This window comes from Chiloscyllium punctatum, chromosome 2 (assembly GCF_047496795.1).
Source record: "Chiloscyllium punctatum isolate Juve2018m chromosome 2, sChiPun1.3, whole genome shotgun sequence".
NCBI lineage: Eukaryota > Metazoa > Chordata > Chondrichthyes > Orectolobiformes > Hemiscylliidae > Chiloscyllium > Chiloscyllium punctatum.
In genome coordinates, this window is record NC_092740.1 from 64902192 (window position 1) to 65045948 (window position 143757).

The window sequence follows — 143757 nt, forward strand, 5'->3', positions numbered from 1 at the left end:
AATCTGGGTCAATGGGAAACATGGGAAAACCCTTCACTGGTTAGAATCATACAAGCCACAAAGGAAGATGATTAGTGGTTGGTGAGCGTCAGACATCATAGTCCCAGGAAATCTCCATTAGGGTAGCACCCTAGGACTAACCATTTTCACCTGTTTCCCTCCAAAATGGATCATAAGAGTTGACGTCCATATTCAGCACCATTCATAACTCCTTAGCTGCTGAAGTAGTTCATTTCCTGATGAATCAGACCTGGACAATATCCAGATTTGAGATTATAAGTGGCAAGTAACATTTTGCCACACAATTTCCCAGAAATGACCAGCATCTTTGATGTTCAATGACATTACCATCACTGACTCCCCACTATCAATGTCCTGCAGGCTACCTTTGGAAGAAATTGAACTGAACCAACCATATAAATACATGTATAAATGCAATATGAGGCTCGGAATTCTGTAATCAGTAACTCAACTCTTGTTTCCCAAAGACTGTCCATCATCTAAATGGCACAAACCAGGAGTATGATAAAATATTCTCCACTTGCCTGGATGGATGCAGATCCCATAGCACTCAAGAAGGTTGACACCATCTAGAGCAGAGCAGCCTGTTTGACTGACTGTCTGCCAACCACTTTCAATGACTAATTGCAACATCCACTCCTTTCACCACCATGAACAGTGGCAGCAGTATAAACCATTTTCAAAATGCATGCAGTAACTCATGTAGCCTCAATTGATAACACCTTCTAAACCCAGGACCTGTATCACTGAGTATGACAAGTGCAACAGATGCGCAGAACTGCAACATCTGCAAGTTCCCCTCCAAGCCACACACCATCCTGACTTGCAACCATACTGCCATTTCTTCACTGTCACTGGTTCAAGATCCTGGAGCACCCATCTGCACAGCACCATGGATATCCCTACATCACGTTGACTGCAGCGATTCAAGTAGACAGTTCACTACCTCATTTTCCAGGGTAGTTAGGGATGGGCAGTAAATGCTGACCTAGCCAGCAATACTCACATCCCATGAATGAATGAAAAATATCTATTTCTTAAAAGTAGTCTTTAAGTGTTATAAATAAAAGGAATCTATTGCACAAAGTTTTTCAAGGTATTTCAACTTCAGCTTCCATTATAGGATAATATATGTCAATAATTTTGCTGCCAGTATCCAGCAATTAATTTTACTGCTAATATCATTCATCTGGAGTTCAGATTTAGTATTCTGATTTCAAATGGTGGCACAGTGGTTAGCACTGCTGCCTCACAGCACCAGAGACCTGGCTTCAATTCCTGCCTCAGGCAACTGTCTGTGTGGAGTTTGCACATTCTCCCCGTGTCTGCATGGGTTTCCTCCCACAGTCCAAAAATGTGCAGGTTAGGTGAACTGGCAATGCTAAATTGCCCATAGTGTTAGGTGAAGGGGTAAATGTAGGGGAATGGGTCTGGGTGGGTTGCGCTTCAGCGGGTCAGTGTGGACTTGTTGGGCCGGAGGGTCTGTTTCCACACTGTAAGTAATCTAATATAAATCTGTTTTGTATTCTGTTCTTCACATTCTGTCTCTGTACAATGGACAGGAATACTTATTTGCAAGATTCTCACTAATATACAAAATTTCACACCAGGAACTCGAAAAAGATCAGGCCTTTGAAGCAGCGTTTTGGATGCGCATGCAACAAAATTCTGCTTTTAATCATTTATCTTTCAGTAAGAGAACTGAAACCATGGGGCTGAATTTTCCCATTTGCAGCTAAAGTGTGGTGAAGAGTAAGATTCATGGCATCTGGTCTGCTATGGCCAGGAGCTGAATTTTCTCATACAATCTTCTGCTTTTCACCTCATTAATTATGGGCATCTTTCTTGGGGAATTATTATAGTGAGCAAAGTGTTAGGATCTTCCGGCTTGTATGCCCCTGGTGCCAGATTTAAAGCATAGCTGCACAACACAACAGACGGCGCAAGCTAAGAGCAAAAGCTTAAACTGCAGTTTTCAAACCTGAAGTTGCAGAAGTCATACAACACTAGGTTATAGTCCAACAAGTTTATTTAACATTACAAGCTTTCAGAGTGCTGCTTCTTTTTCAGTGGGAGGAGCTGTCTTTTACTCTGTTGATCATCAATAGAGCAAGTGGCAACACTTCTAGCCTGGAGAGAAATCGCAATTTAGGTCAGTTTTGTGTCCTGTCCTGGATGAAACAATGCAGGATAAAAATTAATGATCTCCCTCACTCAGCAAGGGTAAATGCCCCATTTTCTGTCTGCTATTTCACATTCACTCTAACTCTGCCACTGCACCTTATTATGAAGATATGGGTATATTGCAAGTTTAAGAGAGTTAAAAGCTAGCAGAACTACCTGATAGCACCAAGTGTTCTGAATAAGATACAATGTTATATGTGGTCCAGCAGCTAGGGTAGCTGGTTGCCTGAAGACAAAAACAGACTTGAATTAGGCCAAACAGTTTAAATTATATCCCAAAAAAAACTAAATTCCAATCAAGTTTGAATTTAGAATATTCATAATATTAAAAGTCAATGACACAATCCAATGCTTTAGGGTATAAAACCGGGAAAAATTGAACAGTTGGGAAAGAACTGTCAAATGACCAATAGATATAGGTTGCTAGTCAGAACTCTCTGAGAGGTACCTGTCTGGAAAAGGAGTTTGCACAGAGAGAAAACATCAACACCAACCTGGAAAACAAATCTACAGAGGAAGCTGTAAAAAGAAGATTCGACAACTGGCTGGTTTTGAAATTTGAATTTTTGGTAAATCTTAATTGGGGGTTTTATCAGACTAGTGTTATCGAAGGAAAAGTAAAAGATAGGTTAGAGGAAGGAGTTGTAAATAGCTGTTAGTTAATTATTGTCTATTATTCTTTAAGAAATAAGTTGTTAATTTTTACTTTAAATAGTTCTTGGCCTCGTGGATTTTCAGAGATTATTGCATGGAATAAATCTTTTCTGTGTTGCTGGTTTAAATTAACCAGGAAGGTTTATCCCATGTCATAATAACCTGCATCTTACTAATGTTCGTGGACTATAACTCTACCACTGCATGCATCATATATATTCAATGGGTCTCACCCACCTCATCCTCCCAAAGTATTAAGCCTTCCTATTCTCTGCATTTACTCAATGAGGACACCTCACCACTGCTTCCACTCCCACATCATCATTAACTGCTCTTGCATCTAATTCTATAAACACAATGCTCTCCTTTGTCACATTGCAGGAAAATCTAGCCCGTAGCAATATTGAGAGGGATAAGACTGGTTGAAAAGTGATGGCCTCAGGCTTGTCTTTTGCTATAAGGTGCAAATTCTGGATTGAGCAAGAGAAGAACAGGATTTTCAGATTGAAACCTGATGGCCATGGTGGAGAGTGAGGTACATAGGAGGGATGTCCTCTTCCCCAGGATCCATAGGGGTGATCAAGGTCCCAAACCCTGCCAGTCAGGTCTGAAGTTTCCACCCAGGTCCGTGGGGTCTCCCCTGAGAAAAGAAACACCCAACAATGCCAAAAGAGCGTCAATGATATTCTTCATTCTGCCATCTACTTTTTTATTACCTCGCACCCATTTTGTCCCTGCTACCGTACACATTTCTCTACAACTGTCACGCACTACCAATCTCCCTATTGCCTGCAACATCTTCCATCACACACTGTAACCCTCGAACTGTCCTGCCCTGCTAATCCTGTACAGTCTACGTGCTGCCTACTCAATCACTTAGGACACCCTATCGCATGTTCCCCCAACTTTACCAACATTAACAACAGCAGCAATTACTTTCATCTCACTCAATCACTCCCTTTGTCTAATTCCCTGGGCGAAAATGGCCCATAGTGCAGCTGCAATAGCCAGGACTGAATATGAAAATTACTTCAATTGCTCAATGTGAGAAATTTGATGAACACTGCTTAATAGCAAGAGATTTTCCACAGTTAAGCCAATGTCAGACTTCAATATCGTTCATACCAAAACTCACCAAAGTTGCCAGTATCGATATGATACAGAATTATCTTTATTTCAAAGAAGCTTTCAGGATTTTGCCTGCAGAAGTCTTTGTAACCAACTGTTCAGAACAAGACTGAGATTTGATTCCCAGGATTTCTGCAATGATTTGCAGAGTATTTCAATCATTTACTTAAGAGAGAACATTGCCTTATTTATACCCTGGTACGTACATCAACCGTCAGCAGCAGTCAAACTCATGGGTGTGAATCAGTTTCCTGACTACTCTGTTAACATTTTACTCCTTTAGTCCATGCTGTAAAATACATTTATTGCACTTTATGGATCACATCAAATGATGTATTATAGGCAACTTCTGCAATATTAAAAAAATCTGTCATGTTTTGAAAATTTTTAATAACATTTTATGGTAGAAGGAATGACATTGATGCATTTAAACAATAATGCACTGTGGGTTGACAGTGGAATATAAATTTCACAGAGTACTTATGTTTACAGTCTATTTAATCAAAGCAAATAAAGTGGCTCCATCACTGGCTTCAATAAATTGTCACAGTAGCCTCAAACATATGCTTGCTCTGCTGATCTGCTTCTCTCTTAAGGAAAAAGTCAGTCTCGAAATCTTAAAGTGATATGGATTATAGTCTATAGAGAAAATATGGTTGAAAGTTGATGTAATTCAGTTGGTTGTCACAGAGAGTGGATGCACCATACAAAATAGAATTCATGGAAAATCATAAAATTGTAATGAATTGCTGCAAAGAGATGATAGCTACAAGTTCCAATATTGAGCTGCATTTTTTTTGTCTGAACAATTAATTTCCCACATGCCTTCACTCTATTCAACCGCCATGACTTTACTTAAGTCCTTTTTCCAACTTTCATTAATTGTGGATATATCAAAGCTTACGTGCATTCATGACTAATCAATTTCATTTGGTGAATAGTGTTTTTTTACTGTTGCTATGCTATTATGGAATAATAAAAAGAAAGTTTCTATATTCACAGTTTTTGATTAATACAAAGCAAAATGTGTACTTGGAAATAGCAATATGTATCAAGATTGTCAAGGTAACATTCTTCCTTCAGGTTATTGAATTATTTAAGTACGTAATTTGTAAAAGATACATAAGGCAGCTTAGCTATACTTCTGATCATAGATAATATTGCTCCAAGCAGCACCTCAACAGAGTAATCATCTGGTGGGTAGTATATTTTCAAATTGGAACCTATTATCGCTGTCTCACATGATAAATTTGAGAAAATATTTTGGGGAATGTAATAAGATTGACACATTCAAACAGTAATGTACTGCAGGTTGACCGGAGTGATGGCAAATAGACTGATTAGCTTCTTATATGGATTTTATATGAGACTCTTGGATTTCATGTTAGTAACCACATGTCCTAAATAATTCTAACAACTCTAACATCAGGGTGGCACAGTGGCTCAGGGGTTAGCACTCACAGCCTCACAGTGCCAGGGACTCTGGTTCGATTTCACCCTCGTGGATCTGTGTGGAGTTTGCAAATTCTGTGTCTGCATGGGTATCTGACGGGTGCTCTGGTTTCCTCCCACAGTCTAAAAATGTGCAAGTTAGGCAGTTTGGCCGTGCTAAATTGCCTGTAGTTTTCATGGATGTGTCAGCTAGGAGGGTCAGCTAAGGGGAATACAGCGCTAGAGGGATGGGTCTGGGTGTGATGCTGTTTGGTCTGAACCCGTTGGTCCAAATGGCCTGTTTCCACACTATAAGAGATTCCATGAACTCACATCATTCTTATGGCAAAATCTAGAATCTTTCTGTCATCTTCTGAATATAACCAGGATCCAAAATTCTTCACGGGGGTTAAGTGGTGGCATAGTGGTTCTATCATTGGACTAGTTGCACAGAACCCCTGGCTAATCTGGGAACATGGGACCGAAACCCACAAGGGCAGATATGGAATTCCGATGATAAAATCTGAATTCAATAAAACAAAATCTGGAATTAAAAGCTAACCTGGTGTCAACCATGTAACATGATTGTCATAAAAATGATCTGGTTCATTAACGCCCTTAGCTACTCATCTACATCAAACTACGACAAAGCTGAACTGAAAGGACCATCTGGCATAGACCTAGGAACTGTAATAAATAATGGCATACATAGCCCTGCCAACCATTCTTTACCAATATCCAGGGGCTTGTGCAACAGCTGGGAGAGATGTTCCATAGGCTAGTCAAGCTGTAGCCTGGCATAGTCCTGCTCAAGGAATCATACCTTACAGACAATGCCTCAGACCTCACCATCGCTGCTGTTGACTGTGTCCTGTCTCATTGGCAGAACAGAGGTGCCAGCATAATGGATTACAATCAGGCAGGATTCCGGTAGAGGAATCTAAAACATTGGCTCCAGACTCCATGATATTTTACGGCATCTGGTTAAATGTGGGAAGGGACATCTCCTGATTACCACCCCTCAGCAGAAGAATAAGTACTCCACCATGTTGAACACCAGTCAGAAGAAACAATGAGGGTGATAAGGACATTGAATGTCAAAGTGGGGGACTTTAATGTCTATCATCAGGAGATGCTCAGTAGCATCACTGCTGATCGAACTAGCTGAGTCCCAAAGGACAGAGATGCTAGATTGGATCAGATGCAAGTGCAACAAGGGGGAAGAAGTTCCTTGACAACATCATCACCAATCTATGAGTGACCATTGCTCAGTTCTTGTGGAGATGAAATCTCAATTTCATATTGAAGATGCCTTCTACTGTGTTGAGTGAGACAGAAATAGTAACACAAAGCAGGGGATCCATGGGGTAGTGTGGGCAATCATCAGCCACAGAATTGTATTCAACCATAATCTCTAACCTGATGGCCCAGACAAGCACTACCCCCTGCCAACACTGCCACTCTACCATTGCAACCAAGCTGAGAGGTAAACATTGGTTCACTGAAGAATGGAGGAGGAGCCACTGCAAACACAGGGAAGTTACACAGCAGGACTATTTGCATGTCTAACATCAAACAGCAACATGCTGATGAAGGGCTCTTGCCTGAAACATTGATTCTCCTGCTCGTCTGATCCTGCCTAATCTACTGTGCTTCACTCTCGACTCTGATCTCCAGCATCTGCAGTGGTCACTTTCTCCTCACAACATGCAATAGACAGGCTAACCAATCCCACTATTAAAGGATGATGTCTAAGCTCTATTCACCAGTTGTGAATAGCAATTAAATAACTGAACAGAGGAAGACGTTACACAATATATCCCACCCTCAACAATTGGATAGCCTGGCTTTTTAATGGAAAGGTTAAAGTATTTGCAAAGATCTTCAGCCTGAAGTGCTCAGTGGATGATCCATTTCAGCCTCCTCCTGAGTTCCTTAGTGTCACAAATGAAAGTCTTCAACCATTTTCATTCACTCCACGTAGTATCAAAGAATGGCTGAAGACACTACAAAGCTATAGGCTCTGACAATATAACTCAAGACTTGTGCTCTAGAGCTAGCCACACTCATAATGAAATTAATCCATCACTGGCATCTACCCGGCAAAGTGGAAAATGATTCAGGTGAGTTCAGTGCACAAAAACGTCCAACCTGGCTAATTATCAGTCTATCAGTCTATTCTTAATCATTAAGAAAATGCTCAACGAGGTTATCGACAGTTACATCAAGTGAGGCCCCTTTCGGTCATGGCTGACCATGGGTTGCATCCTAGTTCTAACTTTCTGCTTCTCTGAAGCAACGTCGCTTATGACTGAAGAGACAATCTGCTGGAGTGACAGTCCCGGCTGCAGTGGCCACATCTGTATGTGGTCGTTGATCTGCTAGAACTGCTGCACTCCTTCCTTCATGCCCACTTGTCTGCTGCAGCGCTCTTCGGCTTCTTTTCCCCTGTTTTGAGGTGTTGGTTCAGGATGCTTCTCCATCTTGTGTGGTCAGCTGCAAGCCTTTCCCAGGACTCTGTAATGATAACAAGTGCCTTCATGTCCCTCATGCAGACAACCTTGTAGAGCAGCTGGGGACACCCAGTAGGTCTCTTCCCAACGCAAGCTCTCCATAGAGGAAATCCTTTGTCTCTGCTGCCTGAGCAGACTATACATGCTGGGAAGACCAGCGTGAGATAGGACCAAAGCGTTGGACACTGTCTTGCCAGGATATGCTCAGGAAATGGTGGATGCTCCTCAAATGGAAGGTGTTCAGTCTTCTCTGCTATCAGCCATTTGTAGTCCACATTTCACTGCCGTATAGCAATGTGCTTATGATGCAGGCATTGTAGACTGACATTTTTGTCTTCACTGCCAGCTTAGGATTTGTCCATACTTGAGTCGTAGGTGAGCAAGAGTTGAGACTGCTTTCCCGATCCTCTTGGTAAAAACAATGACTGCAGATGCTGGAAACCAGATTCTGGATTAGTGGTGCTGGAAGAGCACAGCAGTTCAGGCAGCATCCAAGTAGCTTCGAAATCGACGTTTCGGGCAAAAGCCCTTCATCAGAAATAAAGGCAGTGAGCCTGAAGCATGGAGAGATCATCTAGAGGAGGGTGGGGGTGGGGAGAAAGGAGCATAGAGTACAATGGGTGAGTGGGGGAGGGGATGAAGGTGATAGGTCAAGGAGGAGAGGGTGGAGTGGATAGGTGGAAAAGAAGATAGGCAGGTAGGACAAGTCCGGACAAGTCAAGAGGACAGTTACTGAGCTGAAAGTTTAGAACTAGGGTGAGGTGGGGGAAGGGAAAATGAGGAAACTGTTGAAGTCCACACTGATGCCCTGGGGTTGAAGTGTTCCAAGGCGGAAGATGAGGTGTTCTTCCTCCAGGCGTCTGGTGGTGAGGGAGCGGCAGTGAAGGAGGCCCGGTAAAAACAATGACTGCAGATGCTGGAAACCAGATTCTGGATTAGTGGTGCTGGAAGAGCACAGCAGTTCAGGCAGCATCCAAGTAGCTTCGAAATCCTCTTGTCAGTCTCTGGGTCCAAGGAGAGGTTGTCAGTGATAGTAGAGCCAAGATAAGTAAACTGATGGATGACATTGAGTTCATAGTCATTGATGGTGATGACTCTGTGTCCTGTCCCAAGATGCTTGTCTACTTCAGACTGATAGTCAGCCCGAAATCCTTGCAAGTGTGAGAGAGGCAGTCTGTCAGTAACTGGAGTTCCTGCTGGGTGTGTGTTGCAACTGCAGCATCATCGGCAAACAGCATGTCCTTGATAAGTGCCATAGGTACTTTTGTCTTGGCTCTGAGATGGGCCAGGTTGAAGAGCCTGCTGTCTGATCTGGTGCGTAGGTAAATACCCTCCATTGCGGTGCCAAAGGCATGTTTCAGGATTACAGCAAAAAAAGTTACATCAAACGCCACTTATAAATGAATAACCTGCTCGCTGACACTCAAGCTGGGTTATACCAAAACTACTCAGCTCCTGACTCCATTACAGCCTTTGCCAAATGTGAACAAAGAGCTGAATACCACAGGTAAGTTGAAAGTGACTGCCCTTGATATCAAAGCAGAATTTGACTGAGCGTGGCATCAAGCAAAACATGTTCAGCAGAATCTGGGATAATTCTCCACTGGTTCAAGTCATACCTGCCATAAAGGATGATAGTTATGATTGTTTCATTTCAATCATCTCACCACCAGGACACTGCTGAAGGAGTTCCTTGGAGTAGTACAATTGACCCAACACTCTTTAGCTGCCTCATCAATGTCATTCCCTCCATCATAAGGTTAGAAGTGGGGATGTTCATAGATGATGGCATAATTTCAGCACCATTCATGACTCCTCAGATATTATCCAACAAGACCAGAACACCACCAAGGACAAAGCAATGCACTTGATTAGCATTCCATCCACTACTTTCAACATTCACTCCCTTTTCCATCAATGCATACTGGTAGCAATGTGTACAGTTTAAATGGTGCTTTCAGTAATTCACCAAGTCTCCTCCAACATCATCTTCCAAACCATGACCTTTACAATTTTGAAGAACAGCAAATATACTGGAACACCACTACCTGCATGCTCCCCCTATAAGGATTGCACCATGCTGGTATTGTACATTATTGCCATTCCTTCACTGTTGGGTCAAATTGCTCAGATGTTTTCCTAATAGTTGTGAGTGAGTGAGTTGTAGTGGTTCAAGAAGACAGTTCACCACCACTGTCTCCAGGTCAATAAATGTTGGTCTAACCAGTGATGGCCATCATATGTGCACCAATTTTAAAAATATCAAAATGTGCATAAAAGTCATGAATTATGTAGAGAAAAAATGAATTTTACCATTGCTTTGCAGAAAGGGCAAATGCCATCCTGTGATTGGCTTTACTCAGACATTTGTCATTTTAACACACCCTTCAATTAATCGAATTATTAGCCATCTGTAAATTGCTTATAGAGACAAGCAAATTTTGAATTGACTTCAGTGTGAATTTTGCTTCCTGCCAGATTTGTTTTTAATTCAGGTAATAACATTGACACTTTACTGGAATGCCAATGAACTGTTGCTGAAGCTGTTCCTAAAATGGTAAAATATTTATCTCACAGAGTAGATTTTCTTACAATGTCATCCAAAAATATTTTATCTGTGCAGACAGAAGCATTTACGAATGTTGACAGTGTCAGTCAGGGAGGGATATGCAGTGACACCCCCATTGGTTCAAGCTAACTTATGAGACCAGCTTTAGGTAAGATAATTATGATAGGACCAAGGGAGTATAGTCATAGAGTCATAGAGGTGTACAGCATGGAAATAGACACTTCGGTCCAATCCGTCCATGCTGACCAGATATCCCAACCCAATCTAGTCCCACCTGCCAGCACCCGGCCCATATCCCTCCAAACCCTTCCTATTCATATACCCATCCAGATACCTTTTAAATGTTGCAATTGTACCAGCCTCCACCACTTCCTCTGGCAGCTCATTCCACACCTGTACCACCTCTGTGTGAAAAAGTTGCCCCTTAGGTCTCTTTTATATCTTTCCCCTCTCACCCTAAACCTATGCCCTCTAGTTCTAGACTCCCCGACCCCAGGGAAAAGACTTTGTCTATTTATCCTATCCATGCCCCTCATGATTTTGTAAACCTCTATAAGGTCACTCCTCAACCTCTGACGCTCCAGGGGAAACAGCCCCAGCCTGTTCAGCCTCTCCCTATAGGTCAAATCCTCCAACCCTGGCAACATCCTTGTAAATCATTTCTGAACCCTTTCAAGTTTCACAACATCTTTCCAATAGGAAGGAGACCAGAATTGCATGCAATATTCCAACAGTGGCCTAACCAATGTCCTGTACAGCAGTAACATGACCTCCCAACTCCTGTACTCAATACTCTGACCAATAAAGGAAAGCATACCAAACGTCTTCTTCACTATCCTATCTACCTGTGACGCCACTTTCAAGGAGCAATGAACCTGCACTCCAAGGTCTCTTTGTTCAGCAACACTTCCTAGGACCTTACCGTTAAGTGTATAAGTCCTGCTAAGATTTGCTTTCCCAAAAGGACAATAGGTTAGGTTGCTCCACATGCAATGCTGTGGAATGGAGCAGGCCAATTGCCAACTCTATCCAATGCAAGACCCACATTGTATTGGAGGCCTAAACAAATTGAAGAACATTAGTTGAAATTAGCGAGTTTTGAGAAGATTTGTAGCTCAGGTTGAGGTTCTGGATGTAGGTTTGCTCACTGAGCTGAAAGGTTCATTTTCAGACTTTTTGTTACCATACCACAGTAGCTCAGTGGTTAGCACTGCTGCCTCACAGCACCAGGATCTCAGGTTTGATTCCAGCCTCAGGTGACTGTGTGGAGTTTGTACGTTCTCCCTGTGTCTGCGTGGGTTTCCTCCCACAGTCCAAAGATGTGCAGGTAAGATGAATTGTCCGTGCTAAATTGCCCATAGTGTTAGGTGCATTGGTCAGAGGGAAATGTGTCTGGGTGGGTTACTCTTCAGAGGGTCGGTGTGGACTTGTTGGGCCAAAGGACCTGTTTTCACACTGTAGGGAATCTAATATAATCTAAGTAACATCTTCAGTGAGCCTCTGAATGAAGCACTGATGGTATAACCTGCTTTCTATTTATATGTTTGAGTTTCCTTGGATTGGTGATGTCATTTCCTGTAGTGACATCATTTCATATGATGGTGTCACTTCCTGTTCTTTCTCTCAGGGAATGGTAGATGGGATCCAAGTCAATGTGATTGTTGATAGAGTTCTGGTTGGAATGCCGCGCTTCTAGGAATTCTCGTGTGTGTCTCTGTTTGGCTTATCCTAGGATGGATGTGTTGTCCTAGTCGAAGTGGTGTCGTTCCTCATCCGTATGTAAGGATACTAGTGAAAGTGGGTCACATCATTTTGTGGCCAGTTGGCAAACGGCTGTGTCAACTCTCCAACCCAATCTTTGTGTCCACTACATGGATGACACCTTTGTCATCACTAAACAAAACAAATTAGAGGAAACCCTCAAGACCATCAATAATACCATTACTGGCATAAAATACACTTCAGAGGAGGAAAACAACAACAAACTGCCACTCCTGGATGTCGCAGTAGAACGAACAGCCAATGTGGAACTTCAGACCAGCATCTACAGGAAAACTACACATATGGGCCAAACATTGAACTACAGAAGCAATCATCCCAACATCCACAAATGAAGCCGCAGAGGAACTACTCAGAAGAAAGGAAAATCACCTATATAATGTATTCAAAAAGAATGGGTACCCAATGAACACAGTCTGCTGATTTCTCAGTAACAAACCAAAACAAGCAGACAAAATGCGTCCAGAAACCCAAGCCACTCTCCCTTACATCAAAGACATCTTGGAAGTGACTGCCAGACTCCTTGGCATCATGGTTGCCCACAAACCCACCAACACACTAAAACAGCAACTAATGAACTTGAGACACCCTATACAGATAACAAGCAAAACTAATGTCATCTACAAAATACCTTGCAAGAACTGTAACAAACACTTCATTGGACAAACAGGCAGAAAATTAACCACTAGGATACATGAACATCAACTAGCCACAAAATGACATGACCTATTCTCACTAGTATTCTATGAGGAAGAACACCACTTCGACTGAGACAACACATCCAGCCTAGGACAAGCCAAACAGAGACACTCATGAGAATTCCTAGAAGCATGGCATTCCAACCGGAACTCTATCAACAAATACATTAACTTGGATCTCATCTACCATCCCTGAGAAAAAGAACAGGAAGTGACATTACCATAGGAAATGATTTCAGAACAGGAAATGACATCACCAACCCAAGGAAACTCAAACATATAAATAGAAAGCAAGCTACACCAGCAGTGCTTCATTCGGAGGCTCACTGAAGATGTTTCTGAATGTGATGACGAAACATCTGAAAACGAACTTTCCAGCTCAGCGATTAAACCTACATCCATTAATTGAAATATTTCAATAAGCTCCTATTTGAGGTCTGTTCAGAAACTATTTCAGATATATTTTCAGTAGGGTCTCATCAATAATTTCTAAAATAAAGTAACCTTATTTTAGCCCAATTTCTGATGGAAAATTCACTCACCATGAGACAATAATAATTCTGATTCAGTTTACATTGTCCCGTACTGGAAGATGTGATGGGCTTGATTAAGATCACTAAAATGGTGTTAGAAAATCAAATATTCCTAGTTCGATATTATGTGCAATTTTGATGTAATTTTCTTTAGACTGATTTAAAACCATTTAATTCCTGTTTGGATACTGTGCATAGTAGACAGATATGAATCAGTTTAGATGAGACAAATATGTGGTATATTTGCAGTTTCCCACTGTATGATTCCATCCCCTGGTAATTGATCTAGCCGGGGGCTGAGGGAGTAATTGAAGTCACCACCTTCAGTAACCAGATCTCTTGGGTTTTGGTTAAGCACTTAAAACAAATTACAGAAAAGCTATGTTGTGCAGTTCAGTGTATACGTATGAAAAATGTTCTTTTGCAGAATAAACAGCAGTATTCTGCATTACTAGGAACAAACAGAAAGACAACATAAAAGGAGATGATTAATGATTATAAATGTTATTTTGGATGTTGGAAATAAAGATTGACTCATCCTGTTTCAAAATCATATTCAAACAGTCCACATCTGTGAGCTGAGTCACATGCAAAATATCATGTCACAGCTGAACAATGGCAGAATGCTTAAAGTTGTATGTGGGTCAGAAAGGGTGAATACTGAGGAGTGCCATAACTGCCATCTACTATGAGATTGGAGGAGAAAGTGAGGACTGCAGATGCTGGAGATCAGAGCTGAAAATGTGTTGCTGGAAAAGCGCAGCAGGTCAGGCAGCATCCAAGGAGCAGGAGAATCAACGTTTTGGGCATGAGCCCTTCTTCAGGAATGAGGAAAGTGTGTCCAGCAGGCTAAGATAAAAGGTAGGGAGGAGGGACTTGGGGGAGGGGCGTTGGAAATGCAATAGGTGGAAGGAGGTCAAGGTGAGGGTGATAGGCTGGAATGGGGGTGGGGGCAGAGAGGTCAGAAAGAAGATTGTTGGTTAAGAAGGCAGTGCTGAACTCAGCACCAAACTCAGCACCACCTTCCTAAGCTGCAATCTTCTTCCTGACCTCTCCGCCCCCACCCCCACTCCAGCCTATCACCCTCACCTTGACCTCCTTCCACCTATCGCATTCCCAACGCCCCTCCCCCAAGTCCCTCCTCCCTACCTTTTATCTTAGCCTGCTGGACACACTTTCCTCATTCCTGAAGAAGGGCTCATGCCCGAAACATCGAATCTCTTGCTCCTTGGATGTTGCCTGACCATCTACTATGAGATTGCCATGTAGGCTTGTGGGCTGAGCCCAAAGGAGTGAGATCTAACATTTGGTCCTCCTCAAAGTCTCTAAAACGATGCAACCTGTAACTAGTTGCTAACATACAACAAACTATACTTTGTTAAACTACAAGGACTTGAGAGTATGGTGCTGGAAAAGCACAGCACGTCAGGCAGCATCCGAGGAGCAAGGGAATTGATGTTTCGGGTATAACCCTTCCTCCTCCTCAGGAGCTGGTTTTCCTTTACCATACTAGACAAAGTTCCATCTCCACATTGAAATTAACCTCCATCGTGTGGTGTGGCTCTCTCACATTGCCAAATAGGACAGATTTCAAACAAAAATAGCAACTCAAGACTGAACATCCATGAGATGCTGTGGGCCTCAACAGCAGCAGAATTCAGAATTGTACTCCAGCAGTCTGCAACCGTGTGGCCTGGCATATCCCCTCCCCCCCACCCCCAAGCCATTACCATGAAACCAGGCAATAAATCCTGCTTCAATGGAGAGTGCAGGAGAGTATGCCAGGAGCAGCACCAGGCATACCTAAAAATAAGGTGTCAACTTGGTGAAGCTACCAAACAAGATTGTTTGCATAATCAGGAAGTGATAGAGCTAAGTGACTGCTCAGCTAACAGATCAGGTCTAAGCTCTGCAGTCCTGTCAAGTCAAGTTCTGAATGGTGGTGGACATTTAAACAACTTGCTGAAGGAGGTGTTCCACAAACATTCCATCCTCAATGATGGAAGAGCCCAAAACATCAATGCAAAAGAAAGGGCTGAAGCATTAGCAGAAAGTCACGGTAGGCACTGCAAGACGTGTCAAAGTGTGGGCATGAATACCACCATTACACGTGGGGACACCTCCCGCCTTGTACATGGTAGGTACTCATGTGACTCAGCCAACGTTGTCTATCTTATACGTTGCAGGCAAGGATGCTCGGAGGCATGGTACATTGGAGAAACCGAGCAAAGGCTACGACAACGGATGAATAGGCACCGTACAACAATCAGCAAACAAGAGTTTTCCCTCCCAGTTGGGGAACACTTCAGTGGTCCAGGACATTCGACCTCGGACCTTCGTGTGACCATCCTCCAAGGCAGACTTCAGGACAGGCAGCAGCAAAAAGTGGCCAAGCAGAGGCTGATAGCTAAGTTCGGTACCCATAGGGAGGGCCTCAACGGGGACCTTGGGTTCATGTCACATTACAGGTGACCACCATTGCACTATATACACATACAGACACTCCTACACACACACACACACATACACACACACACCCCTATACACACGGGCACACATATACACAGACACACACACACACCCTTACAGACACACATGCTCCCACACTCACACAGGCATCCTCTCAGAGACTTAGACCACTCTACACTCATGCATACACATTTACACTCTCTCTCACAGACACTCACAACCCCCCACTCCAGATGCGCACACATCCTCCCACACTCACACATGCGCCCCCTCACAGACTTAAGACACTCTGCACTCACTACGCACACATATACACTCTCTCTCACACTGACAACCCCAACCCAGACAGACACACACACAGACAGACACAAAGACCCACATGCACACATATATTTTGTGGGGTGAATTTGTACTTTGCTCAAAAACCGCATGGATTCATGTAAAACTGTTATCTCACATTTTAGATTAGAATCAATCTAAACATCATGGCATAGACAGAGAACATAGGGTAAAACACAAGGACTGCAGATGCTGGAAACCAGATTCCAGATTAGAGTGGTGCTAGAAAAGCGCAGCAGGTCTGGCAGCATCCGAGGAGCAGGAAAATCGATGTTTCGGGCAAAAGCCCTTCATCAGGAATAGAGGCAGGGTGCCTGCAGAGTGGAGCGATAAATGAGAGGGGTTGCTGGTGGGGAGAAAGTAGCATAGAGTACAATAGGTGAATGGGGGTGGGGATGGAGGTGATAGGTCAGAGGGGAGGGTGGAATGGATGGGTGGAAAGGAAGATAGGCAGGTAGGACAGTTCATGAGGGCAGTGCTGAAGAACTTCAGGACAGAGGAGATGACCTGTGTGTTGCAGTGAGAGAGAGACTCCCTGAGATTCTTGTAGAGAGAGGAGGAAAACTACTTCAAGGCAGGCATCCTTGCAAGAGAATTCACAGTAGGGTTGAAATCACCTAGGTAAAAACAAGGACTGCAGATGCTGGAAACCAGAGTCTAGATTAGAGTGATGCTGGAAAAGAGCAGCAGTTCAGGCAGCATCCGAGGAGCAGGAAAATTGATGTTTCGGACAAAAGCCCTTCATCAGGAATAGAGGCAGGAAGCCTGCAGAGTGGAGAGATAAATGAGAGGGGGGTGGGGGTGGGGAAAAAGTAGCATAGAGTACATTAGGTGAATGCAGGGGGTTAACACCTTCAACATATTGTCTAGCTAACATCAATTGTTACAGCTAACCTGAGAATGCAACTTTTAAAAAAAAGTTTTGTGATTTACACATGAAAGAAGTGAAACTATCATGGTATTCGAACAGATGAAAGACTCAACAGACAATCAAGGTAATTTTTTCAATGTATAATTTCAGTTCCATCACACTAAACTTTTGCTATCAATTCTGTGCCTTACCATTGTGTCTCCACAATCACCTGATGAAGGAGTGGTGCTCCGAAAACTAGTGTGCTTCCAATTAAACCTGTTGGACTATAACGTGGTATTGTGTGATTTTTAACTTTGCAAAAGCAGAGTTAGCAACTCGCTGATATGCTAGAAACCCCAATGTAGAGTAGTGAAGATGTCAGGGCATTTAATTGTCCTGCCCTTTAAGTCTTTCTTAAGTATATCTTAACTATTTTTTTTAAGGAAGATTGCTTAGTGTTTAACTTTGATGAGAGAATCCTAAGGATTTCCATTACTGGACTAATTTCATAACCGATCATTATTCCAGTAGAATTGTTTCTACTTTGTAGTTTGAAAGACAGCTACAAGCAGTTATAGACCCTGATGTGGGTCTATGAATGAATGTTTGTTATGTTTGTTGTATGGAATTGTGAACTTGAATGAAATGCTTGTTGTTATTAGAATTTATTTTGTTGAAGGAATATAAATGTAGTAATGAGAGAACTTTATTCAACACAGTGAAGTCTTCAATAGATGTGGTGTTTTATTTTACACAACATTACTTGACCTTAAAGTCAAAAAGGATGGTGCTGGAAAAGTACAACAGGTCAGGCAGCTTCGAGGAGCAGGAATATCAATGTTTTGGGCATAAGCCCTGCATCAGGAATGTGATCTTGATCTTATCGTTGCTTAGAACCTGAGGGTTGCCTACATTGGATTCTAGAGGAGTTGTCAAGGTAGATATAAGGACAAAGTGTTGAGTGTATAGGACATAGGTTGGCATGGGTTAGTACTAACTTGGCACAGGATATGTAGGTAGTGACACTGCATGGGTTGGCATGGATCAGACCTGAGGAGTAGGTTGAGGTTAAGGCATCAGGGTTGAAGGAATGTTACATATTTTGCTTAGGTGAACACCAACACAGTGCTGGTACACTTAGGCAGGCCACCTGCTTGGCTTGCCTCTACATCGACCAGCATCCATTCTCCTTCTGGGATTGCCGAGCCCACCTCCTAGGGAACCACAATGCCAGAACAAAATTCTAACCTCCTAGGCCACTCTTCTGGATAAGATTTGTGGAGACAGGGAGCGTCCCACGTCTGTGCTTTCAACCTAGGAGAGAATACTCACTTGTGTCTCCATTAAGTCTAATATTCCAGATGCTTGATGAACCTTTTTCTCAACTTATTCAACTGCCTTTGAAAATTTGTGCACATATACCTTTAGGAGCCTCCATTCCTTGGCCCCCTTACAGATTTCAATCCTTTATTTAATATTGCCTCTCCTCCAGCTTCCCAACGAAAGAAACAAGTACAGGTAAATGGGCTTCGTCTAGTTTGGTATTTCTTGGGTGGCATAGACATGGTGGGCCAAAAGGTCTGTTTCTATGCTGTATGATTCTATGATTCTAACATGGATCTCATTACATTGTTCCTGACATCATATTTCAGCTCTTATGTCTCCGCCTACTCCACCTGCCTGTATCCGTCCTCTTGAAGTCTCCCACTATAAATTTCGCATTTCTGTTTCATATGATCTACAACTTTTGAAGTATGCTGTTTTACGAGTTTAGGACTGAAAAGGTTTGAGGATGTAGGTTGTTTTTTGAGAGTTAACTCCCACTGTCTTATTAGTATTTGTTCTGAAGTGGATCACAGGAGTGTGAGAATGAAACTTCCTTATGATTTGGACAGAGTTTTCATGTTTTAAACATCTACTTCAATCACTTTGAGGCTGGACTTAGTTGGTGAAGTGCAGTTTGATTTGAAAACTAGGTAAAACACACAGACTAAAAGGATTGACTGGATTTGCTTGAAGTAATGGGTACAATTTGTTTTTGTGTGCAGTTACAAAAATACAAAACATTCAAGCTCTAATAGACATTCTAGCTCAAATTACAAGCACAGTGTCTGTGTTCAGAAAGGAACATGTTGGCATACCTGCTAGAAGTGCATCTATCTAGAATCAATAAACATTTAGCATCAGTGTGTATTTTGTCTATGAGTGTCAATACCTTTAATAAATTTCTAAGTATAAAGCACAGCATCTTAGACATTCCCTGCCAGAGATAATATCTCTAATAATGTCTTTCTACTAGTCAATAATCAGGTAGGGATAAAACAGACTACTGCCCAAGACTAGTTTCACCTTTACAGTAAGTTTGAAGATTCTGCCAATTACCTTTTGTAATTAAATTCAATTATATTGAGCTATCTCAATATAAACTGGTCAATATTAATTCATATGATTAAGATAAACAATGCTGCCAACTTAGATATTTTTAATTATAAACCTCAGAAGTCAGTGTTATCTCCTCATGCACACTTGTGGTACCTTTCAGGAATGGTAGGGAAGTGATAGAAGGATTGCCAGGCTGATAATCAGCTCATTCAACCACATCATCAGCACACATGGATCTACATATCTGGGGACAGGATGGGAATCCAGAGCTTCTAGCTTAGACACAGGGGTGTAACACAGTGCCACAAGACATCTGGGAAGCTGTTGGTGGTTTAATTATTTACCACCTAATTGGAAAAGCACTTTAAGATTTCATTGTAATGCAATTTTTAAAATGGAAAACTTCAATTTCAGTGATGACACTTGACAATCTGTTTGACACCCTGCCTGATATTAATTTTTTGTCAACTTGTATATATTGCCTTCAATATCATAACACTTTGTGAGGCACTTCATATTATAAAGCAAAAAAGGGCTTTATAAGAATATTCTGGGTCAAACAAACAAAAACCTAGTCAGAGGTATGATTTATAGTGTGTCCTAAAGGTCAAAGATGAGGTAAATGGGTGGAGAAAACTGGGAGGGCATTCCAGAGATCAAGACCTGAGCAGTGAAAGCAGAACGATTAAATTTAAGGTTGCACAAGATGCTGCAATTGGGGAGTGTTGGTGGGTAGTAGTTATGGAGGAAAATGGAAAGGTCATGGAGGGTTTTGAAAGCAATGATGAGAACTTTAAAATCAAGAAGTTGCTTAATTGGAAGCCAGTGTAGGTGTGTAAAATCTTATGACCTTAAGAAATAGGAACAGGAATAGGCCATTTGTGTCCTCCAGCCTCCTCCGCCATTCAATAGAACTGTGGCTGATCTGACATGTCTCAAGTCCACTTTCCTGCACTTTCCCCATAATTCTTGATTCCTCAAGATCAACAATCTATCCATCTCATCCTTAAATATTCACAAGAACCTGCCCCATAGCTCTTTGCGGCAAGGAGTTTGAAAGCTTCAAAATTCTCTAAGAAATTATTCCTAATCTCAGTCCTAAACTGATACCTCTTTATTCTGAGACTATGCTCTCCAGTCGCAGAATCTTCCAGGAGGGAAAACATCCTCTCAGCATTTACACTGTCAAGCCCCTTAAGAAGCAGGAGAGTCGACATTTTGGTTATAAGCCCTTCATCAGGAATGTGGAGGGGGAAGGGGGATGAGAGATAAATGGGGAGGGGGGGGCAAGGGGGGAAAGGACGAAAGTACGATGGTGATAGGTGAATGCAGTTGGGTGGGTAATTGTGATAGGCTATTGGGGTGGATGGAGCAGATAGATGGGAAGGAAGATAGGCAGGCAGGTCAGGTCAAGAGGGCAGTGCTGAGTTGAAAGGTTGGATCTGGGATGACATGGTGGGGAGGGGAGATTTGGAAACTGGTGAAGTCGATATTGATACTATGTGGTCGTAGGGTCCCAAAGTGGAAGATGGGGGCGTTCTTCCTCCAGTTGGCAGGTAGCATTGATTTGGTGGTGGAGGAGGCCCAGTATATGCATGTCCTTGGGGGAGTGGGAGGGGGAATTGAAGTGGTTGGCCACAGGGCAGTGGAATTGTTTGGTGCGTGTGGACCAGAGATGTTTCCTGAACCACTCCTCAACTTGGCGTCCTATCTCCCCAGTTACAGGAGACCACATCGAGAGTAACAAACACAGTAGATGAGAAGAGTGGATATGTAGGAAAATCTCTGCCAGACTTGAAAAGGTCCTTTAGTGCCTTGAATAGAGGTGAGGGGGGAAGGTGTGGGCGCAGGTTTTATACCTCATGCGGTGGCAAGAGAAGTTTTTAGATTAGATTAGATGACTTACAGTGTTGATACAGGCCCTTCAGCCCAACAAGTCTACACCGACCCGCCGAAGCGCAACCCACCCACTCCCCTACATTTACCCCTTTACCTAACACTACGGGCAATTTAGCATGGCCAATTCATCTGACCTGCACATCTTTGGACTGTGGGAGGAAACCGGAGCACCCGGAGGAAACCCACGCAGACACGGGGAAAACGTGCAAACTCCACACAGTCAGTCGCCTGAGTCGGGAATTGAACCCGGGTCCCTGGCGCTGTGAGGCAGCAGTGCTAACCACTGTGCCATCGTGCCGCCCTTTTATTTAAATTACACCAACCGGGTGTGGCGAATGGGTTGGTGGGAGGGAGGCATGGACCTAACGAGAGAGTCACAGAAGGAATGGTCCCTGCGGAACACAAATGAGGGTGGGAGGGAAATATATTTTTGGTGGTGGAATCTGACTGTAGGTGGCAAAAATGGCAGAGGATAAAGCACTATTTCCAGAGATTCATGGGGTAGAAAGTGAGGACCAGGGGTGTTTATCCTTGTTGCATTTGGAGGGCTGGGGTTTGAGGGTGGAGATGTGGGAAGTGGAGGAAATGCGTTGGAGGGCATGTTGATCACGTGGGAGGGGAAATTGCAGTCCTTGAAATAGGAGGGCATCTGGGATGTCCTGGAGTGAAATTGCTCCCTCTGGGAGCAGATACAATGGAGGCAGAGGAATTGCGAGCAAGGATTGAATTTTTACAGGAAGGGGGTTGGGACGAGGTGTAGTCATGGTAGCTGTGGGAAGTGCTGTGTTTAAAACAGATGTCCATGTTGAGTCGGTCGCTAGAGACAGAGACGGAGAAGTCCAAGAAGGGGAGGGAGGTGTCGGAGATGGTCCAGGTGAACTTGAAGTCAGGGTGGAAGATATTGGTGAAATTGATGAACTGTTCAACCTCCTCATGGGAACATGGATGGCTCCGAAACAATCATTAATGTAGCGGGGGAAAAGGTGGGGATGGTGCCGGGGTAACTCCGGAAGAGCGAGTGTTCCACATACCGTACAAAGATGCAGGCATAGCAATCTTATAAACTTGTATTTGGTTGCCCCTTAACCTCCTACATTCCAGTGAAAACAAACCTAATCTATCCAACCTTTCTTCATAGCTAAAATTCCTATCCAAGGAAACATCCTGGTAAATCTTTTTTGTACCCTCACCAAAACGTCCACATTCTTCTGATGTGTGTTGACCAGAACTGCATGCAATATTCCAAGTGTGGTCTAACTAAAGTCCTGTAAAGTTGCAGCATAACTTGCCTATCCTTGTACTCAGTGCCCATTCCAATGAAGGTAAGCATGCTATAAATCTTTCTTACTACCTTATCTACCCATGCTACCACCTTCAGTGAACTGTGGACCTGCACACCCAGATCCCTCTGCATATCAATGCTCCTAAGTCATTCACTGTATAATTTCCAATTGTACACGACCTTGCAAAACGCATCCCATTTGTCCGGATTAAACTCTATTGCTATTTTTCTGCCCATGCCTCCAACTAATTTAATATCCTGCTGTATCTTCTGGCAATCCTTCTCACTATCTGTAATTCTACCAATTTTTGTATTAGTGGTTTTGGAGAAAATTTGTAGCTCAGTTTGATGATAAGTGTGTAAGCTAGCTTGCTGAGCTGGAAGATTTGTTTTCAGATGTTTTGTCACCAGACTAGGTAACAGCATCAGTGAGCGTCTCTGGTGAAGCACTGGTAGTATGTCCCACCTCTCTATTTATAGGTCTTGATTTGTTAAGGTGGTTGACTCTCACTGATGATGTTACCTAGTATGATGATGAAACATCTGAAAACAAATCTTCCAGCTCAGCAAGCTAACTTACATACTAATCTTTGTATCAGCTGCAAACTTACTAATTAGACCAGCCACATTTTCCTCAAAATCATTTATGTAGACCACCAAGTCCCAGCACTGATCCCTGTGGACCACCACTAATCACAACCCTACATTCAGCAAAGCATCCTTCCATCACTACCCTTTGTCTCGATGACTAAGCTAGTTTTGTATCTAGCATGCCAGCTCACCCCTGGTACCATGTGACTTTACCTTTTGTAACAGTCTGCTATACTTCCCAGAGGAGTTCATCAATTCCATGTATTACACCATCTCTAATGTATGTCATTGAGTCAGTGATGACATGTCATGGAGAGTGACATGCAGTTCACAACATCACAGATGGCAGTCTTTAACCAATTTAATTCACTTCACATGATATCAAGAAGTGGCTGAACGCATTGTGTACTTCAAAGGCCATGGGCCTGATAGCACTCAGCAACTTTGATGAAGACCTGTGCTCCAGAACGAGCTGACCCCAGGCCAAAATGTTCCATTGCATCTATCTGTTAAATACGAAACAATATGGAATATCACCTTGCTATGTCTTGTAAAGAAATAATAAGGACAATCCAATCCAGCCATTGATTATACTATCAGTCCAATCTCAATCATCAGTAAAATGATGGGAGAGATTGCCAACAGTTACATCAAGCAGCACTTACATAAGAATAACCTGCTGACTGACATGCAGACAAGGTATTGCCATGGCCAATCAGTTCCTGACCTCATTATTGTTCTAAACATGAACAAAAGAGCTGAACACCAGAAGTAGGGTGAGTGTGACTGCCCTTGATATTGAGGCACAATTTGATGGACTATGACATCAAGTCGCCCCAACAAAATTGGAGTCAATGGGAATCAAGGAAGAGTCTCCACTGAATGGAGTCATACTGAATATAAAAAGAAGATAGCTGTGGTCAGGGTCTGAGAGGGGATACATCAGACCTAATACCTGTGGCCTGAGGAACTAGGGAGCCCCATGTGCTCAGGCTGGACACGGGGCTGCTGTGCCCAAGTTGTGAGTGTGTGATTTTGTATAGGGGTAGGGCAGGGGTGGTGTGATTAGGGAGTGCAGGAGCAGCACTGAGGCCTGTGATTTCTCTTCCTGCCCTGTTTGTGGTCTTTGGACGTCAGTCATCTTAGCTCCAACTCCAGGACTTCTCTGCAGGAATTCCTCAAGGTAGTGTCTTGGGTCCAACCACCTTAACTGCTTTAACAACCAACTTCTTTCCATCGTAAGGTCAGAAGTGGGATGTTTGTTGATGAATGCAAAATGTTCAACAACATTCATAATTCCGCAGATGCTGTTTCCTTTGTTTGACTCGAATTTCAGCTCAGTGGTTTGGAAAACTTCCCTAAATGACAAGCAAATTTGGAAACTCCCCAAAATGTTTTTAATTTTCTGTTTCAGGGACATGAAACAGACTTCTAAAAATTTGGATGAAACAAAAACAGAACCCGCTGGAGGAACTCAGCAGTTTTGGCAGCATCTGTGGAGAGAAAGCAGAGCTAAATTTCAATTTCAATTCTGAAGAAAGTTCACTTGACTCAAAACCAGCAGCAAGGATTATATAATTCATAGATGGATTAGTGGTAAGAGGAAGAGCATCTCTACTGAAGGTGGGAGGGATCTGGGATTCATTGACCAAAAGAGCAGAAGAGGCAGGAGCTTTTTAAAGTCATCACAGTTTAAAGCACTTGCAGGACTACATGAAAAATAGTGTTCTGCAGGGCACCAAATTGGTTACAGGAAGATGGAAATAGAAGCCCACAGCCCAAGGCTGTGTGTGAGAAAGGGTAAACTAAGCTTCCTCATCCTTCTCAGTCTGACTACAGAATCAGTTGCATTATCCTTTTTTTAATACCTCTTCAGTGTTGTCCAGTCAGGAAAGTTCCTGCTTGACTTTTTAAATTTATGAAATGTGGTTTCAATGATTAAGCCAGAATTTATTATCCATTCTTAACTGACCTTGATAAGAAGGTGGTTAGCACTGCTGCCTCGCAATGTCAGGGGCCTTGTACGATTCCACCCTTGGGTAATTGTCTGTGTGGAGTTTACACATTCACCTTGTGTCTCTGGGTTTTCCTCAGATGGTCCGGTTTCCTCCTGCGATCCAACACTGTGAAGGTGTGGGGGGCATTAGCCATGCAGGGTTACAGGAATGAGCTCTTCCAGTAACTTCTGTTTTTGTACAGAGTTGGGATTGTTCTATATTTTATGCTCATTAAAGTAGAGGTTGCACTTCCACACCCTACTTTCAAATGATTGTGTATAGTCAGGTTGTTTAATCTAACTTACTTCTCTTATAAACAAGTGTACAACATGGTGATCTAGTTAACATGATTCAGAAGCACATCCAGCACACATCTGCTAGTGCTTGAAAGCCAACGGATAAGATGATAATGACAGCGGTGCTTGAAGATCTGTAAAACTCCACTCATATCGTTATTGTATTTAAGAGCTGTTCTGCCATAGAGCTGGAGAAATTGACTTCACAACAGGGCATAGAAGAATTCTATGGTTAGAATGCAGTTTTCAGGAAGTCCTCCATAAAAAGGAGGTGTTTTGAATGATGGTCATTTTTCAATTAAGAGAAGCAGCAAATGACTGAAAGGGAGTTGCTGAAAGGGTAAGTATAGTTTCACTTATGTCAAAAAATCAGTGATGCAAATAGGGAGGAAATTGTCAGTCTTTGAATAGCTACTGAGGTTGGTGTGCTCACAGAGCACTACTTCCTGCTGCAGCTCAGTTGATACACGTGTGGCTATGAATCAGGTGGTTGTGGGTTTGAATGCAATTTCATAAGATTTTACACTGAATATGAGCTCAATGCACCGCAACAAAAACTGTAGGACATGTGGTCCTTCACTTAGCTGTCTCACCCACTTTAATTTCTCAGGCAAAAGCTTTTAATTAGCATGAGGTGGGACTGGCCTCCATCTCCAGGTGAACCCCAACTGCGGCCATCACTTCTCCACATAAGCAATATGATTGACTTCTTCATGGATGCTCCTTGTCCAGTTTGGGTATGGCGGGGGGAGGGAATCAACAATAAAGATTTCTATGAGTCAGTGGAGATATAACATTTTTTCATGAAAGCTTTGAGGACTTCCTTGAAGTTTTCTCTCTCCTGGTAACTGCTTAATTTGATGGAGCTCTGAGAAAAGAGCTTGCTTTGGAAGACATCTTCCAGGTTTGTGAATGATTTAGAGAATGAGATATAGATACAGCACAGAAACCGACCCTTCGGTCCAACTTGTCCATGCTGACCAGATATCCCCACCCGGCCCATATCCTTCCAAACCCTTCCTATTCATATACCCATCCAGATGCCTTTTAAATGTTGCAATTATACCACCTTCCACCAACTCATTCCATACACGCACCATCCTCTGTGTGAAACAGTTGCCCGTTAGGTCTCTTTTATATCTTTCCCCTCTCACCCTAAACCTATGCCCTCTAATTCTGGACTCCCCCATTACAGGGAAAATACTTTGTCTATTTATCCTTCCCTGCCTCTCATGATTTTATAAATCTCCATGAGGTCACCAATCAGCCTCCAACGTTCCAGGGAAAACATCCCCAACCTATTCAACCTCTCCCTGTAGCTCAAATCCTCCAACCCTGGCAACATCCTTGTAAATCTTTTCTGAACCTTTTCAAGTTTCACAACATCCTTCTGATAGGAAGGAGACCAGAATTGCATACAATATTCCAACAGTGGCTGAACCAATGTCCTGTACAGCCACAACATGACCTCCCAACTCCTGCACTCAATACTCTGACCAATAAAGGAAAGCATACCAACACCTTCTTCACTATCCTATCTACTTGTGACTCCACTTTCAAGGAGCTATGAACCTGCACTCCAAGGTCTCTTTGTTCAGCAACACTCCCTTGGACCTTACTATTAAGTGTATAAGTCCTGCTAAGATTTGCTTTCCCAAAATGCAGCACCTCGCATTTATCTAATTTAAACTCCAGCTGCCTCTTCTCAGCCCATTGGCCCATCTGATCAAGAGCCTATCATAACCTGAGGTAACCTTCTTCACTGTCCACTGCACCTCCAATTTGGTGTCATCAGCAAACGTACTAACTGTTCCCCTTAAGCTCACATCCAAATCATTTCCATAAATGATGAAAAGTAGTGGACCCAGCACCAATCCTTGTGGCACTCCACTGGTCACAGGCCTCCAGTCTGAAAAACAACCCTCCACCTTCACCCTTTGAGCCAGTTCTGTATCCAAATGGCTAGTTCTCCCTGTATTCCATGAGATTTAACTTTGTTAACCAGTCTCCCATGGGGAACTTTGTTGAAACTCTTCTGAAGTCCATATAGATCATGTCTACCACTCTGCCCTCATCAATCCTCTTTCTTATTTCTTCAAAAAACTATCTCACTTAACATCGGCTTATTGATAATAACCAGTGCTTAGCAGAAGCATTGAATGTTGGCTTGAGAGAGGACACTGTTATTTGAGCATCTCTCCTACCAGTGGATTACAGGATTTTGTGGAGACATGGTCAGTGACATTTCTCCAGGGATCTGATTTTGATTTAGAGTTTTACATTTTATTGTCACATGTACTCAAGCACAGAAGTACACGCTTATGGTGTAATACGAAAAAATGTTGCCACACAAAGTGCAATGTTAGGTACCAAGGTACCTAGGTACAAAAAAGTAGTAAGAGAAACAGAGTTAAAAAGTTAAGCATTACTTCATTGATTAAGCAGAAAAATAAGGTAATAATTAACATTAAAGTCTTTCTTAATTTAAGCTAGGAAAATAAAGGAATATGTTAGAAATACAGCAGTCTTTGATGAGTCCTCTGATTGTTTTGCTCTCCAGGAGACATCAGCTGCCTGTTCTTAACACCGTGACTGCAGATACTGTTGCTGCCGTGAAGCTGCTGCCTCTCTGATCACCCCCAGTGCCTCAAGAACATGCTCAGACAGGACCCACTCAAGCACTGAGCCGAGACACAGCCACAAGCTGGCAAGAGACCGGCTGACATATCACCAAGGGACCAGGCTGAGATCTGCCACAAGCCACCAAGAGCCACCGAGAAGCTGGGCCAAATCACCACAAGCTGCCAAGAGACTGGGCAGAGACCACCGAGAGACCAGGCCGAACTACCACAAGCATCAAGTGACCAGGCCGAGAGACGCTGAGAGACCGAACCAACATACCACCATGAGCTGCCAAGAGACCAGGCCGAGACTTGTTGTTTGGCCCTGCAGGATACCTATCACCTTATAACAAATTTCGATTTGCTGAGTGACCACGGGGCCATGAACACAATTTTCTTTGAGGGATACCGGCGGTAAAAGCTGTACCGTGGCCATGATGAAGGTCTTGCCCAGGCCGGTGGGTGTTTTGGAAAAGGACTGCCTGGCCATGTTAAAATATTAGGGTCGGAGCAGGTAGTTACTGGGGGAAATTGACACACCACCAGAGAATAGGTTAACACCAAAGAGAGAGGCTGACAGCAGGCTCTCAGAGCCTGGCATGGGGCTGTTTAGGCACTGCTTAGCCTCAAACACTGCCACTACCTGCACATTGTCATCATCCCAATCCTGGAATCCATTCCTCAGCTGGGGTTGCTACAGGCTTGATCTCAGTGCTGATCCCACCCTGGGACTGAGGCTGGGACTGAGATTGGGGCACTGTGTTGCCCCAACTCTGAAACAGTGGATGCTGCCACCCTCTGCTCATTCAAGAAACATCTCAGGAATGATCCAGATGGTGGGTGTGATCATCTGAGATAGCTGCTGTACATTGTCCATGCCTCTGATGAATATAGAAGGGCAGGGAGAACTATTACTCTATATACTGTCAATTTAGTACTAGGCTCGATGTCTTTCTCATCAAATACACTGTGCGTGAGATGGTCAAAGACAAAGTTGGCACAGTGGAGGGCATGTTAAGTTTCATCTATTACTATGATGAAATTTAACCTTGCTGAAAGAAGGCTCTCAAGATATAAGAATTGGTCCATGTTATCGACTGACTCACCATGAATCATGATAGACAGGACGTAGATGTCAGGAATCCTAACCCTCCTGAAAAGTTCAGAGAACTTAACAGCAAAGGTTTAATTCACACTTGGGAAACTGATGTATTTTCCCAACTGCCTCAATGAAGTTCCCCCACCCACCATCTTAAAATCTAGAGGTAAGCCCAGAAAACTCCATGTTTCTGTGGTTTCCCACATGTAAGAGAGTTTCTGATTAGTACAGGTCAAACTAATAACCTCCGGCTCTTAAGTTGCTGAATTTCAGTTGTTTTACATTAATTTTCAGGGATATCAGCTTAACACATGTTGACAATAAATTACTCTTGAAAAATGCAGGAAAATCTTCCAGATCAATAAGTGTGCAATATAATAGAGAAACAACTTTCATAGTTTGAATTAAATATATCAGATAAAATCAATTGCTTTTATTTTAGATATGTTAGTGGACTTGCTTTTGACAGAAAACAGGTGGAAGGATATTGAAATTATCTTCTTTACTGTGTTCTCCTCAATTAGTTTAGTTTCTAAATATTCTTAAATTGATATTTTGTTCAGGGAAAGGTACCAGGATCATCTGAAACCATCAAGTCAAAAAACTTGTTTGAGAATGTTGGTAGATGCATTTCTGCACAATTGAACTTGGTCAAACATTAACACCAGAAGTTAAATTAATACCAGAAGTTATTGGTTTAACCAGCAAATGCATTAGATCCATATACAAATATTACCATTTTAACAGTTAAAATTATTGGTTTTTGTTTATACCTGTTTTTTTCTTTAAAAAAGTGATAGATCTATCATTTGGTGTTATTTCTGCATCTGAATGAATAACCTTTCAATCATTTCTGGAATAACAGTGGATGATAAATATATTTCCTGATAAGGTTTGCACATTCCTTTTGTGCTGTTCAGAATCAGTGATGACTGGCAGCTTGAATTATTTAGAATTCAACTAGTTCAGCATTGTCAGTCTTCACTGTGCACATGGTAAATAAACATGATATAGTTGACTTTTTGATCATGTTAAATTCATGTGTTGACAGGATACCGATTGCAGTGGGCCTTTAGTGCAATACAATCTAAGGTTTGCACATCTGAGGTTTCTCTCAATTAAACTCTGGAATCACTATTGCTTTGAATGGAGTCTCACATGACTTGAATTGAATGGCAATCCTGTGTCATTGCCATTCATATTTATAGACATTTTTTATTCATTTTATCAGACTAATATCCACAATAACTAATGTTCTATGTAGGCACATTGCAATAACCGAATATTACAAAGAGCTGTCTTTAGTGAGGCACAAAGCTACGATCCTTAATCAGATTCAGCAGTTACTTCTCAAGTAAAACAAAGACTTGTGGATGCTGGAGATTTGAAACAAAAACAGAAATTGCTAGAGAAATGCAGCAGATCTGGCAGCATCTGTGAGAAGAAAGCAGAGTTAACATTTTGAGTCTGGGTAACTCTTCTTCAGAACTCTTCTTGAAATGTTTCCTTGCCACAGATGCTGCCAGATCTGCTGCTTTTCTCCAACATGTTCTATTTTTGTTTCAGTAGATCTCTCCTGTATCTCACACGGCAGAAGAAATAATTCAAATTTCATTTGATCTCATACATTTTGAATCAAGGTGTAAATAATATTGTTTTCTTTTGTGAGCTCTTCACCTTTATTCAGGTCGTCCTGAATAGTAGTCAAACCAAATGCTGACAGAAAGTTGCGGATGGGTCTTGCCAATCATGAAGGTGCTGTACTGCTATTGCGCTGACTGCCAGAAAATATAGAAGAATTAATATTTTAGGCAAAGTAACCCAAAATGTGCTTTAAACCATACTGCTGAATTCTGGGAATCTAATGGATTAATTTAGGAATTCAGGCAAGTTCACCTCCATGATTAAAATCACCCCACAGAGGCTAATATTCCATCACCAAGTCACCGTTTATTTACACATGGCCGTATCTCTGACATTCAATGTTTTTATGTCAGCCAGGGCTCCCTGATTGGACTGGATTAACAGCCCCGATCAGGCAAATCATATTCTGTGAAGTCCAGCTGGCTGACCATGTTACAATCACTACAATGTTTGTCAAAATCAATCCTCAAACTCCTGTCAGCACTTGGTTCAACCTCCCAGGAAGATTTGAGAAAGGGGAATAACATTCAATTTATTTATTCATAGAGTTTGGGCATCACTGGCTGACTTAGTATTTGTTGTCCATTCGTAACTGCCCTTGATCTAAGTTACTAGGCCATAGCAGCGGACAGTAAAGAGACAAGCACATTGTTACGGGTTTGAAATCTAATGTAGACCAGACCAGGTAAGGATGGCCTAAAATAAATTAATGAGCCAGAAGGGTTTTCAATAATGATGTTACATGATCATCATTAGATTATCTTTTGTTTTTTTTTAATGCAGACCATTTTTCCATTTGCTGCATTGGAATTTGAACTCATTCTTCATGGAATATTAGTCTGAATTCTGTATTACTGGCCCAGAGTCGTTACCACTACATCGACTTCAAAAAGAAAAAGAGGAGTTGCACTCCAAATCCAAGATTTATTGAAATTATTAATAAAACGAGATTTGGACAGGTTTGTTATTCTTGTGGATTATTTTGTGGATTGAATAAAGAACTATCATAGTAGAAACTGTTTTCAATTAGTATCTTGCACTTCTGGACCCAGGCTATCAAGGTAACAAGCCTGTGAAACAGATGGGAGAAAACTGTCAAGAAAAGGAAGTGATATCTGAGTGTATTCCATGAAAGATCAACTAATTTTATCTGGTGCTGCCTTTCCTCCCATTATTTAGGTAGCATTCAGAGCAAAGTGAAAAAGCTAATTTGCCACAAGAAATTTTGAGGAATATTTAGTCTTAGCTTTAGTTATACTATATCTGCAAAGTTCGAGATGTTTTATATAAATTTAAACCTCTCCATGACCTTGCTCTCCCCTATCTTTGAAACGTCCTCCAGGTAGAGAATTTGTCTGTCCTGCATCAATTCGTTGATGCCAATTATTTGGATTGAATTGATTTCTATTATCTCTCTCTCTCTCTCTCTCACTCCCTCTCTCTTTCTCACTCACACACACACACTTGGAAGGGCTAAGTTTACACATTCTCCTCATGTGTACATGGGTTGCATCTGGATGTTCCGGTTTCTTCCCACAATCCAAAGATATGCAAGTTAGTGAATTGGCCATGTTAAATTGCCCATTGTGTTCAGGGATATATAGTTTAAGTGCATTAGTCAGGGGAAATGTAGAGCAATAGGGTAGGGGATTGAGTTTGGATGGGTCGGTGAGGGCTTATTGGGCCAAATGGATCAGTACTAAGCCCTGCTGTCCTGCCATATCGAGTCATGAACGGTGTCAGACAATTAAACGACTAATAGGAGCAAATTCCAAAAATATGCAATGAAATCATATTGGACTTGAAACATTAACTTCATTAACCTGCCGATTTTCTCCAGAACTTTCTTTATTGTTTAATCAGACCTCCAGCATTTGCAGAGCTTTACTTTTACAGAAAAATATCCCCATCCTCAATAATAGATGAGCGCACTACATCAGTGCAAGATCTGCCACTGAAACATTTGCAATCAGCTTCAGTCAGAATTTCCTAGAGGATGATCCACCGTAGTCTCCTTCGACAGTCCCCAGCAATGCAGACGCCACTTTTTAGCTAATTTTATTCAATCGACAAGATGTCCAGAAACAACTGAAGGTGCTGAACTCTGCAGTCTTGACAACACCCTAGCAGCAGCATTGATCCTTGTTTACTAGAAACTGATGGAAAGAGGATATCAATGGTGCTATCAAGTAGCAGTTGCAAAGAAGAGCCTGCCCACTTAGCTCCTGACCAATTTACAGCCTTGACTCAAGCACAGACAAAACAGCTGATCTCCAGAGGTGAGGTGAGAGTGACAGCCCTTGACATCAAAGCAACATTTTCTCAAGTGTACCATCAAAGAGTTCTAGTAAAACTGACATAAATGGAAATCAGGGAGTAAATTCCCCACTATTTGTGATCACAATTAGCACAAAGAAATATGGTTATGATTTTTGGAGGTCAGTTATCTCAACTCCAGCACAGCAGGAGTTCGTCAGGATAGTGTCCAAGGCCAAACCATCTTCAGCTGCTTCATCAATGACCTACACTTCATCATAAGGACAGAAGTGGAATTGTTTGCCAATGACTGCACAATGTTCAGCACTGCCGACGGCTCATTAGATACTGAAGTAGTCTGTATCTACATGCAGCAAGACTGACCAATATCCAGGCGATAACTGGCAAATAACACACCTGGTCACATGTGACAAGCAATGATTATCTCCAACAAGATATAATCTAACCACTGCCATTTGTCATTCAGTAGCATTATCCTTGGGCTTCCATTGACCAGAAACTGAACTGGACCAGCATTGTAAAAACTGTGGCCACAAAATAAGTCAAGGGCTAAGAATTCTGAATTGAGTAACTTACCTCCTGACTTCCTAAATCCTATCCACCATCTAAAAGCACAAATCAGAATAGTGATGCAATATTCCATGAATATGGGATGAGTGCATCCCAACAATGCTCAAGAAATTCACTACCATCCAGGACAAAGCTGTTCACTTCACTGGTACCCCATCTACCACTTTCCACATTCAGTCCCTCCACCCCCAACACACAGCAGCAGAAATGTAAACTATTGCAAGTTGCACTGCAGCAACAAACCCAGAAACTTCAACATCAACTTCCAAACCCATGATCACTTCGACCTTGGAAGACAAAGGGCAGACGAATGGGACATTGCCACCTGCAAGTTGTCCTCCAAGCCACACACCATCTGACTTAGAATAAGTTGCTGCAGTTTCACTATCACTGGGGCAAATCTTGGATCTCCCCTCCAAACAAGACTAGTGCTGTACCTGCACTTGATAAAGTCCGGTCACCACTACCTTCTCAAGCGTGATTAAGAAACAAACACTGGCCTAACCAGTGATGCCCATATCTCATGAATGAATTTCAAAAAACACTCACACATATTCCTGAAAATGCTAGTGGCTCTGGTGGCTGCATTCCCAACAAAAGTATTAGGATCATAATCCAATGATGTTTCAACTCAGATTGTCAATGTAGGAGTGTATTGGTTGAAGGCAGTGCCACCAGCAGGGTAATATAGGAATAGCAGACCAATACAAACAAACACACAAATTAGGAACAGGAGTAGGCCATTCAGTCCCTTGAGACTGTTCCTCCATTCAATATGATCATGGATGATCTGATTGTAACATCAGCTTCAATTTTGTATTTGTCCCAGTACTCTTTCAATCCCTTGTTTGTCAAAAAGATATTGAATTTTGCCTTAAAAATATTCAATGTCTCTACTTACACCACTTTAGGATGAGAATTCCACAGACTCAGTAACCTCTGAGAGAAACGATTTCTCCTCATCTCCATCTTAAATGAGGGAGGGATTGTTTTTGCTCTATGTCCTTTTGTCCAGGACTGTCACACAAAGGGTAGCATCCTTTCAGCATCCACCCTATTCAGGATCTTATATGTTTTAATAAGAACACCTCTCATTCTTCTAAAGTTCAGTGGATACAAGCATGACCTGGTCAATCTTTGTTCATAGAATACTCCCTTAAACCCAAGAACCAGTGAATTTTCTGTGAATGGCTTCTAATGCAATTGCATCCTATCTTAAGTAAGATGATGAAAACAATACACAGTGCTGCAAATGTGGTCTCAGAGTCAGAAATGTAAAGCTACATGCCGAGACATAGAACCATTAAAAACTATACAACTTTGCTTGAATTGATAGATGTCATGATTGGTTTGGAAAATGAGGTTGTCGATTTTCATTTTACTGTAATTATCCTTGTAAAGACAGCAAGACAGAGAGGGGCAAGACTTTCTAAAGGGTGATAAGAAGAATTTTCTTGACCAGCATGTTTCTGCTCCAGTGAGGAAGGAGACTTTGCTGAATCTACTTACATGGGATGCTGAGCTTTATAAATAGGCAGATAGTGTATGAAAACAAGGAAGCTGATCCAGCTTCAACTGGAGTAATACATTTACTTCTGGACACTGCACCTGAGGAAGAAAGTGAATGACTACAGAGATGAGGACATTAAGTTGGATAGATAATTTGAAACATTTGGGCAGTTCTCCTGAAGAAGGGGAGATTGAGAAGTGGTTTGATAGGGATAATCAATATTGTGACGGAAATGCACAAAGTAGATGGGGGAAGCCTATTCTCTTTGGCATAAACATTGAGAACTTGTGGACACTGATTTAAGATGTTTGGCAAATGAGCCACAGATAACACGAATGCAGAGCTTTTTTACACAGTGATGGGATAGGATCTGGAATGCACTGCCTGAGTGTGTGGTAAAGTGAGGGCCTAGCTGAGATGCCTTTGTTAAGAGTCACTCAGATCAGAGTGTGCTGTAGCTATTTTATAATTCTAAAGAGAAGCCTTTAAGAGGTGGAAAGAATTAGATTAGTTATAACTTATACTTAAAGGTGAGACATAACTGCAAGATTGGAGTACATATATGCAAATTGAATGAAAAAGACAATCTCAAGAATCAGTTTTTCACACAGATCACATTAACCATGATCATCACTAAATATGATCAGTAAATGGGCTTCCTTGTTTCCGATTTCAGGTTACCTCATCCATTAGAACGTTTTCCTGAGGTGCCAATGACTACAGGAATCCTGAGGAATTTCAAAGCAAAAATGCAAATAGGGACTAGACTGAGGCGAGTGGGGTGAAAGGTACGAAGTCCATGTTTGACACCATCTTGAATCTGTATTCCAGATCACACAATATGCAAGACAGCAGATTGAGTGACCTGGTATTTGAGAAGGGGCATAAGGCAGGAATATAGTATCATCCTGATTGTTTTCTGTAAACTAGATGCAATGGCCTCATGATGTAAAACATCACTTCCTCCAGATGTAGATGTACCTGTCCCTGTTTTTACTGCTCCCTACAGTTATGGAACATCCTGTCCTGCTAAAGTGAGGAAATAGTGTCAGACCGTATTTTGCAATATGTTTGGGTGATGTGCCCGCCGAAGTTGAATAACTGGAAATCTGTGAAGAGTTGGATGTGAACCTGTCAGCATCAGTAAATATAAGAGGATGGTGTGGCGTATACAGGACTGATGCCTGATTGCTAGAGGTTTTGATAGGTGAGGGATAAGGGGTGTCCTGCACTGAGGATCAGAAGAGATTAATCATGCAGTGGGTAGGAGATGTCAGGTAAAGATGCATTCACTGAAGTTGCCCTTCTATGTGAAAGCATTGCACTTCCTCTGCTATTGTTATGCCTGGTCTGTGTGACTAGATTCTATGAAATGACCTCACTGGGCAACTGCTCTTGTTCCATTCCTAGGTTGTGGCTTGACACCATCTTGGCACTCTCAATAGAAATTGACCCATCGGGCAGATGCAGCATGGCTTAATGAAAGGCAGGCCATGTTTAACTAACTTCCTGGAATTCTTTGAAGACATTATGAGCACAGTGGACAACGGGAAACTGGTGGATGTGGCGTATCTGGCTTTCAAGAAGGCATTTGACAAAGTGCTGCACAAAAGACTGCTGCATACGATAAAGGTGCACAGTGTTATGGGTAACGTATTAGCATTCATAAAAGATTGGTTACTGACAGAAAAAAAATTGGGGATAAATGGGTGTTTTTCTGTTTGGCGATCAGTGGCTAGTAATGTGCCTCAGGGATCAGTGTTGGAATTGCAATTGTTTACAATTTACATAGATGGCTTAGAGTTGAGGATGAAGTGTAGTGAGTCAAAGTTTGCAGATGACACTAACTTCACTGATGACACTAAAATGAGTGGGAAAACAAAGTGTGCAGAGGACACTGAAAGTCTGCAGAGGTTAAGTGAGTCGGCAAGGATCTGGCAGATGGAGCACATATTGCTAAATGTGAGATCATCTATTTTGGTAGGAATAACAGCAAAATTGACAATTTTTTAAATGGTAAAAAGTTGAATCATGCAGTTGTGTAGAGGGACCCAGGTGGCCTTGCACATGAATCACAATAAGTTAGTTTGTAGGTACAGCAGGTAATTACGAAGGCAAATGGAATATTGTCCTTCATTGTGAGAGGGATGGAGTTTAAAAATAGAGAGGTTATGCTACAGCTCAATAGGGCGCTGGTGAGGTCACACCTGGTATACTGACTTCTTACTTAGGAAAAAATGTACTGGCACTGGAGAGGTGCAAAGGATGCTCACTAGATTGATTCTGGAATTGAGAGAGTTGGCTTATGAGGAGAAATTGAGTAGACTGGGATATACTTATTGAAATTTAGAAACATATACAATTATGAAGGGAATAAATAAGGTAGAAGCAGGGAGGTTGTTTCCACTGGCAAGTGAAACTAGAACTGGGGGGCATAGCCTCAAAATAAGGGGGAGCAGATTTAGGACTGAGTTGAGGAGGAAGTTCTTTGCCCAAAGAGTTGTGAATCTATGGAATTCCCTACCCAGTGAAGTAGTTGAGGCTTCCTCATTGAATGTTACTAAGGCAAAGCTAGATGGATTTTTGAACAGTAAAGGTATTAATGGTTATGCTGAGCAGGCGGATAAGTGGAGCTGAGTCCACAAAAAGATCTGCCATGATCTTATTGAATGGCAGAGCAGGCTCGATGGGCCAGATGGTGACTCCTTCTATATTTCTCATGTTCTAACAACACTCCTGGGCAGAGTTTGAAGTATGAAGGGTAGAGTGCATGTTCAGGTGAAAGGCAGAGAATGGGTTGATAAAACCCCAAAAAGTAATATCAGATCAGGAACATGACGTGATACCATCCACTTCCATATTGGACCTGGGCAGAATTACAAGCAAGTAGTAAACCTCTGTGGAGCGGTTAGGAGAGTAATCAGAACATGTAAATAAAAGGGTTAGCTTAGCATTCCAGCTTTGATAGTGAGCACCAGGATTTCCTCAGCTGTGTGAAACTTTCCAAGGTCAACTAAATTAAGATATAAAAGGAGGTCCTTGTTCAATTAGAAAACCTTCAAACAATGATTCTGTAGAGCTCCAGCCATGGGCAAATGAAGAGCTGCAGCTCACAGTACTCTTTCTAGAAGAGTGCTTTCATTGCTGGAGAGGAGCTATTTATCAGTTCACCTTACATAGAACATAGAACATAGAAGAATACAGCGCAGTACAGGCCCTTCGGCCCTCGATGTTGCGCCGATCAAAGCCACCTAACCTACACTAACCCACTATCCTCCATATACCTATCCAATGCCCGCTTAAATACCCATAAAGAGGGAGAGTCCACTACTGCTACTGGCAGGGCATTCCATGAACTTACGACTCGCTGAGTGAAGAACCTACCCCTAACATCAGTCCTATATCTACCCCCCCTTAATTTAAAGCTATGCCCCCTTGTAATAGCTGACTCCATACGTGGAAAAAGGTTCTCACTGTCAACCCTATCTAACCCCCTAATCATCTTGTACACCTCTATCAAGTCACCCCTAAACCTTCTTTTCTCCAATGAAAACAACCCCAAGTGCCTCAGCCTTTCCTCATAGGATCTTCCCACCATACCAGGCAACATCCTGGTAAACTTCCTCTGCACCCGTTCCAGTGCCTCCACATCCTTCCTATAGTATGGCGACCAAAACTGCACACAATATTCCAGATGCGGCCGCACCAGATATCACTAACCTTGGATATCACTAACCTTCAGTTAGATTTCACTCCTGTTATCCTTCACCATGGTATGCAGGGTTTCCTTGGATTTCTAATCAGGAACATTTGGCGCAATAACACCAACAGCACTAGCAACAGGAACATCAGCATCAGCACAATTCACTTCCTCATCAGGTATGTACTGCTCTGCAAGGCAGAGATTATAGAAACAAAGGTCCAGCCTGAAGGAGGGGATACCCTGAACCAACGATTGCCAGCAGTGGATCAATTCTCTCAACATGTATAGCCTCAGTTTCTCAGGGAGACAACTGTTTCTCAACAGGGCACTGTTGATATCTGCAGCCTCCTACAATAAGGCCTACATCATTATAAACCAAATGGGCACAAAGTCCATCAAACTGGACTCCAGCTCTGAGGAGTCGTCATTGGAACTAAAATGTTAAGTCTGATTTCTCTACACAGATGCTGCCAGACCTGCTGAGTTTTTCCAGCAATTTCTGGTTTTGTGTTTCTTTATTCATTCTTGGAATATGGTAGTCACTGGTTGGCCAGCATTTATTGCCCACCCTGGCTGTCCGTGAATGTTAAGAGTCACCCGTATTGCTGTGGATATGGATTTACATATAGGCTAGGCCAGCTGAGGGAGGCAGATTTCCTTCCCTGAAGGATATCAGTGAGCCATGTGGGTTTTTCCTTCAATCGATAATTGTCATCAATAGATTTTTAACTCCAGATTTTCTTTTTAAATTGGGCTCAAATTCCCCCATTTGCCGTGGCGGGATTCAATACCAGGCCCTCAGAACGTTAGCTGAGTTTCTGGATTAATTATCTAGTGATAATACCACAACCCAATCACCTGTATGAATGCTTCGCTGTATTTGCAGGAGACGAATGTGCACAATATAGCCAAATGTGCACTGCCTGACACAAGGCACATGTCTGACTCCCTTTGAGGAGCAGTCAGTTGAGCTGGTAGGAGGGGAAGGTGACAGTGCCTGCGCTGAAGATTGAATCACTACACCATCAAGTAAGAAAACTTCTACTCTGATACTCTGAGCTGTGTATGAAGCCGCAATGCCTTAAAAATGTTTTGGGTAAGGCTGACCACTCACAATACTAGAGCCCACTGTAAATGATGACTCTGTGCTTACTCATTAATGAGCTGAATAATCAGTGTCCATCAAAGGATTGTCACTTCAAGACAGCCCAGAGGTACCATGGTTTTCTGCCTCCCCTCTGTCTGGGGCCCAATTGCCTCCATCAGGCCATGCAGAGGAGATTGCATCTGCCCCAGTAAGGAGAGTCTCTGCAGCCTGACTACTGGAGGGGACTGCCAGCCTAACTTGAGGCAAGCTGGCAAAGCAGTCAGTAGGCTTTTTCAAGTTCAGCTGTGGCCATTGAGGTAGTGCCCAGACATAGCAACAGGAAAAGGCAGGCGACAGAATCTTGAAATCGATTTGGGCACAAAGATGTCAATTATATGTCAAACCAAGCACTGTTCACAAATATAGCGTTTTGTATCGTATTAATGTGTTCTCTTTCTTCTAAACCTTCGATTTGTTCTGTTTCTGTTATAGCCAATCTTGAAAAGAACTGATCACTGTACATCATGTAAAGCTGTACCTGAGGCCTCCAGTCTCTGCTTATTTCAAGGAGAAATATCACGTTAGGGAACCACCACTTTAAGAAGGATGTGTGGGTTTGGACAAGCATTACGTAGGCCCTCTGTATCTTCGCAATCGATGAACAGTCCTTGCTCACTGATGTTTGAGGAATGTGTGTGTAACTGCCATGTATTCAAGCATAACTTCACACTGACAGGTCTCATTTAGCACGGAGATAGTACAATACAACTTGATGAAAGGTATATTCATTTTGAAGATGGGACTTAATTTCCACAAGGACTATGCAGTGATCACTCTTACCGACACTGTCATGGACAGACGCATCTGTGACAGACTAATTGGTGAAGATGGGATGAAGTATGCTTTTCCCTCTTTATTTTCCTTCCATTCTCCAGATCCTTTTGACATCCATAATAGCCATACCTTTCAAATGTAACTCCCTCACACATTTTCAGACCTTCATCCATGACTTTTCGGTTGAGCCCCTTTAAGCTTTGAGCCTTTTTTTTTGTTTTGAGCACCCAATGCCTGCTTCAGTGAGGTTCAATTATGTCAATGGTTAGGCTGTCTCGCCCACGTAATCTGGCTGAGCTAAACAGTCTGGATCCATTACACTGCTCACAATATACAACAACGTCTTGTGAGATTGGTTATGAATGAGACTTCTTGAGAGCTCAGAGGACACAGCAATCTGCACCCTAACACTGTAAAACATTAAGGAATGTCTTTGTTTTGAAGATCCAGACTACTGAAGAAGTAGCCTCCACAGCCTCCAAGAAAAAGGTTATCTATCAGGTATAATGTAATATATATGACATCAATGTATGTTTTTCTCACTTTTGTCAACAAAGTTGTGAACCATGGCATTAATTCCAGCAAGTTGGGGTGTAAGTGAACATTCATGAAAAAAAAATCAATCCTTGCCATTTACAGTCTACAAGTCCACCCTACCTGAATATTTCTGAGAATTTAACACCAAAACATTAAAGTGATGTCAGCAATCAGTATTCAGAATTTTCTCTTCCTTCATAGTTAAGTTTCCCCTACCACCTTTATGGGCTCAGGGGATTCTCCCACATTATTCAAAGACAAGACTCCTCACAACTGAACCATGACAGACACAACAATGCACTGGGGCAAAGCCAAGTACTTCCGAGAGAGGAGAAAATGCAGGCTGTTTGCCCCCAAGTGGGCAGCACAGTAGCTCAGTGGTTAGCAATGCTGCTTCACAGTACCAGGAACCTAGGTTCGATTCCAGCCTCGGGTGATTTTGTCTGTGTAGAGCTTGCACATTCTCCCCGTATCTGTGTGTTTCCTCCAGGTTAAGTGAATTGGTCATGCTAAATTGTCCATAGTGCCCAGGGATGTGCAGGCTAGGTGGATTAGCCATGGCAAATACAAGGTTATGGGGTTAGGAAAGGGGGCTAGCACTGGGTGGCATGCTCTTCGGAGGGTCAGCGTAGACTTAATAGGCTGAATGGCCTTTTTTCCTACTGTCGGGATTCTATGAGTCTAAGCCGAAATTTCTCAAGCAAGATGTTACAGTATATTGGCATAGGTAAGTTTCATCAAACGTTTGTTCCAAACTTCAGCACTATATTGTCTCCCTTTGACAAATTGGTTGAAAGCAGAAAATTTCAATTGTCACAAAACCATAGGGGTTCCTTTGACAACTTAAAAGCTGTACTGAAAACTACACTGATTTTAGCAGGACCAAGTTATGAGAAACTACTCAAATCAGCCGTTGATGCCAGCAACACTGGGTGTGGATGTCGCTTTGAAACAAGGGTCCCTCGAAATTCCTGTGTTGTTCCTTACCATTGGTATTTAATTTTTCTTGTGTGCAGAAGAATTAACTTGGCCAGAGCTTTTCTGACGAAGGGATTCACAACCCACCGTGGCAAGATCTAATACAAACACAACCCCATGATTACAGTTACCCTGCAGATATTTAATGTTCCAAGGTACATGATTTGACAGGACATAACACATTTCTTTGTCACTGGAAGCACCCTATTTCCAGCAGTGCTAGAAGCTGCAATAGACTGGTCTGAACCTAATCGCAGTTCTCAGAGTCTCGGCCCAGAATCCAGGATGTGGTAAGCATGGGACTCCTCAGGGGATGTAAGGGAAAATAAGACTTGTTGAATGATGTACGTGTTGAGGCAGGGAAGGTCAGGATGACAATGTTAGTCAGAGGTTAGTCAGAGGTGACGGGGGTGGGGAGTCATATCATAGAATAGATCTGAAAGGCTGTAAAAATCAGGGAAAAACCTTCACAGCTCTGATCTCATCTTTACATATAGGTCAAAAATAAACATCTCAAACTCTAAGAAGAGAGTCGGTTAGAGTACAACTAATGGCTTGCTTATGCGTGCAGCCTCCAGACTACAGCACAAAAGCAAATCTTTGGGAGCAAGTGCGTGTACACAGACTGAGAGCTGGCAGCTTACAATCTTGTTGGTGTCCTCCAGGCAGCGTCAGTGGAAGATCTTCTCATTAGTATGTGACAGTTGGTGCAAGAGTGACTTTCTTTGTATTTCATGATTATCATTCATCCTGTATGCCTGATATGCTCTTATGTTGTGGAAGAGCCCGGTGTTGGACTGGGTGGACAAAGTTAAAAATCACACACCACCAAGTTATTGTCCAACAGGTTTATTTGGAAGCACTAGCTTTCAGAGCACTGCTCCTTCATCAGGTAACTAATGGATCAGGATCATAAGACACAGAATTTATAGCAAAAGATCTGCTGTTATCAGCATTTCCACTGCCAAGACTCTGCCTCACTTTCAGGCAGAAAAGATTGTGTCAGACCAGACAGCAGCAGTGGTTTCAGAATAGGAGCATTGGGAAAAGTCCTTGGCACGATTTGAAGGATGTGGAGGTGCAGGTATTGGACTGGGGTAGATAAAGTTAAAAATCACACACCAGGTTATAGTCTCCTGGTGTTGTGTGATTTTTTGATTTGAAGGAGGAGAATGAGAACAAAATGTATTCTCTCTGTCTTGAGGAATGTGGGGCCTTTATTTTCCTATCCTGAGGCATCGTTTTCACAACAGACTCAGGAAGTGACAGTAAGATGGGAGGCAAATCCCTGAGAATTGTCTTCATGCTCATCTGGTTTTGGTAGGGATGAAAATTCCTCTTTATGGGTTTTGGGCAGAATGTTCCCTCCCCCAACAATTCATGCTCATACCTGAAGCCTTTGATAAGAAGGTCATTTGTTTCCCCGGAAAAGTACCCAGCAGGAGTCACATTCCTCAAATAGAAAAAAAAACTCTGGATCACTGCTGGGAAACTGAATACTCTGCCTCAAGTATGGGCAATACAAAACAAGCAGCACATAAAAGGTAATCTGCATGTTTAATTGGTCTTGTATCACTTAAGTCAGCAGTGTTGAGATTGAATAAGGCTCTGGTCAGACTGCATTTGGAATATTGTGAATTTGCAGTTTTGGGCCTCATATTAAAGGAAGAATGTATTGACTATGGAGGGGTCCAGAGGAAGTTTACAAGAATGATCGTGGGATGGAAGGGCTTGACATATGAGGGGTAATTGAGGACTCTGGGTCTGTACTCGATAGAGTTTAGGAAGATGAGAGGGGGAGTCTCTCGAAACTTACAGAATACTAAGAGGCCTTGTTAGAGTGGATGTGGAGAAGATGGTTCCAGTAGTGGGAGAGACTAGGACCTGAGGGCACAGCCTCAGAGTTAAAGGATGACCTTTTTGAACTGAGATGAGGAGGAATCTCTTCAGCCAGAGGTTAGGGAATCTGTGGAATTCATTGCCACACACAGCTTTGGAGGTCAAGCTATTGGGTGTATTGGCAGTTTAACGTTTCCTAATTTAGTTTAGTCAGAACCCTCCAAATTCTCTGATTTAAATGGATACTTTCATGGTTCTGGGCATAGACAAATTCTGCAGTGGTATTTTCAATTTCCTCCAGAGTCTGTTATGATGTGGCTTCCATAGGGACCCCATGTGCAAGTTCCATCTGCACTAGAATAATGGCTGTCTGGCCATCGGAAAATCTGGGCCATGATTGCATTCACTGAAATAAGGAACAGTTTCTTAATCAAGACTAGCATTGAATTTTCATGCAGCAAGTTTAATATTATAGCTCAAACAGATTTTTTTAAAAAATCAACTTGTATAATCAGTATTTGGGAAGAATATACATTAAAAATTAAATAGATAGTAAAATGGAATGAAATATCACTATTCTGAATGTGATTTAAATTGCCACATAGCGCGTATGAATGTGTCAACAAAGGCAGTCAGTCTGTAAGGCAAAGAGGCACTAACAGGACAGGTTCAATTCCTGGAACAGCTATGAAGGTCCTACCCTCTAAACCTCACCCCTTGCCTGAGGCATGATAACCCTCACATTAAACCACCAGCAGCTGTCTCTCTCTCACTCTCTCTCTAATGAGAGTGGGACTAAAGCGATTTTGTCTTTCCTTTCAACATGTGTATGGACTTTAGATGAGGGCATACCTAGGTTTGTATCTGATGGCATTGACAGGATCCTCCACCACAAAGCTATGTGTCAAACACAAATTAAAAACCATTTGGAAGACACACTAGACAAACAGCATTCTGAACATGAAACAGTTTTCTAATGACAAGTGAATAGATGTAACAATCACTTTTCTCATGTATAGGGGTTGTACATTAGTTGCCCAGGAAGAAAGGCTAAACCATCAGAACAATCCATAAGCATTCATTTTCCATCCATAACCAGTGAAAATCAATTCCAACGATGTGAAAAGGAAGACAGGAAATTAGAATGAAAAAAAGCTGAATATTTGAAGTGTTTGAAAGTAAACCTTATTAAAACCTTTATTTGCTTTCACACAGAATTGTAACAAAATGTAATAAAGCTTCCAGGACTCATAAATAAAACATATATATAAAACAGGACATTAACCTGCAAGAATAAAGGATTTTTCACAGTTGGGTGTCATGACACATACATTTTGTTTGTTTACAGCTCAAGATGATTTCAAAGCAATTCAGTTTTCTTGAGGAAGGCAGCAGACATCTGTGGACAAGCCTTGCTTTTCCTTTTAGCTGGATTAAGCAAAATATTTTTCTTTATATTTCCAAGTAAGGTAAATCCTGATGTGTGAATAACTGCAATAATCAGTTTTATACAAAACCACAAATTTACTCACTTTTATAACAGTTTACAGCTATTTTTCCTTTTGACTCATTTCTGATTTCTCCGAATAATCCCCTGGTCCAGCTGATTAAGATGGAAATGAGGAGTTCCTGACAACAAAATATAAAGATAGCTGAATATAAATTTCTGCAGGTAGAACATTTTGTATAGCAGCTTGCTTTGCCTACAGACAATTGAATTTGCCTCTAACTGATTCTACTTGGAAATCTCTGATACCACTAGAGTATCAGACTGCTCCCAAACATTACCCCAGTCAGGACTTTTCAGGAGCAAGTGAAGGCATTCTTAATAGGTATACTCTGTATAAATTATAATGAACAGCCTACAGTATCAAAAAAGAATGATATTCTGTCAACATTTACAGAACATGATACTACATGTTATATCATACTATTTCCCTTTTTTGGGGGAATAAAGTCTACCCTTAGCATTGCAACCGTACTCCCTTCACTCTGTTTCAAATAATGCAGCATCTCTATAAATCCCCACCCCCCACACACAATGTGGCTGTCAATCCTTTACATTCCTGGATAACTGTTTCTGTGACATTAGAACTTCCTAAGTACAAACTTTCCTGTTTGACTTCAGCCACAGCAATGGAATGCCATATAAGCACACATTTCACTTTATGCCAATTTATCCATTTTCTTTAACACAGTGGCTCTCCTGGAAGCTTACATGTGTCTCTTATCTATTATCCTGCTTAATCTAGGTACTGAGAGTCAGGGTCATTGGAAGTGGTTGCATATAAATGCCATATAGGGGACTCATGTCACTGATGGCCTTCATGCCAGCTTGAGCCTTGGCACTGCCTCCTATTGTCCATTGCTGTAATTTTATGAGGAATCAACTGGGGAGCTGCTACATGCTGCTATCCTAAAGAATGGCATTACCTTGCAACTCTGACTCCCAGTTGACATGTTTCGCTTTTTATTCCCCATCACCTCCCCCTTGTATATGCTTCTGAGATGGATATACAGGGAAAGTGGGCAGAAGCTATGAATACTTGAGCACCACATGCTCAGAATGAAGAACGTGGAGAAGGGGTGATGCCATGACTGCAGAGTAGTCGTTCAGTCAGTAAGCCGGTGTGACTAAGATCCACCATGCTGAACACTCTCCATGGAAAGAACTCCATGATTCCTTCTTGGACAGCCTGCAATATTTATGATTGGAGAAACCCCTGTTCCCAATGCTCTGCTATTGACAGCGAGTCCTTCAAAGATGCTAGCAATTGAAGACTGTGCACCATGTGGCAGAGGAAGGGAAGTGAGAAATTTGAGGAGATGACGCTTTTAAAGTCGAGGAAGGGGTTTGAAATTTTTACATGGAATTGCTGAGACACAAACTGGATTGCCACGGCCACTGATGAAGTCTCTTAACAGGATAGCACCATGAAGGTTCAATGAACAAGTCTGTTTTCAGAAGGTGAGGAGTTTTTTTAAAATTCATTCGCAGGATGAAGTTGTCCCTGGCCAGGCAGCATTTATTGCCATCCCTAATTGCCAAAACGCAGTTATGAGTCAACTACATTGCTGTGGGTCTGGAGTCACATGTAAGCCAGACTGGGTAAGGAGGGAAGTTTCCTTCTCTAAAGGACATTGGTGAACCAGACAGGTTTTTCTGACAATCGATGATGGATTCATGGTCATCATTTGACTTTTAATTCCAAATATGAATTAAATTCAGATTCTGCCATCTGCTATGGCAGGATTTGAACCTGGGTCCCCAGAACTTTATCTGGGACAACTATCCAGTGATAATACCACTAGGTCATCACTTCCCCAAATGGTCTCAGGGTGCCTATGATGACCAAGAAGAGAGATGTTTGAAATAGGCTATATTATTTGATTAGCTCAGGTCATCATTTTTATGGCACTCTCTTCTAGTCTAGGTTTGGAAAAAAATAAACCAATGTTGTAGATGCTTCTCATCAGAAGCATGCAGACACAAGGATCTCTTCATCTTACCTTCAATAACCATGAAGAATGGCTGAAACGTCTGACTAAAAGTGTACATTCCTTGTCTCTGGTTTGGTTCCATATCCTTCTGTTTTCTGGATACTCATCAGTTACAAAATTTAAAAATTGCTAAGACAGAAATTATTTGAGAGTTAGTGAGCACTGCTCCTTACTTTTCTTTTTGTCAACCAGTCTGTTAAAAATTCTTTTAGAAGGCTGTGCGTAGGTTTGCAGGCCATTCACTTGCTTGTAACAGTTTTATTCTCACACCAACACTTATAATCGATGGAAATGCAAATGAGTAGACCCAGAAAACCTGTGCATAACTGCCTTGAGAAGTTTCCAGTGTATGTAAATTTTTAAAATTGTAACAGCAGTGTAGCTCAAGTAATTTCCAAGTCACTCGAAGACTGTGGTTCTATTCTATTTGCAGCAAATAATCTGTAGAAATAATTTTAAACATAGCAAGGTTCCAAGTCTGAGAAAGTCCTGAATTACTTTTGCCAGTTCCCAGTGTTGTTGTCAGATCTTCACTACAACCACATGTCTATTTAGTGTAGCCAGAGACACACCTCAACACTAGCAACTGGAATCAGGCACTGGAGACCTGCAATCCTCCGAGATGAGTTTTAAAGAATTGCATAAACAAATAACTTAAAAACAAGCAGAATCTTTACAATGCTACCACAGAATATACAATTTGATCCAAATACATTACATCATATTTACAGAAAGGAGAAATGGTGCTGATGGCAGTTCTGTGGTTAATAAGAAAATGCATCATCAGTAGGGTTTTTCCACTACTCACAGCATGAATCAGAAGGCTTGGCAGAGGAATTGGTTCATGAGTGAACTTTTGAAATGTAATAATTTGATTGAAATCAAACAATTCCTCATGCTTTAAGGATCTGGTAATCTGTGCTTCTGTCTAAATAAGACTTGTGCTTTTTATTCTGTCCACTTCTTTACCTCCTGTTTCCTCCTCCTAAAACCATGTAGTAATTGCACAAGACACTTTACCCTAGTAATTCCCAAAATGTTAGTCTCTACAAGTAACTTCTTACAGGATCTTTGGTACCAGCAGAAAGGGCACCTTTAACTTTTTACAGTTCACATTCAGCACATCACATAAGACAACTGCTTTACATTCATTGAGCTATAAAACTACCAACGATACTGAACTGGAGTGCTAACAGGCCTTCAGTCCTCTCATAACTCTTATAACGGATATTACCCTTGGCTGATTCACATAAGTAGATAAGAATGTTGTGGCTTGAGACTGTGACTCAGATGTATAACACCTTGAAAGCACTTTGGCATTGATTGCTTGCTGAGACAGCTGCTCAAGACAAATACTGACCTCTCGTTAACACTAAGCCTGATTATTTCTCAGGTCTTCTGAGGCTACAACAAATGCAGAGCCCTACTTCTGATGACAGTGATCACAGGCCTGAACCATTCTGTCAATCAATATTCAATCATTGTTAACACATCACTGCTTGATCTCTACTCCTCACAGTGTGATTATATTTATTATTTCTTCACAACAATCTGAGGCTGTAAACGCAGCTGGGTGAATGGGCACTTTACAGCATTGTTGTAATTATTACTGAGGCGTTATCTTTTCACATAAAATCTATAGTGTGCAAATATTGCACTAACTCTGGGTTTAGCTGTGGCTTCTAGGCTTACACACATTTCCCAGTTGTTAGCTTCAGAGCTCCTTTGTCATGTAAAGATTTTAATGTTTTGAATTCCAGTGGCATCCGATGTGGCCCAGCATTAGAAAAATATCTATACTTTAGGTTGTCATAGTAGTGGTATTTAACTGGTGTTCCTTTTGAATCTTTTGGGAAGGGCCAGTATCCATACAGGTGAATTTCATCACAGAATCGAGTTGCAAGTGTGTACATCAATAAGCCAGTGCTTGGTCGCTTGATGTAAATCTTGTTTGTCAGCCAGTATCTGTAATGAAAAACAGAGAAATATTGATAAGGTAAGAGTAAATTCCTTTGTCTTACAATTTCAAAAATGGCCAGGAACATTGCTAACATAGGCTCAGCACCATGTAAAAATAATATACTTATCTCTGCCTACCCAAATGTGCTAAACACTAAGCTCTATGGACATAATCAAATGTCACTAGACATTTACTGCTTATGCACAGGTATACATTCACATCCTTGGATAGATTTTGGAAGGCTGATCAGGGTATTGACTGATCAGGGCATTGCCTGGCAGGTTGCTGCTCCAGGCCATACTTGCAGGCCATCAGACCAAAAGACTTTCCAATATAGGAGCAGAATTAGGCCATTCAGCCCATCAGGTCTGCTTCACCGTTTCAAATCCATCTTCCCGCTTTCTCCACATAAATTCAATCCCCTTATCAATCAAGAACATATCGATCTCTGTGATACTCAATGGCTTAGCCTCCACAGCCCTCTGCAGCAATGAGTTCCACAGATTAACCACCCTCTGGCTAAAGAAATTTCCCCTATCTCAGTTCTAAGGGGTCATCCCTTCACTCTAAGGCTGTTGCCTTGGATACTAGTCTCTCCTATGAGTAGAAACATCTTCTCCATGCCCACTATATCCAGGTCCTGTCTCAATGAATGTGGCAACCAATTAAATGGATGTTCCACAATAGTTCTCTTGTTCTTGATCACAGGTATTTCAACTGGCAGGGTTACCAGTTCCAGGTGCAGGTAGAGGGATTCTGGAAGGAGATTGAGGTGGGCAAGTGAACTCAACCCGGCCAGGAACAGCATGACTTACAGATCCAGAGGACTGCTCCTGTTCTTGTAGGTCCATGCAAGATATGTTAATCTTACATTTCAAGGGCTTCACTGGCTGGACTGTTAGCTGGTACTGGAAAGAGTGCCATCAATTAGCTACTTCAATATGCAGTCCCCTGAATCCACTAACACTTCCCAAACCCTGCTCCTGGGGTTGTACACAAACTATGTGTGGTAGCTGTCACAGTGTTCTCCCGAGAAACTAGAAAATCTCTAGGGATGAACCGCTTCAAAATCTGGTCAAACTGGACCCAGTATGAAGGTGAACCAAGTTTAACTGATCAGACAAAGACTACTCAGTTTTGAGATGTGGGATGGCTTTACCTATAATGCAGTTCATTAACTTTTAATTAAGTGCAGTACTGAAATACCAGCAGAGATCTGTTACTTGCACAGTTGATGTTCACATTATTCAGCGAGTGCTCGATGTTTTTTATTTAACTGTTGTAATGGCCTTAGTGATGATCTAATTTTCTTATCCTTAGATGGACAGGCCTCAATGCAAGTAATCTGGTTTCAAGCATCTTTACCATTTTATTGTACAGAAGGTCGCAGGATATTAACATTCACTGAAAATGTTTTCTTCAGACTTAGTAAAGACTCTTCACAAGAAATGAATGTACTAATTGTGTCACAGAACCGTAATCCCTATAGAATGCTTTATTTACAATATATTTACATGGATTAATATCACGTTATGAGAACAATTTAATTTGAACTAAACAAATCCATTATTTACTAATTAGAAAGATAGTAATTAAACCATTAAATCTCAGCATTTAGATACATGATCATTATAAAGGATGAGAGTTACTGAAGAGAATTAAGGACAATTACGATTATACTGCCAGATTTCAGAAAATTAAATGTTAATGTTGGAGAGGAAATCACAAAGGATTAATTGGAAAACTGCATTAATGTAATTGAAGAGGAATTACTTTCAGAAAGGAATGAGGAACGATGCAATTAAAATGCACACCACTGAGAAACAAAAGAATAAAGACTCGACTTTACAAAATTCCGTAACTGGTACAAAGACTGTAATGTTCTAAGGCTACATCTGACCTATACCCACAGCTCAGTCTTACAAAATATTTAAAAGGTTGAACATGGTTTGAAAATGTGTTGATTAACCTATATTACCAGATCCAGAAAACTTTAGCAGAAATGATTTACAATCATGTTACTGGGACTGGAGGGTTTGAGTTATAAGGAGAGGATGGATAAGCTGGGATTTTTTTCACTGGAGCATAAAAGGTCGAGGGATGATCTTATAGAGGCTTTAAAATCATGAGGGGCATAGATTCGGTGAATAGCAAAGGTCTTTTCTCGAGGTTAGGGGAGCTCAAATCTTGACAGCATAATTTTAGGGTGAGAGGGGAAAGATTTAACAGGGACCTGAGGAGCAACTTTTTCATGCAGGGGGTGTTTCTTGTGTGGAATGAACAGCCAAAGGAAGTGATAGATAAGTGGCAGGTACAGTTATAACATTTAAAAGACATTTGAAAACATATATGAATAAGAAAAGTTTAGAGGAAATGGGCCAAAAGCAGGCAAGTGGGACTAGTTTAGTTTGGGAAATTTGGTCGGCATGAACGAATTGGATTTCTGTGCTGTATGAGTCTATGACTAAGTCCCAGCAGTTGAACAAAAAGGCAGGGAGATGTTCTCATGTACTTCAGTCATGGAAATGCGGCCAGTAACTATTCAAACCTGCCATCACACTCCAATCTGGACAGTATCCTCTGACTTCTACCGCATGCTGTTAATTAAAGGCCCCTATGATCATGCAAAACAACAATATGATTCAATGATGGAGAACTGCCATCAATTTGAAATATATTTGAAATGTTTACAAATAACTAAATCAATCTGAAAAATAAGCAGTCTTTCGTTAAGTGCTGATAAATTGTTGTTAGTGTTGGGGGATAACTCACCTACTCAATTTTGTCTCTCCCTCACCTCCAATAGATAATATAAATGTGAGATCTCCGACTTTGGTCCTGTCAATTTTACTTTGATTAATTTCAAAGGGCCTCTCAATTCATGACCGAATATTAACTCAAAGGGAGTGAACTGAGTAGATTCATTTGGGCATCTCTAATGGCAAACAATACAAATGGGATACCTTTATTCCAATCATTCGGGTAATTCTGAGAATATGCTCTCAACATGGTCTTCAAGGTCTGATGCCACCTTTCTAAATCTCCCGGAGATTCAGGATGATACGCACTGGATTTAAAGTACTGTATACGTAGGCTATCCATAACCTCCTTAAACAGCCAAGCAGTAAAATTTGACCCTTGGTCGGACTGAATCTCTCTGGGTAGCCCATACTGTGCGAAGAAAGCTACTAACTCCTCTACCACCTTTTTTGCCTTGATACTCCGTAATGGAATTGCCCCCGGAAATCTGGTAGACACATCCATTATGGTTAACAAGAACAGGTTCCCACTTTTAGTTCTCAGGAGGGGACCTACACAGTCAATTATAACCCACATGAAAGGATCTTCAAATGTGGGAATTGGCAACAAAGATGCTGGTTTTATTACCGTCTGTGGCTTACCTACCATTAGGCATGCCTGACATGTCCAGCAAAGGTTAACCACATGTTTGTGCATTCCAGGCCAATAAAAATGTTTTTGTACCTTAGCCGGAGTCTTTCGTACCCTTAGGTGACCTCCTACAGGTAGCTCCATGTGCTACCCGTAACACTTCCTGTCTGTATGGTACCAGCAACACAATCTGGTACACTTCAGCCCATTCCTCCTCTGCACTCACCTGCCTTGATCTACATCTCTGCCTTAGGATTCTATCTTTCAAATAATAAACCTCTGAAATATTCTCTGCCTCCTTTTCAGAGTATGCATCCACATATATATCTTTTATTATCTTGTCTTGCTGTTGCAAGTGTCTTAGTCTTTCAGGACTAAACACTTCTGTCTGACCCTCTGCCTGTTCAGGTTTTTCCTGCACCATTACATCAAACAGGGTATCCGCTAACTGATCCTCAACTCCTTCATCTTTCTCTTTACTTTTCACTTTGTGCTGTGACTTATGATAGTGGGATCTGGCTACTACACAGTCTGGGAAAATACCAGGATATTTCTACTTTAATTCCTCAGTTTCTTGGTCTTCTTTGGACTTCTCCACAACAAGGTGTGTCACTCCCACCTTGGATCCTGCCAAATCATTCCCAACAACAAACTGAATTCCTAGAACTGACACTCTGTCAATCACTCCCACTGTAACTTCCCCAGACTTAAGTTAGCACTGCAACCTCATCTTATATAGAGGAATGCTAAATTTCTGTCCATTTACCCCACAAATTACCACACTCTTGGGCAACTGATCAGAAGGAGTGCATATTCGCTCATCCCTTACTATCAGCGACTGGTTAGATCCTATATCTAGGAGAAAGTGAGGACTGCAGACGCTGGAGATCAGAGCTGAAAATGTGTTGCTGGAAAAGCGCAGCAGGTCAGGCAGCATCCAAGGAGCAGGAGAATCAATGTTTCGGGCATGAGCACTTCCTCAGGATAGATCCTATAATCGCACAAGATTATAACTTCTTGTCCTTCTCCCTCTGTTCTTTCTGAGTAAACCTTACCCACGGAGATGAATTCTTTGTGGAGATCAGGTATTAACTCCATACCCAGCCCCTGCCTAGGCTGTGCACTCTCCTGCAACTCCTTGACTCTTCTTGGGGTCTCCTTTACTCCCTTCACTAATGCCACTGGTTTAGCTTCTTTTATCACATCTTTTCCCACAGTCCCTTTCTTTAACAACCAGCCCTGTGACTTTACGTGTCCCACTTTACCACAGTGGAAACACCTGAAGCCTTTTACCTCCTTTCCACCCTCTTGGGCTTCTTTTTTATCTTGTGGTAAATTCTTACCAATGCTCTCTATTCTTGGTTTCGTAGTGTAAGATCTCCCCTTCTCCCAACTTCTATCCCTCACAGGATGAATTTCTGGCTGGAAGCTTGTCTCATACACCAACATGTACTCATCTGCTAATTCTGCTGCCCTTCTCAGTTCCTGAACTTTCTGTATCTCCACGTGAATTCTTACCATCTCTGGAAGTGAGTTTTTAAACTCCTCCAGCAGGATAATCTCTCCTAAAGCCTCAAAGATCTTATGTGTTTTCAAAACATGCAAACATCAATCAAAATGACTGTGTTTAATTCTATCAAACTCAAAATAAGTCTGACCTGGTTCCTCCTTTGTGTTTCTGAAATGCTGTCTATATGCTTCTGGTACCAATTCATAAGCACTTAAAATAGCCTGTTTAACCTCTTCATAATCTCTTCACTCCTCATCTGACAGTGCGGCAAATACCTCACTAGCTCTGCCTACCAGTTCAGTCTGAACTAGCATTACCCATAAATCCCCAGACCACTCCATCTGCCTAGCCAATTTTTCAAATGAAATAAAGAAGGTTTCAACATCTTTCTCATTAAAATATGGCAGAGTTTAGACATATTTATATATATCACTACTTTCTCTTTTAATCTCCATCCTGTTAATTTTACTTTCATGTCCAAATTCTCTCTCTTTTTGTCTCTCCCTTTCTTCTCTCTCTCTTTGCTCAGCCAAGAACCTTCTCTCTTCTTTGTTTATCTTCTGACTCCATTTTCCTCAATTGTTTTTCTACCTCTACTGCACTTGTCTGTTTCTCTAACAAACCTAAGTGTTTGAATAACTCCCTTACAATTTCAGCTTTACTTTTGTCCTTGGTTAAACCCAAATCTAACTTCTTCACTAATTCTAAAAGTATGGCCGTTTTCTTTCCTTCTCAACTTTCTTGGCAAATTTGAGAATAACCTTCAAATCCCAGAACCTCTTTAGCAACTTTAAGAGCAATTTGTCTCACATTAAATTTACTCAACCACACGTCACCAAAATTAACACATTGTCTCACTTACATTTTATTTAAAGATCTAGGACACTAACCTGCAAGTTTTTAAATCTGTTTGCATTTCTCGTACACCCAAATCTACTTAAATCTGCCTAAGACAGTTCAAATCCCGGACCCGAGCTCCCAAACTGTTACGACACGGGGTAAACTCTCCGACTTAATTTATAACCAGCCACACAGAAAAGATTTATCCCGTGCAGTAATCTGTGAAAATTTGATAGACCAAGAACTAGTTAAAGATAAAAATAACAACTTTATTTCTTAAATTATAGCAGAGAATAATTAACTAACAATTATTTACAATTCCTCCCTCTAACCTATCTTTTACCTTCCCTTCTATAATACTCTTCAGATAAAACTCCCAATTAAGATTTACAGAAAAATCCAAATTTTAAAACCAGCCAGCAGTCGATTCTTCCCTTTATCTTCGTCGGTAGATTGGCTCTTCCAGGTTAGTGTTGAGGTTTTTTTCTGTGCAAACTGCTTCTCTAGACAGGTGCCTCTCAGAGAGTTCTGACTAGCAGACTACATTTGTTGGTCGGGTGGCAGGTCTCCTCCCAACTCTTCAATTTTCCCCAGTCTTATACCCCAAAACAATGGATTGTGTCATTGGCTTTTAAGATTGTCAATATACTCAATTCAAGCGTGGTTGAAATTTGGTATTTCTCGAGGTATAATTTAAACTGATTAGCCGAATTCGAATCTGTTTTGTCATTTCTAGGCAACCAGCTACCCCAGTAGCTGGAGCACATTACATTGTGTGTTACTGAGAACACTTGGTACTGTCATTGCTAGCTTTTACTCTCAAAGTTACAGTACACCCATATCTTCATAACACTTATATCCCCACTCTCCAAACCTGTCCAAATCCTTCTGCAGAGAGAAAGTGAGGAATGCAGATACTGGAGAGTCAGAATCAAAACGTGTGGCACTGGGAAAGCACAGCAGGTCAAGCAGGATCCGGAGCAGGAGAGTCGATGTTTCAGGCATAAGCACTCTACATTCCTGATGAAAACTTATGCTCAAAACGTCGACTCTCCTGCTCCTCGGATGCTGCCTGACCTGCTGTGCCTTTCCAGTGCCACATGTTTCGACAAATCCTCCTACAGCCTCCCCACCTCTGCAATGCGACCTGTCCCTCTACCTATCTTTGTATCGTCTGCAAACCATAGCGACTTTACCTTAGTAACAAGGACAGGACACTCTGCTTCCAAAAGGAAACAAAGCCCAATGTTTTTTGCAACTCCAAGAAATGTCAACAGAAAAAAATGACCTGTGGTTCCACTGGACTTGCACCAGATCCATTTGAAAGGAGCAGCATGCTGGTGAAATAATAATGAAAAAGCAGTTTCTAGTGGTCACCAGTTTCTGCTGGAATGCCTCACTGGACAGCCTGGATGTCAATATGAAGGTTACCAAAAATAAGATAGAAAGGGCCTTCTTTAAGCAGGAACAAATTGGTTTCTTAACTTTCTTTCGTTCTGTGAGTACAGCACTAGTTGTTCAAATCTCTCATTAGAAACACTTTATTATTCAAGTGAATCTACTTCGAATCTATTTCTTGGCCCCAGTATCCTTCTGTGTTGGGGTGTCACTGCTGGTTTTCCACCAAGTTTAAAATCAACATGATTCCAAATCTGTTGTTCAGATTCATCACTGTCTCTTCTTTCTTCTCAAAGCCTTTCTTTAAAGTAGCTGAATTTGATTTTCATATCTATCTACATTGGCAATCTTCCTTTTAAAGATCCATTTTCATTCAGTGTGAAGTCGTTTTATTCCCCCTGTCCATTGAGAATGTTACTATTTAGGTTATATTTCCACACTTTTCTTTTCCCATTCACTTAACTGCTGTACTTTTGTATTCAGTTCTCCTCACAATAAATTATAATGTCCAATACATTTCCTAATTAATTGCTGTACCTGCATACTAGCCTTTTATGATTCATGCCATAGGACACCCAGGTAACTCTGCATCTCAGTGCTCTGAAATGTTTCGCCATTTATATAATATGCTTTTTTTTCTTTCAGCTCTCTTTTTCACCTTTCACATATCAAAAAGGGATCTGGGACCTCTGAAGGTCAGTCCACCAATCTCTTCATGCTGGAGGGCTTCCTAAGACTTCTTACTGTCCTTAATTAGATGGTTAATGAGATTACTGACCACTAATTGGCCTGCATGTCAAAAATCATGAGCGGCATTATGTACCATTGTAATGGGTGGGCAGAACCCTGAAATGCAACTATCATTGGGTACCAAACCAGGAAAAAATGCAATCCATCATAGCTGCTATTTTGTGCACCTGTATTTGTCCATACTCTTCCAGTGTGAGCTGAAAATTATTGTAATTAAAGAGGTATCTTGGTACAACTACAGAATGTATAGGATCTGTACAAATCAGGTCAAGCACTGTGTGTCTCCTTAAACAATCAAATTGAAGAATTACTAATTAACCACAGAGTTTCACCCAAGAACAGTAAATTAAAACAGTTAATTCAGTATGAAGTGTTGCTGTCTGGTACGCTTTAATAATGAGTAGCGTTGTTAGCCTTATTTGTTATATCTATAGTGAAACACAGCTCATTATCTTTAGGGGGAAGAAAGCAAATTGCCAAATGAGTCCTATAAATATTTTACTTCTATTTCCAATGGACAGATGGATATTGTGTACATAAATACAAAAGCCAAAAGAAAGCTAAATCTTCATCAAAATCTCCACTAATGGAATTTCCATTTCAGCTTTGTGGAAGCAGTTGAATTCCTTCAGTTATATCTGAATACTCAGTGAATAGGATATTTTTCCTGCAAGTTTCAGGAGTCTTGATGTCAGCAAGAAAGAACAGCAACATTTTATGGTGCTTCTGAGTTCACCGTTTAATCAAAGATGGAGAGTCGGCCCTAACAGAGCACCAGGAGCTCTATCGGTTGTCGTAGACAGTACTGAGGCAGCGAGGGAGAATGTGAATATGTTTCAAAACAAAGGCACCCTCATTGGAGGTGATAACTGATAACTGAGGTTTTATAGAGGTGCCAAGGATGCAGGCCCCACTGGAGGGAGGAGAATCTAACAGCAGCAATTGGAGGGTGACTCCATTTTTGGAAGAGGAAGAGTAGAATTTTTCCCTCCCTGATTTGACATGAGCAATAATTAGAATGATATGAAAACATGGAGGGATGAAAAATTGAGAATCTCAACATGGAGCTTTCTTTACTAATATTCTCATGTCTTCAAAATCCCATCTTTGAGCAGTGACTACCTTATTTACATGCATTCATCTCTCATTAAAACCTCAACTTGCCTTATTTTTACACCCTTTCCTATTCTCGTTTCCTTCCCCCAGAAATTAGACACACAAATTCCCAACATGTAAGTCAGAGCAATATTTGGCAGCTATAGTTTACCAAGTGATTCTTATGACCACCATTACACTGCTTCTTCATAACATCTCTCTATGCTCCATGATCACCTTTACCCTTGACCCTTCATCCACACAAATCTAATCTACAAACCACCAATCTCAGTACATCATCATGACTGCTCTCACACAAAGTCATGCATCATTTCAGCCCTTTAACAATCTACTTTGGAACTCAGGGACACCAATAACTTCTCTGCTTCTGTCAGATCATAATGCATGCAGGGACACACAAGCATCTCATGTGACCAGTCTGTATTTATGGCTCTTAGCTTGCTTTCTTAGTGCACAGGGTCCTTAGTACTCAGCTATAGGCTGCCAGCTACTGTGGCTTGCCTTGTAGTGCAGAGAGAGAGGCAGCTCACTTGTCAAGATGACATCACTGAACAGTGAAGGGGGTAGTTATGTTGTTCTATGGCACCATATTATGGCAAAGTTACACCTACAGCAAGTGTCAGCAGCTTTTCATAGTCATAAAATCCCTACAGTGTGGAAAAAGGCCATTTGCCACAATAAGTCCACCAACTCTCCAAAGAATAAGCCATCCAGACCCATTCCCCTACATTATTACTCTACATTTCCCCTGACTAATGCACCTAACCTACACATCCCTTAACACTACAGCCAATTCACCTAACCCGCACATCTTTGAACTATGGGAGGAAACTAGAGCACTCAAAAGGACCCACGGGACACAGGGAGAATGTGCAAATTCCACAAACTCCAAACTTTTGTGCCAAACACATTTGCGTTTAGCCAAAGGCCACATATGAAAATTAAAGAGAAGCTGTCCTGAGCAGGGTGAAGGAGGACTACAGTCAACCAAGAGGTATTGCTACTATCAGTTATTAGGCTTGTCTAATTCCAGTCAAGAAAGTTGGCCTTGGGTGTCAAGTCCTTGGTCCAATCAGAGTCCAGGGATCTGTGTTCTTGCATTCCAGTAACTGGATCACTGTTGGACCTGCAGGTCAAATGCAACCAGTCCTGAAATTGTAGTTATATCAGTTGAGGTGCCGTGGATAAGCCAATTTTTCCTGTGATGGGAAAAAGGGCAGAAATGAGTCTGATGGAAGTGAATGGAAGAGCAGTTAGTGATGGTACAAAAGCAAGAGAGGTAATGAGGTATTCCTAGTGAGTGGGAGAAAGTGAAGACTGCAGACGCTGGGGATCAGAGCTTAAAAATGTGTTGCTGGAAAAGCGCAGCAGGTCAGGCAGCAAAGGAGAAAGAGAAGGAGAATTGACGTTTCAGGCATAACCTCTTCTTCAGGAATGAGGAGGGTGTGCCAAGCAGGTTAAGATAAAAGGTAGGGAGGAGGGACTTGGGGGGGGGGGGGGCGGCGTTGGAAATGCGATAGGTGGAAGGAGGTTAAGGTGAGGGTGATAGGCCAGAGAGGGGGTGGGGGCGGAGACATCAGGAAAATGATTGCAGGTCAAGAAGGCAGTGCTGAATCTGAGTGTTGGGACTGAGAAAAGGTGGGGGGAGGGGAAATGAGGAAGCTGGAGAAATCTGCATTCATCCCTTGTGGTTGGAGGGTTCCTAGGCGGAAGATGAGTCGCTTTTCCTCAAGGAGTCGTGTTGCCATGGTCTGGCGATAGAGGAGGCCAAGGACCTGCATGTCCTTGGCGGAGTGGGAGTGAGTAGGAAGTGCAGAGGCAAGAAGGGTAGGTGGTTTGGGGGGGGATGAGGTGATTTGAGAGTCATTTAGTGGGAACAATGCATGCAATTGTGAACCTTATATCCACTAACTTTAGGGAGAGTTGTGTGCCACAGCAGGGTTAGAATGAGCACTGGTCTTGTGAATTTGAGGCAACAGAGAGAACATGGTTGCACCTTCCCTCCCAGAATAAAGAATATCATTGAACTTCCTCCTGAACCACTGGGAATCCTGCATGATGCAGGACACAGCATTGCCCTAGGCTATAATTTGAGTCCAGGTTCAATATCATGACATGATCTCCTGTGGTGGTCTGCAGGAAAAAGGACTGCCTTCCTCTGCACTACCTCATCCCCCAACATGTGCAAAATTCTGCCCATGAGGCAGGAAGCAACCTGTGTTTTCCTGAACCTCCTCCCCATGACTAAGAAAACACTACCCACTCTCTCTGAGGAGAGTGATATTAGTAATGCTCACTTTTGTACTCAAGTGAACACAGTAACAAAATAAAACAGTTCTAAAGACAATTTAAAATTGATTCTTGGAGCAAAAGGTAAAAGCCCATGTTGGATCGATCAAAACTGGTCTTTATTGTCTGCGTAGCAACCTGTCAGTAAGACTGCTGGAGTCTCACTGGTACAACAATTAACAGTGTAATGATTCAATGGGCATTTTGCTGACTTTGGATTTTAATGGCCTTAATAGAACATGAAAGGAAATATATCTTTTTCCTAAATCTGCCACTCACCTTACATTACAGACAATGACATAGTACAATCAATGTTTAGTCTGCCCAGGATGCTGTTGATCAAATCACCACTTAACACTAAATGAACCTGAGTTACTGCACGTAATCATTTTGTATCTGTCTGCATCAACCCTCTAACAACCCTGAGCTTGTATTGATTCGCAATTACAGAAAGATGGAATTATTATTCTACACTGACATCCTGCCACTACTGCTAGCATTAGTCTAAAGCACATTAAAAAGTTATCTATAGTTGATAAAGACTATTTTAGTACCTCTTAAGAATTCCAAAATTACCGCACTTGATCTCTACATTCTGTGGAAATGGAAACTATTGCTGACAGATGGAAGAGAGGTTTGATTGTGTTTCATTCTGAGTGAATAAACAGCAGATCTGTATTGATCGAGCATGAAGTCAGATATGAGTTGAAAGTTTTAACATGTCTCCAGTACCATTAAAGCAAAAGATTTCTCTGTTTGCTTTTTTATGTTATGATTTAACTTTAGAAATGAATTCTGTAATTATCGCAGTTCTTGTTGTTTTGGTCTTGTACAAATTTCTGTACTTATGCTGGATTTATACTCATGTTTTGATATTATAGTTTTCATCCTAAAAGAGAAATAACAAATTCTGGAAGCTCAATGAGAGGAAAGAATATATGAAAACTCAATTTATCCCAGACTAATAGATAAACTAATAGATCATTATGGCTGCAGCACCAAATAGCACACTTTCAACTTTGATTCTATCAAAACTCTTTCTGTTGACTGCCAGCCAATCAGCCCAGAGTGCTACTGTCCATACTCAAACAGTAAGGTCTAGAATCAGGCCTTCAAAGCATAGAGCTGCTCAAGGTCATCCTGTAAAGCCATTGACAGACTCCCCCATCTAAAGGTTACTGGCTTTTCAATAAGCCATACTGCATTCACTGGGACAGCATTGTGTAGGATTGCTAGAACAAAGGTACAGACATAAAGGGTATGCATAAGGGTGACTAGGTGACTTCTGTATGCAATGCTGGATGGCTTGAATGTTAAATCAAGTTTAGATTTTTTTTCTTAATGGTGTATTTTGTGGCCAAGGGTTTGCAGTAATCAAGGTAAGAAAAGGTGTGACTTATTGTTGAATGGGAATTAATGTTGCATTCATCAGCGCTGCAGTCAGATGAGTCGAGCACAGGCAGCTCAGTTGGAAAGCAGTCTTTCTCCTTATTTCATTTCTTTGCAGTTTACCACTGGCTTCAAGGTCTCTGCCCTAATGGCTGTGAACCATTCCTGATACAATGTGGACCCTGGGCCTGAAGGATTCCTCTAGAGTCATCCAAGCATTAGAACTATTGCTTACATACCCACTGGTCTGCTCGATGCCATTTCATACAGCATGGTCTCGAGTTAAACATGTATTGCCCACATGTGGGTTGGTTGCACTCTAAAATCATGAGGTGTGTGTTCAGCGGACAGTCCTGGTGGCCCACCCTCTGGTTTTTCATGGTGCCTTAAATGCAAAAGGCAAAGTAGATAATAGCAGAACAGATGTGTCATGAATACAGGCAGGACACTGATCCTGCTCCTCAACCTGCATATGGTCAGATCAACTAGATATAGATGCAATGGAACCATGTGCAGTTGTAGGACATCTCCAAAGTTGGATTTAAATACTCGCAAAACAGTTGATGTATCATCAATGGCAGTCAGCATCATGAGGAAAACCAAGGTCATGTCAAAGCTATGTCCATGCACTGCCAACGTTTCTTTGGAAATGCTCTCTGTGTATACTAAATGTCAAAGTTCTAGTTTACACAACACCAAAAAAACTAACAGTGGTATTTTAGTGATATTGCATAAGCTAGGGAGGAAGGAACCACATGACAAGATTCAAGGCCAAGGTGATATTTACAGCCAATGGCAATGCTGCCAACCATGCTTTGAGACCCCAATTCTGCTAATAACAGGTGGCCTATTTCAGTGAGCACCATCTATTCCAAGCAAAAACACTGCTTATGTTAAGGTGTGAAATCACACCCTTGAGGCCGTAGGTGGATGTGGTGTCCTACTAACGTTGCCCTCCCCAAGCCATCAAGTACTCCATCCTCTCTAAGCGGATTCTCCTCCCTTCACTCTCCATGTCTTTCTGCAGGATAAGAAAGATAGGAATTATAGCACTCGTGACTTACAGCAAGTAATTTGAACAGAACTCTTGAAGTCAGAACAATGCCTTCACTACATATTGCACAATCCCATGAAGACCTCACCAACTTTAATGAACAATATAAACTCCAAACTCTTCAAGTTCAGCAACCACCAGTAGTAATCAATCAGTCTCTAGTTTAATCTCAACTTTAACGTGACAACCAGTTCTATTTGCCTCGAACTATTCAGTTCTAGCATGTCAGGTGTCTGAGTTTGAAGCAAGGATAAAGAAAACCTGGATCACTGAGAGACAATTTTAAAAAAAGGAATGCAATAGTTTTAAGAAGTGTTTTATTTCAATTTATCCTGTGAATGGGATGTGGGAATCGCTGGCAAGGCCAGCATTTGTTATCCATCCTTAATTGCCCTTGCACTGAGTGGCTTACTCGGGCATTTATGAGGGCAGTTACAGTTCAGCCACATTCTGTGGGTCTGGAACCACACATAGGCCAGACCAAATAGGAATGGCAGATTCCTTCCCTAAAAGGAATTAAGAAACAAAGTCAGTTTTCATTGTTGGTGTTCACTATCATGGTCACTATCACTAAGATTAGCTTTATTTTCCAGGTTTATTAACGGAATTTAAACTCTACAAGATGCCCTAATGGGATTTGCACCTGAGTCTCCACAGCATTAGCCTGGACATCTAGATTACTAGGGTCAAACGTTGTGGTGCTGGAAAAGCACAGCCGGTCAGGCAGCATTCAAAGAGCAGGAGAGTCAACATTTTGAGCATTAGCTCTTCATTAGGAATGGGCTTATGCTCAAAACGCCGACTCTCCTGCTCCTCAGATGCTGCCTGACCTGCTGTGCTTTTCCAGTGCCACACGTTTTGACTCTGATCTCCAGCATCTGCAGACCTCACTTTCTCCCATCTAGATTACTAATTCAGTGACATTGCCACTTCACTACCATCTCTCCATTAAAACAATAATTTGGAATCCTTGGAGTAAAATTAAATAAAGCGGTAAAAGAATCAGGAAAGGGTTTAAACTAGTAAAGGACCATTTTAAGACTAACATCAGGAAATTCTTGTGGATGCAGTAAGTTTAGGTTGCAAAGCTGGACTTGTGGCCCTTGGAGGAAAAGGAAATGAGAGGAATTCCAATAGAGGTGTACAAGATTAAAACAAGTTTGGAAAGGATAGACAAGGAAAAATTATTCTCATTAGCTGATGATGCAAGAACTAGGGGACACATTAAATGTTTTGACCAAAAGGTGTGGATCATTATAAGGAAGAAGTATTTTATACAGTGAGTGGTCATGAGCTGAAATTTGCCGCCCATGTGTTCATTGGAGTGGAGACATATCAATGACTTCAATGATCAATTGAAATTTGTTGGGCACCTAAAGAAAATACTTGCATGACTGTAAGGACTGAGTGGCTCCAACAACACTCAAGAGGCTTGACATCATCCTGGGCATAGCAGCTTGCTTGATTGGCACCATATTCCTCCCCTACTGATGCTCAGTAGCAGCAGTGTGTAGCATCTACAAGATGCACTACAGAAAGTCACCGAAGATCCTCAGACAGCACCTTCCAAACCCTTGACCATGTCCATCTAGAAGAACAAGAGCAGCAGATACATGGGGACACTACCGCCTTCAAGTCCCCCTCCAAGCCACTCATCATCCTGACCTGAAAATGTATTGCTGTTCCTTTACTGTCACTGAGATAAAATCCTGGAATTCCCTCTCTAAGAATTCCCTCTCTAATGGCATAGTAGGTTTACCTACCTACAGTGCATGGACTTCAGCATTTCAAAAACGCAAATCACCAGCACCATGTCAAGTGCAACTAAGGATGGGCAATAAATGCTGGCCCAACTAGTGATGCCCATGTCCCATAAGTGTATGACAAAAGAGGATGGGGCTGAATCGATTGTTCTATAGATTGGCATAAGCTTGATGGGCCAGAAAGAGTTGAGGAAGCAAAAGCCTTTGAGTTTGTTTTACTATTTTCCTGATCTATGAATGAATAAATGTCAAAAAGTGTTATTCATCAATAACTCTGATGAGATTCTGTTGACATGCATGACTCCAACTTGGTGTCATTTCCTTTCTACTTATTCTTTTTCTACTATCATACAGGGTGAACACGGATTGCTTTTTCATTCGAATCATGTGTTAGTATGGACAATACAACAATGCAATTGTTGGATTTTAGTGTGCATGTTTCCCAGACACTGGAGAAGCTCATCAAGAAGAATGCAATACTTCAAATGTGATTTCAAAGACATTTCAAACACTGTCCATGCACAGCTATTCTGGCACTGCAATTAGTTTCTGATTTTGCCTGAAGGTATAAGTATCAAAAATATGGAAAACAGGGCAATCATATTGCCAACTCTTCCACTTAAATAGCTTATAATACAATGAAAAGAAGTGCAGTTGAGAAAAGCAAGTGGTAGCTGGTATTTAACACCGGAATCTGCAGCAACATGTTTTACATTAATATATGTATTCACCTTTTCAATGTTAAAGATATGCACCAAACGTTTCACTTGAAGTTGTAATCTCATTTGTTTTGATTAAATTTATTGATGCTTTTTTGTCCCAGACAATATCTTTATTAATGCTAGTTTTGGTCACTGGCCACATTAACAATAAAACAAGTTTGCTTCTCGGAACTAAGGGCAGTATTATTGTAAAACTAGTATAAAATATGGCATCAGGAAAAGGAGTCCCAGAAACACAAATACTAAATATCTGATATAGAGTCATAGAGATGTACAGCATGGAAACAGACCCGTCCATGCCAACCAGATATCCCAACCCAATCTAGTCCTACCTGCCAGCAGCCGGCCATATCCCTCCAAACCCTTCCTATTCATATAGCCATCCAGATGCCTTTTAAGTGTTGCAATTGGAGTAGCCCCCACTACTTCCTCTGGCAGCTCATTCCATACATGTACCACCCTCAGTGAAAAAGTTGCCCGTTAGGTCTCTTTTATATCTTTCCCCTCTCATCCTAAACCTATGCCCTCTAGTTCTGGACTCCCCCACCCCAGGGAAGAGACTTTGTCTATTTATCCTATCCATGCCCCTCATGATGACACAACATGACCCCCCAACTCCTGTACTCAATACTCTAACCAATAAAGGAAAGCATACCAAATGCCTTCTTCATTATCCTATCTACATGTGACTCCACTCAAGGAGCAATGAACCTGCACTCCAAGGTCAATTTGTTCAGCGACACTCCCTTGGACCATACCATTAAGTTATAAGTCCCGCTAAGATTTGCTTCCCCAAAATGCAGCACCTCCCATTTATCTAACTTACTCTCCATCTGCCATTTCTCAGACCATTGGCCCATCTGATCAAGATGTAATCTGTAATCGGAGGTAATCTTCTTCGCTGTCCACTACACCACCAATTTTGGTGTAATCTGCAAACTTACTAACTATACTTCTTATGCTCATACCCATAAGACATAGGAGTGGAAACAAGGCCATTTAGTCCATCGTCATTTAATCATGCCAGATGGGCATTTCAATTTTACTTATCCACACTCTCCCCATAGCCCTTAATTCCTTGCGAGATCAAACATTTATCAATCTCTGCCTTGCAGACACCCAACGTCCCAGCCTCCACTGCACTCTGTGGCAATGAATACCACAGGCTCACCTCTCTCTGGCTGGAGAAATGTCTCCTCACTTCCATTCACATTGACCCCGCCTAATTTTAAGGCTGTGCCCACAGGTCCTAGTCTCCCCACCTAAGGGAAACAATTTCCCAGCATCCACCCTTCCTAAGCCATGCATTATCTTGTAAGTTTCTATTAGATATCCCCTCAACCTTTTAAACTCTAATATGTTTTAAAGTCATTGTTGTATTTATAAACCAATATTCAAAAGCTCTGATCAATGGACTCAAAATTACAAGTCTGATCAAATTTTTCATTTGCATCATGGACATAAACATTAAATTTCCAACTGTACAGCAGGCAGACAGCTATGTGACATTATTTACATTGACTCTTTTGGTTAGTTAATATTTTACTTTCTTCAATATGTCATATTGTTTGCATTAATAGATGGGCTAACAGGTTTGAAAAATTTGCAATGTCACTGGATCTCACATGATTTCAGGACTACGAGACTGTGCCTCAGGTTAGTCGATTTATAATGCACTTTATAGGCAAACGTTGTCGTTTATAGGGAATTGCAAGGAACAAAATCAATATGAACTGTTGTTATGGCATCCTTCCATCTTTGAGAGACAATGCAGCAACTACTCATTTCAGATGCGGTGAGTTCTAATAGAGCATTTTTGCTGATGCTAAGGAGGCCAACCTTCGACAGGCAGGATCTGCCACAAGTGTCACATATGAAGGTATCAGGCAGGTCTCACTATTGTTGCTTTCAATAGTGGTATCCATTGCCAAGCCATTGTAGCCACTGGTCACAGTGGTGGTGTATGCGAGCCCACAGGAGGTGTCAGATATTTCCTCTGAAATCAACTAAAGATGCCAGAGGTATAGGAGCAGAATTGGGCCACTCAGCCCATCGGGTCTCCTCCACTATTCAATCATTGCTGATACGTTTCTCAATATTATTACAAGCATTAGGGCTTTAATGTCAATTTTGTACATATCCTTGAAGTGGAGTTTTTAACACCAACTAGTCATCTGGCTCCATCTACCTCAACATACAGGAAGTCTTTGGATATGCAACTGTCTTATACGCTGCCTTAAGGCATACTTCCTCCGATGCCTGGAGGAACAACACCTCATCTTCCGCCTTGGACCACTTCAACCCCAGGGCATCAACGTGGACTTCACCAGTTTCCCCATTTCCCCTCCCCCCCCAACCTTACCTCAGTTCCAACCTGCCAGCTCAGCACTGTCCTCATGACCTGGCCTACCTGCCAATCTCCCTTCCCACCTATCTGCTCCACCCTCCTCTCCGACTTATCACCATTATCCCACCTTCATCTACCTATCGCACACTCAGCTACCTTCTCTCCAGCCCCACCCCCCTCCCATTTATCTCTCCATCCTGGACAGGGGGGGGAGTTGACTATTACAGTATCATCAGTATAGATGAGGTCTCTGATCATGAGGTAATTAGCTTTTGACTTTGTTTTCAGATTTACTGTACAGCTGTCCATCTGATCTGTAATGTGCAAGTAATGAAGAATCTTTCCACATCTGGACAGGAGATAAAAGGTCAGGAGCTTGAAGAACATGATGTCAAACAGAGTGAGCGAGTGAGAATACAGCCCTGTTTCACTCTACTCCTCACAACGAAACTACTGGAAATTCAGACATCAAACTGAATAGTGCAGTGCACTTTGTCATTAAAGGAGCATATGACACTGAGAACCTTGCAGTGAGCGGTCAATTTTCCCTATGTTGTTATAGAGTCCTGCTCTGCTTACGATATTGAATGCCCTAGTACGATCCACGAAAGAAAGATAACTGGGTACTCTCTATTCCCTAACCTCCTTGTTTGGCTAGCGTATAGAAAAGATCTTGTCCACAGGGGATCTGCCAACATGGAAACGGCATTGTTCATCTGGATGCCCTCAATGTGCAAGCAGAACCTAACAAAGGCCTTTTTCACAGATCTCAGGAGCAAAATTCCCCTTTACTTGCTACAATCTCATCTGTTGCCTTTATTTTGTATATGATGTTTTTCATGTCTCACATCTCTTGGGACACAGCATATCTTTTAACAAAAAAAATTTTAAATGTGTGGCAATAGATGGGATTTCCATGCTTGAGCAATTTGCTAGGATTTCATTCTAATCAAGTATTTTGTATTTCCTAAGATATGTGAGATTCTCAGTGCTTCCTTGTAAATTGCATGGAACTACAATCTGTAGGCATGGAAATGGTTGGCAGGGAGGTAGAGTGGAAGATGGGTGCACAGGACTGGGTTCCTTTGTCTTCATCTGCTTTGGCCTCTTCTTTACTCTCACTAGCAACATTCTCCAACATGGCATTAATAATTGCGATATTACAACTGGCTTGGTAACAAACTTGAGATTGCTGAAAGAAGGCACATGTTTTTGTATTGCAAACATCATTGCAAGAATCCAACATTTCAAAAGGGAGCAACAACTTATGTTGCACAGAAAAAGGATGCCGATTGATTGGCAAGTTGACTCTAATTAGTTGGGGTGTTGTGATGGAGAATGTGCTCAAGAATTATTGTCCCTAAGGATAATCTTAACTGATTGTTAGTGCAATTCTTAGCACACACACAATTGATCAGTGAGTGCTGTTCAATCACAGAATCACATCTAATGTTAGACATTACTTTGTGTTTTCCAAACATGCACTGGATGAATATGGCCAGCATTTTGCCTATTATAATCGGCTGATTGAATGAGTTGTTTGGTATGATATGCGAGTCACTGGGATGCACAGCCTACATATTTGACATCATGGCACATTATATACTGAAATTCATACACGTTACCGATTTGTGTGGTCAACAGATGCCAGATTAAGAGGAAACATGTCCTAATGACTGGTGGATCATGTTGAATGACGGACATTCAGAATTTGATTAACTTTTGTTGTCAAGAAAATGGCTCCTTATAAAGTTGTGAATATTTAAATCTTTCGGGAGATCAAGAAACAGAAAAGGACCACAACACAATTGATATTTTTGCCTGATGGAACAATGGCTCATTTAAAATTAACATAGCAGGCCTGAAAGTAAAATTTGATTGTGATGAAGACCCCAGGCTCCAAAAGCCATTTTGTTGAGGAACTATGACAGGAACATCTTGAAGCAATCACTGCTTCTCAACAGGGAGACAGAAAAAGGCAACATGACTGTCGCATTGAATCAAATTATCAAAAACCTAAGCACCAGTATATGGAAGCATAACAAAGGAGTAATTGCTCTCTCTCTCAGGACCTGATCCACTCAGTCTACTTGTAATAGCAGCTTCCAGCTATTCAACTAAAGACTCCATCAGAGTTGTTGAATCCATCTTCATTTTTTTTCCAATATCTTCACTTTGGAAGAAGAATCTTCAAGCCTGCCAGGCTTACAATGATAGTTCATTTTGGTCTTATAATCTTCACACATAACTTTTATGCTTATCATCTTTAAATCCTTGTGTCCTTATTCTTGTTGATACCCTTATCATTATGACTTGACCAACTTACAGCAGCAATTTTGCAACAAACAAACCAGAAATCCTTTTTCAGACTCAAGTTTTGCTGATAGTTACTTTAAGTTGAAACACTTGAAAACAAGAAAAGGATGACATGGGTTACTACAAATTCTTAATTCACAGACCACTCCAATATATTGTTATTAGACTGTATCCATTGTAAATGATTTAAACCTCAATTTTTAATGAAAAGTGGAATTTAATCTGTTGTGAGAAAAGCAACATTTTGAACTGCAAAGAAATTGAAAGATGATCAGAAGTAATAATTCAAACTGTTGAAACCCAAACCACAAGTTGTAACTGCAAGCTTTGTTTGTAAGAATACTAACAAGAACTTAAGATGATGATTTCAATGTCTTAAAGTTTATGTCATGAGTTTTTAAATTGGCAGAAGTTATTATCCTCAGATATGCAGCATGTAAAAGCAATTGTTAGGATATAAAATATCCAGTAAGACAAAGAGGCAGAAATTTCTAAGAATATTGGTTAAGAATTTTGATTTCAGTCCAGATTAAATTGAATTGGAACCAGAACAGATTATATTAGCCCAACAAGAGCTAAAATTAAACTGGAAATGGAGCTGGAATTTAACGATCAGAGAGAAAAGCAATAATAACAAGCTTCAAAAGAGATGGAAGACAATCCAGAGAAAAGAAGCTCGAGAGGGGCATAGATTTTTTTTTCAGCTTTGAAGCTACCATTTGGAGCTACAAGTTCAGAACGAATGAGACCAAAGGCAACTTGAAGTTGTGAAGGAAAATCTTAGAGCAGTAACAACTTCAACTCTTGTTTCACCAAAACAGGCATTGAAGTTCTCAAGTTCTCCAAGTTTGGTCCCAAGTTTGAAGAGATAGATGTAGAATCCTCAGTTATTTCTGGTCAAGGTACAAATACTTCAAAATGTGTTGCACTGATGATCCAGTAAACTTTACACGAAAAGCCCAGAAGATCTGTTTTACTTTGTCTTCTAAAGTTGGAGAGTGTGACAGCAATCATCCTCCACACTCACCACCACACCTAACTAAATTAAACCACTGCATGCTTAAATCATGAAAATGGAAATTAGGAGAACAACAAAATTGGAAAACTCCAGAAATAAAGTGAATAAGACAAGAAACTCAAGTACCAACAAAATTTAAGGTAACAACAATTATTGCAAACAGCCATGGAGCACAGTGGCTCACCTGCTCTCTGTATGCCTCTGGGTCAGTCAGCTGAATTGCAAATATTGCCTGTCAGCCAATAGTGAATGAGTTCATCCTAAGGAACTAAAATATTGGGGTTGCTGAAATGAAAAATGGCATTATACCCAACAGTACATGGCATAGCATTGGTACCAGAACTATGCTGTTTAGTTGACTGGCTTCAAATAAAACTGCAATAATATGCACAATACATTGCCCTGGAGGTATTTTTCTTCAGTTAAAATATCAAGGGATTTAGCATTGAAGTACAAAGTGGTCATGGTCTAATTGACAAGCAGATCAGGCTCAATATACTGTTCTTAAACATGCTATTTGCTGCAGCAGTGTCAGAGACAACAAGAAATTCTCAATTCAATCTTTATTCCATGTTGAATTAGCAACAGCACAGTCAAGTGGTAGTTAAGAGTCTGATGCAATTACTTTTACCACTGCTGGGCTGAAAAACTGAAGAAAATCTGATCAAGTTTCCCAGTCCTAACCATTAATCTGCAATCTTGGTGAACACAGAAGTGAAGCCACCATCAGGTTCAGTTGTGATGACTTCCATTTTCCATGGTCAGGCCTGAGTACTAGAGAAAATGCCTGCTGTTTGTGGAACCCCATGCCAGCATGATTTATAGTCTTCAATAGAGCAGAACAGAAAGGTTGGGAAAGAGAAAAGATTCTATGTTTGCAATTTTAAAAGTTCACACAGTCTACTCAATAAAATTCGAATTAACGAGAAGAATACTCAAGAAAAATACAAAAATGAAGAATTATCGAAAATGCGAAATGAGCAAGAATGAGGGGCACAGTTTTAAAGTAATTAATCGAAGTCATATTAAGAAAGACGTTTTCACACGAAGGTTTAGAGTCTGGAATGGACTGTCTGAGAGTGTAGTAGAGGCTAGTTCAATTGAGATATTTGAAAAAGTGCACAGATGTTTGAAAAAGATCAGTGTACAAAGTTATAGAGAGAAGGCAAAAAAATGACAGTAGGTGAGATGACAGTAAGTGAGATGATCCTTTGAAGAGCTAGCTCATGACAAAATTATCTGCTTCTGCATTGTAACAATTCTGTGCAATGAGCAGATATTAAGCAATTTTACTGAGGTAGTACAGCTCAGCACAAAAGAATCACCACAGAAACATTAATTAGGGTAATAAAATATCAAATAAGTAATTGAGATGAGTCGACTGAAAATCTTAGTACTGTACTGTTTGTGCAACTCTAGTCATTTCAAAATACACTCTGATTGTGATTTGTTTCTTGCCAACATCCTATTCAATCACAATATTGACAGCTGTATCTCCCTCAGTGAAATGCAGTGAAATTAACATCCTTCCTGTCAAAACACCTGTAATTGTAAATGTTGTCTTTGTTGTCAGTTGCTTCCTCATTAATTGTGCAGAATGTCTGGTTATGGAGGTGGAGGATTGGGGATTTGGAGTTTGAGGGAAACAATAAGTAACATTTGCCGTCACCTAATTTGGCCTCTTCCTTACCATCAGGAGCAGCATTCTACAGTACAGTATTAATAATTTCAATAAAGGCCAAGTCTATGGATGTAAGAACCTTCTCGTCAAATTGGAGATTCAAATTCAAGGCTGGTGTGACAGCAATAGAAAGTATCAAGAAAGCTGTCAAAGTCAGCTGGAGATGCCCAGGGGAGATCCTCAGTAGTGTCAGATGAAGCTGCTTCCTCTGTTGGTGGTCTGAATTAGTACTGCTGTTGGCAGCAGAATCCACTCTCAACTCCACTTGTGAAAAACAGCTGATGTGTATAGTCAGTGCAACATCAAAAAAAACACTCCAGCATCTTATCTGACCACAGCCTCCTGATGTGAGGGAGATGTTTTTGTGAAAGAGGAGTATAGCAAAGGTTTACCAAATTCATTCCTAGGATGGCAGGACTGACGTACGAGGAGAGACTGAGTCAGTTCCGATTGTATTCAGTAGTTTAGAAGAATGGGGAATCTCAAAGAGAACTACAAAATTCTAACTGGAATAGATGGGCTAGATGCAGTAAGGCTGTTCCTGATGGTAGGGCAGTTCAGAACCAGAGGCAATAGTTGAAGGACAAGGGATAAAGTTTCAGAATGTTTTCACAGCACAAACGAGACCAACATCATAGACACCATGTTTGACAATAGAAGCACCTTCTGCAAACTTGAGAATCATCAAAACTCTATTTCTAATTCCTAATTCACACCAAATCACATTCCACTCTTGTCCCTATACACAATGACTTCTGTTGACTCCTGGGTAATGTGGCATAAATAGTTAACTATACATTTATTTTAATAATAACTGAGTATGTCCATAAAGAACAATGGCATAGTGTCCCTTGATCACATGGAACAGGGATCCAAGTCTGTAGAACAGAGGTGTCCCCATTTACCATCCCTTACAAACAGTTTTGTTCAATAAAGCCTGCTAATATTCACATATGAGAATGAGGACCTGTTCTTACTAGTCAGTAGCAGTTAGGATACAAGACTAACAGCAAGGCCGACCTATGATGTATTTAATCTTTTAATTCTGGCCTTTTAAGCATTCCCATTCACAATCACACCACCAATGGTACCCGTTAGCAGCTCAGGCTTGAAAATCTGAAATTCCCTTCCTAAATCTCCTCACGTCTCTACCTCTCTTTCCTCCTTTAATAGGAGTTCAAGGCCATCAGCAACTGTTTCCCAATTTCCAATACTAATATTCACCACCTCCACACCTGCTTCCCAGTGTCCTTACAGTGGAGGTATGGATACTCTGGTGGTGTTGATGCTGTGGTCAATTCACTACATGTAAAGTCTCAGGATATATGGCTGTCAGTTCATCGAATGAAAGTGGTTGAACCAACACAGGTGTCACTGGATTAATAATAAGTTGACAGTAATAATATGCTGAATTAGTGTACTCCAGAACCAGTGACTTTATCCATCAAGGGATGCAAGTACATTTCTAAGACAGTGAAGGTGGGAATGGGTTCAGCCTCTTCTCCTGCCAAGTATATGTTGGCTGGCGCTTGAAACCTGTTCCATTCTGCTTCTGCACTTTGCTCGTAAGCGCCAAAAACACGTGCTCAATCAAATCAAGGAATTGATTTTTAAAATCTGATCGTAATATGGCTGACTTGGAATGGGGCTGACATTTCTACATAAGTCTGGTGCACAGAGGTAGTGACTTGTATATGGGATGTGAGCACTACTGGCTCGGCCTACATTTATTATCCATCTCTGATTGCCCTGTTACAGTGAGCTGCTTTGTTAACTTAAAGCAATCTTTTTCAGTTAGACACCACAAATCTATTAGGTAAGGACTTCCAAGGCACAGTGACAGTGAAGGCACAGTGATATAGTTCAAGTCAGCTTGGTCTGTGACTTGAAGGTTAACTTGTCAGGGTGGTGATTCAATGCATCAGCACCTTTAAACGTGCTGGGAGCCATAGACTTGGAAGATGCTATCATAGGAGATTTGGTGAGTTACTGCAGTGCACCTTGAAGATTGTTTTCACTGTGGTCTTATGCTGAAAAATAAATGTTAAAGGTAGTGGATAGGGTGTCAAGCAAGTGGACAACTTCGTCCAATTGGTTTCTTGAGTATTGTCAGAAAACCATTCAACTAGGCCAATGGAGAGTACTTCATCACACTTCTGACTGTAGGTGCTATGTACATGGTGGCCACATTGGAGAGACAGGAGGTGAGTTATTCGCCACAGAATCCCTTGCCTCTTGTAGCCACAGTATTTATATATCTGGTCCAGTTTAGTTTCTGGTCAATGGTAACCCCTGGGAACTTAACAGTTGGGGTATTCAGCAATAATAATGATATTGACTGTCAAGGGTTTCAAGTCTCGCTTGTTCGAGTCGGTCATGTTTTTTCACTCATCGAATATGAGCATCGCTGGTTGGGCCAGCATTTAGTGCCCCATTCTGAGCTACCCTTGAGAAGGGGGTGGTGAACTGCACTCTTGAACCACTGCAGTACATTCACTCACAATGCCATTAGGAATGGAGTTCCAGAATTTTGGGCCAGTAACAGTGAAGGAACGATGATATATTTCAATGTCACAATGGTGAGTTGGTCAATGGGGAACATGCATTTTGTGGTGTTCCCAAGGACACTATCCTCTGGAACTCTTGGAGAAACAGGCTGGTAATTACACAAAGCTTGTTGTATCATCAAAGCAAAAACAAACAGTCTCTATCCAATCTGGTGTATTTTTCTTTGCCATGCTGTCTAAGTTATATTCCATTCCCACTCATGCACTGCAGTTCCAATGTAGATAAAAGATATTCTGCTTTAGGGATGCAGCTGATAGCAATATCAATCTCATTTCAGAACTGGTCTTTCTCCTCTGTAGAGGAGCAGAGTGTTGGAGTATTGACATGCATCATGTTCATTGACCCTATTCAAGTTGAGAGACTCATGGAGAGAATACATTCTGAACCATTTGTAGCGTTTTAACATCACAAGATAGAATTGATCATTACAGAGGTTTTAGCTGCACAGTTAAAAAAAACACAAGGTAATCAGGAAGAGTTACCTTGATTTTGTGAAAGAAAAATCATATTTAACCAAGTTATTGGAGTTATCTGTAGGAAAAACATGCAGCTCGCTAGGATTTAGAATTGAAGTGATTTCAATCTGATTGAAATTTTCAAGATATTAACAGGAAATGAGAGGGTTGATGAAGATAAACTATTTCCACTAGTTGAGGATTCTAGAAATAGGGGACATAGTCTGAGAATCTGGGCCAGACCATTCAGGAGAGATGTTGAGAAGCAGTTCTAGAGACAAGGGATGGTAGATGTTTGGACCTCTCTTCCACAAACAGCAGTTAATGCTGGATCCGTTGTTAGTTTTAAATCTGAGATGGACAAATGTTACAAAGCAAAAATATTAATAAATGGGGCCATGGCAGGTAAGTGGAGTTAGGCCACAAATCAACCATGATCTCATTGAATAGAAGAACAGGCTTGAGGGGCTAAATGGACCACTTCTGTCTCTATATTCTAATGGATAAAGGGTTGCTTATTAATGTACAGATTAGATTATAGATTTCATGTTGCCACAGAAAAGGTCATTTACAAAATAGAAGCTTATGGTATAGGGGGTAACAGTCAAGACTGGGGTGCTGGAAAAGCACAGCAGGTCAGGCAGCATCCAAGGAGCAGGAGAATCAATGTTTCGGGTAAGAGCACTTCATCAGGAATTATAGGGGGTAACATACTAGTACAAATAGAACTGACTGAAAACAGAGTTGTAAAGCTGGGTCTTTTTCTGATTGTCAGGAAATGTTGAGTGCGGTATTGGAATGGACTGTGTTGGGGCCTCAACCTTTTATAACCCAGCTAAATTTCCAGATGACACACAAGTATGTACGAAAGTATACTGCGAACAGGATGTAGGGATATTTCATGCTGAAATAGATAGATTTGACTACGTAGTCAAAAGTCTCCCAGATTGAATATAATGTGGAGAAATGTGAAATTGTTCACTTTGGCAGGATGGATTAAAAGAAAACCTAGTACTAATTCCACCAAGGATGACTACAGAGTTCTGAGATCCAGACAGATATTGGCACTTGAGTCTTTTTTTTAAGGAATAATGTAAATGCATTGGAGATGGTTCAAAGGAGGTTAACTAGATTGAGACCTTGACTGACAATGTTATCTTATGAGGATAGGTTGGTCTGGCTGGGCTTGTCTATCACTGGACTTTAGAAAAGTGAGAGGTAATTTGATTGATATAGATAAGATCATGAACGATCTTGACAAGGTGGCTGTAGGAAGGATGTTTCCTCTTGAGTGTGAGTTCAGAACCAGGTGGTACCATTTCTAAATTAAAGACTGCCCTATTAGAACAGAGTTCAGGAGAATTATTTTCTCTCGGAGAATTGTGTGACTTTAGAACTCTCTGCCTGAAAAGGGATGGAAAAAGAGATCATTAAATATTTGTAAAGCAGAAAGAGATAGATTTATATTAGGCAAGGATATCAAAGGTTATCATGAAAAAATGGAAATGTGGAATTCAGAACACAAACCGGTCAGAACCGATTTTACTGAATGTCAGAGCTGGCTCTTTGCAGCTGATCTCTTCTTTCTGAAAATTGACAAAGACCGAAGCATGGATATTCAAGGGTAGGTAATATTCCCGGACAGAAAAATGGGGAAAAGGCAAAAAGGTTAACTTTGTTATTTAAAAGGTAACATTAATATAATACAGAGATGATCTTAGTTCTAAGAATCAGTCTGCGTAGAGATAAGAAATAACAAAGGCAGGAAGTCACCTGACAAGAATAGTTTACAGGCCCTCTAACAGTAAACATTGCATTCAACTGGGTATGCAGGAAGTTATAATGAAAACTCGTGAGAACAATGCACTGATAACGAGGGGTGATTTTAATTTATACATAGATTGGATGAATCAGTTCAGCTACAGTGAATGAACAAATCATACCACTACTGGATAATGAGGGCACCACAATGGCAGCCATGGGATGATCCTCAGAGAAAACTCACTAGATCTCAGAGAGATTGACACTTTGCCAAAATATGGTAAGAGTCAGCCCAGGGAACTCGAAACAGAAACAGATCAACCATGATCTTGTTGAATGGCAGTGACTATCAGGCTATATGACATAAGAGCAGAATTTGGTCATTTGGCCTATCATGTCTGCTCCACCATTTGATCATGGCTGAAATGCTTCTCAAGCCCATTTTCCTGCTTTCTCCCTATAATGTTTGATCGTTTTACTAATCAAGTACCTTATCTATCTCTGTCTTAAGGATACTCAATGATTTGGACTCTACAGCCTTCTAAAAACTGAAGAAATTCCATCTCATCTCAGTTCTAAAGGGTCGATCTCAGTTCTAAAGGGTCATCCCTTCACTCTGAGGTTGTGCCTTCAGGTCTGAGTCTCTCCCACTGGTAGAAACATCTTCTGCACTTGCAGGCTGAGGGTTTGAATTGCCTACTTCTCCTATTTTGTTTGTTCCTATGTAACGAAGGCTAGCAGTCATTGGTTTCTTTTAGGGAAGAAAACCTTCCTGAAGTGTGGTGCCCAGAATTACACAAAATACACTCTTTTCATCGTCTACAAAAGGTTCACTATAGTTTATTTTCTTTGATAGTCTATGCCTCTCTGTATGATGCCTGGGATATCACATATCTCAATGATCATTTTTCAACGTATATTGCTACCTTCAACTATCTTCAATGACTAGTGCATATAAGCATCAAGATCCCTCTGCTCCTGCACAATCTTTAGAATTGTGCCCTTTATTTTACAATGCCTCTTCTTGTTCTTCCTACCAAAATATATTAAGTTTCATTTCTCTGTATTAAACCCGTCACATGTCCACCTTTCGACCAACCTTCCTGTGACGTCTTGAAGTCTATCACTGTCATAGATCATAGCACAGATGAGAATAGTTCTAAGTTTTGAACCATTTGCAAGTACTGAAAGGTCCGACTTTGAATCTATGCTGCCACTGTCCTCTTTATTCCATCAGCTTTGAGTTTGATAACAAGACTGTTATGGGGCATTTTATCAAATGCCTTTTGCCTTTTGCAAGTCCGTGTACATGGTATCAACTGCATTATTATCAACCCTCTCTATTATCATCTGAAAACGCCAAAAAGTTGGATAAACAATATTTGTCTTCATAGGACACTCACTGAAGAATGTTGGACATGGTTACATCTATGTTATTGGAAACATACATAGGATCAAGCACCATTCATCACATATTATCTAATTTGTCAAACAGTATAAATATTTGTGCTTCATGATATTATTTTGGTCCAACATTTAATGTACATTTGAGCAATGAACATTTTATACTCCCAGTTCATTCATAAACTTCAGCAGTATCCTTACAACTGATTAGTTAAGAGGAAAGCATATTCCACTGAGTTGAATCAACGTCCCTGAGGGCTGCAAATGGAAGATTGTTGCCTACATACTGAATTCTCTATTGTCACATTATATTGTTTGATGTTTTAAAGGTAGTCTGGGAATGAAAGTTGTGTTCAGAGGTTTCCCTCATCAAACATCATTACTCTCCAGGGATGGATTGAAAACTGTGCGTTGAATGAAGAAACTTGCTTCTGGTTAGCAGTTTTAACGCATAAAACATGATAATGAATGATCACTAAGAAAAATCAGTCAGCATGTAGGTATCTCCCATCATCATATTTAGGGATTTGGGGAAATTTGGAACAATGTACTTCTTCTTTATACCAAAGAAACAAAAAAAAGAACAGTTTTAAACATTTATTTTAAAGCTAGCAGGAAAACATAATGATTACCAGGATTAATGAGGACTATGAAACTCAAATCAGCCACTTATTTGAGTAATAGAACAACATGTTCCCGTTGGTTCCTAAGAGGTAACCTCCCATTTAGCTGGAATGCACTTGCAATTTTCCAATAAATTATCGGAATGTGTAAGGTCCACTCCATTAATGGAGTGGAATCTCTGATTCAAACCAGTCTGATATACAATGAACAATTTTCACCTTAATTTAATTTACAACATATTCTTTAACATGGACGCAGGGTATTTGTTACTTATATAGCACGCGTTTGTAATATCAGTAAAGATTATTTACAGCTTTATTCGTGAGCAAACCATTCACTTCCATGAAGGCAGACACTCATCAGACAAAAGTGCATTACAGAAGGGTGAATGACTATTAACTTTTCAATAGTAATCTTTTGACTTGCACTGCCTTGGAATGTTGCTGATAGATGAATTTATGGTTGGGAAAGATTGTAACTGCAGAAAAATTAAATGATGATATCAATCATAAGCCCTTTGCACACTATCCTACTGAGAAAGGATTCATTTTTGTGCACTGTTCAAAATAACGCCAGGCTCCAATCAAATTTTTCTTCATGTCACCTATTCTTTATCTCATTTAGTGTTGGGAAGGTTACACACTGACACTTACAGATTCAAGCACTATGATTAAATTGAAAGGTGATATATTGTTTACATGCACGAGTCAAGTTATGCAGAAAATACGTGCAAAACAGATTACTCGTTAATCTCAACAGCTTCTTTTTCTAACAGCTTGGATTAAAGTGTTTGATATTTTTCAGAAAGCTAATTATTCGATACAACAGTTCACTCATATTACCATGCTGAATGTTTAATGTTGCTGGTCTAAATATCACACATCCCTTACCAGCAGAGATCCAAAATTCTATCTATTTCACAATCCAACACACATAGTGAACCTCGTCTGAGCAGTGAAGATACACTTACCCTCGGACAGCATGTATGAGCCGCAGGGATGGGTAAGCTGTCTGGATGTTCAGTCTGTTCTTCAGAATCAGCTCATTTACATATTCAACGTATTTTTCCCCACCTTTGACCATGAACGCAGGGATCCACAGAACACTGTCATTCAACACTGTCAATCTGTTGACAAATTTCTCTCGATCTGTCTCATTCCGAAGACTTCCAAAAGCTCTTTGCACAACTGACGGATTCATAGTGACAAAATCAGATTTGAGTCCAACATCATTAGCGTATTCCACAAGGGGTGCAAGATTACACCTGCACAAATTAAAAAAAAAGTTTATTAGATTCTGTTCTAATAAATGTATGCATTAGGATTCAGAAATAAATGACAGCTTATGGAAATAATCAAAAACTATTCAAACAATCTATTATTTAATGTGAGTATGATTTTTGTAATAAGGTACAAATAAAAATCTACTTGCACCCATTTTTGAGCATAAGGTCTGCGATCTGCAGTCTCTCCATTTCCATTGGAAATGAGGTGGGCAGCAGATAAAATTCACATTCCCTGATTACAGCATGGCCACAAGGTACTCCCATGATTCAGTAGTCCAGGTGCACTGCTGTCTGCTTCTGCACAATTTAAGTGGCTGACTGGTATTCTCAACAAAGCATGTGCTGCAGGTTAGTTCAACTCGGTGTTGCATAGCATCTGCTGAGGGAGACATCAATGAAACAAGAACCTCATGGGAACAGCTCATGATGATGTACACTGAGCTGTGTGTTGAATTGAAAGGCCTGCCAGATAAGCTCCAGTCACGCTTAGCATTATTTGATAGATGTTGTCCAGTTGTAGAATAAAATCTCATAGTGGACACTGTGTTTTGTGTTTTGCAAGCTTAGATTGATTGGGCACAGTCAGTACTTTGCTCACCGTGAACAAGTAAAGGGATATGCTGTGAGATATGCTTTAACAGTTTTGGGGATATATGGCCTACATATGTAGCATAACAGAAGCTGTGTATATTAATATGTACGGCCACATTCTTTGTCGACAGAAATAATATGTGCAATCACAGCACAAGTTTAATCTCAACAATGTAGGTGACAACCATTTTCCAATTTGTTTTTTAGGCAATGACATGACCAATCAGAATGAACCTGCTTGGTTTAAAATTTAACAAAGTTTGGCAGTTAACTGTCTATCATCATCTAGATAGTGCATTCTCTTTGGCAGTATCTTCTATCAATTAGACTCTAATTGCCAACTAATTATTACTCTCCTCTCAGACAGTATAAATGTTAATGTAAAGGGAAAGTAAGGATTCTTGCAAGGGCAAACTGAAAAGATCAACCTAGTTGAATTAGAATTTCTACAGTTTAAAACATTTGTTCTCAGTCAATCTTCATCTTGTTCTACAACTATTCTCTTCAAAAAGAAAGGGAGTGATAAACTGAGTAATTACAGACCAGTCAACCCTACTAAAGGTGATGGGAAAATTATTGGAAATATTTTGAGAGATACGACAAATAGAGTGATGCAAATTAATCAAGGACAGTTAATATGGATTTGTTAAAAGTATCAGCTAATAAAGCTTTTGAATATTTTTGAGTAAGTAACAAGGATGGATGATAAGGGTAGCATGTTTGATGGATTCTAAGTAGATGTTAGGTGGGTTATTGACAATGTCCGAAGTGACAATCTGACATACTGACCTCTGCATTGTGAAGGCGGAGTGCCAGCTTTCAGACATGCTTAACCATGACCCCACCATTGAACACCAGACCATTGTGTCCACAACGGCCACTGATTTCATTTCATCCTGTGATCTCCCTTCTGCTGCCTCTAGGCTTACAGGCCCTCAAACCTGCACAGCTCACTTCTAACTCATTCCCGAAATCCACAAACAGGACCATCTGGGAAGATCCTTTGTTTCTGCCTTTTCCTGCCCCACAGAACCCATCTCTTCCTACCTTGATTTGACTTGTTTCTCCCCTTGTCCAGTTCCTTCCCACTTACATCTGTGATTCTTTTGATGCCTTACATCAGTTTAAGAATTTTTAGTTTGCAGGCTCCAGGTGCCTCCTCTTCACCTTGGGTGTGCAATTTCTTCACACATGCATCCCCCATCAGTATGATCTCAGGGCTCTCCACTTCTGAACTGTCCCCAATACCACCACCCTCCTCCCTTGGCTGAGCTCATCCTCACCCTGAGCAACTACACCTTTAACTCCTCCCACGTTCTTCCCATCAAAGGTGCGGCCATGAGCTCCACTTCTGCCTGTCTCCTTGGGGGCACATGGAACATGCCTTGTTCTAGTCCTACTCCAGCACCCACCCACAACTCTTTGTCCGGAACATCAATGACATCATTAGTGCTACTTCTCTCTCATCCAGAATTGGAAAAAATTAATCAATTTCACTTCTAATTTCCACCTTGCTCTGACCTGTCCATCTCTAACTCACCCCTTCCGTTCCTTGACATCTGTTTTCATTTCTGTGGATAGGCTGGCCACCAATATTTACTACAAACTCATGACTCCCACAGTTACCAGGAGCATGCATCCTCACATTCTGCTTCCTGTAATGATTCTAGTCCATTTTCCCAGTTCCACTGTCTCTGTTGCATCTGTTCTTACAATGCCAACTTCAACAAGGGAGCATTCAAAATGTCCACTTTCTTCCTCAATTAAAGACTCCCCATCACTGTTGTTGACAGGGCCCTCAGTAGAGTCCAACCCATCTCCCACACTTCAGTCTGCACCCCCTTTCTTTCCTCCCACAACAGTGATAAGGTCCCCATTGTCCTCACCTACCATCCCACAGTGTCCACATCTAAAGGATCATTAGATGCATGTCCAGCAGGGTGCCAACACCAGACATATTCCCCTCCTCTCCTGTGTCAGCTTTTGCAGGGACCATTCCCATCGGGACACCCTGGTCCACTCCTCCTCCATAGCCAATGCTTCCTCACATCTCCATGGTACCTTCCCCTGCAATCGCAGAACTTGAAACACCTATCCATTTACTTGCTCCCTCCTGACTATCTAAGGCCCCAGACACACTTTCTAGGACAAGCATTGATTTATCTACACATCATTCAACCCAGTCTACTGTATTCAGTGCTCACAATGTGATCTCCTCGACAGTGGGGAGATGAAGAGCAGACTGGGCGATCACTTTGCACTATACCTATGTTCTGTCTGCAAAAATAACCCTGTGCTTCTGTTTTCCTTCCACTTCAACAGACCACCATGCTCCACCACTATCTTTGACTTGGGTTTGTTTCAGTGCCTCAGCAAAATTCACCCCTGGCTGGAAGAACAACACCTCAGTTTCTGCTTGGGAAACCTGCAGCTTCAGGACTCAACGTCATGTTCAGTAATTTTAGGGCCTGTACACTTTCTCCCATGTCCTTACCCCGACCCTCTCACACACCAAGCCTTGTCATCACATGAGATGCTACCACAAAAAACCCATTGTTAGTTAATAATCGTTCCCATTAGTAGCTATTCATTCTCTGAGGCTGATCTTTACCCAATCCTTTGTCTGCCCAATTGTTGCTCTCTCTCTGTGTCTGGGCTCTATCTCCACCTATTGTTTACTCCTTTTCCCTCCTCCCACCCTTTTTCTAGGAAAAATGCTAATCTTTTCCGAGCGATTATCAGTTCTAAAGAAGGGTCACTGGTCCTGAACTATTAATTCTGCTGTCTCTCCACAAATGCTGCCAGACCCATTGCGTTTCCACAGCAATTTCTGATTTTTTTTCTGATTGCCAGCATCTGCAGTTCTTTGACTTTTTTTTAAAATGACAGGCTAGTCAGAAGTTTAGAAGTTAATGGAATCCAACGGCTAATGGCAAGTTGGATCCAAAGTTAGTTCAATGGCAGAAAGCACAGCGTAATGGTTGACAAATACGTTTGCAACTGCAAGGTTGTTCCTAGTTGGTTTGGACAGGGTACTGGATTACAAACTGTTCATTGTTTGTATCAATGATTTAAATTCAAATGTAGTGGGCATGACTAAGAAGTTTGCAAATGATATGGAAATTGACCACTTGGTCATTAGTGATTAAGAAAACTGTCATCTGCAGGAAAATATCAATGGATAGTGACATAAGCAGAAAAATGATCAATAAAATTCTAGATAATTATGAAATAATGGTACTTGGGGAGGCTAAAAAAAAAGAAAAAATATACAATAAGTGGTTGAGTACCCAGAAATGGAGAAGAAGAGGACTTTAGAATGCGACCCCACAGCTAACAGGGTTCCTGAAGACACAAGGCAAACGGATAAATTAAGTCAAGAAAGTACATAGGACACTTTCCTTCATTGGTCATGATCTCAAGTATAAGAGCAGGGATTCTATGCTCGAAATCCAGTGAGCTGAATGAAGGGCAGTTTCATCAGTCATTTCATAAGATATAGTCATAGAGATGTACAGCATGGAAACAGACCCTTTGGTCCTACCTGTCCATGCCGACCAGATATTCTAACCCAATCTAGTCCCATCTGCCAGCACCCGGCCCATATCCCTCCAAACCCTTCCTATTCATATACCCATCCAAATGCCTCTTAAATGTTGCAATTGTATCAGCCTCCACCACTTCCTCTGGCAGCTCATTCCATACACGTACCACCCTCTGTGTGAAAAAGTTGCCCCTGATGTCTCTTTTATATCTTTCCCCTCTCACCCCAAACCTATGCCCTCTAGTTCTGGATTCCCCAACCCCAGGAAAAAGACTTTACCTATTTATCCTATCCGTGCCCCTCATAATTTTTTAAACCTCTATAAGGTCACCCCTCAGCCTCTGACGCTCCAGGGAAAACAGCCCCAGCCTGTTTAGCCTCTCCCTTTAGCTCAAATTCTCCAACCCTGGCAACATCTTTGGAAATCTTTTCTGAACCCTTTCAAGTTTCACAACATCTTTCTAATGGGAAGGAGACCAGAATTGCACGCAATATTCCAACAGCGACCTAACCAATGTCCTGTACAGCAGTAACATGAAACTAGACCTTGACTAAATCCCAATGAGAAGGAAAACTGTGGTGGAAAGATTAACTTAGAGAAGGTTGAGTGCCAAGATTTCACAAATATTTCTGGAAATCAAACTTATTTAAATAGGATGCAAAAAAAACCCAGTGTTTTCTCATTTTTCAATCCTCTATTTTCTTGCACTGGAATCAAAAATCATAGCAGATGGTGAAAATTGGATTCAGTACGAATCTGGAATTTAAAAAAAACTAGGCAAATGGCCAACAGACAATGTAAGGTATATATTTATTGTTGTTAAAAACCTATCAAGTCACTAATTCCCTTAGGGAAGGAAATTTGCCACCTGTTACCTGGTCTGACCCAAACGTGACTCCGGACTCACACCAGCAATGTGACAGCAATGACTCTTAACTGCTATCTGAATAATTAAGGATGGGCAATAAATGATGCCCTAGTCAGTCGTATCCAAATCTCATGATAGCAAGGACTTAGAATCAGCTGGGCTCGTGCCACAATTAGAGATACTTTGGCCATACCGCCAAACAAGGGCTCGATGCTTCTGTCTAGTACAAACAAACATTAAGAATCAATTTATTTCCATGCAGAAGGAATCAGAGACCAACAGCTAACAAATAGACAAAAAGAACTAGAAGCACAATGCAAAGATGTGCCTTAGTCAAAGCACAAGTCACACAGGTAAACTCCTTTACATGACGACCCTATCTCAGTGAAAACTGGGGTCAAACAAAGCTGTGTCATTACTTCTCCCTTTCTCACATTGCAATACATGATCTTACCTCCAGCAAATTATGCAAGACATGGAGATAATATGAATGATTGATGGATAACCAGAAGAAAGAGAGAATAGAAAAAAAAAGGAAAAAGGAAGTGAAAAAAAGGAAATGAGAGGTGGAGGTAAAGAATCGTTTGCTTTGGAGACTGAGGGGATAGAAACACAAAGGAAATGTGGAAATGCAGTTGGGGGAGAAACACATGGAGAACGGTCAGAATGAAAGCATTTTTACAATAGTGGAAGAATTATTGAGTACAAGAAAATTTAAAAATGAACTAGTAAAAGAAAATTCAAAAGCTGACCCTTCAGTCATCAGACTGGATAATACAGAGAAGCTTAAAAAGCTGTACACTAATTCCCAGAAAACTGTCAAAGTCACTCACAAAATTTACAGACTTGTAAATCTATTTGTGCAAACAGACAAGGAGAATCGTCATGGCTGTACATGTTTTTATCAGTGGTGCATTACCAACAAGACCAAACCCTTAGTGACTCAACCGAGCTGTTCATTTTGTCATGTTGAGCCAAACCTGGGAAGAACATTTACGAAAACATGAATGCTTAGATAATAAATTACTTCTATCAAAGGTTCGTTCTGAAGTTCAGCACTGCAGTGGCTCTCCTGATGAACTTATTAAAGGCAAGAAATTTGAATGGACTAAACAATGCCAGGATGCTTTTGACAATGTGAAACCTGACAATTTCACCAGTTTTAGTGGCATCAAGTTAAAAGATGGCACTTAAACAGGTACTGAAAAATGACAGGCCAGGTATTCAAACCATCTCTTCCAATCACTGGAAGTCAAGACTTAGTTGAAATGACAAAGAATCATAAAATCATACAGAATACAAAAAGATCCTTCAGCTGAATTAACCTGTAGTGCCAAAATACATCATTACCTCCACTAGTACCACTTAGCTGCACCAGGCCTTGAACGTTAAGACACTTCAGATGCTCATCCAAGTACTTTTAAATGTTGAGATTTTCCACCTCAGCTAATCTCCCGAGCAGTGCATTCCAGACCCCCAACATCCCGCAAGTGAAAATATTTTCCTAAAATCCCCTCTAAAATCTACTGTCTTTCACTTTAAAATTATATCTTTGTTATTGACACTTCAACTAAGAGGCACTGATTATTTCTATTAGCTTTATCCATGCCCATTATAATCTTGAACACCTCAACAGGTTCACACCCCAACCTTCTCTGGCCAACTCTCATAGCTGAAACGTTCCATCCCAGGCAATATACTGGCGAATCTCCTTTGCACTCCCTCCACGTGCAGTCATGTCCTACCTGTAGTGTGGTGACACAGAACACCAGATATGGCCTCAGCAAGGTTCTGTATCACTCCAACATAACTCCCTGCAGTTACAATCAATAACTACATAGATTTAGCCTTTTCTGACTTTTTATTTCTTTAGCGTAATAAATTTATGGTCTTGTGTTAAAATAATCTTAGCAGCCCAGTGTGAATATGTTCAGTGACTAACCACTCTGATAACGAACTGCAACATAAAACTTGTGGTCTATCAAGCTAGGTTTCATTCTGAGATCTGATTTGTCCAGTGTTACCATCAGCTGGGTTCATAACTCCAGCAGCACTTGCTCAGTAAAAATGTGCTCCTAATGCACAGTTTCAATGACTAATGTCCAAACATGATAAAAAGAGCCGAACTCCATACAGAAGGTGAAATATTAGACTACATTTAATTGAATATGACAATAAGGAACCCTAGCAAATTTGGAATTAATAGGAACATGTGAAAAAATATGAGTTTATGCACCTTGGCAGGAAGTACAGAAGAACTGAATATTATTAAAACGGGGGAAATACAGCAGGAAGGTACAACACAGAGGGTTTTGGACGTTTTTGTACATGAATCACTAAAAGCTAGTACCCAAGTTCAGTGGGTATAAGAAAAGCAAATAGCTTGTTGGACTTTACTTCAAAGAGAATAAAGTCTAAAATAGACAGGTCAGCTTTTGCCCGAAACATCGATTTTGCTGCTCCTCGGATGCTGTCTGACCTGCTGTGCTTTTCCAGCACCACTTTAATCAAAACAAAGGTCTTGCTAAAGCCACCCATTAGACCACAACTAAAATACCGTGAACTGTTTGATCTCCTTATCAAGAGAAAGGTGTATGGCACTGAAGACAGTTCAAGGAACGTTCACATGTTGATTCTGGGTCTGGAGACAGTTTCTTATGAAAGGAGGCTGAGTAGTTGGGATTTGTACTCATTGGAGTTTAGAAAAAATGAGAGAAGACCTTATTGAAACACACAAGATTCGTAGTGGGCTTGACAGGGTTGATGCGGAAAGGCTGTTTCACTGTGTAAATTGGCAACCAAATCTCAGGTTAATGGGTCACTCTTTTAAAGCAGAGATGAGGATGAATTTTTTTTCTGCGGGTAGTGAATCTGTGGAATTCTTTATCACAAGAGGCTGTTGAGGGTGGGTTGTTAACTCTATACAAGCCTGAGATAGACAGATTCCTACTCAGTAAGGGTTATGGAGATGGGACAAGAAAGTGGAGTTGAGGATTATCAGATCAAACATGGCTGTATCGAATGGTGGAATAAAGATAATGTTTTGAACAGTTTATGTCTGCTCTTACATTTTATTGTCATCAATGTGTATATGTATCTAGCTTTGAATTAGTTTATTCCACTTAATTACAGAAAAGCTGTTTTTTTTTAAAGCTGTTCAGATTCCTAAGAGCCAGGTTTAAACATTAAGTTAGCAATTAGAATATCTTACACGTACCAAGGTAAGTGACAGGTAGGTAAAAACAATGACTGCAGATGCTGAAAACCAAATACTGGATTAGTGGTGCTGGAAGAGCACAGCAGTTCAGGCAGCATCCAACGAGCAGCGAACTTTTTTATTCCTGATGAAGGGCTTTTGCCCGAAACGTCGATTTCGCTGCTCGTTGGATGCTGCCTGAACTGCTGTGCTCTTCCAGCACCACTAATCCAGTAAGTGACAGGTAGGTTGACTGCCCCAAAATGGACCATGCAAAATGTATTTTGTGTGTAAACTTCACATCATTTGTAAATTGGTGAAGGGTTCTTGAGCTCCTCTCTGCATGCACGTGTGAATAAACCATTCTATTTTGGACTCGGACTGCGAAAAGCATTGATTCTGTTACTTAATGCTGCCCACTGGGCCCTTCACAAAGGCTGTAGCACTGCAGCAACACTGCCAAGACCCTGGAGTCTCAGGCAAGCAATCATCTGGCTGTCTTCATGGATAAGATGGCAGCTGTCAGGGGGAGCTAAGTCCAGCACTTTTAGAGTTTACTGAATATGCAAATTGATCCACCCTACACTTGGTTCCTCAGCATAACAGGGGATCCTGAACACACTCCTGTTACTCCTACCTCACTCAAGAGACAGGGCAGTCCCATCAGGCAGCCAACACATAGACATTCCACACCTTCCCCCGCCCCACAACCTGAAGAAGTCTCCGCCCAGCATACTCCAGAGATGGCCAGACATTCCACTGGGAGTTCAACCAAGGAGGGAGCACAGCGGTTGTTCCTTGAATAGTGAGTTTCAGCCTCTAGCTGAGTAAGTGAAATTCCAAAAATTCACCTTCCCTTCCTGGTAGCCCTCTCCATCAATCCCAGTGATGTTACACTTCCCTAACACCACACTCAACTTATCTCTCAGAGTCTGCATCTACTCACTTTACCCTTTGACCCAGACACATGAGGTGAACATGTCATGTCTGGTAGTGCACTGATCCATTCATGGAAGCCAACGAGTGCTGCTCACTGATAAACTCACTCCCACATGGCCTCTCTCCCTCCCATGTTCTATTATCGCCCACAACATTTAGTTGAGTTGCCCTCTTTGGTCCTGTCAACTCCCCTATCCCATCATTCAGCCCCCACTCCACATCATTAATCACTCCAACAGGTAAGAAAGTTATTCAGTCATTGATAATAGTGCTGGCTCCCTGTAAGAGGAGCTCACCTCTTTCCACTTGGTGGCAATTTTTCTCATTATAACAAACATTTTTTCTTCAGGTAATTGTCCAATTCTCTCCAGAAGGCCATAACTGAAGCTACCTTAACCACATCTATAGGAACTGCATTCCAGATCCTCACCACCCATTGCTTCAAAACATTTTTCTTCACATCACTGTTGCTCCTTTCACCAATCACCTTAAATTGACAACCTCTCATTCACAATTCTCCCATCAATGGGAACAGTTTCATATTTGCTCTGTCCAGACAACTCTGGACGAGGGGAAAGCGGTAGATGTGATGTATATGGATTTTCGTAAGGCTCCCCATGGTAGGCTACTGCAAAATATACGGAGGTATGGCATTGAGGGTGAGTTGAAGGTTTGGATTAGGAATTGGCTGGCTGGAAGAAGACAGAGGGTAGTAGTTGATGGTAAAGGTTCATCTTGGAATGCAATTACTAGCGGTGTTCCGCAAGGATCTGTTTTGGGACCATTGCTGTTTGTCATTTTTATAAATGACCTGGAGGAGGGGCTAGAAGGTTGGGTGAGCAAGTTTGCATATGATACGAAAGTCGGTGGAGTTGTTGACAGTGAGAAAGGATGTGTCAGGTTACAGCGGGATATAGATAAGCTGCAGAGCTGGGCAGAAAGGTGGCAAATGGAGTTCAATGTAGCTAAGTGTGAGGTGATTCACTTTGGTAAGAGTAATAAAAAGATGGAGTACTGGGCTAATCGTCGGATACTTGGGAGTGTGGATGAGCAGAGGGATCTTGGTGTCCATGTACACAGACCTTTGAAAGTTGCCACCCAGGTAAATAGTGCGGTGAAGAAGGTATATGGCGTACTGTCTTTTATTGGTAGAGGAATTGAGTTCCGGAGTCCTGAGGTCATGTTACAGTTGTGCAAGACTCTGGTGCGGCCACATCTGAAGTATTGTGTGCAGTTTTGGTCGTCATACTATAGGAAGGATGTGGAGGCACTGGAACAGGTGCAGAGGAAGTTTACCAGGATGTTGCCTGGTATGGTAGGAAGATCGTATGAGGAAAGGCTGAGGCACTTGGGGCTGTTTTCATTGGAGAAAAGAAAGTTTAGGGGTGACTTGATAGAGGTGTACAAGATGATTACGGGTTTAGATAGGGTTGACCATGAGAACCTTTTTCCACGTATGAAGTCAGCTATAATGAGGGGGCATAGCTTTAAATTAAGGGGTGGTAGGTATAGGACAGATGTTAGGGGTAGATTCTTTACTCAGCGAGTCGTGAGTTCATGGAATACCCTGCCAGTAGCAGCTGTGGACTCTCCCTCTTTATGGGCATTTAAACGGGCATTGGATAGGCATTTGGAGGATAGTGGGCTAGTGTAGGTTAGGTGGGCTTGGATCGGCACAACATCGAGGGCCAAAGGGCCTGTACTGCGCTGTATTCTTCTATGTTCTATGTTCTATGTAACTCATGTTATTGAATACTTTGATTAAATCTCCTCTGAATCTTTTCTTCGCCAAGGAGTATAGCTGTAAATTCTCCAGTCTATTCACCTCATTGCTGGAAATATTCTTTCAAGCTTCTCCATACCCTTTTTACCTCCTTCCTAAAATGTGTATCCAGAACTGGAGATGTACTTCAGTTGAGTCACATAGTGTTTTGGATAGGTTTATCATAACTTCCCTGTTTTTATACTCTATTTCCCTATTTATTAGGCCCAGGATCTTAATTAACTGAGGTGCCCTGCTACCTTCACTGATCTATACACACATAACTCCCTGTAATCTAGCACCCATTTTAGAATTAGACCCTTGAGTCCTGATGAAGGGTCCTGCCCAAATGGTCCACTCTCCAGCTCCTCTGATGCTCCTCTGGTGCTTTCTCCAGCTCCACATTTTACTAACTCAGAATTACATCCTTTAGCTTGTTTTGCCTTTATTCCGTTTTTGTACCAAAATGTATCACTTCACAATTTAGAGCCATAAATTTCAGTAAGTTAATTGCTGCACAAATTCATTGTTTAAGACCTTATCAACAGTACAGACTGTTTGCTTACCCAAGTCAACATTTGCTAATCTAGCCTTAATGAAGGGGAAATAGAACAAAACAGAGCATAGCTAAATACTGCACCAGTAGTTTTTACTTGCATTACTCCTTTTTTGTTAATAATAATGAAAAATAGATATTAACAAATTGTTGTAATTTTTCCCCAGGTGATGAATAATTGCTCTCAGTTAAAGTTCATTCATGTTTAAATTTCCATGCAACATGCCTGTTTTTTATTCTCTGTATTAGATACAGCATTTTCCTTTATCAAATCTATAGATGTCCATAATTCTCAGAAAACATCAAATCCATATTTTGCAAGTGCACATTTACATCCTTTTGTTAGTTTTTATATATCAAAGGCATAAACAATGGTACCATTTTTGCAATGCTCATTAAACTCTTTCCAACATTTTTACTTTTACTCATAAAATGATAATCAATCTGGGCACAATACTCCAAAATGTTTACTGAGCCCTTCATTACAAAAAACATTTTAATCATCACTGATTTCTTTCCATTGACCTCATTTTTTAGACATCTGTTTGCATCCTAAGCTGCAGCCAGGATTGAAGGCTTGGTCTCTCACCATAATGGTACAGTTAAAATCAGGAACTCAACATATAGGTGACAGGCTGGCTTTATACCACTATGTGGCTTGGTCTACAAAATCTACAATGGTCTATCCTAATGCCCTGTGTAGTGTTTTGTAACGAGGTCAACCAGGTGAGCCTCAGAGAGTATGAGTTTTCTGATTGGGGTTGTTAATCTGGTCCAATCAGGGAGCCCTGGCTGACAGATAAAGAGTGTCAGAGGTTATGTTCACTCTGACAGACTCACTCTGAGGAAGCCAGACTAGGGTCAAGTACTAGACATGTGTAACTAAAGGGCAATTAGGTAATGGGATACCAACCTCTATGGAGTTATTTCACCCTCTGTATTTGGAGTAAGCAGACACAAGGACTTTATGTATTCTGCTCTTAAGCAATAACATCCTTCAAGCATTATGCTTTAACGTTACTCTATTCCAAATGTTACTCCACAAAGAAAGCACAAATATACATTGCTTTCTTTATAAGGCTCCTCTTCTGTTGACATTTCGTTCAATTGGGAAATCTGAAAAATTGAATTTGAAGAAAGGACTTCTTTGAGAGAAAGTGGTTGTCTCTCTTACACATTGGATCTGATTTTAAACCATTCACATATGATAAAAGTACAAAGAATTAAAATAGTGTTCAAGCCAAAGGTAGATTCATGCTTTAGAAAACCACTGTTAATTGAAAAGATGGTGAGATCCTATTATAGAGAGGGTCCTACCTTATTATAAATTCATGACTGTCAATCTCCTTCCCACATCCACTACCCAGAAGAATCCCAGAATTTCCAACAACTGCACAAGTACTGAATCGCTTGTTCTTCATCGGGGATACTTCAGGGAGAAGCCTGTGCAAATTGTGAGAGATGTTGAGGGTTCGACGCCTGTCCAGCACATAATGAATTATATCTCCTGGCTTCAAACTGCTTTTCACCACTGATATATCTCTCTCAGCATCTAAAAAGCGAAGGATATCCTTCCTGCATTGGAAGAAGTGACATTCAGTCAAAATGATAAATTACTCAGAAACCGTACTTTACACATTTTGTGGACTAAGACAACATAACAAAAAAAAGAATAAAATGCATTTTTCTATCAATATGAGGGAATAGGACTGCTGGAAACACTCTCTCCATTATAATAAATTTTCAAATAGACTAAAATGATCATAAGGGCACTTCAAAACAATGATCAATTCAAACATGAAACACTGTATGCATTACTGGGCTCCTCACTAGAGCCTTGGAGAAGCTCCATTTGGTAATCAATAGTGAGGATTCTGAGTCACAGGGAGTAGATACAGCAACTTCTTTTTTTTAAACTTTGAAGGCATGGGGGTGGAATATGATTAGAGGCTTTCAAAAAAACGACAAAAATGCATGGACAAGATAAACATAACTTATTTTCCTTGGTACACCGGTGAAAATAAGTTGACACAATCTTAAGCTGAGAGACAAAGGAGAAAATTTGAAGAAACCTGTCGATGCAGTGTGTTATGAAGTATACATATTGTAGTGGTGATGGTCACAACTAAATTGAATGCGAAAGTCAAAAAGATACCAGACTAATTATTAAATAGAAAATATAAAATAATACGATTTGACTACTTTTGAGAATTCAACAAATGGGACTGCATGTGGAGTAAGCAGACACAAGGACTTTAAGTATTCTGCTCTTAAGGCTCAATAACATTCTTCAAGCATTATGCTTTAATGTTTAAACTAAAACTGTGTGCATATAACTGACTAAGGAAAGGTAAACTAGCACAAACATGTGAAAAACAATGGTCTGCTCCTTCTGATCCTGTAAGATCCAAATGTACACTGTACATTATTACAACGCATTGAAAAACCATTCATTGTTTACGGTTTTGTCTTTGAAATAAAGAATTCACAATATCACTTAACATGCCATCTTCTCGGATGTGAAGGATTTTTTTCTTGTCACACAGATTTGCACTTGCAGAATTTTAGGTATTATTTTCAAACAACACTGTCAACATAGTAAGTTCCTTGGAAAACACTTTGCTTTGTACATAAATAGGAATTGCAAAGACATGGTAAGTGGTGCTATTAAATCACTGGTCTCATCTGCCATACATTTTTTAAAAGAATAATACTTTGAATAACAATTACAATCAAAGCTGAAAAACTGTGTTCAAAATGTTCATATAATGGATATTGTATCTGCTGCATTTCTGAATTTATGACATATAGCTGTATAAACAGAGTTTTCAGAATGAAATGTTACAGTGAGCCACAAAACAGTTCACTAGCACTGCTGTCCAAGCAGACAAATATTTTATTTCAATAGCATCCTACTTCAGTTATAGGATCCTGTTGCTGTTTCCAGTGGGTGCAACACGCATTATTAAAGGAATTGGCAAAGGCTTAAATTGAAACAGCATAGGAGGTTTTCTGAATTTTTTTAAGTGAGTTCAAAATGCTTTTCTTGGAATCACAATGACTGGATAATTTTCTGTCAATCCTTCTGTGGCCCACTTCCCAGACTGCCTCTCCCCATTTCTAGAATGACTATCCAGTTCAGCTGCATGGGGGAACGATACAGTTTCCCCACACCTGGCCATGCCCCCACCCTTCCCCGAGCTATGAATTACTGTCACTATGAATTAGGTTGCACACCTCACTGATGCCAAAAGGGCAAGTGGAGCAAATTCAGCATCCACCAAAATAATCTCCAAGTCAGTATCTTGAGTTGTAAACTATTTTATATATCATATATAATAGCATCCAATTTCAGATGTCCAACTAAAAAGAATGAAAATTATATGTGAAAAATCAAAGAAGAGGGTTATTGGTGAGTTGTTCTTGTCTCTCACTCCAATACTTCCTGGGAACAGGTCACCAGTCTGGGCCAATGAAAAACTCGATGTGGTCAGAAAGGCACATCCTCAAAAAACTGCACCCTGCTAATGTTGTGGGCTTCTTTAATTGATAATGTAGCATTTTCTCAAAATTCTCCACATTAAACAATGCACCCCTCAGAATTGCTTTTGAATGAGTTGCGATTTCAAATTGCTTAGAAATTTCAGGGAAATGAATGGAAAAGATTCCTAAATTTAAAATTTCTTGCAATCTTGTTGTACAAGTTATACCATGTCCGCTTATTTCTTATTTATCTCTAACATTCTTCCTTGAAATAACTGAACACATTATCAGCTCATATAAGTCAAACTCTTGTAAGATATGAGTGGCATGCCACTCCATTAAATTAAATTTTGTGTCTCATATTATTGTGGAGTATCACACTCAAGTGATAAATCTGCGACAGCAGCATATAATTTTGGGATATCACAAGTTTAAATATTTTCTAATCATATTTACTTAGAAATTAACATGTCAGTCACGTGACAGTGCTAGTGTAGAGAAATAGTAGCCTTAGTAGACCTTAAAGTCATCCTGTCACCCAATTAATGTGAAAACCTTGACTCTTAGAAACCATATTTACTATCGCTTTCAACATTTTCTGCTCTCCAATACTCTTACTTTTTGATATTTTAAAATTTTAAATGAGAATTGTAATACTGGAAAGGAGTAATCTTCAGCACAAACAGAATTCTAAAAGAAAATTATATATTTTGCGACATGAAGAGAATTTTTAGAAGTCAGGTTCGGCCAAGAAAATATATTTTATCAAACCACACAGCAAGGTATAAGTTGTTGAACACAGCCACAACTAGAATCCAGTTCTATTTGCCTCTCTTTGCTGCTAGTTTGGATTTGCATTCGCTAGAGTCTGGAATGTAAGAGAGTTAAGATAATTCTGTAATAAAAAGCCAAGGGCCAATTTTCAAATTTACACGCTTGGTTCCTGAATTTTAAGTTCATCGAGTTAAACAAGGCTCTGTGGTAAATGACAATCCAAGTCCTCATTTGGAACTATCTGAATTGGGTACATGTCCTGATTAACCCCTTTCAGCTTCAGGTGCAGAGTGCCTGGACTCAAGGACAAGTATCTGGGTGTATTGAGTCCAATCACTCTCTACTTGAAGCAAAAGAGCCAGTCAAAAGTATTACCTCCTTCCTGATAGTATTTAATTAAACTTTAATATCACCAAATACCTTAAGGGTCCAAGTCTTACTTTTCATTAATTATTCCCCCATAAACAGGGAATAGGTTTTGGGTTATTTTTTTCCTTGATATACAGAACTAAATGAGATAACTTAAGTTTTTAAACACCTAAACATGTATTAAAATAAATCATGCAATTCAGTGTTGATATCAACAGCATAAATCATAAAACTAGATTAAGCCCGGAAAAATAAGATCCAAAATTGAAACTTTAACTGTAAAAGACTTAACATTTGTCAAGGAAATGGATAGCCAATAAATGTTTAAGTAAGGCATTTATTTCCCAACTGTGTGTGTGAGGCTTATTGGTCTGACCTTTCACACAGATGGAGATGCTCTTCATTTTTAAAGAAATGGTGATGGAGACAAAATCCGAAGTCCTGCAGGTGAGGGGTTAGGTATTGGCTCATCTTTGGTGGATGGGGGTCATTTGCACACTTGTGCTTCGTAGGGGCTGACTCAGTAAGTTCTGGTTTTGCTAATGAGATTTCCAAAACATGACTTGTGTACTTTAAGCCTGATGTATAAGAAGATCAAAAATTGCTCGATTCTGTGATAACTAAGAAACCTTTTCATGAGGTAAGAAACCATTTTGAAAAGGGTCCCATCATCTCTTGGGAGGAGGTCAGGTACTCTTTGGTGAAGATAAAGTGTACATTGTACTTTGGGAAAGGTCAAGTGCCCTTTGGGATTGTTCAAGTAGATGTGAATATGCATAATAAGTGCACAAATGCATCAGACTGTCAAACTCATTGGAACTGTCCTTATAGACATCAATCTCTTAAGGCATTTAAATCTGCTATTTAAATATTTGAAAAAACTGCCTACAGTCCTTAAAAAAAATCAACACTTACTATTTTACAGTCTGTTGACATAAGCCTGCAGGCTATCATTATAGGATTAATGTTGTGTGAAATTTTACAAACTTTTATTATTACAATAGATATTACAAAATCAGTTTGGTTCACATTTCCAAGGGGTTATACACTTTGAACTTTAGACAATGAATTAAAATGTTTTTTTAAAATAAGGAATTAAGGAAAGTATAATACAATGAAGTTATTTTTATCAATGAGTGGTATTTTTTAAACAGTGAGTTTATCAATAAATAAATAAGAACTTTATTTAACCTGATTATGGGTCCTGAGGTCTACCTAGGGTGTAAAACTGAATTGGCATAGTAAGTGAAGGGTGGTGGGATGGGGAGAGAACATTAACTAGTTTGAACTGACACTAAGTTAGAGACTATTAAAAAACATGGGGGAGTGGTAGGGATACGGAGGGACATTGGTTGGCATAGAGGGTATGAGGTGCCATGGGATGGGCAGTCATTCATGGGCTTGTATGAAAGGTGTGTAGAGACATTGGAGTGGGTAAGGGAATAGATGGAACAAGAAGAGTATGTAGGGGGTTGTTTTAATTATCAGTTTGCAATGTTTGTTCATGTACAAGTATAAGGGAAATAATCATCAATACATTTATTTTGATGCATGTAGTATCTTATCAATGTAGTCACAACTGCTGTAAAGTGAGTCAGCCAGTTGCTTGCCAGCTAGTATTGACTCTTGCGAACAATGTTTACAATAAACTCCATTTTTAACCTCCTGTATTGTTCTTAATGTATTTTTAAAATTTATATTCCTTCACAATTTCCACTAGAAACTAACACTATTAAATTGAATACACAATTGAATACATAATGAAGGGCCTATTTATCTATATGAGAAAGATTTTCTTAAGGGATTGGACACAGGAGGTGAATAAACTGGGAACTTCAAAGTTCTCCCAAGGGTTTAATGCAACATCGACTAAGATAATTAAGTGTACCATCCCAGTTTCAATCATAGTTCTGTGCTCAGAGCAAATTCATGGCCACTAGTGAGGATGGATATGGTTAATCTCTACAGTAATGCAATAAAGGGAAGGAAAGATACCTGGATTTCTGCACCAATCTGTTATGTGAAGGTACATCTGGAGTGAGATACTGTCCCAAGCAAGTGTGCGTGACTGGAAATTTGGTATACTGTGGGAGTTGAACTGGTCAAGTCTTATTTTTATTCTTTCTTTTAAGTTCAGTGGTCTAGTTAAAAGGTTAACAAGGTAGCTGACTCAATTGACTGAGGGACAGTTAACAGTCAATCACCCGTATTGTGGATAGACCCTCAATAGGTGGTGATTACTATTGAAGATTAACAACTGTGAGTCAATTCAGACAACCCCAGCTCTATATAAAAATAGTTAAAAGTGCATGTTCAGTAGAAGGCATATCACGAACAAGTAAAAGAAAGAAAATTTTGCACACCATGGGAGTCCAATATACATAGGAATTGATGTTTTCTGCATTTTATTTTCATAGTAGTTTGAAAAGTTTTTTTAACAGGATAAATTGAACCCCAGGATCAAGAGCCCAGCACATAACAAAGAGGGACATTACAGAAAACTGTAAGTTCATTGGTTGGCAATAGTTGCTCTCTTGACTTTTTTGGAGTGATTGTAATGAGGTCAGCCAGGTGGAACTCACAGAAAATGAATTCTGTAATCTGGTCCAATCAGGGAGCCCTGGCTGACAGATAAGAACACGAGTGCCACAGGGTCTGTTCACTCTGAGAGCTGCTCTGAGGAAGCTGGATCAGTGTCAAAATCTCTCCACATGTAAAGAAAGGTGATTTGGTGGCAGGATACTGGCCTCTGTGGAGCTATATTATTTTTATTATAATTAATTTTTAGATTAAAAGGTAGCAAGGAGAAATATTTTACAGATTAAAAACTAAAACTCTAGTCAAAAATTAAAAAAAAACACAAATTAAAAACTAAGTAAATAGAGATTCAAGTACAGGCAATGTGTTGTTCCTGCATGATGTGGGAGCTGGTGGACCTCACTGTGGTCCACAGAGACTACATCTGTAGCAAATCTTGGTTGCTTAAGGAACTCTGGCTCAGAGTTGATGAGCTGGAACACATCAGCGAGCAGTAAAGTTATCTGTCAATGTGTTTCAGTTAGATTAACTACATCAAGTTCAGGTGATCAGGGACAGGAGGAAGTGGCTATGATGTAAGTCGGCACAGGGATCCAGGAGATGGTGCTTCAGGAATCCCACCTCTTGAGCTTGTCTAAGAGAATTGAGATTCTTGCTCCCTGTGTGGATGAAGGTAAGGGCTGTAGGCAGAAGAAGCAAACTGACCATAAGCACAGGGTCAGGCTGTGTTGTCTGCCTGAACCTGGGTTCAGCATATCTCATCTGGGTTGCAGAGGAACTTGGAATGGGCAGGCGGGGGTGTGAGGGCAAGATGCAGTAGTGGTGATCAATATGGGTACCAATGATATGGTGGAAAGAGGGAAGAGGTTTAGCTAAGGAAATATGAGCAGGTAGGGGCGAAATTAAAAAGCAGAACCAAAAAAGGTCATAATCTCCAGATTACTACCTGAGTGATGAGCTAATTCACATCGGGCCATTAAATTAAAGAGGTAAACGTGTGGCTCAAAAATTGGTCTGTGAGAAATGGGTTCAAATTTATGGGACACTGGCACCTCTGCTGGGGACAGAGGGAGTTGTTCAGATGGAATGGGCTCCACATGAATTATGTTGGGACCAGAGTCCTGGTCAATCATATAAATAGGGCTGTGGATGGGACTTTAAACTAAAAAATATTGAGAGGAAGGGTGTCCAGTTGTGTGGAAAATTTGAAGATCAAAGTTAAAGGACAAGACAAGAGTACAGATTAGTGATGCGCCTGATAGTTACCAGAAAAGGATAAGACGACTCAGATTGTGTGAATGTCACATTTCACAAGCAAATCATACTGGAGCAGGGAAATTTGATGACAAAACAAAGTTAAAGGATTTCTACCTGAACGTATGAAGCATTGGGAATAAAATTTGTGACTTAGCAGCACAATTGGAGACAACTGTGTATGATTTGGTAGAGATTACTTAGATGTGGTTGCAGGGAGGCCAGGTTTTGGAACTGAATATCCAAGGTTACTCAATATTTCGGAAGAATATGGAGGAAGGAGAAAGAGGTGGTATAGCTTTGTTAGTGAAGGAGCAAATTAATTCTGTAGTGAAAACATTTATCAGCACTGGAGATCAATACACAGCGCAGTCTGTATAAGTAAGAAATAGTGAGGGAATAAAGTCCCTGGTGGGAGTAATTTATAGGTCCCCAAGGAGTAGTCCTGCAAAGAGGCACAATATAAACCAGGAAATATTGGTGGCTTGTAAGAAATGTATGGGTGATTTTTAACATGCGTATCAACTAAATTAATCAAATTGACAAGGGTAGTCTCAGTGGAGAGCTCATTGAATGTGGAGATTGTTTGTTTCTTGGAGCAATACGTTAGAGAACCAACCAGGGAGTAGGCTACTTCTGGATTTGGTGTTGTATAATGGGGTGGGATTAATTAATGATTTCATAGTAAAAGATTCTCAAGGGGAGCATGCTAGAATTTCACATTCCTTTGGAGGATGAGAAACTCAAGTCCCACACTAACATTCTGGAGTTAAACAAAATTACACAGGCATGACGACAGATCTGGCCTCATGGGGGTAAGGTAGGATCAACCATGGCTAATCAAGGGCGTTTAAGATAAAATTAAAACCAAAACCAGGGCATACCATATTGCCCAGATGAGTGGTAAGCTGAAAGAGTTAAAGATCAACAAAAGGATACTAAAACCATTACAACAAAGAACGAAGGTAAGTTGTGAAAGAAAACAAATTCAAAGCAAAGGTTTCTAAGTATATAAGAGGGAAGAAGGAAGCTAAAGTGAATGTTGGTCCCTTGGAGTACAAGAGTGGAAAGTTAATAGCAGGGAATGCAGAAATAGCAGTCACTAAATTAATATTTTGCTTCAGTTTTCATGGTGAAGAACAACAGTACCATCCCAAAAGTAATGAGGTAATGGTGAGGTTATAGAAAGGAAGGAACAATCATCATAACCAATGAAAAAGTATTAAGCAAAGTATTGCAATAGAAGGCAAATGAGACCCGTGGGTTGATGGCTGACATTCTATCATCTTCGAGGAGGTGGCAGCAAAGATTGTGGACCATTGGTTATAATATTCCAAAACTGTCTGGATGCAGGAATGGTTCCAGTGGTTTGGAAAAATTCAAATTTGAAAAGGAAAGGAGGCAGAAAGTAGGAAACTACAAACTATTTAATTCAGGATGTGCCATTGTAAAATTGTTGAAATCCATTAAGAAAGAATAACAGGGTATTTGAAAAGTCAAAATACAATCCACAGATTTCAACATGGCTTTATGAAGGGAAATCATGTTTGACTAAGTTGATAGCATTTTTTGAAGAATGAATGAGCAAGGCAGCTTTGGGGATCCTACAAGTGTAGTATGTCTGGACTTCCAGAAGGCATTTAATAAGGTACTGCATTAAAGGTTAATAAGCAAGGTAAGATCATATGGGTTGGTATAATTTATTCATTTGGATAGAGAATTGATTAATCAACAGAAAGCAGAGAGTTAGGATTAATGTCTTTTTTTCTGGTTGGCCAGATGTAACTATGGGGTGCCATGGGTTTCAATCACTGGGGACACAAATATTTATAGTCCAGGGACAGAAGGTGCTAGGCCAAATTTGGAGATGACACGAAAATACCTCGGGACAAAAGTCAAACTTTACAAATGGATATGGATAAGCTGAGTAAATGGGCCAAAGATGAATTTTAACATGGATAAGTGAGAGTTTATCCATCTTGTTTGGACAAAGTCAGAAGTCACACAACGCCAGGTTATGGTCTAACAGGTTTATGTGAAATCACAAGCTTTCAAAGTACTGCTTCGTTGTCAGGTGAAGACTTCACCTGATGAAGGAACAGTGCTCCAAAAGCTTGCGATTTCAAATAAACCTGTTGGACTATAGCCTGGTGTCATGTGACTTCTGATTTTGTCCACCACAGTCCAACACCGGCACCTCCACATTTTGGGTGCAGGAATAGGAAGGCAACTTCTTATCTAAATGGAGAGAAAATTTAAAATGCATTGATGCATTCTTAAGTCCTCATGCATGAATCATAGAAAACTAGTATGCAGTACAGCAGGTAATAAGCTAATGCAATTTTGGTATTTATTGCTAAAGGAATAGAGAATAAACATAGGAAAGTATTAGCAAAAGTGCACCCAGAGTATTGTGGATAATTTTGATCCTCTTAGTGAAGGAGAGATGGAGTTGCACTAGAGGTAGTTCAGAGGAGGTTCACTAAATTGGGTCCAGAGATGAGAGGTTTGTCTTATGAAGAGAAATTGAGCTGTTAGGCCTATACTCTCTAAAGTTTAAAAGAATGAGAGAGATCTAGTTGGGGTATATAGATGTTAAAGGGGATTGACTAAGTAGTCGTAGAAACGATGTTTCCTGTTGTTGGGTAATGTAGAATGCATGCGTGTGCGTGTGCATGTACGTTATACCGACTCTCTGCTTTCTGTTGGTTAGTCAATTCTCTATCCAAATGAATAAATTACCCCAATTCATATGATCTTACCTTACTTATTAATCTTTTCTGCAGTACTTTATTAAAGTTTTAGGATGGGAATAGCAGATTTAAAACTGATGAGGAGAAACTACTTCTCTCAAACATTCATGAATCTGTGGAATTCACCACCCCACACTACGGCGAATGCCTGGACATGGAGTAAATTTAAGGAAAAAATAGAAATATTTTTAATCAGTCATTGGCTGAAGTATTATGGTGAACAAGCAGGAAAGTGGAGCTGAGGCAGAGATAAGATCAGCCATGATCTTACCAAATGGTGCAACAGGCTGACTTGCCTTCTCCTGTTTCTAGTTCTTAGAGTTATAGAATCATACAGCACGATGCATGTCGACCTGACAGTCCAATTTGACCTAGTCCCATTTGCCAGCATTTGGCCTATACCCCTCTGAACCCTTTCTATTCAGGTACCCATCCAGATGCCTTTTAAGTGTTGTTGTTATATCCACTTGCACCACTTTCTCTGGCAGTTCATTCCATACAAGTACCAACCTCTGTGTGAAAACATTATCCCTGGGGTCCTTTTCCCTCTCATCTATGCCCTCTAGTTTTGGACAACCCCATTTGAGGAACAGATCTTGGCCATTCACCGTATTCATTTCCCTCATGATTTTATGAACCTCTATAACGTTACCTCTCAGCCCTGACACTCCAGAGGAAAAAAAGCTCCAGCCTACACAGCCTCTTCCTATAACTCAAACTTTCCCATCCCGGCAGCATCCTTGTAAAGCTTTTCTGCATCCTCTCAAGTTTAACAACATCCTTCCTATAGAAGGGTGACAAGAATTGTATGCAGTATACTAAAAGTGGTCTCACCAATGTCCTGTACAGCCGCAATATGACATCCTAATTCCTATAGTCAATGTTCTGACCAATGAAGGCAAGCATGCCAAATGCCTTCTTCCACTCTGTCTATCTGTGACTCCACTTTTAAGGAACTATGCATGTTTTTATGACCCCTACTGAAAAGTAAAGAGGTATAGGATCAGGGCTAACTGTAATGCTGCCCAAAATCAAATATCTACCAAGTGCTACTATCTAGTCTTATATTTCACACTTATTAGTGGAACTGAATAATGCAAGATGCCGATTGTATTTTCCACAACAATTCAGTGCCTTCAAGATTGAAGGGATAAGTCCATTCTACAAAGCTTTTACATTGTTGTCATAGCCTTTGAATGCAAAGTTGATTCCTGTTTACCTTGGAGATGGTCAGTTATGAAAGATTTCACAGCTAAAAGGGAAATAAAACCTTCCTAAACACTGAAAGATTCAGATAGAATGCTGATGCTACTGTAGTGTAAAGGTTTCCTGTTTGGATGGCCTTATTGCAAAACACTTCCTCTAATTCTAAATCGATAAATGACTGCAATTGAAATATTTTTAAAAGCTGGCCTTCAATGATTAAGACTGCAAGTATCTTCAACAGGAACTTCCTCACCATTGTCTCTTCAAAAAAGGACATTTATGGAAGAACTTCAGCTTTTTGGGTTTCAAAGTTTAGTGTCACCTTCAATTTCAGCAGAACTGCTCAGGAGGCTGCATATAGTAAAGGCATGAGGCCCTGTTAATTAATTCCATTTCAGCTACACTGTCCTGTAAGCATTAAATGGGGATGCAAAGTCTTAAATGTGTATGATGAACAGAACTAACTGCCATCGCAACATTGACCGCTTCAACCTGCCCACCCCTCTCAACCACTCCAAGCCCTCACCCTCACAACATTCATCCCTCCACACCCTTCGCTCCAACCCCAATGTCACCATCAAACCAGCTGACAAAGGGGATGCAGTGGTAATATGGTGCATCGACCTCTATCTGACCGAAGCCAAACGCCAACTCACTAACACCTCCTCCTACTGCCCCCTCAACCACGACCCCACCTCTCGTCACCAAACCAACATCTCTTTAACCTTTCACAACCTCATCACCTCAGGGGATCTCCCATCTACAGCCTCCAACCTCATAGTTCCCCAACCCCACACCTCCTGGTTCTACCTCTCACCCAAAATTCACAAACCTGACTGCCCCAGTTAACCTGTTATCTCCGCCTGCTCCTGCCTCACCGAACTCATCTCCTCATACTCAACTCAGTCCTGATCCCACATATGAACTCCCCACATATGTGCGGGACACCACCCATGCTCTCCACCTCCTCCATGACTTTTGTTTCCCTGCCCTCCAACGTCTCATCTTCACCATGGACATCCAGTCCCTATATACATCCATCCGCTTTGACAAAGGCCCCGAAGCCCTCCGTTTCTTTCTCTCCCACTAACCCAACCAGTATCCCTTCACCAACACACTCATTTGATTGGTGGAATGATTCCTTATTCTCAACAACAACTCCTTCGAATCCTCCCACTTCCTTCAGATCAAAGAGGTAGCCATGGGCACCCACATGAACCCCAGCTATTTCTGTCTCTTTGTAGGATATGTGGAACAGTCCCTCTTCCACAGTTACACCAGCACCATCCCTCACCTCTTCCTCAGCTACGCTGATGACTGTATCAGCATCACCTCGTGCTCCCACGAGGAGGTTGAACAGTTCATCAACTTCACCAACACCTTCCACCCTGACCTTAAGCTCACATGGATATCCTCCTTTCTGGACCTCTCGGTCTCGGTCTCTGGGAACCGACTCGACATGGACATCTATTTCAAACCCCGACTCCCACCTCCAGTTCTGTTAAAAACACTATCCATTACTCCCAATTCCTCAGCTTCTGCCATATCTGCTCCCAGAAAGAGGAATTCCACCTCAGGATATTCCAGATGTCTTCCTATTTCAAAGACTGCAACATCCCCTCCCACGTGATCCAACAATGCCATCCAGCACATTTCCTCCACTCCCCGCACCTCTGCCCTCAAACCCCACCCTTCCAACCACAACAAGGATAGAAGCAAGGATAGTGCTCACCTTCACCTCCAGATACAGCACATTATCCTCCATCATTTCTGCCACCTACAATCTGACTCCACCACCAAAGGTATATTTCCCTCCCCACCCCAATCTGCATTCTGCAGACACCATTCCTTCCGCAATTCTCTCATTAAGTCCATGCTCCCCTACCAACCCAGCCGCCATACCCAGCACTTTCACGCCACTGCAAGAGATATAAAACCTATGCCTCTAGCTCCTCCCACACCTCCATCCAAGGCCCTAAAGGATAATTTCAAATCTGGCAGAGATGTTCCTGCATATCCCTCCTCATCTAGTGTCCATTGCTCTTGATGTGGTCTCCTCTACATTTGGGAGATAGGATGCCAACTCACGGAGTGGTTCAGGGAACATCTCTGGGACACATGCACTAAACAACCTATCGTCATGTAGCCAGCCACTTCAACACCCCCTCCCACTCCCCCAAGGACATACAAGTCCTGGGCCTCCTCCACCACCAAACCAAAGCTACCTGCTAACTGGAGGAAGAACGCCTCATCTTCGGTCTCGGAACCCTCTAACACCACTGCCTCAACATTGACCTCAATAGTTTCCAAATCGCCCCTCCCCCCACCTCATCTAAGATTCAACCCCCCCTACTCAGCACTGCCCTCTTGACCTGTCATATCTGTCCATCTTCCTGCCTACCTATCTGCTCCACCCTTCCCACCGATCTATCATAATTACCTTCCACCTGCATCTACCTATTGCCTTCCTAGTTATCTTCTCCCCAGCCCCACCTCATCCCCATTTGCCTGTCAGCCCCTTCCCCTGTCCACACTCCTGATGAAGGGCTTATGTCCGACTCTCCTGCTCCTCGGATGCTGCCTGGCCTCTGCGCTTTTCCAGCACACTTTTCAACACTTATCCTCAAAAAAGAAGGATCTATTCTGTTCACCATACTAACAGCCTAAAAAACCTCCTGTTTCACTGATGTTTTTCAAAGTTAATATTTAGAGACTTTTATTAGAATATATATCATTTATTTTAAGTGATAAACTGTATGTTGCAATTTTATTCTTCAGAAACATCAATAAGCATTCTTGGAAGGGGATGAATCAACTATATGATTTGAAGATAGTACCAAACTGTAAGGAAAGATTGTGGCAAAGATTAATGGTAAACCAGAGGATTAGGAAAATTTTTAAAAATGAACAAAAAGGGAGAGAAAAAACAAAATTCTGAGGGTAAAGGTAAAAGCAACATAATCCCATGTGACAACTGTCTCAGTAGAGACAGAAAAACCAGTGCTTAAGCTGAGGGTCACAATTTCTCAGACAAGTGGAGAGGTTATGAAGGAGAGCCCTTGATTTTAATCTCAGCGAGTGCAGAAACTAGCAAGTCACACAAAAAAGGATAGTAAGAGCTTATTTAACTATAAAATGAAACAGACTGATAGAAATGAACATAACTTCCTTCAAGAATGAGGCTGGAGAAATAATAGTGGGAGGGAGGATATGGCAAAAGGCTTTTATAAATAAATTTGCATCTGTATTCACATTAGAATAAACAAATGGCATTCCAAAAAATACTGTATAATAAAGAGATAAAAGGAGGGAAGGAAATAAATGCAATAAATATCTCTGGAGAAAAAGTGCCATGCAAAACATTGAACCGATGATCATTAAGTGTCCTGGATTTGATGAGTTGCATCCTGAAACATTAAAGGAGGTAGCTGTAGAGCTGGGGGATGAACTGGTAGCAACCTACAAGAGTCCTTAGATTCTCGAAAAGTCACAGAGAATTGGAAAACAGCATTGGAACAGCTTATTGAGAAAGGAAGGGAAACAAAAAGCAGGTAATTATAGATAGTTAGCTTACCATCTGTCATTAGGGTCTATGATGAAGGCTGTACTAGGAAAGCATTTAGGAATGTAATCAGAGTCAGGATGGCTTCATGAAAGGGAAATCATGCCGGACTATTAAAAGTATTTGAGAAGAGAACAAGCAGGATAGATAAAGGGGAACCAGTAGATATTTTGATTCTCCAAATGGCATCCAATGAGGTATTGCATATCATGCTACCATGTTAGCTAAGAGGCCATGGCATTGTGGGTAGTATATGAGGATGAGTAGGGGACTGGCTTACTAATAAAATGGCGTTGGGTAAATCAGATATTTTCAGAGTGGTAATTTTTGCCTAGTGAAGTACCATAGGGATTAGTGTTGGACCCATGACTATTTACAAGAAATGTTTAAGACCTGAATGAAAAAAGTACACTCACTATCATCAAGTTTGAGGACAACATAAAATTTGATGGGAAGACAAGTGGTGATAGTATAACAAAGTCTGCAGAGAGCTATAAGCAGGTCATGTGGGTGTGCAAGAACTTGGCAGATAGAATATAATTTGGGAAGATGTAAAGTGACTACACTTCAACAGGAATAAAAGAAGAACTGAATATAATTCGAGAAAGACTGCAGAAACCTATTTATGCTGTAGTGGGAAGAGATTTGGGTGTCCTCGGGCATCAATCACCAAAAGCTAGCATACAATTAAATAGGTAATATGGAAAGCAAATGGGATATCACCTTTATATAATAGGAGTCAAGTATCAACAAAAAGGATTGTTTTCTAAAACAAGATATTAGCCAGCCCTAACGTAAACTGTGAACAGTTTCCCATCCCTTTTATAAAACAAGATATTAGCCAGTCCTAACGTAAACTGTGAACAGTTTCCCATCCCTTTTATAAAACAAGATATTAGCCAGTCCTAACGTAGACTGTTAACAGTTTCCCATCCCTTTTTCTAAGGAAAGATAGGCAGGCTTTGGAATCAGTCTACTCAAGGCTCACGAAGTTGGTTCCTGATTTGGAGGGATTTTTCTTATGAGGAGTATGAGGAGGTTTAAGCTAAAAATGTGTTGCTGGAAAAGCGCAGGTCAGACAGCATCCGAGGAACAGGAGAATCGATGTTTCGGGCATAAGCTCTTCTTCTCCTGTTCCTTGGATGCTGCCTGACCTGCTGCGCTTTTCCAGCAACACATTTTCAGCTCTGATCTCCAGCATCTGCCGTCCTCACTTTCTCCATGAGTAGGTTTAAGACAATGACAGGCACACCTATTGAAACATTCAAAATTTTTAGGGGGATTGACAAGATAGATGCTGAGATATTGTTTTCCCCTTATAGGATTATCTCAGACAGAGATGTGGAAAAGTTTCTTCTTCCAAAAGGGTAATGAATCTGTGGATTTTGTTTTACTGCAGAGTGCTGTAGAAATTAGGTTGTTCAAGTTTATTCATGGCTGAGACAAAAAAAAATTTAATCATTAAGGGAATCAAGAGTTATGGTGAAAAGGTAAGACAGTGGAATTAAAAATTAGCAGCTCAGACTAATCTAATTGAATGGTAAAGCAGATACAATGGACTGAATGGGAGAATTCTGCTCCAACGTCTTGTGGCCTTATGAATGAATAACCAGCGCACCACTCTGGTGTTAATTCAACAAATAAATACCTATGACAATGCATTATGCCATATGTAACGCAAGAGTATTTTAAAATGTTAGAAGGAATGCCTGGAGTTTCTTTGGCATTTGACTGAATGTTGAATTTTCCATGAGTATTTTAACTTGCCACTCACAGACACCCTCATCAGTCTGACTAAGCTTGTGGAACAGCACTTGAGTGAAGGTGTTTGCATAGCATCACTCAGGACCTATCTTGAACAGAGTAACTCTAGGTCAGCCCACAGCAAAACCCCAAAACAAAGCCAAGCCTCAGCCATATGGTTAACCTTTACTTCAGGATCCAGGCCAGCAGGCCATCGTAGTTCCTGCTGGTTATGTAGACTTGCGACAGCAAAAGAATCCTACTGGATCTAAAGGAAAAGATAACTCAGAGGCCGATATTCAGGACAGTGCGCACCCTGGAAAGTCCAACTACATCTGAGTTGGTATAGTTAAATTACTTAACAACATCCAAATCAGAACTAATCAAAATAAACATCTGGTTAAACAGCCACCCAGTTCTAATGGAGGTCAATACCGGTGTAGCCATTTCTGTGATTGCAGAACCTGTCTTTAACAAAGTTTGCTCTGGACTCCAACCCTTAAGTTTGCACAAGATCTCGGCCAGACTGAGAACCTATACCGGGGAACCCATACAGATTAAGAGTACAACATCAGTTCTGGTCTCATATGAAAAGCAGCTGTTTTGGTTACCACTGATTATAGTGAAAGGCTCAGGCCAAAGTTTGATGGGGTGCAATTGTTTGAGAAAGATCCACCTAGGTTGGGGGCTTAACGTTTTTGATTTGAAAATGACTGCCTAAATAAACACTAGGAAGTTTTTCTAGGGACTGTCAAAGGAACCAAAACCACCTTGCATGTTGACCAAAAGCAACTCCATGATTCTGCAAGGCTCACCCAATGCCATTTGCCTTATGGACAAAAGTAGAGACAGAAATCAGAAGGTTGGAAAGTGAAGGAATCCTCAAACCTGTCCAAGTGGCAGAATGGACAGCACAGGTCTTACAGATTGTGAAGCCCGATGTTTGCCCTTGTGGGGATTTTAAACAAATGGCAAACTGCTTTTCACAGTTTGGGTAAATACCCAATCCCTCACATAAAGGACTTAGATGCAAAGCTGGAAGGGGGTGCTGTCCTTCATGAAGCTGGACATGAACCATGCATACTTGCAATTACAGTGAGATGAGGATTCCCAGAAGTATGCTCCAGTTAATGCCCGTAAGGGTTTATACCAATATACAAGTCTGCCATTTGGAGTATTGTCAGCTTCTGCAATTTTTTCAGCAGAAAACATCTTTTACAATACATGGACTCACGGAAGGGTTGGTCACAGATAACAGGCCATTGTTTACCAGCAGGGAATTTGAGTAGTTCCTAAAGTCAAATGGTGCTCAACATACAAGGAAAGCTCCATAACATCCATCATCCAATGGTCTGGCAGAGGAGCAGCCCAAACTTTGAAGGCAAGCTTGAAGGTACAGCCATCAGCTTCACCAGGCACCAAACTGTATCACTGGATGCTATTTGGTTAAAGGACCACAGCTCATACAGGAATAGCTCCAGCAGAGTTGCTAATGGGGACAAGACACTACACCAGGATAAAGCTGAGCTTCTGGACTTGGATAGGAGGACAAAATGGCATCAGGAACGCCAATTATGGACATACGACTCTGCTAAGCAAGAGAGACAGTTTACTACAGGGGACAAAGTTTGGTGTAGGAACCACAGGTATAGCCCTGCATGGGTAAGAGGCATAGTTGACAGGGGATCAGGTCCAGTGATGTATAAAGTTCAGATACAACAGCTCTGAACAAGCACATGGACCATATGAAAGCTGAAAAGTCGCAAATGATGCAGGTGCGAAAAGTGCCCAGCTCCTCGACAGCTTTCTTGACTATTGTGTAACACATCCATTCTCCCTCTCCATCAAACCTTGAAGGTAACTCCATTTGAGATGGACCCGGAGGATGTCACTGCCTTGACACCTTGGCCTCGTGAAGAAGAGAATGAATTTCTTCCAAGAAGCTGTAGTTGCTAGAGGCCGGCGATTGTGTGTTACACCCTGTCCATATCAGAGGCCGAGTTGGAAGAATCTGGCCTAGTGCTAAAATACCCCAATGAACAGGTCTATGTCCTTGGACTCCAAGGAGGAGGTATGTAGTAATTGTAATGAGGTCAACCAGGTGGACCTCATAGAATATGATTTCCTTGATTGGAGCTGTTAATCTAGTCCAAACAGGGAGCCCTCTGTTCACTCAGAGCTGGCTCTGAGGAAGCTGGATCAATGTCAAGGACTTTCCTAATGTAAACAAAAGATGACTTGGTGATGGGATACCAGCCTCTGGAATTATTTTGCTCTCTGTGTTAAGGAATTCTTCCTTATCTCCAACCTAAAAGGCCTATCCCTTATCTTTAAACTGTGACCCCTGGTACTGGACTCCCCACTCTTTGAGAACAACATTCCTCCATTTACCTTGTCCAATCCTTTTAGAATTTTATAGGCTTCTATAAGATCACACACTCCCTCCCCTCACTTCTTGTAAACTGTAGTGAATATAGTCCGAAACGATTCAGTCTCTCCTGTCATTCCAACCATTCCTTCAGTCAGTCTGGAAAACCACTTTGCAGTCCCTCTATAGCCAGAACATCCTTCTTCTGATGAGGAGACCAAGACTGTGCACAATACTCCAGGTGTGATCTCACCAAGGCCCTGCACAATTGCAGCAAGACATTCCTGCTTCTATACCCAAATCCTCTTGCTATGAGGCCAAAATATCATTTGCCTTCTGCACCACATGCTGCATTTGCATGATTACTTTCAGCCACTGGTGTACTAGGACACATAGGTTTGAAAAGGAGAATGTGTAACAAGACCTATCATCATTCCCATAATAATTTGTCTGTCTGCTTGTGCTACCTTACATTTAACCACATTATACTGAATCTGTTATATTTTTATCCACTGACTTAACGTGCCCAAATCACAGAGAAACTTCTCTCTATCCTTCTCACAGTACAGCTTCCCACCCAACTTTACGTCATCTATAAAGTTGAAGATATAATGCATAGCTTCATCTAAATCATCACCTCTTGTGGCTCTTGCATAGGGACATACTGAAGCCTGATTGTGATATCCCTATGATTAAATAAATTACAATTTCAATTGTCGAGTTTCTTGTATTGGTACTTTTTCAGAAAACAGCATTTGCAAAGAATGATCATTCCCCATGAAATTATATTTATCACATCTTCGGGAGAGTAAAAGAGGAGAAACATATGAATAAAAGTAGTATTTTAAAAAAGTGATTTCCTTAACTGGAAAGATCTATGTAATATTCTAAATTAGAAAGCATGATGGGATCTGTAATCCTGACTTCTCTTCAAATAAAAAATTGACTGACTATTATCTTATTTGCTTTCACAAATTTCTTACAATCTATAGAAGTATCGACAGCCTTCTCTCCCATGTGGACTCTCCTTTCTAGCAAGCCTGCCTTTGATAACTAGATGTATCCAAAGAGCTGTCCATTAATATAGTTTCCATTCTGTACTGTGTTGTTTGAGGGCACGGGAGGGGGAAATTAAATATTTCTCTTTCCTGTTCTTTCTTTGAAAACATTGTATCCTGCTTAGTCCAGTTGATTCACTTGATTCTCAGTGAATACCATCTAAATTTAGATGTAACTTCAATATCAACACCAGAATTTAATTGTAAAATGCATTCAGGAAAATGTATTTTTCCTCTATTGTATTTCCCCTGAATTGTATCTCTGATTCATTTTGCAAGTTAGCTGACTAATAAACTGGACCACCAGCTATGTTACTGCATTTCAGATTTAATCTCTTTCAGTTACATTTTTTTTCACAGCAACATTGAGTATGAGATTGCAGCCCTGTGGACTTGCTGCTATTAATACCAACTAATGTCTGAGGAATATACTTGGTTCATTAAACATTTCTATCACCAATGCTCATATTACTCAATTATGTAATTCATAAAATGAATACTGACTACAATTTAAAACATTCAGCTAAATGTCAGGTAGCAGGAGGGGTGTGGGGGCAATTGTCAGAATGTAGTCTGGTGACTAATAAAGTAGCAATGAATTTTCTATTACAATGAATATGCTAAAGACCCAAATAACTCTTATCTCTGTTTTTTTTGTTTCTCTTAGACCTGTGATCACACAGATTGGCTACAACATCAGGAAAACAGAAAGTAAATTTACTGAGCCTTGCTAGGTAAAATGTGGCTTCAACATTCAGCAAGGCTCGAAAAACCTTAGATTAACTTCTGTCTGTGTTCTCTAGTTCTGTTTTTGCTCTTTTGCTGTTAAAATTGTTTGTAAATTAGTAGGGCACCTCTGAACAAGGGGTAAAGTTAGTCGTCTTAAGAGTGTTGACTTCACCATGTAAACACAGCTTTTCAATGCTTACAACATTAGATGACTTTACTGTAATCAACTTCTTAAACTTTATACCTGATCTTGATTACTAAGGACGCATTGTTTTTCCAACCTTCCACAGAGTGTTCGAAACGTGGAAGCACATTCTTCCGGTTTGCTTTATTGGAGGTGTTAATCATCAGTCTGGTTGGAATTGCCTCTCCATCTCTGTAACAATTAAGATTTTTAAAAAAATAAGTTACTATAGATCTTGCTTTCAACCATTTATCGACTCCAGTTTACGCGAGATAACCATTTAAATGTGCATCTCGCATGTTGCAGGAATACTACCCAGTAGCAATTGACCATCATTCTAGTGACACCAATTGCTTCACTCATCTCACTAAGTCACGCACAGACAACCCTGTTTTCCTGTTTATGTCATTAAAAGCACTTCTCGTTTTTTTTTAAACCAAGCGCACGCGATCTAGCCACAGGTTAACTTGCGAACTATGCATGAGAGCTTAGTCTTCATCACAGCTCCCCATCCAGCAAACGCGAGAGCTTGGCGGTAATCGTCTCTCACACCATCCAGCGGACATCTGACTAAATGACTTTCTGACAAACGCTGAGAGCTGACTTTCCGTTCTCAAACCGCAGCCTGCCTTAGTTTCGGAACAAAAGAAAATTATCTTTTTTTTTCGACAGACCGCTTGTGTAAAATTACTGAAAAAGAGTTCAGAAAAATCGATAACAATCTAATATAAAATAATAACCGACTGCAAAGTCATGGAAACCAGTCAAGCGCATTTAAGTCGCAATGACAGTTTCATAAATGAAACAGTGAGCTTAAATGTCAAATCAATATTAACGGGAGAATCAGTTAATAGTTCTGCACCCTTGCAAAGTCAGTTAAAAGAGACAGACTCGTTACACAGACGAAAAAATGTGTTCCTTTGCAGTGCTGAGCTTATTGTGACTTCGCTTCAACATCAGTCAAATCACAACCATTCAGTATGTGTACCAGACCAAATACTGGCGCGCTAACCACATCTGAGGTGCAGGCACAAGCCCACCTACTGGAGAAAAAGAGATGCCAACTCAGTAAAACATAACACAAAGACGACACTAATTTAGAGGAGGTTTGCTCCAGGAACAGAAATACAGTTCATTTCCAATATCTAGAGTTGCCAATTTTACACACACACGCATACACACACACACACAACACTCTATTACTGTCATCAGATTCCTGCCTTTTTCCTTTCACACTAGTTGTATGTGTGTGTTGGGGGGGGGGGGGGAGTGTACGCGGGAGTGAGGTGGGGTTTCGTGCAGCGCAGACTTGCCTTTCTCACCGATTCACTTCCACAAAAGGTTTCATTTCCAACCCAATACTTTTCCTTCACAAAAAAAAATGCTAGCGAGCCACGTCGTCAGTACAAGAAATCACAAAGACTAAGCAGCAAAACTAAGTCAATTTTAAATGTGCATTTACAAAAAAAAACTCTTCCGGAAACAATAATAGGAGCTCTTAAAATTAAAATCACTTGTGGATTAAAACGTTATTTGTCAAATTAAAATCAAAATTAATACAACCAAACCAATTGAATTTATTGATTTGCAGGCAAACTCCTTTAAAAATATTTTCACCACTTTTTCATTTAACATGATAATAATGCACATTACCCCATTTGCGTTTGCTGGTGCTCCGATCTTGTTATATCCTTTGTTTTAAAACAAATGACTATGATACTTATGGTACATAATGTCCAACATTTTCGATGGAGACGCATTTTTTCTAATATGTGTATCTGGTGATATATAGAAATAAAAGAGTCCGCTTTCCCTCCCAGTCTGGGAAATAAGTAAGGCGCAAAGGTTTCTGTCTGAGAGACTGAAGACAGACAGTTCACCACACGCCCCTGCTCCTCCTCTTTCTCTCGCTCAGTGAATCCACTCAGTGAGGAAGAACGAAACACAGCTCTCCCTGACTGACATCTCCTGACGCCAATAACAGCGCGGACACCGCTCGGCTCCTCGCCTAATCGCCCGGGTTTCACCAATAGGAAAGCGAGATTGCTGTTCCCAGAGGGATACCTGATTGACAGGAGGCAGGCGCTGTGCCAAGTGTCTTTAAAAAGACAGCGGGCGTCTGGCGAATGGAAAAAGAGAAGCGAAAAGGGCACTTTCGGTGTTGAAGTATTTACAGGACTGAGGGTTTATTTTCGAAAACGAAGTGGGTTGAAATAAGTTGAAACGAACAAACGTTTCCTGCGTGCTGTACATCTCAGAACCGTCCTTTAACCTGATCTGAGTGCGTCCACACTTTTTGCATTTGGTACAGCGTTAATGAGCTGAGTAGGACTTTACAGGGAAGGCAGACCTGCAGCAAGTTAATTCTGAGTACATAAACCAGACAGTCTAATCGATATCTGTGCACAGCTCTTGCGTGTACTCATTTGACTCAAACAATTAATTACTGCACGTACTTGTTCCGAAACTGATTGCCAAATACTGGCCTTTTCCTGTTTTGAAGCCTAGAACCGCCTACTTCAATCGATCTTTACATTGTTCCAAATTGATTCGAGTTGTTTAACTTACAAAGTTAGGACTTTTAACTAGCTGTCGTTGAGTATTGTAGTGATATTCTAGTAATTGCCGTAGAAAAGTGTTGTGAGAAAATCTATGCCCTTTGAGATAAGTGTGTGAATACCTAGGTATAGTTCTTTGTTTTTAAAACAAAATTCATGTCCTCTCCAAAGCCTTTGGTCAGCCTGCAGAGTGCTGAGTTTGCTTGTGGCTGATTTGGTGTGGTTGGAGAAAATATTTATAAAGCAGAACTTACATCTCTTATATGTTTGGGCAGCGTATATGAAAGCACAGTATTCAGATGGTTAAGTCATTGTCTAGTTATGTTTATAATAGCAATATATTCTGCCCGATGCTGGAATCTGAAACAAAACCGGTGGAAAACGCTGGAATTGGTCAAACCGATCGTCCACTGGGCACATCGAGCTTAAAGAAAATGCAAATACATCAGCCTAGTAATTTTCAGCGTAGCAAAGATTAGTGATAAATCACAGGATTGGGAAAAAAAATTAAAACTAGCAAAACACAAACAAAAAGAAAGAAGGATGAGATACTTTTTGAGGATAAACTTGGAAAAAGTAGAAAGATAGACAGCAAGAGCTTAATATATAAAAGTAGAGGCCTCTAATTTAACAAGCCTGTCAGAGAAAGAGGAACCTGAAAATAGTAGAGGTATCTTGATTAAACTTAAAATATAAGCCATAACTATTAATTTAACCTGAGGCAGTGTTTTGTAGAGGAATAAGACAGTGTTATTTTCTGGGTCTGTAGATTGTGAAGAAGCAAAAATGGCCTTTAGTAAAGTGATATGTGCTTCTTGTCAGATGTGGGAGTTTAAAGAGAGTTTAAGGGTTACTGCAGATTATATCTGCAATTAATGCTGTTGGTTGCGAATCTTATCAGATCGAATGGATCAGTTGGAGACACAGTTAGAAACAATGAGGAACTTGCAACAGCAACAGTATGTGATGGATGGCAGTTATAGGAAGGGGGGAAAGACTCAGATACTGTCACATAGGTGGGTTAATTCCAGGAAAGGTAAGAGAGGTAGGCACCAAGTGCAGGAGTCTTTTGTGGATATACCCATTTCAAACAGTTATGCTGTTTTGGAAAATGTAGGGGGTGATGGATTCTCAGGGGAACGTAGCATGAACAGCCAAGTTCCTGGTATTGAGACTGGCTCTAATGCAACGAGGGGTACGTCGGCTTCCAAGAGATCAATTGTGTTAGGGGATTCTGTAATCTGAAGTACAGACAGACGTTTCTGTGGCCAGCAGCGAAAAAGCAGAATGGTGTGTTGCTTCCCTGGTACCAGGATCAAGGATGCCTCAGAGACGGTGCAGAATGTTCTCACGTGGGAGAGGGGCCAGCAGGAGGTCATTGTCCACATTGGAACCAATGACATTAGAAGGGAAAAGGATGAGATTCTGAAGGGAGTTAGGCAGAAATTTAAAAAGGAGGTCCTCGAGAGTAGTAATATCTGGATTACTCCCGGTGCTATGAGCTAGTGAGGGCAGGAATAGGACGATAGAGCAGATGAATGCATGGCTGAGGTGCTGGTGTATGGGAGAAGGATTCACATTTTTGGATCATTGGAATCTCTTTTGGGGTAGAAGTGATCTGTAGGAGAAGGACGGATTGCACCTAAATTGGAAGAGGACTAATATACTGGCAGGGAAATTTCCTAGAGCTGCTCGGGAGGATTTAAACTAGTAAGGTGGGGAGGTGGAACCCAGGGAGATAGTGAGGAAAGAGATCAATCTGAGACTGGTACAATAGAGAACAGAAGCGAGTCAAACAGTCAGGAGAGGCAGGGACAAGGTAGGATTAATAAATTAAACTGCATTTATTTCAATGCAAGGGGCCTAACAGGGAAGGCAGATGAACTCAGGGCATGGTTAGGGACATGGGACTGGGATATCATAGCAACTACAGAAACATGGCTCAGGGATGGGCAGGACTGGCAGCTTAATGTTCCAGGATACAAATGCTACAGGAAGGATAGAAAGGGAAGCAAGAGAGGAGGGGGCGTGACATTTTTGATAAGGGATAGCATTACAGCTGAGTTGAGGGAGAATATTCCCTGACATTAATCCAGGGAATTTATTTGGGTGGAACTGAGAAATAAGAAAGGGATGATCACCTTATTGGCATTGGATTATAGACCCCCAATAGTCAGAAGGAAATTGAGAAACAAACTTATAAGGAGATCTCAGCTATCTGTAAGAATAATATGGTAGTTATGGTAGGGGGTTTTAATTTTCCAAACATAGACTGGGACTGCCATAGTGTTAAAGGTTTAGATGGAGAGGAATTTGTTAAGTGCATACAAGAAAATTCTGATTCAGTATGCGGATGTACCGACTAGAGAAGTTGCGAAACTTGAACTACTCTTGGGAAATAAAGCAGGGTAGGTGACTGAGGTGTCAGTGGGGGAGCACTTTGGGGCCAACAACCATAATTCCATTAGATTTAATAAAGTGATGGAAAAGGATAGACCAGATCTAAAGTTGAAATTCTAAATTGCAGAAAGGCCAATTAGGCAAGAACTTTCAAAAGCTGTTTGGGGGCAGATGTTTGCAGGTAAAGGGACAGCTGGAAAATGGGAAGCCTTCAGAAATGAGATAATGAGAATCCAGAGAAAGTATATTCCTGTCAGGGTGAAAGGGGAGGCTGGTAGGTATAGGGAATGCTGGATAACTAAAAAAAATTGAGGGTTTGGTTAAGAAAAAGAAGGAAGCATATGTAAGGTATGGACAGGATAGATCGAGTGAATCCTTAGAAGAGTATAAAGGAAGTAGGAGTATACTTAAGAGGGAAATCAGGAGGGCAAAAAGGGGACATGAGATAGCTTTGGCAAATAGAATTAAGGAGAATCCAAAGGGTTTTTACAAATACATTAAGGACAAAAGGGTAACTAGGGAGAGAATAGGGCCCCTCAAAGATCAGCAAGGCAGCCTTTGTGTGGAGCCGCAGAAAATGGGGGAGATACTAAATGAGTATTTTGCATCAGCATTTACTGTGGAAAAGAATATGGAAGATATAGAAAGTAGGGAAATAGATGGTGACATCATGCAAAATGTCTAGATTACAGAGGACGAAGTGCTGGATTTCTTGAAACGGGTAAAGGTGGATAAATCGACCTTATATAGGTTTACAAAATTATGAGGGGCACGGATAGGTTAAATAGGCAAAGTCTTTTCCCTGGGATCGGGGAGTCTAGAACTAGAGGGCATAGGTTTAGGGTGAGCGGGGAAAGATATAAAAGAGACCTTAGGGACAACCTTTTCACACAGAGGGTGGTACGCGTATAGAATGAGCTGCCAGAGGAAGTGGTGGAGGCTGGTACAATTGCAACATTTAAGAAGCATTTGGTTGGGTATATGAATAGGAAGGGTTTGGAAGGATATGGGACGGATGCTGACAGGTGGGACTAGATTGCGTTGGGATAACTGGTCGGCATGGACGTGTTGGACCGAAGAGTCTGTTTCCATGCTGTACATCTCTATGACTCTATTGAATGTATTTTGCAGTAGTCTTCACAGAACAAAAAGCAGCAATTCAAATTATTAAGTAATCAGTGGCAAAAGGAGGAGAATATTTAAATTCAATAACTTTTACTAGCAAAAAGTGCTATGGAATCTAATGCATATAAAGACCATTAAGTCCACTGACCTGATGGGATGCATTCTAGTACAGTAAAAGAAACTGATTAGGGATAGTCAACATGGCTTTGTGTGTGGGAAATCATGTCTCACAAACTTGATAGAGTTTTTTGAAGAAGTAACAGAGGATTGATGAGGGCAGAGCAGTGAACGTGATCTGTATGGACTTCAATAAGGCGTTCAACAAGATTCCCTATGGGAGACTAGTTAGCAAGGTTAGACCTCATGAAATACAGGGAGAACTAGCCACTTGGATACAGAACTGGCTCAAAGGTAGAAGACAGAGGGTGGTGATGGAGGGTTGTTTTTCAGATTGGAGATCTGTGACCAGTGGATTGCCACAAGGATCAGTGCTGGTTCACTACTTTTTGTCATTTACATAAATGTTTTGGATGTGATCATAAGAGGTACAGTTAGTAAGTTTGCAGATGACACCAAAATTCGAGGTGTATGAGATAGCGAAGAAGGTTACCTCAGATTACAATGGGATTTTGATCAGGTGGACCAATGGGCTGCGAAATGGCAGGTGAAGTTTAATTTAGATAAATGAGATGTGCTGCAGTTTGGGAAAGCAAGTCTTAGCAGGACTTATACACTTAATGGTAAGGTCCTCAGGAGTGTTGCTCGCATAAAGAGACCTTAGAGCGAAGGTTCATAGTTCCTTGAAAGTGGAGTTGCACGTAGACAAGATAGTGAAGAAGGCATTTGGTATGCTTTCCTTTATTGGTCAGAGTGTTGAGTACAGATGTTGGGAGGTCATGTTGTGGCTGTACAGGACGTTGGTTAGGCCACTTTTGGAATATTGCATGCAATTCTGGTTTCCTTCCAATCGGAAGGATGTTGTGAAATTTGAAAGGGTTCAGAAAAGATTTCCAAGGATGTTCCCAGGGTTGGAGGATTTGAGCTATAGAGTGAGGTTAAATAGGCCAGGGCTGTTTTCCCTGGAGCGTCGGAGGCTGAGGGGTGATCTTATAGAGATTTATAAAATCATGAGGCGCATGGGTAGGATAAAGAGACAAAGTTTCTCCCCTGGGTTGGGAGAGTCCAGAACCAGAGGCCATGGGCTTAGGGTGAGAGGGGAAAGATATAAAACAGACCTAAGGGGCAACATTTTCACGCAGAAGGTGGTACATGTATGGAATGTGCTGCCAGAGGAAGTGGTAGAGGCTTGTACAATTGCAACATTTAAAAGGCATCTGGATGGGTATATGAACAGGAAGGGTGTGGAGGGTTATGGGCCAGGTGCTGGCAGACGGGACTAGATTGGGTTGGGATATCTGGTCGGCATGGACGGGTTGGACCGGAGGGTCTGTTTCCGTGCTGTACATCTCTATGACTCTAAGTAGTTACAGAGATAGTGGATGGCATGTTAGTAATATTCCAGAAATTCTTTGATACTGTAGAAGTCCCAGAAGATTGAAAAACTTCTGATGTAACATTTTATTGATAAAGGGAAGGAGACAAAAGTGCAGGTAATTACAGTCCTATTAACTTAACATATATTATTTGGAAAATGTTATAACAATAAATTGGATCTAGTTAAAGGTTTTGGTAAGTTAAGAACTCAGGCAATATAAAGACATCAATTGGAACTCAGGTGGGGCTAGGTTGCATAACCAGAAATGACAAGTACTTGGTAGCCAGTTTCTGAAAACATATATGCATTATTTATTTGTTTGAGTCACATGAGTACACACAAGTGTTATGCACAAATACCTATGAGATTGTTTAGGTTTTGTCATCAGAATAACTTGCTACAGACACACCTTCACTACAAAGTCCCACATAGCCCATGAATGCTGTACCTAATTCAAAAGATGGAATAGCAGAGTAGTTAGCAATGCATAATGTAAAAGAGCAGAATCAGCATGGCTTCACGAAGGGGAAATCATACCTAACAAATTTATTAGAATTTGCTTCACTGAATAATAAGCAGGATAGTTTAAGGAGAAGTAGTAGATGTAATATATTTAGATTGTCAGATGGTAATTTGATAAGGTATTGCACACAAGGCTACTCAATAAGATGAGCCCTGGTCTTGGAGATAGTATATTATCATGCATATTGCACTGACTAACAAATGGAAGATAGAGAGTTGTGAAAAAGGAACAGGTTCATGATGGCAATCTGTAACTAGTGAGAGCCACAAGGATCAACTATTATTTACAATAAATATTAATTAATTGAGTGAAAGTGAATATGCTATCACCAAGTTTGTGAATGACTCAAAAATAGATGGGAAGTGATCAGAATGACACAAAGAGTCTGCAGGGGGAGTTTGGACAGGTAAATGATTGGGCAAAGACTTGGCAGATGGAACAGAATGTGGGAAACTTTAGCAGGGGAGCTCCTGAATTTATATAAATTCTCCATATCATTTAAATGGAGAAAGATTGGTGAAAACTGCAGCATAATGGATTTGGGAGTCCTTTTACATAAATTACAAAAGATTTGCTTACAGTAGGTAATAGGGAAAGCAAATGGACTGTTGGCCTTTATTTCAAATGAAATGAACTATAAATGTAGGGAGGATTTGCTAAAACAAAAGAAGGCACTAGATGCACTTCAGCTGGAATACTATGATCAGTTTTGGTCCCCTTATCTAAGGAAAGACATACAGACATTGGAGATAGTACAGAGAAGGTTCACTAAGCTAATGTCAGGTAAGTTTTATGAGGAGAGGTTGAAAAGATTGGACCTCATTGATATTTAGAAGAAGGAGAGGCAACCTTATTGAAACATAAAAGATTATAAAGGACCTGGTCATGGTACATTTGGAAAGGTTGTTTTCCTTTGTGGGAGAATCTCAGACCAAGAACACACTCTCAGAATAAGGGTTGCATATTTAAGATAGAGCCGAGGAAGATTTTTTTCTCTGAGAGGGTAATGAACCTATGGAATTCTGTGGAGGATAGATTGTTATTTATATTAATGACTGATATAGACATATTTTTAATAAGTAAGGGTACCAAGGATTATGGGAAAAGGTAGGAAAGTGAAGTTGAGGATTATCAGGTCAGCAATAATCTCATTGAGTGGCAGAGCAGACTCAATGGGCTGAAAGGCCCACCTCTATTCCAATATATTTTCATAAAATCCCTATAATGGATCAAGCCATTCAGCACATCGTGTCCACACCAACCCTCCAAAGAGCATCCCATCCAAATGCGTCCCCCCTACCATATCCCTGTAACCCTGCATCTCCCTTGGGTAATCCATCAAGCCTGCACATCCCTGTATGCTACAGGCAATTTACTATGGGGATAGCAAAGAAACAAGCAAAGAAGCCTCTTGCTGAATGCTACGTACTCCACCCCCTTGACTGATCGACTTAGTAAATGGATAACACAACTAAGTGATTGGATCTAAGCTCTGCAGTACTACCCATCCAATTTTGACATTAGGTCAGAATGTTTGCCAATGGGATTGTGCAAATCAGCACCATTCATGACTCCTCAGATACTGAAGAACTCCATATCCACATGCAACCAGACATAGGCTGACAAATGGCAAATAGTATTCTCACCATACAAGTGCTAGGCAATGACCATCTCCAATTAGAGAGTCTAACCATATTGATCTCACCCTTGATTTAAGGGCTTTCTCAGAGGGGGAGAAAATGTAAAATAAAACACTAATACTTAGAAATGAATGTACTAGTCACACTGGGGCATCGTTCTGAGGTGTACAGATCAAGTCAGACCAGCACATGTCATCTGCAAGTTCTACTGACTCTTTCTTCTGGGCTACCATCACAGAATCCCCAACTATTAAAGCTGGAACATTACCAATGAGCAGAAACTGAACTGGACTAGCTATATGCATACTGTGACTACATGAACAGATCAGAGGCAGTGAATCTTGCCACAAATAGCTTGCTTCCTGACTCCCCAAAGCCTGTCTATCATCCACAAGGCACAAACCTGTAGCTTCTCTGTTTTAGGCCTCAGGCTCCTTGTATTAAAATATATTCCAGTTAGGCTCGCTAACCTGTTATATAGGGAGACAATACACCAAACTAAATCAGCTTCCCCACCCCTGGGTTCATGACACAGTAAATTTAAACATTCGATACCTCTTAAAATTGCTCAACTGTTCCTAACCAGTTTTAGAATAACAGACATCAGACACCAAGTTTATAACTTGAACTGAAATCAACAATTTATTATTCATAATGTAATTATAACAGAATATGGATAGGCAACAAGGCAATCTACTTAATATCTCTCATCTAAGTTCAATCTTCTATAATCAAAAGCCCTACTCACACACAGGCAGGCAGATACAATTAAGGGATAAATTAAAAGATTACAATTTTCCAGTTTAAATGTTTCATCATGGGTATCAGGCCTTCAGAAATTCTCAGTTAATAGAGTAGTTGAAAGGCAAGTAAAGTGTAGTTCTTGCTGAAATTCCAAAGTCATCAATGCATGCAAACAGATCCAGTCGTCTTCTTACAGAAGAGTATTTTTTTAACAGAACAACAAGCAAGTTAACAACTGCAGTGAAAACCCAAGGGAGAGAGAGTAAAACACAGCAGCATCATCCATTTTATAACACCTTAATGGCAACAAAACCTCTGTCAGAACATGTTCAATCTTTTTTACCTCTTTGTGATTGGTTGGCCAGTACTGATCTGCACTTGACTGACCAATTGAACATCACACCAGATGTTTTTTATTCATTGATGGGACGTGGATGCTACTGGTTGACCAGCATTCATTGCCCATCCCTAGTTGTCTTTGAGAAGGTGATGGAGAGTTGCCTTCTTGTATTGCTGCAGTCCATGTGCTGCATGTTGACCCACAATGCCTTGAGGATGGATTTCCAGGATTTTGCCCCAGAGACAGTGAGGGAATGGTGATATATTTCCAAATCTGATGGTGAATGGCTTCAAGGGAATAGGTAGTGGTGTTCCCATGTGTCTGCTGTTGTTGTCTTTCTAGATGGAAGTAGTCAGGGTTTGAAAGGTGCTGTCTAAGGATTTTTGGTGAATTTCGGTAGTGCATCCTGTAGATAGTACATACGGCTGCTTCTGAGCATTGGTGGTGAAGGGAGTAGAAGCTTGTGGTTTGATGCTAATCAAGCGGGCTGCTTTGTCGTGAATGGTGTCAAGCATCTTGAGTGTTGTTGGAGCTCCACCCATCCGTGTAAATGGCTTTGTATTCCATCACACTTCTGACTTGTAACTTGCAGATGATGGAAAGGCTTTGGGGAGTCAGGAGATGAATTATTCACTGCAGTATTCCTAGCTTCTGGCTTGCTATTATAGTCACTGCGTTTATGTGGTAGGTCCTCTTGAGTTGGTGGTCAATTGTAACCAGCAGGATGTTGATAGTTGGAGAGTCAGTGATGGTATCACCATTGAATGTAAAGGGGAGGTAGTTATTGTCTCTTATTGGTGGGTCTGGCATTTTTGTGGGGTGATTGTTATTTTCAGCCCAAGCCTGGATATTGTCCAGATCTCATTGCATTTAGACACTGACTGCTTCAGTATTGAAGGGGTTGCAACTGCTGCTGACCATTGTGAAATCATTGGTGAACATTACCACCTCTGTCCTTAAGATGGAGGGAAGATACTTGATGAAGCAGCTGAAGATGGTTGGGCCTAGCACACTATCCTGAGATACTCCTGCAAAGGTATCCTGAAGTTGAGATAACTGACCTCCAACAACCACAATCATCTTTGTATGTGCCAAGTATGCCTCTAACGAATGGAGAGTTTTCTCAGATATTCATTGGTTACAGTTTTGCTAGGGGTCCTTGATGTCTTACTCGATCAAATGTAGCCTCGATGCCAAGGGCTGTCACTCTCACCTCACCTCTGGAATTCAGCTGTACTGGCCATGTTTGAGCCAAGGCTGTAATGAGACCAGGAGCCGAGTGGCCCTGCTGAAACCGGTCAGATTGCTCGCTCATCTTGTCCAAAACAAGCTGCTGCCCAAGTTTCAAAGTATCATTCTCAACTTCAGTTTGCAGTTTGAAACCAAAATCAAAAAGAATTAAAATTTAAAAAAAATTAAAGGTCTCAACAAAACTCACTTCTTTCTTATCAAGCCTAAAGTATCTTACTTTCTAGATTCACTTATTACAATTTTGACTTCTATTTGCATCCCTACGTTTGAATTACTGACTGAAGTCCCTAAAGTCTGAAGCAAACAGAATTTCCTTCCCTTGGAAATTACTCCCACATCACAATTGCCTTTTAACATTTGTCCGTCCTGTTCTGAGAAGCTGAATTACCCATAGTGCTTTCACACAACTACTGTCACTTTTACTGTTTCCCAATGCCAAAACAACTGGTTTGCGAGTGAGATACACTTGTGCAATTCCTTCACTATATACATGGTCCCATTCTTCTATCTAGTGGTGACCTGTTCCCTGACAGCCTATACTTTCTTATGGCTGCAGGATGTTCAGATCTGAAATGTTCTATCCATGAACCTCTCAACCTTGTGAATGTGCCTCGAGCTGCCACTCAGACCCCAAAACCTGGAGTTTGAGTAGCTCTGGCTGGAAACACCTCAAGCACACGTGATCATCAGACCATCAGGAGCATCTCGAATTTCCCACATCGTGCAGGATTTGCAATTCACAGGCATCAGCTCTCCAGTCCTATCATGCCGATGTAGAATAAGGACCCTTGCTTTATTTTATCCTACTCCTGCTTAAATATAGATTAGAAAAATATAATTATTATACAGTCATAGAGTCACAGAGATGTACAGCTCAGAAACAGACTCTTCGGTTCAACTCGTCTATGATGACCAGATATCCCAATCCAATCTAGTCCCACCTGCCACCACCCAGCCCATATCTCTCCACACCCGTCCTATTCATATATCCGTCCAGTGAATTTTCATTAATAAAACAAGTGTTATCGCAGAAAGTACTTGTTTTTCATGATGTTAACTCCAGTTCTCATTTTCCAGACGTTACCTGAACTGCTTATTCCAACATTTTCTGTGTTTCGTTTAGTCATATATATTTGGCACTGTACTTAAAAGTTCCATTCTAAACTATAATTTTCACATATTCACAAAGTTAAGCATTCATTTTCAGTAAGAAAGAAATCACTTTCACATTCCCATGACATCTCAGAGTGTGTTGCAGTTAATTAAATATTTTAAAGTGAAATTAGTTTGGTCATGTATGAAACCAGAGAAAGATCTTTTAAACATCGCAGAATCGCAAAATAGTTACATGACTGAAAGAGGCCATTTAGCCCATCATATCCCAGTTTTCTGCAAGAACAACTCAGCTAGTCATGCTTCCCCTCTTTTCCCCTGTCGCTCCCCTAAATGATTTTTTCTTTAGATGCTTAAACAGTTCCATTTTTGAAAGCCAGCACACAGTACACACAAGATTTCTAACCACTGACTATGTACGTTAAACAGAGTCACAGCTGTACAGCATGGAAACAGACCCTTCAGTCCAACTTGTCCATACTGACCAGATATCCTAAATTAATCTAGTCCCATTTGCCAGCACTTGGCCCATATCCCTCTAAATCCTTCCTATTCATATAACCATCCAGAAGCCTGTTAAATGGCATAATTGTACCAGCCTCCACCACTTCCCCTGGCAGCTCATTCCAAATACACATCACCATCTGTGTGAAAAAGTTGCCCCTTAGGTCCTTTTTAAATCTTTCCCCTCTCACCTTAAGTCTATGCCCTCTACTTTTGGACTCCCCCACCCCAGGTAAAAGATTTTGTCCATGCCCCTCATGATTTTATAAACCTCTATAAGGTTTATAGAGGCGGCACGGTGGCGGCACGGTAGCACAGTGGTTAGCACTGCTGCCTCACAGCGCCGGAGACCCGGGTTCAATTCCCGCCTCAGGCGACTGACTGTGTGGAGTTTGCACATTCTCCCCGTGTCTGCGTGGGTTTCCTCCGGGTGCTCCGGTTTCCTCCCACAGTCCAAAGATGTGCAGGTCAGGTGAATTGGCCATGCTAAATTGCCCGTAGTGTTAGGTAAGGGGTCGATGTAGACGTAGGGGTATGGGTGAGTACGCTTCGGCGGGGCGGTGTGGACTTGTTGGGCCGAAGGGCCTGTTTCCACACTGTAAGTAATCTAATCTAATCCTAGGTCACCCCTCAGCCTCCAACACTCCAGGGAAAACTCCCAAATAGGTCCCAGTCTATTCAGCCTCTCCCTGTAGCACAAAACCTCCAACCCTGGCAACATCCTTGTAAATCTTTTCTGCACCCTTTCAAGTTTCATAACATCTTTCCTATAGCAGAAGGACCAGACTTGTACATTGTAACATGCTGCTACTGAGCCAGCAAATTCTCACCCTTACTTATCTGTTCCCCCTCACCAAAACAATTTTCTAGCTCACTATGCAGGACAGAAGACAACATTGATGCCATCAGCAAATAACTATTTCCTTCCCCAGAAATGATCGCAGAATTGCTGACCATTTCCAGCATTACTTTAATAAAGCTGAATACGTGTTATGTAAAAAATTCACGATTAAAGTGAAACTGAAATCATTGAGGGAGGGAGGGTGGGGAAGATACAGTGACAGGTTACCTATTCAAAATAAAAACTTAATTAAAATAAGCCTAGTAAACAGATTTTGCTCATGTTGCTTTGCTTTATTTTGCCAATGACCTCAAAGTTGAGATTTTTGGTTCTCAACTTCTCTATCATAGAGTCATAGAGATGTACAGCTTGGAAATAGACCCTTCGGTCCAACCCGTCCATGCCGACCAGATATCCAAACCCAATCTAGTCTCACCTGCCAGCATCCAGCCCATATCCCTCCAAACCCTCCCTATTCATATACCCATCCAGATGCCTTTTAAATATTACAATTGTACCAGCCTCCACCATTTCCTCTGGCAGCTCATTCCATACACGTGTGCCCCTTAGGTCCCTTTTATATCTTTCCCGTCTCACCCTAAATCTATGCCCTCTCGTTCTGGACTCCCCGAGCCCAGAGAAAAGACTTTGTCTATTTATCCTATCCATGCCCCTCATAATTTTGTAAACCTCTATAAGATCACCCCTCAGCCCCCGACGGTCCAGGGAAAACAGCCCCAGCCTGTTCGGCATCTCGCCATAGCTCAAATCCTCCAACCCTGGCAACATCCTTGGAAATCTTTTCTGAACCCTTTCAAGTTTCACAACATCTTTCCGATAAGAAGGAGACCAGAATTGCATGCAATATTCTAACAGTGGCCTAACCAATGTCCTGTACAGCCGCAACATGACCTCCCAACTCCTGTACTCAATATTCTGACCAATAAAAAAAAAGCATACCAAATGCCTTCTTCACTCTGCTATCTACCTGCGACTCCACTTTCAAGGAGCTATGAACTTGCACTCCAAGGTCACTTTTGTTCAGCAACACTCTCTAGGACCTTACCACTAAGTGTATAAGTCCTGCTAAGACTTGCTTTCCCGAAGTGCAGCACCTCGCATTTATCTGAATTAAACACCATCTGCCACTTCTCGGCCCATTGGCTCATTTGATCAAGATCCTGTTGTAATCTAAGGTAACTTTCTTCACTGTCCACTACACCTCCAATTGTGATGTCATCTGCAAGCTTACTAACTATAGCTCTAATTCTCGAATCCAAATCATTTATATAAATGACAAAAAGTAGAGGACCCACCACTGATCTTTGTGGCACTCCACTGGTCACAGGCCTCCAGTCTGAAAAAGAAACCTCCACCACCACCCTCAGTCTTCTACCTTTGAGCCAGTTTTGTATCCAAATGGTGAGTTCCCTCTGTATTCCGTGAGATCCAACCTTGCGAACCAGTCTCCCATAGGGAACCTTGTCGAACGCCTTACTGAAGTCCATACAGATCACATCACCCGCTCTGCCCTCATCAATCCTCTTTGTTACTTCTTCAAAAAACTCAATCAAGTTTGTGAGACATGATTTCCTAAGCACAAAGCCATGTTGACCATCCCTAATCAGTCCTTGCATTTCCAAATACATGTACATCCTATCCCTCAGGATTTCCTCTAACAACTTGCCCACCGCCGACGTCAGGCTCACTGGTCTATAGTTCCCTGGCTTGTCCTTACAACCCTTCTTAAACAGTGACACCACGTTAGCCAACCTCCAGTCTTCCAGCACCTCACCTGTGACCATCGATAATACAAGTATCTCAGCAAGAGGCCCAGCAATCACTTGTCTAGCTTCGCACAGATTTCTAGGGTACACCTGATCAGGTCCTGGGGATTTATCCACCTTTTTGTGTTTCAAGATATCCAACATTTCCTCCTCTTTAGTATGGACATTTTGCAAGGTGTCATCATTTATTTCGCTACCTTCTATATCCTTTTCCACAGTAAATACTGATGCAAAACACTCGTTTAGTATGTCCCCCATTTTCTGCGGCTCCACACAAAGGCCACCTTGCTGATCGTTGAGGGGCCCCATTCTCTCCCTAATTCCCTTTTATTTCCATAATGTATTTGTAAAACCTTTTGGATATTCCTTAATTCTATTTGCCAAAGCTATTCCATGTCCCCTTTTTGCCCTCCTGATTTCCTTCTTAAGTATACTCCTAATGCCTTTATACTCTCTAAAGATTCACTCGATCTATCCTGTCTATACCTTACATATGTTTCCTTCTTTTTCTTAACCAAACCCTCAATTTCTTTAGACATCCAGCCTTCTCTATACCTACTTTCACCCTAACAGTAATATGCTTTCTCTGAATTCTCATTATCTCATTTCTGAAGGCTTCCCATTTTCCAGCTGTCCCTTTACCTGCAAACAGCTGGCCCTAATCAGCCTTTGAAAGTTCTTGCCTAATACTATCAAAATTGGCCTTTCTCCAGTTTAGAGCTTCAACTTTTAGATCTGGTCTATCCTTTTCCATCACTATTTTAAATCTAATGGAATTATGGTCGCTGGCCCCAAAGTGCTCCCCCACTGACACCTCAGTCACCTGCCCTGTCTTATTTCCCACGAGTAGGTCAAGTTTCTCACCTTCTCTAGTAGGCACATCCACATACTGAATCAGAAAATTTTCTTGTACACACTTAACAAATTCTTCTCCATCTAAACCCTTAACACTATGGCAGTCCCAGTATATGTTTGGAAAGTTAAAATCCCCTACCATAACCACCCTATTATTCTTACAGATAACGCTGAGATCTCCTTACAATTTGTTTCTCAATTCAATGGAAATCTGTTTTTCTCTATCTACTCCTTCTAACCACTGTTGATTTTGAACACCTCCATCGAATTTCCTGTCAATCTTCTTTAAGGAGAACAGGCTTTGTTTCTGTGACCCCCCATCAAAAAACTTAATTAAGTTGGTTAAACATGATTTGCCCTTATCAAAATTGTGTTGGTTCCTTAATTAGTCCTCAATTGTCCGGATGAATATCAGTTTCTCCTAATCATCAATTCTAAAGGATTTCCCATCACTGAAGTTAAATTGGTTGGTTTTGTTTTATACCTCATTTGAAAGCTGGCACCTCTGACAGTACAAGTTTTTCTTCAATATTTCAGTGAAGTATCACCCTAAACCCAGTGCTCATGTGCTGAACTGTTACTTAAGCCTATTACCTTCTTACGAAGAGACAAATTTTACTACCTGGGCAAGCTAACATTTTCACTGAAACTAAAAGTAAAGACAACTGAGGTACAAAGTAACTTCAACAAAAATGCAGGAACATCACTTTTAGCTTGGATACTTTTGAAACGGACAGGAAGAACATAGCAAACCCACTCATTTTCTCATCATTATTTTACTAAACCTGACAATAAGTTCTGTAGAACATACAGTTGCAGAGTAACCTGAATATCCAAATTTAATGGTTCTCCACAGGATGTTCTTCCTCCCTCCCACCACAGTTCCTTGACTAATCAAGGGAAATCTTGATTAGAACTTGATGAGGACTTCCATTCTTAATTTACTCGTCTCACTATAAATGCTCTTGAAAAAAAAAGCACTACCGCAGTTAGGCGGTAGTGTGGGGGGTAAAGAAAAACAAAAAAAAAAGTATAAACACGAGTATAAAAAAAATTTTAAAAAAGAAAAAGAATAAAAAAAAGAAAAAAAAATAAATGCTCTTGAAACATTGTGGCCTATAGAATGAGATTTAACTCAACTTTTTTTGAACACATAGTAACTTCATAATTACTGCTAAGCACCTTCACCGAAGAAGTTCATTTTATGTTTGTAACATGTAAAATACATAATGCAAAAAACTTTTTAAAATGAAATATGTTATTTTTTATAAAATGTAGCTTCTATATTAATGTAATTCTAATAAGTGTTCAATTTGAAAAATAAAATAAATATGAATGATAGTAAATGCTTTTAGCTTTCTGATTTGCTGGCTGAATACTGCAAACTGATTGGTTGCTTATCTGCTTGTGGATGTCACTACTGATGCATGCTGGGAGATGTCTTTAGTTGAGCATTAGATTTAAACTGATATCATTGAAGGGGTTAAAACAAACTTTTTGGATTTGACAGCAAAATGCAGTCCATTTAAGGATTTCATGTCACTTAATATTTATGAAGCACACTGCATACAACAATCTGTACAAATGCCAAAATATATTATCAATGAATTAGATTTGCACTTAAAGAAAACAATGATGAGACAGAAAACACAATGAACAATTAACCCTCTACTTTAAAAAGATGCAGAAAAATATTTGAAATCTCCAGTTGAACTGAGCAAAGTGCTGCAGGATCTTTTAAATTTTGGTTCAAGATCTAAAAACGCAATGCATAGCCTTTTTTGTCATGTGCAGACAGTGGTAAAATGAAGTGTGAAATGTAATGTAGTGAAAATCTCAGGATATGTCAAAATAATTATGAAAGTAGGCCATGTAGCAACACAGTAAAAATTCACAGGATGAGAGTATCACTGGCTGGGTCAGCATTTATTTCCCAGAGGGCAATTAGGAAGCAGTCACGTTGCTGTGGGTCTGGAGTCAGATGTAGGCCAGACGAGTTAAGTATGACAGTTTCCTTCCCTTAGTAAACCAGATGGGTTTTTTTCCCCCTGACAATGGTTTTGTTATCAGAACCTGAATTCTAGATTTTTATTGAATTCATACTCACTATCTGCCACAGCAGAATTTGGACTCAGGTCCCCAGAAAATTAGCTGAGTTTCCTGGATTAATAGTCTAGTGATAATACCACTAGGCCATTGCCTCCCTACATAAGACTTTTGCACCTCCTGCAACAGTATTCTTGTGTAATATACAAAATGTTTAGAGAACAAAAACTAATGAAAAAAAGCTACAACAAAAGCAATCACAATTTCAACTATGTATTAGTTAGCATGCAAATATGCCCTCAGTTGTTTATTAAGAGAATTTGTGGGCTATTGTGAATTGTCAATAAATTTTGATTTTTTCAATTGTTTATGAAAGTGGACAGAGGTACGTAATCCTCCGTTCTCTCAATCTCATTATTCTCTACGTCATACACAGTTCAAACTAACAATTTTCTTCCTTGATCTGATCCCCTCTAATTGACATTGGCGCTTGTTTTTAAACTCATTTTTGCCCTATTACCTCTTTCCTCACTCCACTCTCACACACCCTGCCACCAGTTTAGCCACCACAGCCATGCCTGTATCCTATCTGCTAATGATATTCCAGAGGGTCAATTGTTACTGTTATCTGTCGGTAAGTTCTGCTCTTGAGACACTACTACTAATTCCCTCTGCTACTACTGGAGTTTCCTCTGATATTGCCGAAAATTATATGTCTATCAAATTTATTTTAGAATTTACTTCAAGAAGATAAGCCACTTTCTATTTATGTAACATCCAATTACCATAATTTTTTCCCTTAAGGAGGAGCCAAGAAATGGGACAATGATAACTGACTTGTTATAAATTACGCGCATTCATAATACTGTAAGAGCTTTGAATACTAATCTTCAGATGGAATCATTTCACATTGAGCCAAAACACCGACTCTGCACATTTAATGTGCATTCTTGATTTGTATATATATATGTATAGGTGGTGAGGGGAAGATGAGCAAGGAAAGAAATAATTATACTCTCAACTCAAAAGGTACATTTTAACCACTTTAATTCCATGAAATTCAAATTAAAAATACAGAATGGCTACCAAATGCAAAAATGAAATAGTGACTTTTGAGAAGATGTGTAGCTTAGGTTGAGGTTCTGGATGTAAGTTTGCTCATTGAGCTAGAAGGTTCATTTTCAGACATTTCGTCACCATACTAGGTAACATCTTTAGTGGTCCTCCAGATGAAGGACTGCTGATGATCCCTGCTCTCTATTTATATGTTTGTGGTTCTTTGGGCTGGTGATGTCATTTCTTGTGGTGATGTCATTTCCCATTCTCTTTCTCAGGGGCTGGTAAATGGAGTCCAAGTCAATGTGTTTGTTGATAGAATTCTGGTTGGAATACAATGTTTCTAGGAATTCTCATGCGTGTCTCTGTTTGGCTTGTCCTTGGATGGATGTGATGCCCCAGTCGAAGTGGTGTCCTTCCTATCTGTATGTAAGGATACTAGTGAGTGTGGGTCATGTTGTTTTGTGGCTAGTTGATGTTCATGTGTCCTGGTGGCTAGTTTTCTGCCTGTTTGTCCAATGTAGTGTTTGTTACAGTTCTTGCACGGTATTGTGTAAATGACATTAGTTTTGTCCGTTGTTGTATAAGGTCTTTCAAATTCATTAGCTGCTGTTTTAGTGTGTTGGTGAGTTTGTGGGCTACCATGATTCCAAGGGGTTTGAGTAGTCTAGCAGTCATTTCCGAGATGTAGGTGAGAGTGGCTATGGTTTCTGGATGCATTTTGTCAGCTTGTTTGGGTTTGTTGCTGAGAATTTGGGGCAGCATGGTGGCTCAATGGTTAGCACTGCTGTCTCACAGTGCCAGAGACTCAGTTCGATTCCAGCCTTGGGTGACTGTGTGAAGTTTGCATATTCTACCCGTGTCCGCATGGGTTTCCTCTGGGTGCTCCAGTTTCCTCCCACAATCCACAGATTTGCAGGTCAGGTGAATTGGTCATTCTAAATTGCCCATTGTGTTAAGTGCATTAGTCAGAGGGAAATAGGTCTGGGTGGGTTACCCTTCAGAGGATCGATGTGGATTCATTGGGCCAAAGGGCCTGTTTCCACACTGTAGGGAATCAAATCTAATCTAAATCGGTGGACGGTATTCATTGGGTACCCATTCTTTTTGAACATACTGTATAGTTAATTTTCCTCTGCTCTGCGTAGTTTTCTGTGCTACCGTGTGTGGTGGCTTGTTGAAATCATGTTCTGATGCAGCTTCGTTTGTGGATGTTGGGATGATTGCTTCCGTAGTTCAATATTTGGTCTGTAGGTGTTGTTTTCCTGTAGATGCTGGTTTGAAGTTCTACATTGTCTGTTCACTCTACTGTGACGTCTAGGAATGGCAGTTTGTTGTTGTTTTCCTCCTCTTTAGCGAATTTTATGCCAGTAAGGGTGTTATTGATGGTTTTGAAGGTTTCCTCTAGTTTGTTTTGTTTAGTAATGAAAAAGGTGGCATCCACGTAGCAGACCCAAAGTTTGGGTTGGATGGTTGGCAGCGCTGTCAGCTTCACTTCATTCATCAGGAAACTTTAGGAAACAGTAATGCAGAACAGAATTAATAATCACATTGCAAGTGGTAAACAAACTTGGATTCTTAAGAGTGATCTTTAGCTAACTTTCTGAACCTTTTTGAAAAGATAGCAGAAAAGCTTAATGAAGGCAGTGTTGCTGATGTAGTGCATGCAACAGATTTCTGAGATAAAAACACAGTAGCAACAGAAATATAAAATTGCTTGAGTGCCAGAAATAATATGTAATTGTTCATGAATTTTTTGACCGTAACACTGTGGGCTCATTTTATTTTGTCTAAGTGTCATTTCCATCAAATTCATTGGAATTTTTTTTAAGGCCTAATGATACCTCTCACTGTGCCTCACCAAAATCACCTCATCAACATCCTATCCTGCCACTCGAGTCCCCTATTGCTGATTCCTGTACTGTCTTGTCATGTGCTATTAGCAGGACAACCGGCCATCCACCAGATATCTGCCAAGTGACCAATATCCTGGGCACATCGGACAAGTGTTAGCAATCCAGCAATGCTCCTCACCAGCAATGTAATGGCACAACAGCCACAAAATCACGATGTTCATGGCACATAGCCAGAATGACTGACTCTCTGTTACATGTACAGCACCATTCTCCCACCCAGTCATTGTTTAACCACCGGGCTACCTAGTTTACCTGTCCTTAACTCTCAATTAAACAGCCCCTTTAGCTCACTGCTACTCTGTTCCCAAATTTGTGTAATAGCCCACAGCTTGTGATTGTCCAGGAGGGGAACATTACATGCAGGCAAGGAATCAAAAAAATTACAAATATGATCTTATATTTACAGCCAGCAAAAAAAACCCCAAACAAAATGAATACAGGCTGCAGTTCATCTCCAAATTATAAACCAATTGCTGGCATGTTGACCCATGTCTATTTTATATTCCATGATGTTGTGCTGCATTCAACTCCCACGGACCACAACTGGGTGTCAGTCAGGTCCTGTCTGGTTTCTAGCTTCTGATGCAGCTGAATTCTGTCATGCACAAGGAGACTGTCCTCCTCTCCAATATCCCTGTCTCCCTTCTGCTCCCCAGAAGAAGACTTCTCCCTTTCCTTCAGCATCCTGCACATCAGCTGCTGCCTACTCCAATTGTACAGTGCACTGTATGCCAGGATAATATGGTTCCCTATGTCTGGATGATACTGGAGCCCTCCCCCTGTAGGTGTTAGATTGATATCTCAGAGTGCCATATAGCATAATGTTCCTCCCCTCCACCCCCAGCTAGTTCCTGAATGGCAAACATGACATGAAGCCCGTCTGTGTATCTGTGCAAAAGAGCACATCAAAACAACAGTATTGATAGCCTTTGGACTTTGGCTGAAATGTCAATATATGAAAAGGAAATGTGTAGGTGCATGTGGATAGGTGCTAAGTGAACAAGTCCAAAGAAAGGCAGCCAAGCAGAGATGAGATACAGCCTGTCCAATCTATGAGCCTGGTGCCTGTCCCTGAATGGAAAGTATCCTCGCAGCAATCTTTCAATGCCAGTTGCTGTTACACACTGAAATTCAGTCTGTGTTTCCTAAGCATCTTGCAAGTCAATCAGAGACGTACCATGAGGATCCTGAGAGATTAGCAAATATCAGAAGTCAGTGTCAATGGATGCGGGAGTGCATGTGAGTGGTGCACATGCAGCAAGCCCTGAGATACTGTTTTGTGTTGAGCAACTTGGAGGCTCTAGCAGGCAACGGTGAGCTGAAATCACAAGGCCTGACTTCCATTTTGAGAATTCTTGGTGTCTAGTTTACTCGTGGTGGGTTGTAGGACATGAAGCTGCAGTTAATGTGCTAAGATGTACAGGTAAAAAAAGTAATTTACTAGGAGTAATTTGCATCAATAAGAGAATCTCTCCTTATCAACTAAAATTTGTTTGAAAGACACAATGAGTTGTTCCTTATGTTGAGATTGGCCCCATTAGAGTGGTCATGTGCTTCTGCCAGTTTTCTTGCCACAACCTATGTCATTTAGGCCATTGTAAGAGTCTGCCACCTATTACCATAAGACATAGGAACAGAAATAGACCATTCAATACATTGAGTCTGGTCTGCCCATCAATATGATCATGGCTGATTTGATAATCCTTAACTCCACTTCCCTGCCTTTTCACCATTACCCTTACTGATTAAATATTTGTCTATCTCAGCCTTGAGTATACTTAATGACTCAGCCTTGACAGTCCTCTGAGGTAAAGAATTCTACAGATTCATCCCTCTGAAGGAAGTAAGTTCTCCTCATCTCTGTCTTAAATGGCAACCTCTTATTCTGAGATTATGTTCTCTGGTCTTAGGCTGTCCCACAAAGGAAAACAAATTTCCCACATCTATCCTGTCAAGTCCCCTAAGAATCTTATGTACTTCATTAAGGTCACCTTTCGTTCATCTAAACTCCAATTAATACAAGCCCAACCTGCTCAACCTCTTGCCATACCCCCTCCATACTGAAATCAACCTAGTGACCTTGCTCTGGACTGTTTCCAATGCCAATATATTTAACCTTAGATAAGGGGAGAAAAACTGTTCTCAGAATTAATGTTGTGGTCTAACTAGATCCTTATCTTTGATTTAGTGAGTGGTGTGGGGTGTGGTGGGGTGGCTGTGGATGGGGCATTGCGAGAGATGGATAGCCACCTCATGTCTCTTCTGGTTAAGTCTCTTTCTGAAGTTACCCTGACACACAACATCGCATGAGTTCCTTGCAAGACTTTTTGAGATGGAACTGAATTTACATCTGCAGTCTGATTTTCTTTAATGCAGCAATCATCTTTTAAGAAAAAACACTTCGGAATTAAAAGTTAAAAATGTCCACAGTACTTTGTGGTCCTGATCACTCACAAAAGTATTCAGAATAAAGTGCACAGATTTAAAGTAGCTAATCAATGAAACAGCAGTGATGCGAGGGGAATCTTTTCCATACAAGTGGTTAGGTTTGGAGTGCACTGCCCAAGAGTGTGGTGCAGCAGGGTGAATCCAAGCTTTCAAAGGGCATTAGTTATTTGAAAAGACACAGAGAAGACAGGAGAATGGTACTCGGTAAGACGATCGTATGAAGAGGTAATGATGGGCTCAATGGCCTCCATCTACAATCTTACAATTCTATGATTTTGTCTGTAGCTCTATGATGACAAATATGAAGATAATACTTCACCAGTTAGTGGCAAACGTAGTGACAGATTTCTAAAATAACATTGTAATAATGCTTGTAATTCTATCATTTTTTTATTGTAGTGGATGTCTCAAAATTCTTCGCAATTCTGTAGTGAATTAACTGTCATTATGAGATGATATTCTGTACCAATAACAACCCACAGTTAACAACTGAATAATTAGTTTTTTTTTGGAGCGGCAAATGGAGACAAGTTGGCTGCAGCAGGTGTATTACTAACTTATCATCAAAGGGTGCTGTGTAATTTTAAAATGCAGCTGAATAGGCATACAGGAGCAGAGTTTATCATCTCTTTGATTGAATAAAATTTCCAGCATTTTACATTACCTCAGAATTGCACTGGAGAATGAAACTGATTAGTGCAAAGTCCGATAGAACCAAATGCATATTAATTAAGCACTAACTTATCAAAAGAATGAATATTTAATAAAATCAGCATCATAAGTTAAGACAATATGCAGTAAATTTAATTAATTTTTAAAATATTTATCACACTCTTGTTTACAATTACTTCTTATAGCTGTGAGTGATAAAATCTATTTACCTTAACTAATGGCTGAATTTAATGCAGGGAGACATCAGGCTTCATGATTTCTCTCCCTGACTCTGTGAGACCACCTCCCTCTGGCCCAGGAAGCCACTGCCAAACCTGCTTAATCCATTTGATCAATGAACCATCACTAAATTTGATGGGCTCAGGGATAAAAGATGGAAATTGGTTCATCACTGAACCTAATTCACAACTGACTGGCAGCAGCTGAGAATTCTGTCTTCATCCATTCTGTCTTCAGGGAGGTTTTGCTATTTTGTGCTCTGTGCAGTTGTGTGTCAGCACCACAGAATAAGAAGGATGTGAACACATTGGAAAGACGGTAGACATGACTTACCAGAATGGTTCCAGGGATGAAAAATTTCAGTTAGGAGGATAGATGGGAACTGTTCTCTCTGGAGAGATAAAGACTAAGAGAAGATCTGATAGAGGTTTCAAAATCATGAGCAGACTTGATAGATGAGATAGAGAGAAACCATTCCCACTCATAAAAAGATCAAGAACCAGAGGGCATAGGTTTTAAGTGATTAGCAAAAGGAGCAAATTTGATGCAAGTAAAAGACATTTTCACACAGTAAGTAGTTAGGTATGGACTGCAATGACTGGAAGTGTGGTGGAGGCAGGTTCAATTACATAGAAACATCGAAAATAGGAGTGGAAGTAGACAATTCAGCCCTTCAAGCCTGCTCTGCCATTCATTATATGGCTGATCATCCAACTGTTCCTGTTGTTGCCCTATATTCTTTGATCCCATTAACCCAAGTACTATATTCAAGTCTTCTTGAAATCTGACCATATTTTACCCTCAACTGCTTTCTGTGACAGTGAACTCCATAGGCTCACCACTCCCTGAGTGAAAAGACATTTACTCATCTCAGTCCTCATAGCTTACTCCATATCCTTAGACTCCTGGTTCTGGACTCCCTGGTCATCAATAACATCTTGCCTTTGCTTCTGACTGTCCTCAAAACCGGGAAACGTGCTTGACAATGAAGTGGATCATTATAAACTTCATGAGGATGAATAGACATTTGAAAACTTGGCAAGAAAGTGATAGCTTAAGTATAAAGAAGAAAGCTACAAAGTGATAAATTTTGGTAGGAAGAATATTGAAAAAAAGAGTTACTGTTATATATTGTACTTTGTGACCTAAAGATGTTCCAAAGCATGTTACAGTTAAATAATTATTTTTTGAAGTGTAGTGACTGTCTCATGTCAGAAATGATCCAACCACAACAAATTCCCACAAATAGAAACCTGATAATGACCAGGCACTTTATTGTCAAGGTTGATTGAGACCTATATATTGGATGTGGGGTTAGTGAGAGCTAGGTGTGGCAAGCTGTGCTGGTGAAATATAGGCAATGCTGTGAGTTTTAACTCAGAAAATATGCCACTTGCCAAGGTCTTTCAATTTTATAGATAACTAATATAAGAAAGGGGTTTTGTTTTGTTGATTGTCAATAGTAGTATAGTACAATTGGGTATCTGATAGTTCTAACCTCACCATTTTTCATCATTAGAAAAAAGGCCACTAAATTAAAACATTTAAATGATGGTAATGTCCTTATTTAGTAGAAAATGAAGTTTATATTATTAGCGACAAATATATCACTTTCAGTGATTTTTAGTGGTTGTCATTGAATTTGATATTTAATTGGCTGACATAGCTGTCATTAGTTTATGTAAAAAGCATTCATTCCTGAAACAAAACCTGCAGTGGTTGTAGTTTAATGATACATTACTTTCTACCCATTAATGGTCATCATGAACATTTCAGGTTAAGTTATGATGAATTATGGAACAGAGAAGGGGAATAGAGTACATCTAATTCTTTAACCAGCTTTTAGTCCAGTTATAAAATATGCTGTCACATTAATTATGATAATAACAGAAATACTTGCTAGTACTTCAAAAAAGTATCTTCATTTATAGAATTCTATTCAGAGAGAAACATGATTCTTGATATAACTGAATTTTGTGATCAATCAAATCCATTCTTAATTATATAATTGCAGCAAAAGTTTCAACAAAATATGTCCCATTTATTTTAATATTTATGATGTTTGAAATTACATTCTTTGATTATGAAAATGTAAATGCTTCTATGCTTCCCTGTGGCCCCTCTGTCCACAATTTGTTAAAACATAATTTGTTTATTTAAAATGTGTCGGAAACTCCCAAAATGTAGAAATAAAGACGTTAATTATTTGTTTAGTAATATCTGAAATGTCTAAATTAAAGCCATTTGTTTTGAAAATTGTCTTTTGTAATGTTAAAAAAACTCTGAGCTTTTTTAATATTCCATTCTTGCAATATTCTGTATATTACCACATGATTATAAATAGATTTTTTTTAACATAAAAGCAAGCTAAAAGCACTTTTCATTAAACATTTCTTTAGTAGACAACTTAAGCTTTAAACTACAGAAGCAAACTCCTCCTTTCTCATTAAACAAAACTGCAAAAAATGCTGTGTCTAAGCAGACATTCAATGTTCCTGGAATTAATCCAAAGTAATTCTCTGCTCCTAAGGAGCTATTATTTCTATTCTCTTCCTTTCTCAGCTTGGCAATTTTTAACCCCAAAAACTATCCTTCATAATGCATACTTATTTCAAGAGCTTCCTCTCTTTGGTTCAAACTGTGAGAATATTTGATCTTGTTTAAATCCCCATGAATTTTGGCAGTATGTTGAAAATGCAAGGTACACGTATGTACCTGAATAGTGGACCTTAGAAATTTTCAACCTCAAACAGCTCTTTCCTGAAATTTGGCAGATGAAAGTATGTCTGTGAGTTTCTGGAATATCTTTGAAACTCTCTGGTCCAAAAGCCCATTTCAGTGGCAACTTGATTAACATAGGCTTTACACCCAGATGGAAATGTTGATTAAGTATCTTTTAGAATTTAATTTTCTTTTGTATGGAATTGAATGGACATTTTAAACCATAATTGACCTCTCAACACATTCCTGGGTCTTGGAGGCTAACAGTTTATCCATTGGTAGCACAGATGTTATTGCCAATGTCCACAAATATTATGCTGAATGTTTGACTAAATATTGTAAAGATATGCGATTTCATTGGAATAATATGTTTTATGGTCTATATTGGATTATACAGTCAATTCTAACCTATGTTGGATTATGCAGTCAATTATTGTCCAATTCTTTCACTTCTGGAACCTGGTTTGAATCCATTCTAGACATATGATGTGAATCATCTTTACAGTCCTAAAAGAAATGACTTTAGAGAATCTCAGACCATATTAGGCACAAGTCCATTTTAGAAAG

The 143757-nt window shown here is 40.7% G+C and overlaps 1 protein-coding gene across 5 annotated transcripts; it reads right to left on the minus strand.

Moving 5' to 3' along the window:
- Nucleotides 1–44704: 44704 nt before the first annotated feature.
- On the minus strand, nt 44705–116829 carry st8sia4 (ST8 alpha-N-acetyl-neuraminide alpha-2,8-sialyltransferase 4). 5 transcript variants are annotated; one of them, XR_011962332.1, is made up of 7 exons: nt 116590–116829; nt 114997–115128; nt 94233–94490; nt 81144–81437; nt 47828–49783; nt 45850–45946; nt 44705–44723 (listed from the first exon to the last, which is right to left on the minus strand). XR_011962332.1 is itself a non-coding variant. In XM_072583598.1 (5 exons), exons 1-5 carry the CDS (start codon nt 116694–116696, stop codon nt 49507–49509), a joined length of 1068 nt encoding a protein of 355 aa, XP_072439699.1. In that variant the 5' UTR covers nt 116697–116829; the 3' UTR covers nt 45489–49506. The 5 variants fall into 5 exon arrangements, 1 of the variants encoding a protein (XP_072439699.1); XR_011962331.1 differs by lacking the exon at nt 44705–44723 and adding an exon at nt 45489–45745; XR_011962330.1 differs by lacking the exon at nt 44705–44723 and having other exon boundaries at nt 45489–45946.
- Between the last annotated feature and the right edge of the window lie 26928 nt (nt 116830–143757).

Excerpts from the sequence above, each read along its gene's own strand:
- st8sia4 (XM_072583598.1), bottom strand. The coding sequence starts at position 116,696 with ATGCGTCTCCATCGAAAATGTTGGACATTATGTACCATAAGTATCATA. Across the intron at positions 94,491-114,996 it reads TCCTTAGTAATCAAGATCAG|GAAGGATATCCTTCGCTTTT; the intron begins GTATAAAGTTTA and ends CTTCCAATGCAG. Across the intron at positions 81,438-94,232 it reads AGTCATGAATTTATAATAAG|GTGTAATCTTGCACCCCTTG; the intron begins GTAGGACCCTCT and ends TAATTTGTGCAG.